The sequence below is a fragment of the Schistocerca gregaria genome, chromosome 1 (genome assembly GCF_023897955.1).
Source record: "Schistocerca gregaria isolate iqSchGreg1 chromosome 1, iqSchGreg1.2, whole genome shotgun sequence".
NCBI lineage: Eukaryota > Metazoa > Arthropoda > Insecta > Orthoptera > Acrididae > Schistocerca > Schistocerca gregaria.
In genome coordinates this window covers 409,182,331-409,326,509 of record NC_064920.1, presented here as the reverse complement: position 1 = coordinate 409,326,509, position 144,179 = coordinate 409,182,331, and the positions used below count along the sequence as shown (strand labels likewise).

At 41.9% G+C, this 144,179-nt stretch overlaps 1 protein-coding gene across 1 annotated transcript; it reads right to left on the bottom strand.

Annotated features, from left to right (window-relative positions):
- Positions 1-46,163: 46,163 nt before the first annotated feature.
- On the bottom strand, positions 46,164-105,936 carry LOC126349666 (RNA-splicing ligase RtcB homolog). Its single transcript, XM_050002449.1, has 9 exons — positions 105,502-105,936; positions 105,207-105,402; positions 104,997-105,127; positions 91,512-91,638; positions 90,552-90,818; positions 79,166-79,341; positions 78,785-78,919; positions 50,326-50,490; positions 46,164-46,990 (listed from the first exon to the last, which is right to left on the bottom strand). Exons 1-9 carry the CDS (start codon positions 105,595-105,597, stop codon positions 46,763-46,765), a joined length of 1,521 nt encoding a protein of 506 aa, XP_049858406.1. The 5' UTR covers positions 105,598-105,936; the 3' UTR covers positions 46,164-46,762.
- Between the last annotated feature and the right edge of the window lie 38,243 nt (positions 105,937-144,179).

Below are 144,179 nucleotides of genomic sequence, written 5' to 3'. Positions count from 1 at the left end.
GGTGACTCACCCTGTATACCTCTAAATCCTTACATTTATCTTCTAGCGATCCCTGCTTAGCCATTTTGCACTACCTGTCAATTTTGACACATTTGTATTCCTTTTTTCTTCATTTACTGCATTTTTATATTTTTTCTTTTCATAAATAAAATTCAATATCTCTTCTGTTACCCAAAGTTTTCTACCAGCCCTCGTCTTTTTACCTACTTGATCCTCCGCTGCCTTCACTATTTCATCTCTCAAATCTACCCATTCTTCTCCCAATGTATTTCCTTCCCTGTTCTTGTCAATCATTCCCTAATACTCTCTCTCAAACTCTCCACAACCTCTGTTTCTTTCAGTTTATCCAGGTCCCATCACCTTAAATTCCCACCTTTTTGCAGTTTCTTCAGTTTTAATCTACAATTCATAACCAATAGATTGTGGTCAGAATCCACATCTTCCCCTGGAAATGCCTTACAATTTAAAACCTGGTTCCTAAAATCACTGTCTCACCATTATATACTCAGTCTGAAACCTTCCAGTGTCTCCATGCCTCTTCCACATGTACAACCTTCTTTCATGCTTCTTAAACCAAGTGTTAGCTATGATTAAGTTAAGCTCTGTGCAAAATTCTATCAGGTGGCTTCATTCCTTACCCCCATTCCATATTCACCTACTTCTTTTCCTTCTCCTACTATCGAATTCCAGTCCAACATACCGTATGAATGTGGTACAATATACATTTGCCAAAGTATTCGTACCATCAAAGACAGATGTGCTGAACATCATCACCATATGTGAATTTCAACCTGACAAGTCTGCAGTGGCTGACCACTGTCTTACATATGGACACGGATATGAAGAAACTACGGCATCTGAATCGACCAGTTGTGATTAATAATTTGTAATGAAACATCATTTTTCGGAGTATTCACCAATGGAGGCACTGCAACTCTTCTTGTGCCTGTGGGCAGCAATATAACACTTGCACACTACCTTAGCACATGTGCTTCTGTATTTTCACTGCATGTAAAGATTCCGTCATTCACAGTTTGAATCAGTTGTCGATGAGAGCGGCTTAGCTTTTCTTAACTGATGATGGCGACGAGGTGAACCAAGGAAATATTGTGCACTGATGACAGTTTGATCTGGCTGAAGGCCCAACAGGAATTTTATCTGTTAATATGCTGGAAAGTGTACATAGTCATATCAAGTGCCTCTATGGGGAGGAGATGGTTCAACACTTCAGGAAGTTTGATAAACTTTGTATGAAGAAAGGGAAGCTGCTGACTGCCCTCACCTTTCTACTGAGATGTCGCAACAGAATTATTATGCCAAAAATTTGTGAGATTTGTCCATTACATTAATACAAGAATGCCCAATAGTATTAAGATGTGGGATGGTTTTACCTTAGTCAGAGAATGCATCCATTTTACTCATAGATGACTGGATATCCAAAGATTTATTTTATCTTCATTTAGAGGTTTCATCACTCCTGTGCACAATGTCTTGGGAGTGGATCAATTTTTCTTCCTGGGCAGTATCAGATTGGGTGCATAGTAGTGCTGCTAGTAGGCAGTTCTCTAAATTTTAACATCCTTGTTGTCAACCTGGGAACTGACACTTATCGACAGATTGGGATAAATCGTACAGGTAAAGAACTGGATGACAGTTTCAGTATTGGAAAAATGTTTAATCTTTGCATCCATGTCTAGAAGTGTTCCCACCATGGAATTCATTTACTCTGTTGAGCAAGCAGCGTCATGTCTTCTGGAAAAGTGGGCAGAAGAGATCAGACGGGTGGTTTCTCACCTTTGCATCATGCTAGGCTCCACTGAATGATGTTTTCTAGGCTGAGTGGGCAACTATTTGGTCTGTTGGAGAGGACCCTGAATTATTAATTTTACCAGCAGACAAAGACAACACTAACATTTTATTCTCCAAGGCCGATTATGTGAATAACATGTATGATTTACTTTGAATCAGTCATATTGTATATTGTAGAAGGATCTCATGGACTGCATAAAACAGACAACGAAGAGGAACTCATAGCCTAGGACCTTATTAAAACACTTCATCCTGATGTGGTCATTCCACACGGATTATACAGAATGCTTAAGGTACATAAACATGGGGTCCCATTACACCCAAGTCATAGTAATTTGGGTGTACTGACATACAAATTGCAAAAACATTTAGCGTCGGTCTTTGGCCCTCATGTGGGTAAACTTGAACACCATACTTCCAACTGCACAGATTTTATTCAGTGTTTAAAGCTGCTTCAACCTGGTCCCTCTGATTTACTTGTCAGTTTCGATGTGATGTCTCTTTTTATTTGGGCCCTCTTGAAGATACGTTGATTTAAATTAACAAAAAACTAGATATGGAAGTGACAAAGTTCTGCCATCATATACTGATGTCCACCTATTTTTTTCAATTACAAAGATTTTGAACAGACTGATGGTGTGGCCATGTTGAGTCCTTTATCCCCCATAGTTGTTAATCTTTTTATGGAGAACTTGAGAATATGGACCTAAAAACATCTTTTTTGAAGCCTAGTTGCTTTTTGAGGTATGTCAATGACATGTTTCTTGTTTGGCCACAAGGAATAGTGTCTCTGCACCAGCTATTGGACCACTGTAATTGTCTTCATCCTAACATCAAATTCATGACTGAAACTGAAAAGGAGGGGAAATTACACTCTTGAATGTACTGCTTTATAAAAAAATGTGGTGGAACTCTTGGACACACAGTTTATGGGCAACTGATACATACTGCTAGCTATTTACGTGCTACTAGCTGTCATCCACTGTTTCAAACTACAGGAGTCCTACAGACCTTGGTCAGAAGAGCACATGCTTTCTTGGATGCTGAGAATTTACAACAAAAGTGGCAAGGATGTGTTTAATCAATGTGGCTACATGGACAGACAGATTCAATGTTCTTTTTAGTTTGGACCACTACTTAAACCACCTGAAGACACTTCTAGTTCTGTGGCTTTCCATCCAAATGCTGGGAACATGTCTACCAAGATAGGTACAGTTTTGAAGAAACATGAAATCACATGTGTATTCCCCCATGAACTAAGATTAGAGCACTTCTTGGCTCTATTAAGGATGATTTAGGCTTGAGAATGTCTGGCATTTACAAAATACCATGTGAGAGTGGTAAAATTTACATTTGCCTAACTATTTGTACTGTGAATGATGGATGTGTTGAACATGGTCACCATATGTGATTTTCAGCCTGACAAATCTGCAGTGTATTTCAGAGGGACATATGATGCTATACAACGAGACACTAGTGGCAGCAGCAATGATTTAGCACTTTTGCTTTTGTATTTTTGCTCCACATGAAGGTCCCATCATTTTGGTTTGAATTAGTTATTGGCGAGAGCAGCTGAGCTTTTCCCACCTGATGGTGGTGGCCAGGTGGACCACATAAAAGCCAATATGGATTCTTAAAGGTTTAAGTGTTCTATTTACTACATCTTAACAGAATATGATGGGTCTTGTCATGGTTGCACAAAAGTTTGCTGGAAGAAAACTACACTCCTGGAAATTGAAATAAGAACACCGTGAATTCATTGTCTCAGGAAGGGGAAACTTTATTGACACATTCCTGGGGTCAGATACATCACATGATCACACTGACAGAACCACAGGCACATAGACACAGGCAACAGAGCATGCACAATGTCGGCACTAGTACAGTGTATATCCACCTTTCGCAGCAATGCAGGCTGCTATTCTCCCATGGAGACGATCGTAGAGATGCTGGATGTAGTCCTGTGGAACGGTTTGCCATGCCATTTCCACCTGGCGCCTCAGTTGTACCAGCGTTCGTGCTGGACGTGCAGACTGCGTGAGAAGACGCTTCATACAGTCCCAAACATGCTCAATGGGGAACTGATCCGGAGATCTTGCTGGCCAGGGTAGTTGACTTACACCTTCTAGAGCACGTTGGGTGGCACGGGATACATGCGGACGTGCATTGTCCTGTTGGAACAGCAAGTTCCCTTGCCGGTCTAGGAATGGTAGAACGATGGGTTCGATGACGGTTTGGATGTACCGTGCACTATTCAGTGTCCCCTCGACGATCACCAGAGGTGTACGGCCAGTGTAGGAGATCGCTCCCCACACCATGATGCCGGGTGTTGGCCCTGTGTGCCTCGGTCGTATGCAGACCTGATTGTGGCGCTCACCTGCACGGCGCCAAACACGCATACGACCATCATTGGCACCAAGGCAGAAGCGACTCTCATCGCTGAAGACGACACGTCTCCATTCGTCCCTCCATTCACGCCTGTCGCGACACCACTGGAGGCGGGCTGCACGATGTTGGGGCGTGAGCGGAAGACGGCCTAACGGTGTGCGGGACCGTAGCCCAGCTTCATGGAGACGGTTGCGAATGGTCCTCGTTGATACCCCAGGAGCAACAGTGTCCCTAATTTGCTGGGAAGTGGCGGTGCGGCCCTCTACGGCACTGCGTAGGATCCTACGGTCTTGGCGTGCATCCGTGCGTTGCTGCGGTCCGGTCCCAGGTCGACGGGCACGTGCACCTTCCACCGACCACTGGCGACAACATCGATGTACTGTGGAGACCTCACGCCCCACGTGTTGAGAAATTCGGCGGTACGTCCACCCGGCCTCCCGCATGCCCACTATACGCCCTCGCTCAAAGTCCGTCAACTGCACATACGGTTCATGTCCACGCTGTCGTGGCATGCTACCAGTGTTAAAGACTGCGATGGAGCTCCATATGCCACGGCAAACTGGCTGACACTGACGGCGGCGGTGCACAAATGCTGCGCAGCTAGCACCATTCGACGGCCAACACTACGGTTCCTGGTGTGTCCGCTGTGCCGTGCATGTGATCATTGCTTGTACAGCCCTCTCGCAGTGTCCGGAGCAAGTACGGCGGGTCTGACACACCGGTGTCAATGTGTTCTTTTTTCCATTTCCTGGAGTGTATTTCACTGCAGTAGCTAATGATTCAAGTAACTTTTGTTGCTGTCTTGATGAGTTGCAATTATTTTTGTGTCATCAGCATAGCAGATCACAGATTGAGGAGCATGATGTGGCAAATTGTTGACTGTAATTATGAAAAATAATGGACCAAGGACTGATCCTTGTGGTACCATAGTCTCAAAAATTTTCATTAAAGAAAGTTAAATCCTGGATTTTCCATTGTTTCATTAAAGAATGTTTGTTTCTCACTGAGACATATTTATTTCTATTACTTATGTATGAATCTCATATTTTTATTGACAGATTATGCACTCCACAATATTCAAGATTCTCGAGCAACATTTCATAAAGAATACAATCAAAGGCTTTTCTTGGATCACACAGAACAAGTAAGGTTTACTTTCCTAAGCAGTGATTATCTGGTTTACAATGTTAAGAACTGCTGAAGTGGTATTTTTCCCCATTTGTAACCAAACTGACTGACTGAAAGGAGATTATTTTCTTCAAAATAATCACTTAGCTAACTGTTCATAAAAGTTTGAAAAACGTTGGAAATTATAGGAACTATTTAGACAAGTCTACACTTTTGGATTAGATTTTTTCTTCTTTTTTAAAAAAGCTGATATGACTTTTCAACTGCCCTCTAGCGCAGTAGACATACCCCGCCGCCAGTGATGGAAAGAGGCGAAATCGAGATATCGCTGTCAAAAATTAAAAATAAAAATAAATAAAAAATTTTTTATTCCGACGATAGAACCACAGACCGTTGTTTTTTAATGTCAGATAACACTGGGTCGCAAGTCTTACTTAAAAGAAAACCCTTGTCTCTATTAATAAGATTGTCAGATAACCGAATCTCTATGGATTCTTTTAAAATACAGTCCCAATAGCGAGACGCAGGGGCAACCATTTGGGTCTCGTCATATAGTATTCTGTGTCCCTCGGTGAGACAGTGTTCCGTCACTGCAGACTTCTCAGGTTGAAGCAGTCTTTTGTGCCGCTGATGCTCAACACATCGCTCCTGAATGGTCCGGATTGTCTGACCAATGTAAGTCTTTCCACAGTGGCAAGGGATCTTGTAAACACCGGGCTTCCTCAAACCAAAGTCATCCTTAACAGAGCCAAGGAGCGCTCTAATCTTGGATGGTGGACGAAAAATACTTTTGATGTGATATCTTTTCAGAATCCTTCTTATCTTCGAGGAAATGCTCCCAGCAAAAGGCAGAAAAGCTACTGATTTGCAGGTATCTTCTGGTGGTTCAGGCGAAGGTCCAAACTGGAAGGCACGATGGATCTGTTTATCTGTAAAGCCATTCTGCTTGAACACAATATTAAGATGGTCCAATTCTTGTGTCAAGCTTTCTCCATCTGAAATGGCATAAGCTCTTCTCGCCAATGTCCGCAGGACCCCCGTACGCTGGAACGATGGATGACAGCTGGAAGCATGTAAGTAACGGTCCGTGTGCGTAGGCTTTCAATAAACGCTGTGTCCCAGTGTCCCATAATCCTTTCTGTACACCAGAACATCCAGAAATGGAAGCTTTCCATCATTTTCCACCTCCATTGTAAATTTGATGCTAGGATGCAGGGAATTGAAATGATCTAGGAGGCGGTCCAGAGCTTCTCTCCCATGAGGCCACACCATAAACGTATCGTCAACGTACCTCCAAAAACAGGTTGGTTTTAAGGACGCTGTCTTCAGCGCCATGTCCTCAAAATCTTCCATAAAAAGATTGGTGACTATTGGGGACAAAGGGCTCCCCATAGCCACTCCGTCAGTCTGTTCAAAATATTTGTCATTGAATAAAAAGTAAGTCGACGTTAACACATGGCGACGAAGCCTGGTTGTTTCCTCATCCAGTTTCTCGCCAATTAATTGCAAGGATTCTTCCAGAGGAACCCGGGTAAAAAGCGACACGACATCAAAGCTCACAAGCAAATCCCAGGGACTAAGAGACAAGGACTTCAATCTCTGAATAAACACCATAGAATTGGAAATGTGATGTTCGCATTTACCGACGTGAGGGCCAAGAACAGATGCTAAATACTTGGCTAGATTGCGTCTCGCTATTGGGACTGTATTTTAAAAGAATCCATAGAGATTCGGTTATCTGACAATCTTATTAATAGAGACAAGGGTTTTCTTTTAAGTAAGACTTGGGACCCAGTGTTATCTGACATTAAAAAACAATGGTCTGTGGTTCTATCGTCAGAATAAAAAAATTTTTATTTATTTTTATTTTTAATTTTTGACAGCGATATCTCGATTTCGCCTCTTTCCATCACTGGCGGCGGGGTATGTCTACTGCGCTAGAGGGCGGTTACGGCACCTTCTCGCGCACGCGTTGTGGGTCTTCTGCGGCCTATATATGGGCCGCCGCTTGCACAGGGAAGTCAGTTCCGGCGAGATCGTGCACCTGGCACTCTCACCTGAAGATGGCGGCCAGTTGGACCGCGGAAATATTGTGTCTTGAAGACGTTATGATCCGGCTGCATACCCGAGAAGAATATTATCAATTATTACGCCGGGAAAGCCTTCGTAGTCACAAGTTGATTCTGGTTTCAATTTCTTTCAGAGACATGAAAAACTCATTCAATTTGTCTGGTTCAAGTGACACTTCTTGTGTATGGTTAGAAGAGTGTTCTTGTGTGATTATCAGCCATGTTGCTTTGCACTTGTTTGGAGCAGTATCCATAAATCTTTCATTGGTAACTTTCTTCCATGAAGAAGCTTAGTTTTATAATTTTTGAATTTTCATATATGTCCTATAATTCATTTCAGCCTGCTTAGTGTCTCTCATGAAGTTATTTTTATATACAGTTTGTAGTATCAATATTTGTCTCCTGACACTTTCCGATTCCTTAGTACAAAAGTTTGGTAACTTCATTTTAGGCTTACCTTTGAAACTACTCTCTCTTAGAAGTGAACAAGTGTACCACACATCAACATGTTGTTGTTGTTCTGGTCTTCAGTCCAAAGACTGATTTGCTGCAGCTCTCCATTCAATCTACTACATTGTGCTCTATTCTGTGCAAGCCTCTTCATCTCCTAATAACTACTGCAAGCTATACCCTTCTGAATCTGTGAATCTGCTTACTGTATTCTTTTCTTGGCCTCCTTCAATTTCCTCCCCACCCCCTCCCCGTCCACAGACACACACTTCCCTCCAATCCTAAATTCGAGATCCCTTGATGCCTCATAATGTGTCCTGGCAACCAGTCCCTTCTTCTAGCCAGGTTGTGCCAGAAATTTCTTTTCTCCCCAGTTCTATTCAGTACCTCCTCATTAGTTATGTGATGTACCCATCTAGTCTTCATCATTCTTTTGCAGCATCACATTTCAAAAGGTTTTGTTCTCTTCTTGTCTATTGCTTATCACCCATGTTTCATTTCCATTCATGGCTACACTCTAGACAAATACTTTCAGAAAAGACTTCCTAGCACTTACATTTATATTCGATGTTAACAAATTTCTCTTCTTCAGAAATGCTGCCATTGCCAGACTACATTTTGTATTCTTTCTACTTCGATCATCATCAGTTAGTTTGCTCCACAGATAGCAAAACTCATCTACTACTTTAAGTGTCTCATTTCCAAATCTAATTTCCTCAGTATCAGCTGAACTAATTTGACTACAGTCTACTATTCCCGTTATGCTTTCATTGACGTTCATCTTATATCCTCCTTTCAAAACACTGTCCATTCCATTCAACCACTCTTCCAGGTCATTTGGTGTCTCTGACGGAATTACAGTGTCATCAGCAAACCTCCAAGTTTTTATTTCTTCTCCCTGATACATGTTCAGCATACAGGTTGAATAATGCTGGGGATAGGCTACAACCCTGTCTTACTTTCTTCTCTACCACTGCTTCCCTTTCATGCCTCTCTACTCTTATGATTGCTATCTGATTTCTGTACAAGTTGTAACTAGCCTTTCGCTCCCCATATTTTACTCGTGATGCCTCAAAAATTTCAAAGACAGTATTCCAGTCAACGTTGTCAAAACCGTTCTCTAAGCCTAAAAATGTTATAAATGTAGGTTTGCCTTTCCTTATCCTATCCTCCGAAGTAATCACTTTACACATTCCTATATTTCCTTGAAATCCAAACTGATCTCCCTTGATGTTGACTTCTACCAGTTCTTTCATTTATCTGCAAAGAATTCGTGTTAGTATTTTGCAACAATGACTTATTAAACTGATAGTTTTGCAATTTTTGCACTCGTCAATAGCGGGTTTCTTTGGAATTGCAATTATTACTTTCTTCTTGAAGTCTGAGAATATTTCACCTGTCTCATACATTTTGCACACCAGATGGCATAATTCTGTCATGGCTGGCTTTTCCAAGACTACCAGTAGTTCTGACAGAATTTTGTATACTCCTGGGACCTTGTTTGGACTTAGGGCTTTCAGTACTCTGTCAAATTCTTCTTGCAGTACCATATCTCCCATCTCATTCACATCTACACCCTCTTCCCTTTCTATAATACTGTTTTCATCTCCCTTGTATAGACCCTCTATATACTCCTTCCACCTTCCAGCTTTCCCTTCTTTAGATGGGAATGCTTTTCCATCTGAGTTCTTCATATTCATGCAGCTGCTTCTCTTTTCTCCAAAGGTTTCTTTGATTTTCCTGTAGGTAGTATCTATTTTCCCCTGATGAAATGTGCTTCTAAATCCTTACATTTATCTTTTAGCCATTTTGCACTTCCTGTCAATCTTACTTTTTAGATGCTTGTATTGCCTTTCACCTACTTCATATGCTGCATTTTTAAATTTTCTTCTTTCATCAGTTAAATTCAGTATCTCCTGTGTTATCAAAGGATTTTTACTAGGCCTTGTCTTTTTACCTATTTGATCTTCGATTGCCGTCAGTATTTCAGCTCTTAAAGTTAACCCATTTGTCTTCTACCATGTTCCTTTCCTCTATCCTCATCAGTCATTGGCTAATGCTCCCTCTGAAACCCTCAACAAACTCTTGCTCTTTCATCTTATCCAGGTCCCACCTTCTTAATTTCCTACCTTTTTGCACTTTTTTTCAGGATTAATGTACAGTTCATAACCAATGCATTGTAACCCACATCTTCCCCTGGAAATGTCTTACAATTTAAACTCTGGTACTGAACTCTCTGTCTTATGATTATATAATGAATCTGAAACCTTCTGATGTCTCCAGGTCTGTTCCACATACACAACCTTCTTTCACAATTCTTAAACAATGTGTCAGCGATGATTAAATTGCGCTCTGTGCAAAACTCTACCATGACGCTTCTTCTTTCATTCTTTTCCCCCAGTCCATATTCCTCTACTATTTTTTCTTCTATTCCTTTTTCTACTATTGACTTTTCAATTCCCCATCACAAAGTTTCATCTCCCTTAACTTTCTGAATATTTTCTTTTATCTCATCATATTTCTTCAGTCACTTTATCATCAGCAGAGCTTATTGGCACATAAACTTGTACTACTGTGGTGGATGTGAGCTTCAAGTATATCTTGGCTACAATGATGCATTCACTATGCTGTCCATAGTAGCATTACCCCTGTTTGATTTTGTATGTATAACCCTGTAGTCATCTAACCAAAAGTCATGTTTGTACTTCTACCAACTTCACTAATTTCCACATATCTGATTTCAACCTATCCCTTTCCCTTTTTAAATTTTTTAACTTACCTACCTGATTAAGGGATCTAACATCCCAAGCTCTGATCTGTAGAATATCAGCTTTTTTCTCTTGATGACAACATCCTTGTAAGTAATCCTTGCCTGGAGATCTGAATGGGAGACTATTTTACCTCCAGAATATTTTAGCCAAAAGGATCATTTAATTTTACAGTAGAGTTTCATTCCGCTGTGAAATGGTTCAAATGGCTCTGAGCACTATGCAACCTAACTTCTGAGGTCATCAATCGCCTAGAACTTAGAACTAATTAACCCTAACTAACCTAAGGACATCACACACATCCATGCCCAAGGCAGGATACGAACCTGTGACCGAAGCAGTCATTCAGCTCCAGACTGTAGTGCCTACAACCACACCACTGGGAAAAATTAGGGCCATAATTTTGTGTTGATTTCAGCCTTTCACAGTGCCAGCACAGCTAGGCCATTTTGGTCGATGTTGCAAGCCAGCACAGCTAGGCCATTTTGGTTGATGTTGCAAGAATTGGAAATAACTACAAGGGTGTACAATTTTTTTTGTAGATGTGCACACAGCAATATCCCACTGCCAAAAAAAAGTAGTACGCCCTTTTAGAAGTTCCACTAAAGATTTATTGCTGCAACACTGCATTTAGAGTACATGAAATGTTAACCTTTACAGATCAATGACACAAGCCATTCTGAGGTACCAAACCAAGCAGGAAGAATCCACTTTCATTGCTGAAGACCATGGCATGCCATTCCACCTTCCAAGCAATCCTCTTGTGACACCAGTCAAGCCGTGCATGTCAGTGTTGTGGAGTAAGTGGAAGACGGGCTAAACGACACTCAGAAGGCCACAATTTGACCCCTTCCAAACTTGATCAGTTGACAGCAGGGAGCACAAGTACATCTCTGTGGCATGGTCACTTGCTTTCTTCACATGTTTGTGCCATGCTGAGCCTTCTGGCTCTTACTATTCTCCATTGAAGGGTAGACACAGATGGCCCTCTGGTTGAGACGACACTGAAACCATTGTCAGTACATCGACTGTCCCCCAGGTTGCATATGCCATCAGCGGATCAAAATCGGCATCTTCTTTCCAGGTGCACTAATTTTTTTTTTTCAGCAGTGTATTTGCTAAAGAATCTATCAAACATAATTTCAACATTAGTTTGTCCAATCTGTGTTTCATACAAAGAATCCCATTTTATGCAATGTACTCTGCCGGCAAACAAATTCATCTTTCCAACTTCTGATCCATGTCACTAGATTTTCTTCATGGGAGGTATTATTGGTTTTACATGACAGGTTGTTGTAGAGTATATGGCAAAGGAACGTCCATGTGAATGTCTAATAATAAAAATCTCATTAGAGGAGTTAATAACATCATCTAAGAAGGCTTCTTTATGAGTAGCACTTTTGTTTGTACAGAATAAATTTAATGATCTTAAGAAATTAAAAACTCATCATGATTCATGCTTGTCATGGTTTGAGTTTCTGTACTGACATCACTGCAAATGGTGTTATTTTCTTTTTTCTCCCTTGTACGTTCTTCACAACAAGTTCAGAATTTTTGAAGAGGTCTTTTAGCTTTATGCAGCTGAACTCACTTTCTGATTCAGAATAAAATTGGCTTGAATCAACTTTTGTGAATTTCGCACTATCTTTGACAAAAATTAAAACTCCAACTTTTTTTTCTGTTTCCTACATTTGATGTTGACAACAATATAGTCTTGAGGAACAAAAATGTCATTTCAGATTTAGTTAGCCACTGTTCTGAAAGTCAAACTTCATCCTCTTTTTTACTTATACAATGATGTTCTAATTCTATTATCTAATTCCTAATACTGCATACATTTATTTGTGGCACAGTAGCTACTTCATCTCTTTAACTGATAATATTTGGACGCACTGAGCTGGATTTTATGTTTTTCAATACACTAAAGGATCTGTTCTTTGTGGAGAAGGGAGATTTCCTCTAAAGATAATGATAATTATCAATACTGGGCTGGGCTTTGTTACTTTTCTCATGTAAACTTTCATTTCCAATAGTAAATCTGAAAACATTTTCTTTTCTACTTTTGTATTACATCCTGATTTGGTATGATTGTGCTGAAAGTTGAAAATGGAAAATAAATAAAGCCAACCGGAACATACATTGCAAGAATAACTATCAACAACAGAATGCAAACTGATGAAGCTATTTCAACAACCACATACAACAAAGATTGCTCTAAGTGGGGGTTTACGGTTGAAAATGCCATCATAAATAAGACAAATTCCATCCCAAAAAATAGGTGTGTAGAGATAACCCAACAAAACGAGGAAAGGTGGATTAGTATCACTGATTAAAAACTGTGTTGCTACACTACCACAACAAACAATGCAGGGGAGGAAGCTACTATCAAACTGCAAAAAGGATCTAACCTGACCAAGCATCAAAGTTTGCAAGTGATAGCCATTCTGCATCAATTTTCAGATGCTTTCAAATCAGGAGTGGAGAAAAGACAGACAAAATGACACATGGTAAAACGCCATATCAATACTGGTAATTGTCCACCAATTAGCTGGCATTCAGATAAAGTTTCACCAGCTGAATGATGGTTAATCTGAGAGGAAGTGGAAAAAATGCTGCAAGATGACATCATTCAAGGTTGCCACAAGTTCTCCAAGTGAAATTCCCTGATTCCCAGATAAGTTTTAGCATTTTTCCCTGACAATTTTTTTGATCTCAAGGTTAAGTAAAGATGTAAGTTGGAAAAAAAGGGTAATGGCTTCTGTGTTCCCTCTAGTTTTGAATGAACACCAAGTTGTCTCCTGTACAAGATTTATGATCTGAAGGGCATGTAAACAGGTAAACTGCGTAAATGAAAACCATTTTTGGATGAAGAATTTCTATTTTTGTTAACAGATTAACTCTAACTTTGCATTAACAGCTATCTCATAACTGCTGATGCTAAACCAGAAAAAATTGAGACGAAAACATTTTATTGAAAAACTTTTCTTCTGTTACTGTTAGCTTAATTTTTAGTTGCTTTATTCAATTTTCAAATACACTGTTGCTGAACATTTCATTATATAACACTCAGGTAAAAATGCTACAAAAATATCAGTCCTCTTCAAATGCAGAATAAATATTGACACAAATCTGTAGGTCTATGATGTGTCCTCAGAACCACAAATTTATCAAAGCAAAGAATTGAAGTGTGTAGAGAGAATTTTATGGGACTAGTTTTTGATCTAATAGCTGCGACAGTGACATATAATGTAATCATAATTTAAAAGAAACTTTTAGGGCAGAACCCAATATTTAATTATAATATATCACTCAAAAATCTCATACATCATGTTGAATACTTTGATTTTAATGTGTTTATGTTAAGACCATATGATAGCTTCCGTCAGTGTTTCTAAAGATAAAACATATCTCCCACAGAATCAAACCTTTAGAACTTATGTGATGGCATCAAATCATCATACAGCTTGTTTGAATCACAGTGCAAAAATTTAATATGAACCAAAAACTGTTCATCAGATTAAAATCAATAACAAATTTTAAGTTTGTCAAAATTGCTTTTATATCAAAAGCACTGACAATCTTATGAGCAAACAAAAACCAAACAAAAGCTTTGCCTTTTCATTAGGTGTTACAACATGTGAAAATTCAGTAATTTTCAGCAAATTAGGTGACACTTTCAGTCCTTTCATGTAAAAATCAAACAAATTTTAAGCTGTGAAAAAATAAACACTTTGCATGTATAAAATGAGCAGTCAAAGGATTCAGGTTTCATATTTAGTCTTAAATGATAGAGTGTGTATTTTTACATAGCTGAAGTCCCAATAATTACCAGCAGTCCCAATATTTATGGTCTGTGGCTGGAGGACTAAGCAAATCGAACAACTATATACAAGTGCTAAAGTAATATAACAAGACATACATACAAAAATTATAACAATACATTTCTTCATCCTTTGTGTGCAAGAGTTATCACATATTTTATTAGGTGCAGGCATAGGAAATTTAAAATCTGTACACTTCAAGTTAACTTTCAGCAAATACTGAATGTTTATGTGCCCAGCATCATACACAATGTATTGGAAAAGTTGTTAAGAAGAAAATAAGTAATAATTTTTAACAACAATTCAAATAATGACTAAAGTACACATCCTTGTAGCACATTGCTGGAAATGGCAATTCACCTGTGCATTAACAATACTGATTTACTACTATGTCGTTCTTAAGTTGTGTCTCAAACCATACAACTCATTTTTCAATGATGGGCCCAGAACAAATACTGCAGCAGAGATGACTTCAAAAACTATTCTTCAGAGCACATCTTTCTTTCCACAGGAGATTGTCAGTTGTCAGATACCCTCCTGACAGATTAGAAGTGTGTGTTGGGTTAGAGCACAAACTTACACTATTTCATAGAACTCTAATTCAATTTGGAAAGTTGATATAGGTACTGGCAGACTGAAGCAGTGATGTGAGTAATGATGTGTGCCTGAAAAGGCTGTGAAGTAAGACATTCATCCACAAAATAGTTGTGAGGCTCCTTCACAATTGATGGAAATGAGTAACAGATGTTTTAAGATATATGGCTTGAAATACTTTTCGGCATCAGTCCGTGTCATGTATTTTGTAACTAACTTCTCTATGAATTTTCTTTTCTTTGTGTGCAGTCTACATCTGGCACATAAGCTGCCTGGACATTATTTCCCTAAATTAGCATGGACTGTTATGGGCTGTCTCACATGGTCAAATTACAACAGTGTTTGGAAAAAACTGACAGAAATTAGAGTGCATAAATCACATATTCATACCCTGACAAGCCTTACAAACTGAACATCAAAATGTAGACAGAGGACCTTTTTTATTAGGTTTTAGACTTTGGTAACACCTCCATCTTACCATATAGGATTTTCCAGGCAAGATAATCCATCAGACCAGACAATCATAAAAGAAATATCTTGTATAATATTACAGTGAAGTTTAAAAAAAAAGAACAGCATTGGATTACATTCAGTGACTTTTCTCTGCCAAATAAAAAGGGCACGGTCTGCCCTGAAACAAAGCGTAAAAAAAGATATTTTAGCCAACAGCAGAGGATCTTCACCATCCAAAGGTATCTGTTTTAATCTTGTGCTCCTTTACTTTGTCAACATAAGTCTTTAGAAAGGGCATGATTTTTACATCCAAGTCAACTGAATCCTCGTTTTCCAGCCAGTGCATGAAGCAAAACTTCTTAAGAAAGCATGAATTTTTGGGTTTATTAAATCTTTTATAACCAGTTTTCCTTGCAGGTACATTCTTAAACACATTACACATTGATCTCAGAAAATGTACAATGCCCCAGTTAGTCTTTACGCTACATTCTTGAAACTCTGGTGAATTGTATGAAGACCACAAGAGCCCACATCCATAAAAGTTGATGCACTGTCCCCATGAATACTCTTCAGATCAAGATGCAAATCCCTCCAGGTATGTCCAATTGACATTAGGCCTATCCATTGATATCTGAAGCATGTTGCTGATTCAGAGCAGAAGTTTCTATCTTAAAACCACCAAACATATTGGCAGCAGTGGTACGGCCTAAAAACGCAGATGATAAATAGTGCATTTGAACTTGGTTGTTAACTTTGTGCCAATATCTGAGAGCAGTATCCATTTGCTGCAGCTCAGCCACCATGTTAAGGCTCTCACCAAATAAGATTACAAAACGAATGTCTCCTTCTAGATCTTTGAGAATATTTTTCCTAAAGTGCAGAGCTAACCCATGAACAATACTGTATGATGTCTTGGTCCAACCAATCTGCATCTTACTAGCTACATTATCATTAGGGAATGTGACCAGAAAAAATGTCTGCGTTCCTGTAGTAGAAAAGGAAACATGATTTTCAACAGCCTCCAAAGTCCATAACATTTCCACCATGGTAACATCATCCTGAATCAGGTACTTTGAAATATGACTGTTAGTCAATGCAGCATTAGTGGCAGTGGTAGAGGTGATGATACAACTGTTAGTTGATGCAGCGTTGGTGGCAGTGATGGAGGTGATTCCACACTGGAATAGTTGGGGGTCGACAAACAGACCGTCAACTGTGAGCTTCTCAATTCATCAGTCACTGGGATCTTATCAAGTGTCAAGGAGCATCTTCATTGCGCTCAGTTATCTAACCAGATGACAGGGAGCTTGATCCAGAAGTACCAGTGCCCTGAAAACAACCAAACATCCAAATAAGATGATGGCATGACCCTTGTGATGCTATACCCAGGCCGGTGAAACATGTCACTTGATAGCTTAGTTGTGGCTGGTTATACTGCGATTGCGAGGTTGCAATAGCTGCCGCCACACATGCCCACAACTCTGAAGTACGTTTTGTAATGTAAGCTACAATCAACTTTTATACATAAGTGCAATAAAGTATGTTTTTATAACAATGGAGAGAACAATGATGGAGACTAAGCATTTGATAGTATATGAGACTGGGAAATAAAAACACCTGAAGTTAATTGTTACCATAACAGCTGCATATAAAATGTCATATAAAAATGTAAACCTAAGCACACCAAAGAAAACACTATCGACGTTCATAGAAAGATAAAGCAAAACATGCATAGACTACCCAATTGCAGAGAGAAAGAATTAATTTTGAATACATTTACACTCACCAATTTATGACATCAATGGCACAGCTCATTCAGTTCTCCTTCACTATCATTGGAATTGGTGTTAAAACCATTGACTTTGTCATCATCCTCATCATAATGATCATCATCATCAAGAGATAATTGTTCGTTTTCATTTATAATGCCGTCTAGAGTCTGTGCTTCTCTTATGAGTTTAGCAACATGGTCTACTTCTTTCCTCCACAAGGTAGTGTCTACAGTAGCAAAGACCTTCATGTAGCAGACTTCCCACTTCTGTCTTAGTAAAAGTCTTGTTGTTACTTCTAATGTACACCTTAACTTCACTCCAAACCAATTCAACTGGATTAAAATGGCAGTGATAAGGCAGTAGCCTAATTACCAAGTGATCCTGTTAACTTGCAATTTCAACTACAACATAGTTAGGCATCACAGGCTTATTTTGTTTTACGAGTGAGTATACCAGCAGTTTAGTTATGCCCATGTCTGCAGCAATGTGTCTCACCTGCAACCACTTCACCACAGTTTCTTTATAGTCACTATTGGTGGGAGTTTTATCTAAAATCACAGAATGGTACAGTGCATTATCCTTCACAAACACTGAAGCAACAAATTTTTAAACCACTGTAGAAACTGTGGGGCTCCATACCCTCATGATAGTCACCGGTTTTTTCGAACGAAAAACTAAAAGTCCTTCGGGCACAAAGCCCTTTGAAGATCCTGCATGGGCCACAATTCATCGCGATCCTCTTCCTGTTGGTTGATGACCGCAGCTATTCAGAGTATCATCTGTCCAGCATTTCTCAACCGATTCTCCAGTGTTGAGCCAGATTTCGTCGAACCATATGACTGAGTGTATGTCCTTTCCTACAATTTTGTATAAAAAAATGGCATGAGCTGCAATGACATGAGCTTTTTCAATCAATAGTTTTCATCCATCTAACTTTTTAAAATAGAAGCCCATACTTTTTAATATCATTTTAAGTAACGCTTTCCCCCCTGAGAAAAGTCCACTTTCTTTTAAAGAAATTAGCAACTTCACTGTTGTGGGGTATTCTTTCCTTTTATAGTACCTGTACACATGCCAATGAATTGCACTGGATTGGAAAGAATCAATATCTGTAACAGGACAAGGCTGCTTTTTTTTCTTTCCCAGAGTACTTAAAAACACAGGGGATTTCTTCCACACTGTTTACTTCACTGTCTTGTAAGTCTTGAAGTTGGACCCCTTTCCTTATAACTGTTCTTTCACCGAGTCCTAGAGTTTTCGAGGTACGCTCTAAAACTTTATCGGCAGGAACCGACGCATGCCCATGAACAGAAACAAATTCTTTTTCTGGCTCGTAAAACTCACGCGTCCTCTGTGGCAATTCCAAAGCCTGACTATCTAATGGCATTCCATGGTGCAATGGATTGTCACTTGTTGAACAACATCATTTTGGTGACATTGTTTAACAAACAAAAACCATAGTCAAGGCAGTAACACAACACAAGACAACAGCAGGCATTTGCGCACTAACATACAATGTTCACATGCATGCCGGCAACATGATAGTGTTGATGCCAGAACCAGCATTTGTATGGTGCTGTTATTGGTTCAGAAGACACGGCACCTCACGTTCCTCACTTGTTTTTTTAGTTATATTACCAACTCTATGGTGCTTTGGGTGTGACCTTGAAGTGACATGTTTCAGTGGTCTGGGTATACATAGCTGCCAACCTTTTAAATCCAAAAATTTAGAGATGCAGTTTAAAAAATCAAGTGGTACAAATGATCAAAAATTGTAGCTCATTTTCAGTATAGTCCCAAGACAATTGATGTGAGTCTTTTCCTGTGACATCAAAAAGCTATATAATGGCTATTAAAATACTAATAAAACACTTGAACTATCCAAGACATCAATTCCATACCTGTTATCTGTAGCAAGCTCAACTGCGGCATTAGATTGGGATGTTTCTTGACCTTTGCTCCTATGAGTTTTTGTTTTTTGTTCTTGCAGAGCTGCATTTTTTTGCTGTACTGCTATCTGATAATATTTCCCTGAACAGGTCACTCTCATGGTCAGTACAACTAATTTGCAAATTGTAAATGATAAAAATAATTCTAACACGAAATTCCATTTTTTTAAAATTAGTCACAAACTTAAACATTTTCTCATTGATTTGAAACACCACTTTCACCAGCAAATGATATACAAATGTCACATCAGGAAAGACACGATATCTGTATGATGCAAAAAGTGGCAACTGACCCTAAGTAAAAAAAGTGTGAGGTTATCCACATGAGCACTAAAAAATATCTGTCAAATTTCAGTTACAAGACAAACTGCATGAATCTCAAGGCTGTCAATTTAACTAAATACCTAGGAATTACAGTTACAAACAATTTGGAAAGACCATGCAGATAATGTGTGGGGAACGTGAACCAAAGATTGTGCTTTGTTGGCAGAACACTTAGAAGATGCAGCAGATCCACTAAAGAGAATGCCTACAGAACACTTGCCTGCCCTCTTCTAGATTGTTGTTAAGTGCCATAGTGTTTAGAGCCATTTGAGCCTCTACTAGAGTACTGTTGCACAGTATGGGACCCTTACCAGACAGGATTGTCAGAGAACATAAAAAAAAGTCCAATTAAGGGCAGTTTGTTTTGTATTATCACAATTAGGGGAGACAGAGTCATAGAAATGATATATGAGTTGGGGTGCCAGTCATTTAAACAAAGGTGAATTTTGTTGCAACAAGAGCTATTTAAGAAATTTCAATCACCAACTTACCCCTCCAAATGCTGAAATATTTTGTTGACCCTCAACTACATAGTGAGAAAGCATCACCATAATAAAATAAATCAGAGCACAAATAGAAAGTTTTTCCTGTGCACTATTCAACACTTAACGATAAAGAAATAATCTGAAAATGGTATGATAAACCCTCAGCGAGGTACTCAAGTGTGAATTGCAAGCTTGTCATGTAGATAAAGATTATAAAATGCAAACAGTTGATCTTTCCTTGATATAATAATGCATGGAAATTGCTCAAAGGAAACATAATGAAAATGTTTGAGGTCTGCTGATTTCAAAAATGTTGAAATGATTGCATTGGTTGTAGCATTGTCATATATTGCTGTTATTTCTAAAAATTTGGTGATGCTAATGTCTGTTGATTCATCAATTACAGTGTTGCACATGTCACCAATATCTTGCCTGAAACCTCCGACAAAATAGGGCCTTAGTACATGTTTTATAAGTGCACTATGCTTTGTTCTATATACTTGAAGTTTTCTGGCAACAGCATTGCTTGAGGTTACTCACATACAATCTAATTAAGTCATCACATGATACGGTCACACAATGACAAAACATGTGAGGGAACTCTCAGTTTGATTCACTCTTAAAGGTTTTTTCATGGTTTTGAAAGGTATTTTTGTTTAGGATGATGCAGCTGTCTTGTGTTTTGTTGTGCCACTACGGCTTACATGTTGACGTAAGGTACTAACAAAGTACTATGACAAAATGTGCGAGATGCTCTTGTGTCATCGCCAAAATTATTTCTAACCAATTTGCAAATTTAATATCGCAAAGCTATTCAGCACGACATTTCTGGGCTCATACTGTGCCTTTACTTTACCCATGTTTCAAGCTAAAACAATATCCAGTGATGTAGAAAAAACACCACAGTAACACTGGCACTATAGGTATGCACAATGCATGTAGCTGTGGATTTATTAATACTAGGGTGTGTAATAATACAGGAATGAAGACACGAATACCATGTATTATAAATGTTTAGGTGATATAATTTCAAGAGTTAGTAGATCTTAATAAATTGAAAAGTGCTATTTTCTGTATGTTGAATGGATAAAGTGATTTTTAAAAGTGATTTTACTGTAAAACCACCCTAATATGTTTAAAATCTACCATAATTCCCACTAGCCACTAGACAGGTACTCAAAACCACCATATTTAACGGGAAAACCACTAAACCACTAACCTGGCAGCACTGGCACTGTGACAACACTTAAACAAAAGCCCAAACAGAGCACAAAATGGAGCAAGATGAGTATACATTCTACAAAATGTGCAAGGAAGAGGAAAAACTACAATCTACAACATGTTGCGTGTGACTTCCTGATTCCTACAAAATTTTAGAAATACATCAATTAAAAAGACTAATAAGCAAAGGACTTTCCACAATTGGGCAAAAACCGAAATGATGGGTTTTCAAAAATGGGTCAAATGGCTCTGAGCACTACGGGACTTAACTTCTGAGGTCATCAGTCCCCTAGAACTTAGAACTACTTAAACCTAACTAACCTAAGGACATCACACACATTCATGCCCGAGGCAGGATTTGAATCTGTGACCATAGCTGTAGCGCGGTTCCAGACTGTAGCGCCTAGTACTGCTCAGCCACCCCAGCCAGCAACGGGTTTTCAAAACAATCATCTTAGGTTTGATGACCACTGGCTAAAAATCAGTAAAAATAATGGAATATTGGGAGCTGGGGGTAAAAGCTGAAAATTGGCAGCCCCCACCTAAATCAGGAGAGTTTGCAGGTACTATCAGGGTAATAACAGTGGTTGTCAATAGGTGAGTATGTACGGTTCCAGAATGTACATGTGATGAAGAAGGGAATGATATCAAGCCCCTCATCTAAAGAGGGAGCAAGAAGAACAGCAACATCGGGAAAGCAGGGTGTACCTTACCAATCCTCCCTCTACACTGAAAAACAAGTGGCAAGTTTCCGTAACAAACACCAAAACTTGACATTAGAAAAGGATAGGTTACATCAAGCTGTGCAAGTGTACGTTGAAAATGCCGGAGTCTGTCAGTCACTTTTTAGCACCATTCTGTTGGCAAGGTTTCCCAGCTTGCCTGATGTTCCTTTTCTCCTTGCTTATGTTTTAAGTCATAATTGGAATACTCTTTCAATAGCCTAGAGAATCTCTGGTCTTGTAAACCAACATCTTCAACCTACTACCTGCATTCTACCTTCCCATATAAAAGATACCAACCATTTTCTGTACCATGTCTCCACAGTTCCTATTCCTTTACCACACGGTGCCCTGCTCATCATTATTGATGCCACTTTGCTATTCACTAACATCCCTAATGCCCATACCATACTGTTATTGACCCCATCTTTCCCAACATCCAATGGATTCCAAACCAGGAAGCTCCTTCCTAATCGCCATGACTAACAAGATCCTCACACACAATTACTTCTCCTTTGAAGACATTACTCACAAACAAATCCAGGGTACAGCTATGGGCACCCACATGGCACCATACTATGACAACCTATTCATGGGACATCTAGATGAAACCTTCTAAACATCCAGAATCCCAAACCCCTCATCTGGTTCAGATTCACTGATGACATCTTCGTGATCTGGATTGAGGGTAAGGATACTCTAACCACATTCCTCCAGAACCTCGACAGCTTCTCTCCCAATCACTTCATCTGGTCCCACTCATCCCACAAAGCCACCTTCCTGGATGTTGACCTCCTTAAAGATGGCTACATCAGTTCCTCTGTCCATATCGAACCTACCAACTACCAGCAATAACTCCATTTCGGCAGCTGCCACCCGTTCCATACCAAGAAGTCCATTCATACAGCCTAGCCACCCACGACCATCTGTAGTGACAAGGGTCCCTCTTGGAATATACCAAGGGTCTCACTGAGGCCTTTGCAGATCATAATTACCCTCCGAACTTTGAACAAAAACAGATCTCCTGTGACTTATCTTTCAGTCACCCACCAGCTCCCAGTCCCCACATCTGACCACAGAGGAGCATTCCCCTCATGACTCAGTATCACACAGGACTGGAGCAAGTGAATTACATTCTCCACCATGATTTTGACTACCTCTCGTCGTGTCCTGACATGAGAAATGTCCTACCCACCATACTTCCCACCCCTCCCACAGTGATATTCTGCCATCCACTGAACCTACACAATATCCTCATCCATCCCTACACAGCCCCTGCTTCCAACCCCTTAGTTCATGGCTCATATCTCTGTAATAGACCTAGATGCAAGACCTGTGCCATACATCTTCACACCACCACCCCAGTCTGGTCACAAACAACACCTATGCCATCAAAGGCAGGGCTACCTGTGAAACCAGTCATGTGATCTATGAGCTATACTGCAACCAATGTGCTGCATTCTATGTGGGCATGACAACCACCAAGCAGTCGATCCATATGAATGGCCACTGACAAACTGTGGCAAAGAAACAACTGGACCCCCCTGTTGCCACACACAACATGACAATCTTCATTTCAATGACTGCTTCACTGCCTGTGCAATCTGAATCCTTCCCACCAACACCAGCTTTTCTGAATTGTGCAGATGAGTAATCTCTCTGCAGCATATCCTATGGTCCCATAACCCTCCTGGCCTCAATCTTCATTAGCCATAGTCCTTACTCATCTGTCCACTTAACAGTTCCCACTCCAGCATTACACAGCTCTCTGTTCCACCAACGCACCCAGTCTTTTTACTTCTCTCATTTCCTCTACTCTCTTCTCCTCCTCACCCTCTGTCTCACCTCCCGACTGCACCTAACTGCCCTACTCTCCACCTTGTCCCTGCACGCTCCCAGCAGCACTTTACCATCCCCTACCCGTACCCTGCTATACCACCCTCCCTGCCGCAGCCTCCACCTTTGCCCCACCCAGTTGCCTCTCCCATATTGTGTTGCTATTCACAGCCTGACTCCAGTCGCAGAGACTGTGATCATGTGCATGTGAGTTTTGGGTGGGTGGGTGGGAGCTCATGCAGCTGTGATATACAAGTGGTATACAAAAGTGGGTGGAAACATGAGGACACTGGCTACCTTTAAGAAATTCTTTGGTAGAACACAGCAGTATGGATGAAATCTCTGTCATTACTACGTAAAATGACACTGATGCTGAACAGAAAGAAGATCCAGCACTTTTGAAAATGGTACAAGTCTTGAGGAAGTAATAACAGATCAAAGGAGAATTTCAGATAATCAACAGAGTGTGTATAAGAGGAACTACTACTTAGTGAGGCAGAAATGGTTGCTCATAATCACAGCTCATCTATGGCCAGCTAACCTGAAGTATTTCCAAGCTGCTCAAGTGTCTGGTTACCTGTGATTCATGAAGATTCCAGACAGAATCAGACACAACTATCACTGGCCAGGTCTCTTTTCTGATCTGTTAGACACAATGTGAGCCACTGCAATGAGTACCAACATTGGAAGCCTATGTCAACATTACTTCCAGGGCATTTGGTACCAATCCTACCTGCAGCAGCAGTACTCCACAAAACTGGAATCAACTTCTTGGGGAGGTTCTCAAAGTTGACAAAATGGACTTGATGGATAATAGTATGTACTGACTACATCACTTGTTATGAAGACATCGTTTTGAAACACAGAGCACCCTGTGTGATGATCCCTGAGCATCAAAAAATTTTCCAGTCAAGATTAGTATCAGAGATAATCTCACATTATGACATCACACACACACGATGACAACTGCCTACCATTCACGGACGAATGACTTCACATAATGCTTTAATAAGATGCTGGCAGATGTGCTCTCAAGCTACATCAATGTCACACAAAGAGATTGGGATACAATACTGCCCATTATGACATTCACATACAACACAGTGAAGCAAGACATTACAGGTTTCATACCGTTCTTTCTGCCCATGGTCATGAGGCTAAAACAGGAATGGATACAATGTTCCTGTTTCAACCAGCCAATGTTCAAGATAACTGCATGAAACACTTCATCGCCAGGAGTGAAGCAGCAAGACACTGGCTTGCACATGGAACCTGGATGCTCAGGAGCAGGACAGAAAGCACTAAAATGCCTCACACTGATCAGCAAGATACAGCCCATGAGACTTGGTTTGAATTTCTACTCCTGTGCAGAAAGTAGAAGCACTGCAAGAGAGGCCCAGAACGAGCACTTTGGACAGCATTATACACTTTGTCACTTGTTGGATGTCATATATGAATTTGATGATTATGACCCTTCATCAGAAAGACAAAAGTGTAGAGATATCACCCAAATCCTCCGCATGAAGGCATATTACAGTCAAGAGGCTCAAGTTGATGACTGGAGATTCAGGGAATACTAAGGCTCACTCAGTTGCAAAGCTTTGATGAGAGGGTCTACCTTTGATGATCATCATGGTATAGAGGATGCAACAAGACAGCCACAATGCAAGGATCTGCCAGTGCTGCCATACAGGGGACCACTGACAAGATCTAGATCCATGGTGAAGTAGTAGGCTCCAATGAGAATTTCTGAAACAGAGTGTCACAGGAGAGGGAGCAATGCCCGAATTATGGAGCATTTAGCATGGTGTTGGGGGCTATCATCACTGGTTGGCATGCTATGGACCAGCAGTTCAAACCAGACCACAAGAAATTGTTTATTATTTCTGGAATGTTCTTGAAATATCTTATGTTTATATATTCTAGAATATTCAGTGTATGTATAAAAAGTTGCATTCTCGGTAGGAGAGTTCAGTTCTATTCTAAATGTATGTTAACAGAATCTTCCATTGGTTCTTGGTAGAACAACATTATAATACATTTACTAAATGTATGTTGTCAGTAATAATCATGCTTTCGAAGCTAAGTGTTGTACTTCATTGACAACTCTGCCTTCAGATTTGGACAAGACTGTGGTTTCAACATGACAGCATTGCATTTTAATTTAAAATTGGGTGACATAAGTGGCAATATTCAAGAAAAAGTGTTTATTTTTTTGAGCCTTTTTTTGGTGAGTATCATCTTTGAGAAGACATAGAAGCCATATCATAATTGGAAGAAAAGTTTCCTTTGCATAGTTTAAGGATACAAGTTTTTTTCTATTTGCAAGTGGATTTTCTGAATAGTAGTTTCTTCATCACATTGTCAAATGAATGACACTGCAATTGAGATTAACTCCCTAGCTATTGCAGCAGAGAAAGCAAGTGTCACATCAATGCAATACCACTTTTGCAAGTGCCCAATAACCAGAGAAATGGCAACTTATTATTTGCATCCCAATACACCATCACCATGTTCAGTATCTGTTGCTGTTGTTGTTGTTGTTGTGAGTAGATGGCTATAAAATGGCAAACTACAAGTGAACACTTCTACATAAGCAGTTCTCTGTACATGAGCAGCAACAATACATTGTGCATTTTAACAGTAAATGAAAATTGTACTAGCTCAAATAAATTTTGCAGCAAGCAACAATGAATCAATAAAACTTACCTTAAGTGCTCCCACTACAGGTTGAGGTCTCACTGCTGGTACTGCAGGCGTGTACTTGAATCAGCAGCAGTTCTATTGCTACGTCAAGGTTGTGGGCTCTTTGTGCACAGCTGTTTTCAAGTTTCTGCATATAATGCACTAAATTCCTACTGACACTTTAGAGAACACTTTCTAAAGTGGAACAACACAACTTCAAAGTGTTATTAATCTTAAAATTGTGGTTCTCCCTTGCTACTTTGTTTTTTACAAAGACCAAAAATGTTCAACAGTACTGAATTCACAGTGTGCCACATAAGTTTAATTTCCTTGTTCACTGAGCACAACACACTTTCAAAAAGATATTCTTGTGATATGAAGTGCAGTTGCACATGTTCCAGTAGGGCTGCTTTAGTATATTCCTTGCGTGACATGGCATTAGATGGAAACTGTATGTTATTGCTCTCAATCCATTCAGTATTTCACAAATGAATTTCATGACCTAGATTTATCACAGCATGATATGGAGCCTGATCTATAACAATCACAGATCTGTTTGGTAATATTTCGAGAAAGCTTTGTAGTGTCTGGCTGTCATCTCCTTTTCCCCAATGAGATAAGCCAGAAGTTTGCACGAACCCATCTTTTTTCCTAGCATGGCACATTACAAATCTGGTTCCAAAACAGGACAGTGTTTCAATTCCTTTTCCAGTCATTCCACATTCGAACACTTCCTTCTTGATGAACATGATACATTTTCTGATGCATTGCAATCCAAGCTTGCTGGAATGATTTGCACCACATCGACTCTTCTCAGAATAATAAAAAGTCCAGCCAGGGTTTTACAAGTGTCTTACATCACGCAGAACTCATCTCCCTTTGCTACTGAGGTACTCGATTATTTTACATCAGCAAAGGTTTTTATAAAACTTTTTCTGCCTAATGCTCAGTTTCTGAATAGCACGCCAAAAGGTTGTTTCACTAATATCAGGGAAGTCTTTCACTTCAGTCTTCAAATTTTACGATACAGCTGCTTCTGCTAGAAATGGCTCTTTCACAATGAAATCATGGACTTTATTTCTTATGACTCCCTGTCTAAATTCACCCAATACAAATGTTTGTCACCTGCCAGAATTACTTTTCGGTGATGATAGATGTGAATTTTCTCTATATTCCCTTGAAATTCGTTTCACTGTACTTTTGAAAATACAGACAAATTTAGAAGTTCTCTGTGACAGGGAACTGATTGCACACTGTTCTTTTTTGGCCTCAGATTAAGCATGCTCATTAACACCACGGACTTGTCACAGGCTCTGTAAATGAGGCATGATTTCACAAGGCAGCTAATTACATCACAAGGACTGTCTCATTAGAGTGCACAACAAATGACAGCACTATTGTTTTCTTCATTAACAATGGAAGTTCAAGGCACAGATGGTTCCAAGTGACAGTTGCAGTATGCCCATACATGTACTCTGCGTGTGAAGAAAGCATGTATCTTCCCAGTTAAGGTCTTGCTTCCATACATAGAATTTGCCGCTTCCCATCACCATTGGCGATGACAGCTTGCATCAAATGAAATAAAAATTCACTAAATAACTCACTACAATTATACTTAATGCTTGAATTGGCTACAACACTCAAGGCAAAGTCTTCAGAACACTTCTGAATGCTCATTGGCTGTTGGAGAATGTGTGACATAGGTGTGCAGAATAAGTTTAAATTTGCCACCCATCATTTGTAAATCCAACATAAACACTGCAACAATGAACAATGTAATGGAAATACTGTTCGAAGGTGTGCGAGCATAAAGATGCAAAAAAAAAAAAAAAAAATGAAACAGGTGATATTAACAATTTATGCAGCTTTATGTGCATAAAATATATAACATCTGTGAAAGGCAACAACAGAGCTTGCATTTACACTTTTCCTCTAGTTCATGAGCATCACCATTAGGTGAATTGTGAAACTCTATGTCTGCCATTATAACAACAAAATGAGTTAACTAGAAAACAATGAAAATCTGCATGTTAATAGAGAATGATGGTATTATTAAACCATGCATAGGAAATTGATAATGCAGTTACATTCTGGCTTCTATAACATGCCAAAGTTGACACTTGCCAAAAACTGCTCAAGAAAGCACTCTTTCTCTTAAACATTATAGCTTACATCACCCCCTTTCATAGCAAAATTAAACAAACCAAAATAAACATTTACACAATTCTGGTGAGGTAAAACATGCAATGGAGCCAGTGCAGTGCAGTGCAGTGCATAATAGTTGAAGCACTGAGTGACAGACATTGAAATAAACAAGACTGTTCATGTAGCTAAGCTTTCAGTCAGTCTTGTTTATGTGCTTTCCTCTTATTCTTTGGCTCAACTATTACATCATCTGGAAAGGTCTTAGAATGCCCAGTGGTACCAACTGACCATGTCATCCTCAGCGGACAGGCATCACTGAATGCAGATATGGAGGGCCATGTGGTCAAAACACTGCTCTCCCGGCCATTGTCAGTTTTCATGACTGGAGCCATTACTTCTCAGTCAAGTAGCTTCTCAATTGTGCACCCCGCCTGCCAACAGTGTTCGGCAGACCTGGATGATGACATCCAAGTGCTAGAAAAGCCTGACAGCACTTAAATTCCGTGATCTAATAGGAACCGGTGTTACCATTACAGCAAGGCTGTTGGCTAGCTCAACTATTAGCAAGAGCTTTTATCTTTCTCCTTCCACTGTTTATTATAGCAATGTCCAAGGAACTCGCTGTGTAATGTGCTCTGTTCCATGCCTCATGCTTCGGCTGTAACCTACTCTGGTAATTGGCAACACTGAGTTAAGCACCACATTGGCCCGTCGTTTCTGGATATGATTCTACTTAGAAAAATTTATATATTTGGCAAGTATTGCTGTTGCATCTTGTTGTTGTTGTTGTTGTTGTTGTTGTTGTTGTTGTGGTCTTCAGTCGTGAGACTGGTTTGATGCACCTCTCCATGCTACTCTATCCTGTGTAAGCTTCTTCATCTCCCAGTACCTACTGCAATCTACATCCTTCGGAATTTGCTTAGTGTATTCATCTCTTGGTCTCCCTCTACGATTTTTACCCTCCAAGCTGCCCTCCAATACTAAATTGGTGATCCCTCGATGTCTCAGAACATGTCCTACCAACCGATCCCTTCTAATCAAGTTGTGCCACAAATTCCTCCTCCCAAATCCTATTCAGACCACCTCATTAGTTACGTGATCTACCCATCTAATCTTCAGCATTCTTCTGTAGCACCACATCGAAAGCTTCTATTTTCTTCTTATCCAAACTATTTATTGTCCATGTTTCACTTCCATACATGGCTACACTCCATACAAATACTATCAGAAACGACTTCCTGACACTTAAATCTATACTTGATATTAACAAATTTCTCTTCTTGAGAAACGCTTTCCTTGCCATTGCCAGTCTACATTTTATATCCTCTCTACTTCGACCATCATCAGTTATTTTGCTCCCAAATAGTAAAACTCCTTTACTACTTTAAGTGTCTCATTTCATAATCTAATTCCCGCAGCATCACCCGACTTAATTCGACTACATTCCATGATCTTCGTTTTGCTTTGTTGGTGTTTGTGTTATATCCTCCTTTCAAGACACTGTCCATTCCGTTCAACTGCACTTCCAAGTCCTTTGCTGTCTCTGACAGAATTACAATGTCATTGGCGAACCTCAAAGTTTTTATTTCTTCTCCACGGAATTTAATACCAACTCCGATTTTTTCTTTTGTTTCCTTTACTGCTTGCTCAATATACAGATTGAATAACATTGGGGAGAGGCTACAACCCTGTCCCACTCCCTTCCCAACCACTGCTTCTCTTTCATGCCCCTCGACTCTTATAACTGCCATCTGTTATCTGTACAAATTGTAAATAGCCTCCCGCTCCCTGTATTTGACCCCTGCCACCTTCAGAATTTGAAAGAGAGTATTCCAATCAACATTGTCAAAAGCTTTCTCTAACTCTACAAATGCTAGAAACGTAGGTTTGCCTTTCCTTAATCTTTCTTCTAAGATAAGTTGTAGGGTCAGTATTGCCTCATGTGTTCCAAAATTTCTACGGAATCCAAACTGATCTTCCCCGAGGTCGGCTTCTATCAGTTTATCCATTCGTCTGTAAAGAATTCATGTTAGTATTTTGCAACTGTGACTTATTAAACTGATAGTTCAGTAATTTTCACATCTGTCAACACCTGCTTTCTTTGGGACTGGAATTATTATATTCTTCTTGAAGTCTGAGGGTATTTCGCCTGTCTCATACATCTTGCTCACCAGATGGTAGAGTTTTGTCAGGACTGGCTCTCCCAAGGCTGTCAGTAGTTCTAATGGAATGTTGTCCACTCCAGGGGCCTTGTTTCAACTCAGGTCTTTCAGTGCTCTGTCAAACTCTTTACGCAGTATCATACTCTTTACGCAGTATCATATCTCCCATTTCATCTTCATCTACATCCTCTTCCATTTCCATAATATTGTCCTCAAGTACGTCACCCTTGTATAGACCCTCTATATACTCCTTCCACCTTTCTGCTTTCCCTTCTGTAGTTAGAATTCCGAATGGAAACCTACTTGCTTTTTCCATTACCTGGACGACACATTCGTCATCTGGCCACATGATATGGATAAATTCCTTGACTTCCTTACGCATCTAAACTCCATACACCCCAACATCAAATTCATTATGGAGACTGAAACGGAGGGTAAATTTCCTCTCCTTGACGTCTTGGTCAAGAGAAGGGCTGATGGCACCCTAGGTCATGGGGTGTATCAGAAGACAACGCACACTGATCTGTATTTGCACGCAGACAGCTGCCACCACCCTTCACAGAGGAATGGGGTACTTAAAACTCTAGTACATAGGGCATGCACTATCTCTGATGCAGAGAGTCTACCCCAGGAATTGGAACATCTGAGAACAGTATTTCGAAAAAATGGCTACTCAGAGTGGCAGATTCAACGTGATCTCCACCCAACCACTACAGCACAACCTGTGGAGATGGATGAAATCATGAGGGAGGAGGTAGGCATTGCGTTTATTCCATATACAGGTGCACTCTCGGGGAAAATCGCCTGCATTTTGAGGAAACACTGGGTTGGAACTGTGTTTTGCCCTCTGAATAAAACTCGTGCTCTGGTGGGGAGCACCAAAGATGACCTTGGTTTGAGGAAGGCTTGCGTGTACCAGGTTCCATGTCAATGTGGCAAGTCGTTATTGGTCAGACGATGCGTACCGTCGAGCATCGATGCTGTGAACACCAGAGGCAAACTCGACTGATGTATCCGAGCAAGTCGGCAGTCGCTTAACATTGTTTGTTGGAAAATCACGCTATGGAGTATGAACGCACGAGGAGTATGAATGCACGAGGAGTATGAACGCACGAGGAGTATGAACGCACGAGGATTCTGGTACAGCCGTCGAGATACTGGGACAGCTTTGTTAGAGAGGCCATGGAAAATCGCACCAGCAAGGCTTGGGAACCAGCGACCGGGTTAATCATGAGTAAATCGAGCAAACGTATAGTTGTGACAACCACGGCGGACAGAGCCATCACACCGATGTCATCTCAGACGCTGTCGCAATCTGTTCCACCGCGTGATCGTGGTGTGGGCACGGACGGCGGAGGGAGTGCGCCGCAGGCAGAGGGTATGAGGATATTTAAATCAGGCTCCGCCACGACCGAACCCAGTTCCCCCCTGAGCAGCCATAGCATATGGACCTCTGTACTGGCACGTTCACAGGAGCTCAGTCCGTCAGTTCACCTGATGATGGCGACATGTATGATCGCCGAAATATTGTCCCCGTTGTACACTGTAGACCGGCAGTTTAGACCGAGCGAGGTGGCGCAGTGGTTAGAGACTGGACTCGCTTTCGGGAGGACGACGGTTCAATCCCGCATCCGGCCATCCTGATTTAGGTTTTCCATGATTTCCCTAAATCACTCCAGGCAAATGCCGGGATGGGTCCTCTGAAAGGGCACGGCCGACTTCCTTCCCTAATCCGATAGACCGATGACCATGCTGTCTGGTCTCCTTCCCCAAAAACCAACCAACCAAACAACCAACCAACCAACCAACACCTGTGGATATTTTGATTATCTCATTTACATTTACAATCCCGCCGCTTAGCAACCCCTGAAGAGGGCCATTTTCTCATCCTCACTAAGGAAGTGAGCGGGTACCCTCTATCTGCTCAACCAATGCCTTCTTTACATTAGGTACAATTTCAATTCACAATTACAACTTTTAAACTACTATTAACAACTACTGGTGCTCTCTAACCTAAGCACGCACCACCTAAGAACTTAGTGTCATCCAAGTGGATGACTAGGAGGCACATTATCACAATGAACCTTCCCATTTGATTTCTCCCACACCATTGATTACAAAATGTAGGAAGTCTTCAGACTCTTCTATCCCTGTCCTCCTTTGCCTTCCTTGTCGCAATACATTTTGTACTGGTCCTACAAGTGAACAGCCAGGCTATGGGTTGGCCTGGTCATAAGAGATGGATCCTCAATCTATTTAACTTGAGTGTCTTAGTATTGCTGCCAGAGTGTACCCATCTAATTTTTGTTGCAGAGTAATTGTAAAATATGGTATTCAAGCTGGGCGTGAGACAAAATAATGTCTACTAATGTACTAAAATGCTTAACTGTTCTTGATCAGCAAGTACAGGGCTATTACAAATGATTGAAGCGATTTCATAAATTCACTGTAGCTCCATTCATTGACATATGGTCACGACACACAACAGATACGTAGAAAAACTCAAAGTTTTCTTCGGCTGAAGCCGCATTTTAGGTTTCTGCCCCTAGAGCGCTCGAGAGCCTGTGAGACAAAATGGCGACAGGAGCCGAGAAAGCGTATGTCGTGCTCGAAATGCGCTCACATCAGTCAGTCATAACAGTGCAATGACACTTCAGGACAAAGTTCAACAAAGATCCACCAGCTGCTAACTCTATTCGGCGATGGTATGTGCAGTTTAAAGCTTCTAGATGCCTCTGTAAGAGGAAATCAATGGGTCGGCCTGAAGTGAGCGAAGAAACGGTAGAACGCGTGCGGGCAAGTTTCACGTGTAGCCTGCGAAGTCGATGAAAAAAGCAAGCAGGGAGCTAAACGTACCACAGCTGACGGTTTGGAAAATCTTACGGAAAAGGCTAACGCAGAAGCCTTACCGTTTACAATTGCTACAAGTCCTGACACCCGATGACAAAGTCAAATGCCTTGAATTTTTGGCGCAGTTACAACAGCTCACGGAAGAGGATGCGTTCAGTGCGAAACTTGTTTTCAGTGAAGAAGCAACATTTTTTCTTAATGGTGAAGTGAACAGACACAATGTGCGAATCTGGGCGGTAGAGAATCCTCATGGATTCGTGCAGCAAATTCACAATTCGCCAAAAGTTAACGTGTTTTGTGCTATCTTACAGTTTAAAGCTTACGGCCCCTTTTTCTTCTGCGAAGAAAACCTTACAGGACACGTGTATCTGGACATGCTGGAAAATTGGCTCATGCCACAACTGGAGACCGACAGTGCCGACTTCATCTTTCAACAGGATGGTGCTCCACCGCACTTCCATCATGATGTTCGGCACTTCTTAAACAGGAGATTAGAAAACCGATGGATCAGTCGTGGTGGAGAGCATGATCAGCAATTCATATCATGGCCTCCACGCTCTCCCGACTTAACCCCATGCGATTTCTTTCTGTGGGATTATGTGAAAGATTCAGTGTTTAAACCTCCTCTACCAAGAAACGTGCCATAACTGCAAGCTCGCATCAACGATGCTTTCCAACTCACTGACATGCTGCGCCGAGTGTGGGAGGAACTTGATAATCGGCTTGATGTCTGCCGGATCACTAAAGGGGCACATATCGAACATTTGTGAATGCATAAAAAAACTTTTTGAGTTATTGTTGTGTGTGCAAAGCATCGTGAAAATATCTCAAATAATAAAGTTATTGTAGAGCTGTGAAATCGCTTCAATCATTTATAATAACCCTGTATTTGATGAATGTCTTACATAGTAATGACTTGTCTTGCTGTTGAGGAAACTTGTGTTCTGGAGTGCCTAACTCAGCACCATAGACAACATTGGGCTATGCCTTTTCTCTATTGAGTGCAGATACACCGGGTAGGGACCATGACCACATCAGAAAGTGCACTAGTCTTCTATTAGGGTTCAAAATGTTTTAGATTGATTCTTTATTTTACACATGTGCTGCAGCTGATGCTTACAAGTGTTTCTGTGATCCACACGTCAGAGCGGCCTACGCTTATAAGTGTTTCTGAGATCAACAAGCCAGTGCAGGTAATACTTATAAGTGGTGCGTTCGCTAGCTGAGTACTCAATTTAGTTTGTTCGGCTGTGCATTCGTGTTAGTACAAGCAACCAATGAAATATCACGTAATGTTTTCCTGTCTGCAGTTGTGTGTTCTTGTCTGTGTTGTGCATTGTTTGTAATGGTAGTGAATCAACTAACACTGAGGCCTTCTAACCACAAAAAAAGTAGAAAGAGTGAAGAATATACTGACCATAAGTTACTGAGAGTGTTAGAAGATAGTGATGTTGAGTTCAGAGGGGACGAATCAGAGGAGGGTGGCTGGAATTTGGGGACTGCAGGAACACAATTGGCATGCAGCTAAAGTGTACTTGTATTTCTCTATCGAGGACCATCTCTTGCGCAGACGTTATATTCGCTGTCAATATTATGTATGTGCACAACATGACCTCGCAGGTTTCGCTGGGGTATGACTTCAGCTCTCAGCTCATATGCACTTACAAGTGTCCACCTACAGGGTTAGCGGCCCGCAGTGGTGACCACAGTGAACATGTTAACAGAAGCTAGGAAATCATGGAACCTTTGTGCTGTTATAGAACTGTCCCATACTCCCTGTAATATATGCATTATTGCTCTTGATATCCCTAGAGGGGGAATAGATAAAGTGTGCATTAAGCAGGAAAATATCTTTAGCAGGAAGCACCACAATAGCTTCCTTTGTACAAAATAATGCAAACATGCAACTGCTTAAAGCCATTCCACATATAAGTCAAGTGTAAGTAGGACTCATGCACTGAGGTTTCCACATTTTGCTTGTTATCAACATTGATACTGGCAAGACATCAGTTCTAGGGATTCCAAGTTTTGAGAATGTTTTAATTTCAGTAATATACTAATGACATATGGTCATGCAGGAGGCACACTATCATTATGATGTAATAATCAGCAGTTCTACATTCATGCTGGCTGGATTGGACTGGTGAAAGCCTAACAGCAGGCAAGAATGACTTCATTGCTGATATCATGCATTTTGGAATTTATCCATCATCAGATATCTAGGAGTGATTACTTCATGTAGATATGGCATTTCAAGTTGTATCTGTATGTAAATTCAGTCTGTAAATGTGTTTCACATACAACTTGAAATGCCATATCTATGTGCAATAATCACTCCTGAATATCTACCAATGGACAAATTCTGAAACATATCTAATGATATTTTTGTCTAGCATGTTGTTGTTGTTGTCTCAATCCTGAGACTGGTTTGATGCAGCTCTCTATGCTACTCTATCTTGTGCAAGCTTCATCTCCCAGTACCTACTGCAACCTACATCCTCCTGAATCTGCTTAGTGTATTCATCTCTTGGTCTCCCTCTACAATTTTTACCCTCCACGCTGTCCTCTAATACTAAATTGGTGATCCCTTGATGCATCAGAATATGTCCTACCAACCGATCCCTTCTTCTGGTCAAGTTGTGCCACAAACTTCTCTTCTCTCCAATCTTATTCAATACTTCCTCATTAGTTATGTGATCTACCCATCTAATCTTCAGCATTCTTCTGTAGCACCACATTTCGAAATCTTCTATTCTCTTCTTGTCCAAACTATTTATTGTCCATCTTTCACTTCCATACATGGCTACACTCCATATGAATACTTTCAAAAACGACTTCCTGACACTTAAATCTATACTCGACATTAACAAATTTCTCTTCTTCAGAAAGGCTTTCCTTGCCATTGCCAGTCTACATTTCATATCCTCTCTACTTCGACCATCATCAGTTATTTTGCTCCCCAAATAGCAAAACTCCTTTACTACTTTGTGTCTCATTTCCTAATCTAATTCTCTCAGCATCACTCGACTTAATTCGACTACATTCCATGATCCTCGTTTTGCTTTTGTTGATGTTCATCTTATATCCTCCTTTCAAGACACAGTCCATTCCGTTCAACTGCTCTTCCAAGTCCTTTGATGACTGACAGAATTACGTACAATATCATCGGCGAACCTCAAAGTTTTTATTTCTTCTCCATGGATTTTAATACCTACTCCGAATTTTTCTTTTGTTTCCTTCACTGCTTGCTCAATATACAGATTGAATAACATTGGGGAGAGGCTACAACCCTGTCTCACTCCCTTCCCAACCACTGCTTCCCTTTCATGCCCCTCGACTCGTATAACTGCCATCTGTTTTCTGTACAAATTGTAAATAGCCTTTCGCTCCACGTATTTTACCCCTGTTACCTTCAGAATATGAAAGAGAGTATTCCAATCAACATTGTCAAAACCTTTCTCTAACTCTACAAATGCTAGAAACGTAGGTTTGCCTTTCCTTAATCTAGCTTCTAACATAAGTCGTAGGGTCAGTATTGCCTCACGTATTCCAATATTTCTACGGAATCCAAACTGATCTTCCCCGAGGTCTAGCATATGTAAGTTAAAACTGACATTTCTTTTTTTCATGTGATGGTTACAAATTAACAATTTTCCAATTTTTTCCTCCACTTTTGATGAGCAAGTTAGTGCACCAAATATGTGACACTTGGCCATATCTTGATTGCACTGACTTAGAAACTTCAATATTTTACACCGAGGAGGTACCATGTACCTCAGCATGTTACATTTCGACTTGATACAACTACCCATTCCATCAGAAAAAAGGGTTTTAAACAGAGTGACAGGTATACAAATGGACAACAATGTGATCCTATAAGGCTTCGGTTTTTACCGAGTGAGGTATGGAACTCTAAAAACATATGCATAATCACAACAAAAACTGAATTAATTCATGCACTAAAATACAAACAGCTTTTTTGAGAAGAAACAAAAAATGAACTGATGTATCCAAAGCCCTAGGGCACTTCAGTGTTTCCTGTGAAAATGTTTGTGAATCAGACTGATCATATACAGTACTGTTTTAAAGGAACAGGTTTTGATTTGCATTACACCTCTATTGCATTGTCAAAACCATTCATCATCAAAGTCCTGTGTATGGCAAGTTATAATGTTATCAACCAAAATAGTCTCGCAAATGGATGTCTCTAGTTTTTTGTGGCCTGCCTTCCATTTTTTTGTCAGGATTGTTAACATCAATGTTGACTACCAATATGTCTTTGAATGTATCAGACACTCTTGTGCACACCCACACACACCTCCCACGAAACTAATAAACATCAGCCTTTTAGGAACAATTTTTGATGACTACAGTCCACACCATCCCATGCAGCTCAAATAAAAGTGAGAATCTATGAGATTCAAAGGTTTTGCGAATCTGGGAACGTAAATGTGTTGCAGGTTCCATCACATAAGGCACCTGTGACAAAACTTTTGAATGTTCACTTCTGTTATTCCTTCATCCATGGCTGAAGTCTACCGGAAGTATGGGAACGAAGGCTGAAATCTTCCAGTGAAACATCATCAGGTGAGCAGCACAGTTACCTACAAGAAGCACAGTTTTGCACTTTTTAACACTCAGGCATTTTATACACAGGACCCCTGTCATCCAGACTTGACACTGGTTTGTGTACTCACATGGCAGTTTACGTGTTTTTGAAGCAGAGATTTGCAATTTTTCTGATAAGTGGCAACTTCAGTTTCTCTGACCCACTGACAAAGGTGGAAGCATGTAATGTCACTGTCTTTGCTGAGCTGCTCACAGTAGCCAATTTCATTTTATACAGAGGGGGATTGTCAGGTATGCCTTTTTAAAGGTCAAAATTTGTAAACATTAAATATGTCACTGGTCATAGTCCTGTCAGGACTCCTAAGAGACTTTTTGCACAGAGTAAATTCTTCATTAATGGATTTGGACCCAATGTAGACTTTTTCACTTAATTCTAGCACGGCACCTTTAATCTATTGACACAGTAAAATATTCAGTTTTCTTCTCTGTAACAGTATCTGCAGAGTTGGCTGAATTACTGGTCCTCTTGGAGGAATTTACACAGCACTAAGTTTAGGTATCCACTGGATTAAAGCTTCATCCAATTCACCATATTTCAGTTTTCACTTTATGGTGGGTTTTTGCCTCTTTACAAGCAATTTCTCAATGTCTTTCCATTAGCAAATATCAAAGTTGCCCTTCCAAGGGACTGCATAGCTTTAGCAAAGGCATCTTGTTTTCGATGTAGTTCCACATGACTTTTGAAATTTATTTCCCACTAAAATGCTTTCTTATTTTACACAGGCATTGCAAAAAATTCTAAACATTTAATGCACAGCATAAGTTTGTTCTATGACCACACACTGTTACAACAAAGTAAATAAGGAAATCCTGGGCAACTGCCTGTTAGCAGCCAGAAGTAAAACACAGTTACAAGAGACATTTCCATGTCCTGTTAACAATAGCTCCTTTACCTTGTTGTTGTTGTCTTCAGTCCAGAGACTGGTTTGATGCAGCTCTCCATGCTACTCTATCCTGTGCAAGCTTCATCTCCCAGTACCTACTGCAACCTACATCCTTCTGAATCTGCTTAGTGTATTCATCTCTTGGTCTCCCTCTACGATTTTTACCCTCCACACTGCCCTCCCATACTAAAATTGGTGACCCCTTGATGCCTCAGAACATGTCCTACCAACCGATCCCTTCTTCTGGTCAAGTTGTGCCACAAACTTCTCTTCTCCCCAATCCTATTCAATACTTATTAGTTATGTGATCTACCCATCTAATCTTCAGCATTCTTCTGCAGCACCACTTTTCGAACACTTCTATTCTCTTCTTGTCCAAACTATTTAACGTCCATGTTTCACTTCCATAAATGGCTACACTCCATACAAATACTTTCAGAAACGACTTCCTGACACTTAAATCTATACTAGACATTAACAAATTTCTCTTCTTCAGAAACGCTTTCCTTGCCATTGTCAGTCTACATTTTATATCCTCTCTATTTCGACCATCATCAGTTATTTTGCTCCCCAAATAGCACAACTCTTTTACTATTTTAAGTGTCAATTTCTAATCTAATTCCTGACTTAATTCGACTACATTCCATTATCCTCGTTTTGCTTTTGTTGATGTTCATGTTATATCCTCCTTTCAAGACACTGTCCATTCCCTTCAACTGCTCTTCCAAGTCCTTTGCTGTCTCTGACAGAATTACAATGTCATCGGCGAACCTCAAAGTTTTTATTTCTTCTCCATGGATTTTAATACCTACTCCGAATTTTTCTTTTATTTCCTTTAGCGCTTGCTCAATATACAGATTGGATAACATCGGAGAGAGGCTACAACCCAGTCTCACTCCCTTCCAACCACTGCTTCTGTTCATGCCCCTCAACTCTTATAACTGCCATCTGGTTTCTGTACAAATTGTAAATAGCTTTTCGCTCCCTGTATTTTACCCCTGACACCTTCAGAATTTGAAAGAGAGTATTCCAATCAACATTGTCAAAAGCTTTCTCTAACTCTACAAATGCTAGGAATGTAGGTTTGCCTTTCCTTAGCTTTCCTCTAAGATAAGTCGTAAGGTCAGTATTGCCTCACGTGTTCCAGTATTTCTACGGAATCCAAACTGATCTTCCCCGAGGTCGGCTTCTATCAGTTTATCCATTCGTCTGTAAAGAATTCATGTTAGTATTTTGCAACTGTAACTTATTAAACTGATAGTTCGATAATTTTCACATCTGTCAACACCTGCTTTCTTTGGGACTGGAATTATTATATTCTTCTTGAAGTCTGAGGGTATTTCGCCTGTCTCATACATCTTGCTCACCAGATGGTAGAGTTTTGTCAGGACTGGCTCTCCCAAGGCTGTCAGTAGTTCTAATGGAATGTTGTCCACTCCAGGGGCCTTGTTTCAACTCAGGTCTTTCAGTGCTCTGTCAAACTCTTTACGCAATATCGTATCTCCCATTTCATCTTTATCTACATCCTCTTCAATTTCCATATATTGTCCTCAAGTACGTCACCCTTGTATAGACCCTCTACATACTCCTTCCGCCTTTCTGCTTTCCCTTCTTTGCTTAGAACTGCATTTCCATCTGAGCTCTTGAAATTCATACAAGTGGTTCTCTTTTCTCCAAAGGTCTCTTTAATTTTCCTGTAGGCAGTATCTATCTTGCCCCTAATGAGATACGCCTCTACATCCTTACATTTGTCCTGTAGCCATCCCTGCTTAGCCATTTTGCACTTCCTGTCGATCTCATTTTTGAGACGTTTGTATTCCTTTTTGCCTGCTTCATTTACTGCATTTTTATATTTTCTCCTTTCATCAATTAAATTCAATATTTCTTCTGTTACCCTAAGATTTCTACTAGCCCTCGTCTTTTTACCTACTTGATCCTCTGCTGCCTTCACTACTTCATACCTCAAAGCTACCCATTATTCTTCTTCTACTGTATTTCTTTCCCCCATTCCTGTCAATTGTCCCCTTATGCTCTCCCTGAAACTCTGTACAACCTCTGGTTCTTTCAGTTTATCCAGGTCCCATCTCCTTAATTTCCCACCTTTTTGCAGTTTCTTCTGTTTTAATCTACAGGTCATAACCAATAGATTGTGGTCAGAGTCCACATCTGCCCCTGGAAATGTCTTACAATTTAAAACCTGGTTCCTAACTCTCTGTCTTACCATAATATAATCTATCTGATACCTTTTAGTATCTCCAGGGTTCTTCCATGTATACAACCTTCTTTTATGTTTCTTGAACCAACTGTTAGCTATGATTAAGTTGTGCTCTGTGCAAAATTCTACCAGGCGGCTTCCTCTTTCATTTCTTAGCCCCAATCCATATTCACCTACTACGTTTCCTTCTCTCCCTTTTCCTACACTCGAATTCCAGTCACCCATGACTATTAAATTTTCATCTCCCTTCACTATCTGAATAATTTCTTTTATTTCGTCATACATTTCTTCAATTTCTTTGTCATCTGCAGAGCTAGTTGGCATATAAACTTGTACTACTGTAGTAGGTGTGGGCTCCATATCTATCTTGGCCACAATAATGCGTTCACTATGCTGTTTGTAGTAGCTTACCCACATTCCTATTTTCCTATTCATTATTAAACCTACTCCTGCATTACCCCTATTTGATTTTGTGTTTATAACCCTGTATTCACCTGACCAAAAGTCTTGTTCCTCCTGCCACCGAACTCCACTAATTCCCACTATATCTAACTTTAACCTATCCATGTCCCTTTTTAAATTTTCTAACCTACCTGCCCGATTAAGGGATCTGACATTCCACACTCCGATCTGTAGAACGCTACCTGAAAGTCACCTGTCACATGCTGACAACTTGCATCCATAAAAACACACTGCTGAAAGGTAGCAGAAGACCATTTTAAGTGGACGATTTATATATCAAAAACAAAACACTCAAAAAACTAAAAACAAGCCAGGTTTTCAGTATAAATATCATCTTCAGGCAGGAAACTGGTTTGATGCAGCTCTCCTTGTTACTCTATCCTGAGCAAGATTCACCTCAACTTCTGTATCCTACACTGTACATTTGAACCTGCTTACTGTATTCATCCCTTTGTCTCCCTGTACAGTTTTTACTGCCAACTGATGCCCATGAAGTACATACACACTGCTAGCTTTTGGATGTAATTGCTCTTTCCTCAGGAAGGGCAAGGTTAAAGTGGGAGAGGCACAGCAAAAGAGAACCCACGGGTATGTAAGTTACTGCGCTACCTTCCACACGTACATTATCTTTACTAGGCAAGTTTCACATATTATTAGGTTATGAGCTTACTGGACAAAGTGTTGGTCCCCTTCGAACGACCAAAGTGTTGGTCCCCTTCGAACGACCAAAGTGTTGGTCCCCTTCGAACGACCAAAGTGTTGGTCCCCTTCGAACGACCAAAGTGTTGGTCCCCTTCGAACGACCAAAGTGTTGGTCCCCTTCGAACGACCAAAGTGTTGGTCCCCTTCGAACGACCAAAGTGTTGGTCCCCTTCGAACGACCAAAGTGTTGGTCCCCTTCGAACGACCAAAGTGTTGGTCCCCTTCGAACGACCAAAGTGTTGGTCCCCTTCGAACGACCAAAGTGTTGGTCCCCTTCGAACGACCAAAGTGTTGGTCCCCTTCGAACGACCAAAGTGTTGGTCCCCTTCGAACGACCAAAGTGTTGGTCCCCTTCGAACGACCAAAGTGTTGGTCCCCTTCGAACGACCAAAGTGTTGGTCCCCTTCGAACGACCAAAGTGTTGGTCCCCTTCGAACGACCAAAGTGTTGGTCCCCTTCGAACGACCAAAGTGTTGGTCCCCTTCGAACGACCAAAGTGTTGGTCCCCTTCGAACGACCAAAGTGTTGGTCCCCTTCGAACGACCAAAGTGTTGGTCCCCTTCGAACGACCAAAGTGTTGGTCCCCTTCGAACGACCAAAGTGTTGGTCCCCTTCGAACGACCAAAGTGTTGGTCCCCTTCGAACGACCAAAGTGTTGGTCCCCTTCGAACGACCAAAGTGTTGGTCCCCTTCGAACGACCAAAGTGTTGGTCCCCTTCGAACGACCAAAGTGTTGGTCCCCTTCGAACGACCAAAGTGTTGGTCCCCTTCGAACGACCAAAGTGTTGGTCCCCTTCGAACGACCAAAGTGTTGGTCCCCTTCGAACGACCAAAGTGTTGGTCCCCTTCGAACGACCAAAGTGGTGGTCCCCTTCGAACGACCAAAGTGGTGGTCCCCTTCGAACGACCAAAGTGGTGGTCCCCTTCGAACGACCAAAGTGGTGGTCCCCTTCGAACGACCAAAGTGGTGGTCCCCTTCGAACGACCAAAGTGTTGGTCCCCTTCGAACGACCAAAGTGTTGGTCCCCTTCGAACGACCAAAGTGTTGGTCCCCTTCGAACGACCAAAGTGTTGGTCCCCTTCGAACGACCAAAGTGTTGGTCCCCTTCGAACGACCAAAGTGTTGGTCCCCTTCGAACGACCAAAGTGTTGGTCCCCTTCGAACGACCAAAGTGTTGGTCCCCTTCGAACGACCAAAGTGTTGGTCCCCTTCGAACGACCAAAGTGTTGGTCCCCTTCGAACGACCAAAGTGTTGGTCCCCTTCGAACGACCAAAGTGTTGGTCCCCTTCGAACGACCAAAGTGTTGGTCCCCTTCGAACGACCAAAGTGTTGGTCCCCTTCGAACGACCAAAGTGTTGGTCCCCTTCGAACGACCAAAGTGTTGGTCCCCTTCGAACGACCAAAGTGTTGGTCCCCTTCGAACGACCAAAGTGTTGGTCCCCTTCGAACGACCAAAGTGTTGGTCCCCTTCGAACGACCAAAGTGTTGGTCCCCTTCGAACGACCAAAGTGTTGGTCCCCTTCGAACGACCAAAATGTTCACTTTGGAGAGCTGTAGATGGTGTAGAGCTGGTCACGGGATACTTCCCTTCTGGTGCAAATCATTGGCAGTTAAGTGGTGTGTGTTTTTATTGGTTGTATGGTCAGTGCAGTAACAGGAGTAAACATTGAGACATGGGAGAAAGAAGGTATTGTATTCAGATGAGGTAATGACCACACTGTAAATGAAGGGTTTTTGGTCTAACAATGTGGAATGTCCGATATGTCTACCAGGAATGCTGTACCACTCGCAGCCACGTAACAGTGTAAGAATAAAGGTCACAAAAACCCAAAATCCTAACTGACAGCCCATGGACAGGAGTCACTCTTTGTGAATGCTAGTGGGTTTGAAAACTATTGGAATTACTGCTTTCAGTGATCGCAGGTCCCTTTCAACCAGTTTCCAAGTGAATTTATGGTAACTGTTGCACAAGATCACACTATCTTAAGCCAATAAAAAATGTATTTTGAACAGCTTGTGAAATATAGCAAGCAACATCCCCACAATGTGGTAGCTGTAATGGATCTAGTCAAAGTGTGGTGTCAGTTGAAAGTGGCATACCTGTGGAAACTTGTGGACACTATCACCAGACTGAAGGCATTGTCATGGTTAGGTGAGTGTTACACAATATTAGCATTATGTCTCCCAAGGGATAGGGGGGACTAATTTTTTGTCCCCTGTGCTTATGGTGTACTGAGATTTCTTCTACTTACCGAATTTATAAAATTGGAAATGCAGCATATTTTGCTTGTTTGTGAGACTAGATGAGAGTAAATATAAATTGAAAACAATTTTTTGGGAAAATGGTATTATGTAGACCAAAAAGCAAAATATATCTTCCATATCTTTCAATTAACAAAACTTTATCTTGGCAAATGATTTTATTTCTTTGTCTGAACTGAAGCTTCTAGTTAATGTGGATCAATGTTCAAGAAATTGCACAGTTGTTAAATGCGCCAACATTTTAATATTTGAAACTTACATGGAAATGCCTCAACAGACACGGGGGATTTGTAATTAGTTGAGAGAAGCAGACAACCAAAACATTCTTTGTTTCATAATGATGCAAGTAGTTGCTGCTTTCAACTTCGTAATCAAGTACATTGTGTTTGTGTGAATACCTATTGATTGTGCCACTCAAACAATACAAATACATACTGAATCCATTACATGCCATACTACAGTCCACAAAAATTGAAGTTGCACAATCAATGACAATTTTACAATGTTATAATACAAAGAAATTTATAATTAAACTTTCTGCACACTGTTGTATGTTCATATCACTAACTTAACACAGTTGGATCAATGTTACACAATATCAGAATGAGAATCTTGTAACTTTGTTCAATCAGAGCATCATGTCACCGATGTTTTGGTTCTGTTTTTTCGAAGTGTAATACATTTCCTCATTTGTTACATGACTCACAATGCCATTAGTATTTCCAATCATTCCATTATCATTCAATTACCATTTTGCTTACTTTTGTTAATTTATAGGCTGAGCTGGCTGTTGCATTTTACTGCTGTAGGTCTTTTGCTTGTTCAATAAGCCAACATATTTGATAAATCTGCAAAACATTACTGAGAACAGCGTCTTCCTCATATTACACAAAACCATGTCAAAGTTACTCTCAGTAATAGGTGTCACATCTGTTATTTTATACATGTTTACGCACAGTTTCTTAATAATGTTAACTTTCAAGCAATGGTAGACAACTTGCTAGTTAAACAGTAAAGTAAAATCTGGAAACAAGTTTAACCATTTTAGATTAATTTCACAAAATAAATTGTTTATATGATGTACATTGATGAGCAACTGAATCCAGTGAAACATGGGACCAAAAAGTTTGTAAAAACATAAAAGTTCATGATACTACTTTTAACCACTACATTATTATTTTTCAATTTTTCGCAAATTGTTACATTTTATCACAGTTTTCTGGAATTAGGTTCTAAATAATCCCATGAGGCACAAGAACATGCCTATACAAATTCACTGCACTGATGAAGTGGCCAGACAGTAAGCAAGGAACAAAGCAATCATGTTAGCTGTACCATTTATGGCACCGTAAATTTAAGTCCCTATTGTGTGAAACTTGAAACATCAAGAAGTGTCTTACATTTCACAGTGTGATCTACAACATTCTCCCACACTACACAGTTGGGAGCACTGTGATATGTATAGTAACATAACAAAGAAATATCTTTCTTCTTTAACTTCTTAGATTTTCTCAAGGTCTGTTAACTAATACAGTCTTGACAAGGACACTTACCAACATTTTAAACACAAGTAAGTAGCATGGCTTTTCATTTTAGGGAAAGTATAACCTTTTTTGTCTAACTATGAAACTTTGTTAGGAAGTCTTCTGCAACAGCATTTGTGGTGGGGAAAAAAAAAACCTTACATGAGGATTCTATTTCACATTTAAGGAATCAGAAGGTAAAAGACTGAAAACTCAGATATCGATAGTTTACAAAATATAGTTAATGGGATAAGAAAATAAAATTTTCCAGTTTGGTTAACACAATTTATCAGTGGGTAAGTACAGAATAACTTAAAGTTCAAAACAATTCTTGCATCTTCATTACAGATGATGTTTTACTTTCAGTCACACATACTGAAATGCGGCATTTTAAATGCAGTAACACATACTTTACTGTATTCAGACACTTTTTTTGAAAAACTGGTATGCGGTCAGCCTTTAATAACAGCAATTGGTCGTAATTTGATACACTTCTTGCTAATACCTGCTTCATGGCATGTATCAACAACATCAGTCACATTCTTGTATGATTCAGGTGCCTCTTCCATGACCAATTTTGGAGAAGCAACACGAATTGAGATACCCATTTCTTCTAGTTTATTGAGGACATCTTGGTAGTCCAAGTTACGTCGTGACTTCGCCCGAGAAAGGGCTCTACCCTGAAACAAACATTCTGTTCTTCAATTGAAACTCGAATTAAAAAGAAAATTTTTAAAATATAAGTTTTTTTAGAATGAAATGTTAAGAGATCATCTACAACTAGTACAGATAGTAAAAAAAAAAATAATCCAATGGTTATCAATGTGTCATGAGTATTTAATACAAATGTCTTATCACCCAATTTCACAAGCCACCATTCAAGATTTAGTCTTGGACACACAGTAACTGAGGAACAAGGTACAGAATACTTAAAACTTACAAGCTATAGATAAAGTTTATAAACACATGGCATCGATTATTTGTCAACCAATTTGTATATCAATTGAGAGAATGTTGTTTGCTCCCTTATATAGATCCTGCACTTTCTCCTTTCAACTTTTGGCTTTCCATTTTTGCTCATTACTGGCTTAACATCTGAGCTCTGTTCCCACCAAAGGTCTCTACTATTTGTAGAAGCAGCTGTCTTTCCACTAGTCATATGTTTCTACAGCTGTCTACTTGTTACCTAGCTATTCATGTTCCAGTTCCTTAAATTAATTCAGTTAGAAGCAAAAATTGTTGTCAATCAAAATAATATTAGGTGAGGTACAACAAAACTTACCACTTCATCTACCTGTATACCATGTGCATATACAACTAACTTCGTGGGTGGGAGTTAATAGAAGTTAACTCACCCCTTTACACTTAGTTACAGTTAGTTGATACATCATTGTGGAGACATTTAGTATCTTTTCAAAATATGAACAAATGAAATGCAGATAAACATGACTAAAGCATGTAATAGTTTGACCTGAAAGTACAGTTAACAATATTTTGAAGGAAGAAACTTACATCTAGCATAGCCATACAGGAGTACTAGTGGTACAAGATGTATACATAAATTGTCAAAAATTTACGATTTAAACAAGGCCTCAAAAATATTGGTAGATCTGTGATGTTAAATTTCTCAGAAAATGTAATTTAGAAGAGAACTGTCCTGGCCCACTTATATTTTACAGTGGAAAAACCATACTGCTTTTCCATCTTGAAAGTCCAATTACAAGCTTTGTGGAAAGTACAACTGTATTTAGTGTGCAGTTGCCTATTTATTTTCAGATTCAATTATTATCTGCAGTTACAAGTCAGTAATTCCAACAAGTGCATTTATGTCAACAAGTATATGTTAATGAAAGCAAACACCGCATGCTGGACGAAAAACAATCATTCAGACCAGGATGGACATGAAGAGATCACTTTCATTTAGTAACACTAACTATATTAACAGTTGCAGAGAGCATTAAATGAGGACTGAAGCCTCTAGTGCTAAATGTTACAGCGATGCTGATTATGCTAGACACAGTGACATTTGATTGGGGGGGGGGGGGGGGGGGGATAAATTACATGAACATATAAATAGAACTCAACTAGTTTACGAGAAAAATATTAGACAGTGAATCACACAACCAGCAATAGGCAGCAGTGTTCTTACAAAAAGGTTAACATTTGTGAGTTAATCCTCTGAAGTATGTGTGTGAGGCTTGAGAATGTGTAAAATGATGTACCTGAGCAACAGGAAAGTATTTGATGGGAAACTACAGACTTAAATTACACAAACAGCGCAGAAACTGTGAATGACACAGCAACAATGGGATCTGTGAAATTGTCAAGAAAGAGCTGAATGCACACTTTCATGTCGCCACAGTTTTAGAGCTAACAGGTGAAGGAAGTTTGAAGCACAGCATCTGCTTTGAAGTAAAAATAGAGTACGGTAGTGTGAAAATAAGTATGTAATGTATGTTTTATGCTATATAACTTAAGTTTTTGAAACCTTTAAACTGTGGATATGGAGAAAGTTTTTACAAGTTTTTTATTCTTAGAAATTTATCTTAATAGTTACTTTTTTGTCATGTGTTTGATAAACGTTAACTTTAATCAGCGCACAATACTGTAACAAAAATAGAAACATACAATTTTCAATATGTGCCAGAAATCTACAACTCAATAATCAGATTTGAGAACCTGGCTTTCATGCATGGTATCTACATCAACCATGCAGATGAATACTCACCTGGACCTGCACACACTTCCATGCCAAGTGTTTTGTTCAAGCATTAAAACAACATGTGCTTTTCAGAGCTTCCACCTTTCCACCTTTGAGAGTGGCTTTTCATACAGGTAACAATGAATGACTTGGACATGGATAATGGTGTAAAATGCCTGGGCATTTATAAGATGGGCGTACCCAGCGAGGAGCGGAGGGGGGATATCGCCGCCGTTCTAAACAAACAGTCTACAAGACCATCGAGAACATCGAGTTTGCTACAACAGCTGGAGACAAGAAGAATCGTATTCCAGTTAAGTCTGCCGCTGCTCAAGCCCTGCTGGATGGTCCTGCTGTTTTCTGTGGTTGCAGACTGAAATTTAGATATAAATGATTCATTTGGTCATGGCAACAGATGGTTTACTGTAGCCATTGTTCAAGGAGGTACAGGAGTACCTACTGTTCCAGGACTTGAAAGTTTTGTCGATAGAGACATTATTGCTTTTCGCACGTACCATATATCTGAACTAACAAATAAGGACTTTGGTAAATCAGCATATGTTTCTTCTTCTGCTTTGTCTTTATATACTCTTAACAGGAGGAAAATATCTTTAAATGAGTCTGTATTTATTTGGGTTAAAGGAAAAGGTGTATGTGAATATGTAAAGTTTGTTGATGATTGTACTGTATATTTTCATAAATAAAGTTTTTATTTCCAAACTGCCCCCCTCCGCCCCACCTAGAAGATATTCGCAGTTTTTTTGCTCGTTTACTGTTTTATTTAATAAGAAATGCTGCATGTTTTCTAGGATTGTACAAGTGCATTCTTGTAATTAAAATGTGTATTTAAAGCTGTTTTTCACTGGTTTACTGTTTTATTTTATAAGAAGTGCTGTATGTTGTCTCGAGTCCTTGTTTCCTGAGACTAGTATGTCCTTTCCTCTGCTGTGTTTCTTTGTACCCTGGAACTGTTCTCTGGGCCATTTATTTGCCCCACTATGTACAAGCGATACTTTTATGTCAATATACAAATTTCCTTATTTGAAGCCTGGAAATATTTGACTCATTTTTTCTCTTTTGCTGCATATGCATGAGAGTTGGTGACCTACCACCAGTACTTATACAGAAGCTTCTCCAATTGGCAATGGGTACATACAAATAAAATGTGAACGACTTTTTACTAGCTTCCCAAACTTTGATGTCTTCACAATCAGTCTCAACTCGTATAAGCTGTGAAACTCTTCAAATAATAATGAAATTTGTCAGGTTAATATTAAGACTTAATCTTCACGAGTAAATAGCTTCAATACTTACGGCACCATGGCAGGTTGAGCCAAAGGTTTCTCGCATACCCTGTTCAGTTCCAGTTAAAACATAACTGCAGGTCCCCATGGTACCTCCAATCAACACTGGTTGTCCTGTCAACTGGTAATCCACAGGAATTAGTGGATGGTGGGGAGGGAAAGCTCGAGTTGAGCCCTGCAACAAAGGAAGAGCTTATGCTGTTTGTCCTCATTGGCATTTACATATTCAAGTCTAACGTATTTTAAGAATTAGTCTATTTAAACTGCGAACATTACAGGTTACTTCTGAATGCAGAAAATTACACTCAAAACATTGTACATAGCTAATCACAAAACGAAAATTATTGTAAAGCACTACACGGGACATTTTATCAGATGAAATATTTGAGGAAACAGATAAAACTTAGCAATTATGTAGAGTTCAGGACAAAGTCTATGTAGAATGCCCATTTTGGCTCTTAATCCGACTATAATACACATGACAAATTATTGAGGACATAAGGTGTAACTGCTATTCTGTGACAAAAAGGTTGGCACAAGGAAAGAATCCATAGCAGAGCCACATCAAATGAGTGAGAAGACCAACAAAAAATGGTACTATAACACAGATCTTTCAGAAAGAGTTAAATTCATGTTTAGGTTTTTTTAGATTAAATTCACCACATTTGAGTTTTCTTTAACAATAAATGTTTTGGTGGGGCCACCTTGAGCAAAACAATTTCCTGTTCTTTCTACACCCACCCAGGTTTTGGTGATTTATCATTGTGCTGTCAAGTAAAAGAGAAATCCACTGAAAATTGTAAAACTGCACCAAAACATATTTGAGTGCAGAAAACCAAAGAAATTGTTTATTGCACAAGGTAGAATCTAAAAAATATTTAGTGTAATGATATAATTATGACAACCATTAAATATGGTTTCAAATTCTGCACGACAAACCATTTCTTTGTGTTTCCTTCAGTAAAAAATTACACAGCAAGCTTTGCTATTGTGTCAGTCTGTGCAATGGCCATTCACTTGACTGGTGAGCTTACTGATACATATGTCACATTAAACACTGTGCATAATTTACAGCAGAACTAGTATACGATGACTTTTCACACGTGTCCTGGCTTCTGATGGGGTAAGATTATGTCCACGAGAATGGCATGTGCTGGGTGGGCTTATGGGACAGACCTAGATGCAAGATTATGCAAATTAAGGAAGGCACTAGGAACTGTAACAATTTGTATTAACACTGCTTTCCACTACAGCAAAGAGATCTGAACACTAGCAAAGAAGGTGTTCTCTTGGATGTAAATGAGATGAGCTAAGGATTAACAATATTTCTTCACATATAGCTCACATTCATAGGCGGTCACCCACATTCTGTTAGTCATTAACCTTTCGATAGACTGGCAGGAGAAGTCTGTGTGCTTTTCACTTTAACATTTTTTGTAAACACTACAAAAATTTGCTTTTACAGCCAGCTATTTGTACAGGCCCTCGTTTATGTCCTACTTTACTATTTAGATGTATTTTGTGAGCAATGGACTGATCTGAGAAAGTTTTTATGATTCCTATACTAGTTTGTTTTGGAATCAGAACTCCAGAAAACAATGAGAAGATTCACAAAACACATGCTCACCATATACAATAGTCCCATTTGTGTGTCACTGATCTGCACGACAATGACTTGCATTGTAAGCCACAAGATGATGATTTAGGTCCAAACAACAAAATTCAACATTCAGAGGCACTCATATTTTGAGTCACTTTTTTCATTTTCGCTTCCCCTCCAATATAAATTCTTGTTTAACAGGTAAAAATCAATCAAAAGTGAACACTAACCAATTCTTCATTGATGCTTATTCCATCATGTTATCTTTCACTGGCTTTAATGTACACTAGACTTAATATTCAATATGTTGCACAATTGGTCATTTTTTTAAAAATTCATACTTAACATTCATTGTGCAGCAGATAGTCCTGCACAATTAGAGAGAGAGAGAGAGAGAGAGAGAGAGAGAGAGAGAGAGAGAGAGAGAGAGAGAGAGAGAGAGAGAGAGAGAGAGAGAGAGAGAGGGGGGGGGGGGGGGCACAAGCACACATCCCTCACCACCCGACCGTATTGGTTCACTGGTGTGTATTGTGGCACAAGCTGCACTCGCTGAGTGACTCGTTAGCCTACAGAGACACCACCACCTGTCTTCTCCAGATGGACAGATTGCTTAGCTGTAAGCTGTCTCTAAGTGTCACTGACTTGCATGAAATTAAGAAGAAATACAAACTACTGATCATCGAAATTTCAGTTGCAGTTTCTGATGAGTAAAGTTGTGGCATTCCACAAGTATTTCGCGTTATTTGCACCTAACACAAGGTGTGATTATCCGATAAACATAGCTGTTGAGGATTTTCAAATTATTTGTCTGAAAAATAAATTAACCACGTAAACATGTCATACATGATGTGACTGAGTTTGAGTGGCAGTAACAAGGATCTTGGGCTTGTTATGTTACTTGGCCCAGCATGGGGAACTCCATTAATGAACCCATGGAGCTGTCAAATGGTATGCCCTGACCCACAGAGAAAACAGCATGTAAACACATTTTTTATGCCTGTCAGATGAAAAACTGATCAATAAAAAAGGACAGAAGCCACTGCAGTTTCATATGGCAGTATTATAGAACAAAGGGAACTGACATTTCTTCAGTATTTTTAATACGTATTGTTTGAGGTCACTGATTTGTGGTGGATGTAATCTAGCGAGAACTACTATATTGAGCAGTAATGGATACATACTGTGAACACTTATCACAATTAAAAGAATGCGGTGTTACTGAGTATATTATGGATGGACGTGTGAACATTTAGATAGTTGAAGGAAAGAAGTTATCTGAAGAAATAGCTCAGGATTGGAATATAATCTCCAGCTTTCAGTGGTAACCTCCACAACCAGAAGCTTGTGGTTTTATCTGAATCTGATGTGTCGAGTTATAAGAGTACTGTTTACTTAAATGGACTGTTGGGGAAAAACAGACTTTTTTATGAGTGGAAAATGACAGTGTTAAATCAATATCCTTTTGGCTTTATTATTTTCTTGATGTGACTACATTCACTGACTACATTCTGTGATTGGAGGCCAGGTAGTAGAGCATAAAACATTGACTTTAGAAGATACTTCTGTCTATTTGCACTGTGTTTTGCTCTGACACTGGCAAGAGCCATATCTGCTCTCCCATCTGTTTCTTGCCTTCCTGTTGGCTCTATCATTTGTTTTTCTTTAAGTAAATCTTTCACCCACAACAAACACTGAGCAACTTTTATTTCTTGTCACATAATTTTAATTTCTTCTTCTGGTAGTGAGGCAGTCAAATTTGAAGGCCAGTATCTATTAAAGTAGGTGTGATATTCACAGTTACACTGACACCCTCTACAATTGCAAAACTATATGCATTAAACATTTTTGGAAGCTATCAGCAGCCTCAAGTAATGTATAAAATGCATTCTTGGCCATCAGCTGCTTTTATTTTAAACTCAAGTATCAACTGGTTTCAGTCTTGGACCATCTTCACAAGTAAGACTTAAAACGGTTTAAGCCACAACATTACATCTGTCATTACTTAAATAATGTACAGATGTCGCACACATTGCATTTTTTATGAAAATTCAATATGCAAACTATGAGTGACCCAGCAGAAATCAATACGATAATTGAATTCTTGCCATACCCGTCCCGGCACGGCATCATCGACTGTGGCAGTTGCTTCCCGTATTCTCTCTCAGTGCTCTGCTACATCACATGGTACAGGCAGTACATAAACCAGATCTTTAATGTATCCCCACAGAAAAGAGTCACACAGGGTGAAATCTGGTGATCGGGCAGACCATTTCATGAAACAGCTGTCCCCTTCTGTAGCACAGCCGATCCATTGATGCGGCAGCTCCGTGTTCAGGTACCCATGAACTTCATGATGAAAATGGGGTGGAGCCTCTTCCTACTTAAAGATGAATGGAGAGTGACTGCATTTGAGGCATCAGCCATTGCTGCAACATGTCCAAGTAGGAATGTTCAGTGACAGTGCTCTTGGTGAAGAAAAATGGCCCGTACAGTTTTCGACGTGACAAGGCACAAAAAACATTTACTTTTGAGGAATTTGCTGTGCCAGTGGTAAATGGCCTTCCTTGTTGGTGGCTTCTTACCATACTTGGTTCTAAACATCTGTTGAACAGCTTTAGCACACTTGTTTTTGTCGAACTCCAACACAGAGAAAGCTCACTCTGCACGTGAACTCGCCATGTTTGAGACTAGAGCTGACTATCGGCAAATTATCAAACTACACTGTGGCGGTACAAATGAAAAGAACTTCCTGGGTTTCTCTTCAAAATGACATATGTATGATATTTATAAAATGTTTGGTTCTTGTGCAGTAAGTAATTTAAAGTCTTCCCGGACTTTCTGTACACCCTGTATAGTGCATGTCATGAATATCAATATGCGATACAGGACTTTCAGAGGCAAACACACTAATATTAAATGTACACAGCGCAGTACTGAAGAGAAGATTAGGACGAAGTATTACACTGTACAATGTAACAAAGTTGCTGCACACCATATAGCAGATATGCTGAACCACAGATAATTACAGTCTGTGAAGGCTTCAACTGAGATCCCCAGTTTATTTCAAGAGGAACTGTTCATCACTGCAGAGGCAACGACCACAGGTGGCTAGGCTGTATGGAAGGAACTTCTTAATATGGAATGTGGTGGCAGCTGTCTAAGTGGAAGTATTGCTGAGGGTTAGTAGGTTTGATGTGGAGGGAGGAACTGATATAGCCATCTTTGAGGTTGAGGTCAACACCTAGGAAGGTAGCTTGTTGGGCTGAGCAGGACCAGGTGAAGCAAACTGGGGAGAAGTGGTTGAGGTTCTGGAGGAACATGGATAGGGTGTCCTCGGCCTCTATCTGATTGCAAAGATGTCGTCAACAAATCTGAACCGGGTCAGGGGTTTAGGATTCTGGGTGTTTATGGAGGTTTCCTCTATATGGCTCATGAATAGTTTGGCAGAGTACGGTGCCATGCAGGTGCCTATAACCGAGGTACAGGCATTCGACATGAATAGCTGAGCTGCCGTCAAACTGTGGCGAAGAAACAAGTGGACCAAACTGCTGCTGAGTACACTGCCAAACATGACATCCTTTATTTCAATGACTGCTTCACAGCCTGTGGCATACAGAACCTTCCCACCAACACCAGTTTCTGAATTTCACAGATGGGAACTTTCTCTGCAATACATACTACATTCCTGTGACCCTCCTGGCTACAATCTTCTTTAGTCATTGTCCTCACCCATCCAGCCCTTTCCCTGCTCCCATTCCAGCACTACATAGTCCTCATTCCACCTTCACACCCAGTCTTTTTACTTCTCTCCTTTTCCACTAACCCCCCCCCCCCCCCCGACCCAATGTCTACCCTGCCTCACTTAACTGTCCACCACCCCTACCCTACTATCCCTCCCCCACCCCACTCGAGCCACCTCCTTACCCCCACCTAGTCGCCACTCCCATCATGCATTGTGCTGCTGCTTGCAGTGTGGTTACAGTTGCCTGAGACTGCAGTCACGTGTGTGTGTGTAAGGTCTTATTGGCCGAAAGCTTTATTTGTGAGTCTCTTATTGTGCCTATCTGCGACTTAGCATTTCTGTTATATGGCGAAAAGCAACTTTCCTTTTCATAATATTGTTACATTCTATCCTAGATTTTATGGGTTACAATGTAATGTTTACAGTTCTCATCTCTCTCTACATTTAGTATGAGGATGTTTTCCTCTGAATGTCCTGTGTCCTATTGATATTCATGACATGTTCTACACTTTAAGTAATGACAAATGTAATATGGTGGCTTCAACCATTTTAACCCTTATTTGTAAAGATGGTAGAAGACAAATGACTGATATTTGAGTTTAAAATAAAAGCAGCTGATGGTTAAACATGCATTTTACACATTGCGTGAATTGTCCACATCTCGAGTGCTGCCTGTTTCATGCTGTCTACATCTACATCATACTCCACAAGCCACCTAGAAGGATGGTTGAGGGTACTTCTCGCACCACTAATTGATGCCGTCTTCCCTGTTCCACTCGTGAATGATGCATGGGAAGAGTGATTCTCAGTAAGCCTACGTATTAGTGCTAATTTCTCTACTTTTCTCAATGTGGTCATTCTGTGAGATGTTTGTGGGAGGAAGTAATATGTTCAACTCTTCATAGATAAGGCTCCTTAAAAATTACAATAGTAATTTGCTTTATGGTGCACAATGCCTCTTTTAACTGCTACTGCAGTTTGTTGTGCATCTCAGTAAGGTGCGAGCACAAAGAAAGTGGGCTACCTGAGCAGGCGAGGGGGAGCAGTGGGATGTGGCTTCATCCAGTGCAGAAAATATCCCCTTGTTACCTAATGAGGCAGCACATGGCAGCCAGATGGTGGCGTTGACTGGCGTAGCCCTACAGCTGCCAGCTAGCCAGAATGAACGCAGCATTCTTTGCCCGGTTTCTGTGTATTAGTTGGCAATGGGCTGTGCTGACAGAATCAAAGCACATGCCCTGCAATCTTTCTCAAATAATTTGATTGAAACTAATCAGTAAAAAGAATTAATTTTCACTTTGGTCATAGCTTTGTATGTTAGCTTCATGGTTAAGTGCCCAAAATTTTGATAATGGTCATACTTAAAGTGATATTCAAATTTAGGAATGACTCTGCAGGGTATTTGGAAAGTTTGCAATGAAAAATAGGGGTCACTATGATTTTGCGTTTGGTACATATTACACCATATGTTGCTGCGAATAAAATTCAGCTAAGATATTGAATTTTCCTGTAGACATGGCAGAAGGTTTCTGTCTACCTCCAATCTCAAGAAAATGGAATTTATGTAGTACATTAACTTCGAACCACTCACGAGCATGAAATATTCGTAACATATCTTGTATCTAGTAACCTGTTTGAGATATAGAAACGAGATTTTGGCAAATTGTAGGATGCAAAGAGGAGAGTATTTGGCTGCAAAGTTAACATACAGAGCTTTCTTATATAGAGTGATATAGCAGAAGTTATGGTTTTTATTTTATTTTTCAATCCAGCACTAATTTTTTTAAGATTCAACATATATTGAAAAGAATTTGCTAGTATGAAAATAAACAGGAAATTTCTTCTCTTATGTTACTGCAAACCATAACAATGAGGTTTTCCACAAGCTATTGACCTCTCTGGTTGCGAGTTGCTTGGTTAATATGTCACTCTTTCTGAATTACATCACAATACCTATCGCAAGGTGAGTTTGTCCAAATTATACTTTGTTTTGGTGAAAGAAGCAAAATTAAAGCTACCAAGAGAAACATAGCTGTTACTCATAACTGATGATGCTTCTTCAAAAGATAAAAGGTAACAAATCAAACAAAAATAACTCACCAACTGTGCTGCAATTTTGAAGTAATCCCATAACTGATAGCATTTTTATTAGCGAATGACTGATACAGAAATGCAAAAGGATTTTCTCAATGTTCTTTATCTGAGAAATATGAAAATAGTTCACAGCAAATATTGTGCATCTTTTTGTTCCCATCATTTTGAGTGAAGTGGTGTTCTTCACCTTATCTTTTGATGCGTTAAAGACAGATTACATAGATTTGTAATCTATTTTAATCTTAATATGTAGTCTTAAGTGATCTATAAAGTAACAACTATCATGTTTTTGTAATCTTGTTATCCACAAATACACAGGCACAAAATTTATTATTTTAAATAGCACAATGCTGCATTCTTGCTGCAGAGTAGAACTGACCCAATAAAACTCATCACTCTAAAGTTATGAACACATTGATGATGTGCAGAGCCTTGCAAACTATGTCAAAAAATGCTACTGATAAATTAAGTTATCTTTAGCAATGAGATTCACTCCCTCACTGTACAAGCATAGAAAAGGAAAGATGGTACACTGTTTGCTGTATATTTTCATATATCAAAGATAACAGAAGTGCAAAAATACAATTCTTTGGCTCATTTCAATCCCAGCTGCTCATTATTAAAGATACACTGGGTTACAGGATTTCCCTGAAATTGCAACAGAATTGACGATTTGTTTCTATCTGTATTATTAGCCATTTATTCTTTGAAGAAGTAGCTTTCTTGTCCAAAGGTTTACTTTTTTTCCCGAAACTCACCTTTGCTATTGTGACAGAATCTTGAAACAAGTGTCTTATTAAACATGTAATAGGCAGCCAGAGAGATCAATACCTTACAGAAAACCTCTGTGTAGGTACAGGTATTGTTGGAAGTAAACATGGTGCACAAATTCGGATTTCCCAAGACTGGAGACAGATGGAGACCACCTCCTAACACTAAAGACAAATCAAATATCAGGTAAATTTCATTTGCAGCAACATATGGTGGAATATGCACCAAATGCAAAATCATAGTAACCATATTTTACACTGCGATCTTTTTTGAATTCCACATAGCGTCTTACTTAAATGTCAGTATCACAATGAGTATAACCATAGGTAGATGATGGGCTCTTCACCGCGTAGCTCACAGATGAAGCTATATGTAATATACAAATAACTTTTTTATGAATAGTTTCTGTAACATTGTGTGAGAAACACTACAGAGCTAACTCAGTGTGCACGACATTCTACCCATAATGGCCCTCCTGCACCTTGTCTAGCAGGCTAATCAGCTAACACTGCGTGCACCTGAGGGCACGTATAGTTGATCGGACTACCTGTTATCTGTTGTTAAACAAAAATCCATGTAAGTGGCGAGAATAGAGGAAAGGAACACAGTAGAAGACAAATGGGTAGCTTTAAGGGCTGAAGTACTGATGGCAATTGAGAAACAGGTAAAAAGACAAGGCCTAGTAGAAATTCTTGGATAACATAGGAGATACTGAATTTAACTGATGAAAGGAGAATATTTAAAAATGCAGTGTGAGAGATAGGTGAAAGGGAATACAAACATCAAAAAATGAGTGGAAAAGTGCTAAGCCGAAATGGGCAGACGGCAAATTTAAGGATTTAGAAGCATACATCACTACACGGAAGATAAGATACTGCCTACAGGAAAATTAAAGAGGCCTTTGGAGAAAGAATGTCAATAGTTCTCGTGGAAAACCAGTCCTAAACAAAGAAGGAAAAGCTGAAAGATGGAAGGGATATAGAGGGTCTATAGAAGGGAGATGTACTTGAAAGCAATACTGAAGAAATGGTAGAGGGTGTAGATGAACACAAGATGGGAGATACAATACTGCAAGAAGAATTTGATGGAGTACTGAAAGTCCTAGGCAAGCAGTGGTAGAGGGGTTGATTGGGGGGGGGGGGGGGAGATCAAGCAATGAGGCCATTGGTCCCATGATCTATGATGGCAGAAATCTAGGGAGGAACGACACACAGCATGAACAGCACAGTCCAGTCAAGGGGAAGGGACAACATACAAACAAAAGGAAAACAGATCAGTGCAAAAGGAAAAGGAAAGAACAGGAGGGAAGTGCATGGGTGGGTGGAAATGGGGAGAACAGGGGTGCCCCAGAAACACGACGTGCGATGTGGCACCTGCACTATACCATTTTTCACTATACAAGAGGGAGAACGCCAGGGGAAGAAGACAAGAAAAGGGGAAACAGAACAGTACAAAATATCAGACAACCTGTAGGGAAAACACAAGGAGAACTTGTCTGGTGTGGATGCAAGGTCGAGGTCCTCACAACCAATGCCCCACTATCTAAGGGACTCAAATTCCAGAGTAAAATTCAAGAGTTTATATTCGAGAGGACAAACAATTTTCATGAAGGAAACTGAGGACAGACGAAACCGTGCAACAGTTGTCTGCTAATACATGAGACAAGGAATTTTGGAGGGCACATTTAGTGCGAAGGGTCGAAAGGAAGAGGCGGTATAGCAAAATATTTATCATCGTGAATGGATTCCCGCAACTAAAAAGGGGTGGGGGGTCACTACTGAGTAAAAACCCATAGATCAATCTAGTATGGCCAATATGTAGACAGCAGAGTATGGTAGATTCTCACTGGGAGAGGCAGAGGGAAGAACGCCACATGGCCGGAGTCCCATTCATGTTGCGAAGTTTGTTAATGAGAAAGGGACGCGCGGGGGGGAAACAAGGAGATTGCATAACAAAATCAAACCAGAAGGCTACCAACAGGGCTAGTGCGAAAGTCACTGGTGACTGACCAGATATCAGGATAATGAATCAGATCCAAGAGAAGCAGCATGGAAGGGCATCTGATCTATGAACTCTACAAACAAAGTCCAGGCAGGACAGAACTAATGCTTGGTAATGGTGGAGAATGGTCAAATTATCCACACTCCACGAGATGTGGACAAAAAAACAGCTAACCTGATAATGGATTTGGATCAACCAACTAGGTTTGTTAAAGAGAAGACCCAAAAAATGGAACTGACAGACCAAGGACACGTTTTGGGCATCTAGGTACAGCTCCTAATCAGGGTTGATGGTAGTATGGCGGCAGAATCGCAGAACTGAAAACCATGTGAGAGTTTCCACGTGAATCTCACTGGATGTCACTCCTGAGCCATCGTTCTGCAGAGGCCACCAAATGGGAGGTAGGCAAAATACAGAAATCATCCAAACATAGAGCAGGGGTGACCAATGGCCTGGCAGAGGCCCAAGACTATTAATAACAATCAGAAAAGTAGGGCACTAAGAACGGAGCCCTGTGGAACAACATTCGCCTCGGTCCACAGAGAGCTCAGAACAGTGTCATATCGGACTCTTCAATAGTGAATAAAAATAAAGAGGGGCCACCATGAAGACCCCATTCATGAAGTTTAACGAGGACTTGATGGTGCCAAGCTGTGTTACACCTTACAAAACTCAAAGAAAATTGTGACAAGATGGTGGCGGCGACAAAAGGACTGCCGAACTGCAGTTTTCAATTGAAGCAGACGATGTTTCTGAGAGTCTCTCATGAAACCCACTCTGGTGAGTGGATAAAAGTTCCCGAGATTCAAGAACCCAATTGAGCTGACGAGCCACCATATATTCCACTAACTTGTAGGTGTCCACTGGTCAGGCTGATGGACCAGTAACTATAGAAGGATGACAGATCCTTGGTGTGCGTAAGGACAAGAACCACAATACTGCCTCTCCATTGAGATGGGAAAATGCCTTTGAGCCAAATACTGTAAAAAACCTGGAGGAGATATTGGCACTGTCGAGGATTGAGGTGTTGAAGCAACTGTCTATGGATGGAATCAGGAAAAGGAGCTGATTTGTGGGGAGAAGAGAGGGCCAGAAGAAGCTCCCATTCAGTAAAAGATTCACTGCCAGATTCCACCTGACAAAAGGAGTAAAATGTAAATGGGAAGCTTCAGCCAGCTGTTTCCAGAGGAGGCAGCTAGCTGGACAGGATGCTGACACTGATGCCACTGCAAACTGATAGATCTATACAAAGGCCCATTGGAAAAGCAAGCCATAGAATGGAAGAACACCACTGACAACTGTGGAAGATGCAGAGTGTAGCCCACACCCATAATGAAGGAACAGAAGAACTTAAGAGGAGACAGAGCATTTCTAACAACCGTTTGCTCTGTTTGAAATAGTAACAGGTTTTGACATGAAGATGCTGAAAGTGATAGCGGCAGAGGACAGGTGCCCCTTAAGACGTTGCAAGTCGCAATGATGATCACAGATAGCAGTAGCAATGGCCATGTTCTACCAAGCCACCAATGAACTGACACACAGCACAGATCATCTTATCAGTCAGATCACAGATGACTTCATCAACAACTTGACAAAGAAGATTGAAACACGACCTGGGAGGTATATAGAGGCCAATCAGCGCAATAAAAAACCCAGCAGATAAACATGATCAGCAGGAGACTGGAAGGAAATGAGGGAATCAGCAGGACGTGGTCACTAGCACCAGTTATTGAAGAAAGAGGCGGCAAAGAGAACAAAAGATCAATAGAAGAAAAATTGCTGTATGTGGAACTACACTGAGTTGAACCATCATTAAGAAGGCGCAGTATGTGGTCCACAAGAAATCTGTCAATCAAGAGCCCCCAACTAGATATTGAAGCACTGCCCCAAAAAGAGATGGGAATTAAAGTCTCCAAGGAGGAGAAGGGAGGAGGGAGTTGTTTAAAGAGGGCAGTTAGGGCGGGAGGTGTAGGTGGCCTGCCTGGAGGTATAAGGAGATTGCAAACCATGACAGCACAGTCCAAGTGGACCTTAAGGACAACTGCTTCCAATGGAGTTTGAAGTGGGATTGATGTACTAAAAATATCTGTATGGACCAACATGCAGATGCCATCAGAATCCCTCAAAAGACTGACTCAATTACAACAAAGCATGGAATGCACAAAGGGTTGGTGAGTGAGCATTCCTGGAGAACAACACAAACTGCTGAGTAAAAGGCAATAAGGGATTGCAACCCAGGGAGATGACGGTAATATCCATTACAGTTCCATTGCATTATCATGGAGTGGGTATGCAAATGAGACGAAAACAGGCTAAAGCCAATCACACCACCAGCTCACCGTCCGTCATGAATGACAATAGGGTGACATCTATAAATAAGATGTCAGGCTTGGGTTGTGAGGGGCAAATGGCACCTCCAGGGCACCACATAGAAGGAGGGAGGTATTGTCCTGAGACTTGCATTCCTTCTTCCTCTCATTCATAGGTTGAGGAAGCAGATCACAAAGTAAGAGCAGGACACTGCACGATCCGGAATGAAAAAAGAGCGGCCAACCTTGGGGCACGCAGACTGTGTGACACCAGGGTAAGGGTCCCAGAAGGGAGCCCAATCACCAGCAGACACCAAAGATGCAGAGCACTTCTTCGGCTGGGTGGGGGGGGGGGGGGGGGGGGAGGGTGCAGCATTCAAATAGGAGGGTATGAGAACCACAGGCGAGGCAGAGAGGAGAGGGGGACAGGACTGGTGAAAGGTCATAACAGAGGCAAAAGTAGAAGCCATCAGCCGATGGCTAAGTGTCAAATTTCTGGCAAGCCTAAGAAATGATCCAGAGACTTAAACTCTTCAATCTCCTTTTCTTTCTTATATGCTGGGTATTCTGGTGAGCTTAGTGACTTACAGTCTTGACAATTTACACACATGGTTGCTGAAACATGGAAGCTCTCCTCAGGGACAGTTTTCACAGCCACCACATATCTGGAAAATGTGCCCGAAACACATGCACTGAAAGCACCTCATGAATGGCAAGATGTATGGTTTCACATCACACCAGAGACACACAACCTTAACCTCCTCTGTTAGAGAATCTCCCTCAAACACCATAATAAACGCAATGGTATCAGTGTGGCTGTCCTTCGACACCTCGGCACACGCTGAACTAAATGAGCAACCTGTCTTTCCAGATTGGTCCGGAGTTCCTCATTAGCTTGAAGGATGATGTCCCTATGAGAATTGACTCCCTGAATCATTTTCAAGGACTAGTGAGGTGTAATGGATACCGGGGCGTGGCCAAGGCGATGACCAGCAGGAGGAGCTGCAGACAGAGGCAGATGATGTTTTGACAAATAGGGAACTCAACCACATCTTACAGACAGATTCCACTTCGCCAAACTTTTCTTTGATGTTTTCTGCAAAAAATAATATTGCAGTGAACATATGCCCATCTGTCCTAGTACAGACCAGATAGTGGGGAAAGTGATTCACCTGAAACTGGCGAGCCTGGTCCTCCTCCCAGGGTGTATCCAGGAAAGGAGACAGTCATACGAAGCAGCATTCAATGATCCATCATCACTTTAAGAGATGGCCTTAGGGGAACACTCAATTGATACATTTCATATGCAAAACCTCTGCTCTGATGCTACCTACTCTTATCTAGGGTTCTCGCCACGGGTGCCACCCAGCGATAACATAGGGCTGTCTGGTAAGGTGGGCTTTGGCAGGAGTTCCAATGCTCCAGAATAAAAGCAACCACTCTTAGGCAAATGTTGAGAGGCAACAGCTCAGGTATGACAAGTGTGATCACTTTACTGTCAGTAGGCTGAATCAGATTGATATATAATGTGCTGATGTGCTGGTGACCTATTGAAGCAGACAGTGCTGTGTCACGGGGGGGAAGACAGAGGGGGGAAGACGGGGGGGGGAAGACGGGGGGGGGAAGACGGGGGGGGGGAAGACGGGGGGGGGGAAGACGGGGGGGGGGAAGACGGGGGGGGGGAAGACGGGGGGGGGGGAAGACGGGGGGGGGGAAGACGGGGGGGGGGAAGACGGGGGGGGGGAAGACGGGGGGGGGGAAGAAAGACGGGGGGGGGGAAGACGGGGGGGGGGAAGACGGGGGGGGGGGAAGACGGGGGGGGGGAAGACGGGGGGGGGGAAGACGGGGGGGGGGAAGACGGGGGGGAGGAAGACGGGAGGAAGACGGGAGGAAGACGGGAGGAAGACGGGAGGAAGACGGGAGGAAGACGGGAGGAAGACGGGAGGAAGACGGGAGGAAGACGGGAGGAAGACGGGAGGAAGACGGGAGGAAGACGGGAGGAAGACGGGAGGAAGACGGGAGGAAGACGGGAGGAAGACGGGAGGAAGACGGGAGGAAGACGGGAGGAAGACGGGAGGAAGACGGGAGGAAGACGGGAGGAAGACGGGAGGAAGACGGGAGGAAGACGGGAGGAAGACGGGAGGAAGACGGGAGGAAGACGGGAGGAAGACGGGAGGAAGACGGGAGGAAGACGGGAGGAAGACGGGAGGAAGACGGGAGGAAGACGGGAGGAAGACGGGAGGAAGACGGGAGGAAGACGGGAGGAAGACGGGAGGAAGACGGGAGGAAGACGGGAGGAAGACGGGAGGAAGACGGGAGGAAGACGGGAGGAAGACGGGAGGAAGACGGGAGGAAGACGGGAGGAAGACGGGAGGAAGACGGGAGGAAGACGGGAGGAAGACGGGAGGAAGACGGGAGGAAGACGGGAGGAAGACGGGAGGAAGACGGGAGGAAGACGGGAGGAAGACGGGAGGAAGACGGGAGGAAGACGGGAGGAAGACGGGAGGAAGACGGGAGGAAGACGGGAGGAAGACGGGAGGAAGACGGGAGGAAGACGGGAGGAAGACGGGAGGAAGACGGGAGGAAGACGGGAGGAAGACGGGAGGAAGACGGGAGGAAGACGGGAGGAAGACGGGAGGAAGACGGGAGGAAGACGGGAGGAAGACGGGAGGAAGACGGGAGGAAGACGGGAGGAAGACGGGAGGAAGACGGGAGGAAGACGGGAGGAAGACGGGAGGAAGACGGGAGGAAGACGGGAGGAAGACGGGAGGAAGACGGGAGGAAGACGGGAGGAAGACGGGAGGAAGACGGGAGGAAGACGGGAGGAAGACGGGAGGAAGACGGGAGGAAGACGGGAGGAAGACGGGAGGAAGACGGGAGGAAGACGGGAGGAAGACGGGAGGAAGACGGGAGGAAGACGGGAGGAAGACGGGAGGAAGACGGGAGGAAGACGGGAGGAAGACGGGAGGAAGACGGGAGGAAGACGGGAGGAAGACGGGAGGAAGACGGGAGGAAGACGGGAGGAAGACGGGAGGAAGACGGGAGGAAGACGGGAGGAAGACGGGAGGAAGACGGGAGGAAGACGGGAGGAAGACGGGAGGAAGACGGGAGGAAGACGGGAGGAAGACGGGAGGAAGACGGGAGGAAGACGGGAGGAAGACGGGAGGAAGACGGGAGGAAGACGGGAGGAAGACGGGAGGAAGACGGGAGGAAGACGGGAGGAAGACGGGAGGAAGACGGGAGGAAGACGGGAGGAAGACGGGAGGAAGACGGGAGGAAGACGGGAGGAAGACGGGAGGAAGACGGGAGGAAGACGGGAGGAAGACGGGAGGAAGACGGGAGGAAGACGGGAGGAAGACGGGAGGAAGACGGGAGGAAGACGGGAGGAAGACGGGAGGAAGACGGGAGGAAGACGGGAGGAAGACGGGAGGAAGACGGGAGGAAGACGGGAGGAAGACGGGAGGAAGACGGGAGGAAGACGGGAGGAAGACGGGAGGAAGACGGGAGGAAGACGGGAGGAAGACGGGAGGAAGACGGGAGGAAGACGGGAGGAAGACGGGAGGAAGACGGGAGGAAGACGGGAGGAAGACGGGAGGAAGACGGGAGGAAGACGGGAGGAAGACGGGAGGAAGACGGGAGGAAGACGGGAGGAAGACGGGAGGAAGACGGGAGGAAGACGGGAGGAAGACGGGAGGAAGACGGGAGGAAGACGGGAGGAAGACGGGAGGAAGACGGGAGGAAGACGGGAGGAAGACGGGAGGAAGACGGGAGGAAGACGGGAGGAAGACGGGAGGAAGACGGGAGGAAGACGGGAGGAAGACGGGAGGAAGACGGGAGGAAGACGGGAGGAAGACGGGAGGAAGACGGGAGGAAGACGGGAGGAAGACGGGAGGAAGACGGGAGGAAGACGGGAGGAAGACGGGAGGAAGACGGGAGGAAGACGGGAGGAAGACGGGAGGAAGACGGGAGGAAGACGGGAGGAAGACGGGAGGAAGACGGGAGGAAGACGGGAGGAAGACGGGAGGAAGACGGGAGGAAGACGGGAGGAAGACGGGAGGAAGACGGGAGGAAGACGGGAGGAAGACGGGAGGAAGACGGGAGGAAGACGGGAGGAAGACGGGAGGAAGACGGGAGGAAGACGGGAGGAAGACGGGAGGAAGACGGGAGGAAGACGGGAGGAAGACGGGAGGAAGACGGGAGGAAGACGGGAGGAAGACGGGAGGAAGACGGGAGGAAGACGGGAGGAAGACGGGAGGAAGACGGGAGGAAGACGGGAGGAAGACGGGAGGAAGACGGGAGGAAGACGGGAGGAAGACGGGAGGAAGACGGGAGGAAGACGGGAGGAAGACGGGAGGAAGACGGGAGGAAGACGGGAGGAAGACGGGAGGAAGACGGGAGGAAGACGGGAGGAAGACGGGAGGAAGACGGGAGGAAGACGGGAGGAAGACGGGAGGAAGACGGGAGGAAGACGGGAGGAAGACGGGAGGAAGACGGGAGGAAGACGGGAGGAAGACGGGAGGAAGACGGGAGGAAGACGGGAGGAAGACGGGAGGAAGACGGGAGGAAGACGGGAGGAAGACGGGAGGAAGACGGGAGGAAGACGGGAGGAAGACGGGAGGAAGACGGGAGGAAGACGGGAGGAAGACGGGAGGAAGACGGGAGGAAGACGGGAGGAAGACGGGAGGAAGACGGGAGGAAGACGGGAGGAAGACGGGAGGAAGACGGGAGGAAGACGGGAGGAAGACGGGAGGAAGACGGGAGGAAGACGGGAGGAAGACGGGAGGAAGACGGGAGGAAGACGGGAGGAAGACGGGAGGAAGACGGGAGGAAGACGGGAGGAAGACGGGAGGAAGACGGGAGGAAGACGGGAGGAAGACGGGAGGAAGACGGGAGGAAGACGGGAGGAAGACGGGAGGAAGACGGGAGGAAGACGGGAGGAAGACGGGAGGAAGACGGGAGGAAGACGGGAGGAAGACGGGAGGAAGACGGGAGGAAGACGGGAGGAAGACGGGAGGAAGACGGGAGGAAGACGGGAGGAAGACGGGAGGAAGACGGGAGGAAGACGGGAGGAAGACGGGAGAGGAGTGTACGTCACAGACGCTCGGGAAATAGTTTGCCAAATGGTTCACAATACGAAGAGAAAATTTAGCAGTGGAGGTCAAGTCCCAAAAGAGGGGCAAGAACATCAAAACAGAAGGGTGAAAAGAAAAGGCAAGGGGAACAAATGTGCAAAGAATATAGGAAACATGATACATAGCCAGGCTGACATAAGAAAGAACACTGAGGCAGGGGAAGGAGTGGGGAAACAGAGGAAAACCCAGTCCAGGAAGGAAGAATGGGCTGCAACTGGTTGGTTGGTTTAAAGGCAGGAGAAGGGACCAAACTATGTCATCAGTCCCTTGTTCCTAATAAAACAATGCCACAAGTATGAGAATAAAATGGGCGAAACATACAAAACGGAAAGAAAGGAAAAGCCACAAGAATGAAGGGAAGACAATGAACACTAAAAGGAACAAAAAAGGATGAGAAAACAGAAGGATGCTAGAAACAGAAGAGAGTAAAACATGAAAGCAGATTACAGTGGCTGGCCAACCAAGAGAATAAATAGGCAAAGGCAGTCACTCCGCAACACATTAAGACCTCCACCCTAAAAGCACTAGGGTGGAGGACACAGAGGGACTAAGGACATGCGCTAAAACCTACATAGAAAACCCACTCTCATGGATAAAACAAAACTAAAGCTGCTGTGGAGGCATTGTTGCCCAACACTGAAGGCAGGGTGCTGGGAAAGTTAAAAGTCTGCCGCAGAGCGGCTAGAAGTGAACAGTCCAGCAAGAGGTGTACGACTGTCATTTGGGAGCCACAGTGACACAGAGGTGGGTCCTTGCAACGGAGTAGGTAACCATGCGTTAGCCACATATGGCCAATACAGAGCCAGCAGAGGACAACTGATCCCCTGCGGCAGAAGGCCTGCATGCTAGACTTCCACTCATTCATAGTCTCCTTAATGACATACAGTTTGTTGTGTGTGCTGTTATGCCATTCCGTCTCCCAAAGCCTGCGGTGTAAGACAGAACCGAGGTCAGCTTCGGAGATGCCTATCTCCAGAAGCGGTTTCCGCATCGCTTGCTTGGCCAGGCTGTCAGCAAGTGCGTTGCCAGGGATTCAGATGTGTCCTAGGGCCCCCAAAAACATCACAGAAAGGCATGAATATAACAGGGCATAGATGGACTCCTGAATTGACACTACCAGAGGGTGGCGAGGGTATCACTGGTCGATAGCTTGTAGGCTGCTCATTGAGTCAGTACACACGAGAGAAAACTTGTAAGAGCATGAGCGGATGTACTCAAGAGCACAAGATATGGCCGCCAGCTTTGCAGTGAAAACACCGCAGTGAACTGGCAAGGAGCGCTGCTCAATATTTCCTCCATGAACATATGCAAAGGCTATGTGACGATCAGCCATTGAGCTGTCAGTGTAAACCACTTCCACTGATGACCTCAGATGTTAAGTCCCATAGTGCTCAGAGCCATTTGTAAACCACTTCACAGCCCCGGAACACGTCAAGAATCAAGAGGAAGTGACATCGGAGAGTGGTGGGGTTAATAGAGTCCTTAGGGCCATGCAAAAGGTCCACGAAGCTGCGGCCGAGGCGTACACCATGGAGGCGTACACCATGGAGGCGTACGTGAACGGACGGACCACAAGTAGAGGTGGTAAAGGGAAGGACTACAGTTTGGAGAGAAGGGACCGCACGCAAATTGTAATCGTTAGCCCCAATCTGGGATGCTGACGCAGGAGATGGACTGCGGTGGGCAGGAAAAGGAGACAGTAATTCGGATGCTCAGGGGAACTGTGTGTGCTGCCTAACTGGCGAGCAGTTGCACACGTCTGATCTGCAGTGAGGGACACCAGCCGCCACCAGTACGCTCATCACAGGATTCATCCTAAAAGCTCCTGTCGCTAATCGAACCCCCACAGTGGCGCACAGGGTCAAGTAAATGTAATGCTGAAGGCACTGCCCAACCACAAATCACACTCCCACAGTCAATTCGGATTGGACAAGGGCTCTGTGGAGATGCAGCAGCCTAAAGCAATCTGCACCCCAATTGGTGTTTCTCAGGTAATGGAGGGCATTGAGGTGCTGCCAGCACTTCTGCTTAAGCTGACAAAGATAAGGGAGCCAAGTCAATCACGCGTCAAAAACCAGTCCTAGGAATTGATATGTCTCCACTACAGTGAGTGGATCGTTGTTAAGGTAAAGTGTGGGTTCCGGACGAACAGTACAATGCCGACAGAAGTGCATGACACATGACTTTGCGGCTGAGAACCAGAAAGCCATGGGCTAGAGCCCATGAGTGCGCCTTGTGGATGGCTCCCTGGAGACACCACTCAGCAACAAAAGTATTGCAAAAGTTGTCTGCATACAGAGAAGGTGAGATGGAGGACCTGACAGCTGGTGCTAGACTGTTAATGGCCACTAAACAGAGACACTCAATACAGAGCCCTGCAGGACTCTGTTCTCCTGCATATGAATGGAACTATGGGAGTCACCAACTTTGACACAGAAGTACAGAGCGACGAGAAGTTTTGGATAAAAATCTGGAGTGGTCCCCGGAGACCCCACTCATACAATGTGGCAAGGATATGATGTTGCCAAGTCGTGTCATAAGTCAAAAAAGATGGCAATCAGGTGTTGCCGTCTGGAAAAGGCTGTTTGGATGGCAGACTATGGACACAAGATTATCAGTGGTAGAGCGACACTGGTGGAAGCCGCCCTGACATGGAGCCAGCAAGCCACACGACTCCAGGACCTAATCCAACCTCCGACATACCATATGTTCCAGCAGCTTACAAAGAACACTGGTGAGGCTGATGGGCCGATAGCTATCCGCATTAAGTGGGTTTTTACTGGGCCTGAGCACCGGAATGATGGTGCTCTTCCGCCATTGCGATGGAAAGACGCCATCACACCAGAGCCGGTTGAAGATGATGAAAATGTCGTTTGTATTCAGATGAAGAGATGTTGAATCATCTGGCTGTGGATGCAATCAGGCCCAGGAACCGTGTCTGGGCAATATGCAAGGGCTCTGAGGAGCTCCCACTCTGTAAATGGGGCATTATAGGATTCATTGCAGTGTGTAGTGAATGAGAGGACGTTCCCTTCCAGCCACCGTCAGTGTGCAAAAGGCTGGGGGTAATTCTCTGATGCAAGTGTTCGGCAATCGCGTTTGCGTTGGTACGTAACTCGCCATTTATGGTAACACTGGGGACAGCTGTTGGGACCTGGTACCAAAAAAGACATCTGATCTTTGCGCAGACTTGGGAAGGTGACGTGTGGCACCCAATGGCGGTGACGTATCTCTCCCAACACTCCTTCCATTATATGAAAATGTAGCAAAAACAGGCACAGAACTGTTTAAAGGCTATGAGGTGCTCCAGGGAAGGGTACTGCTTATGCCGCTGTAGAGCTCGCCGACGCTCCTTAATTGCTTCAGCAACTTCCAGCGACCACCAAGGGACTGCCTTGCGTCTCAGGCACCCTAACGAGCAAGGGATCGCATTTTCTGCTGCAGAAACAATTGTACTAGTCACCTGCTCAACCATCACATCAATGTTACCATGTGGGGGAGATTCAGCAGTGACAGCAGAGGTAAAAGTTCCCCAGTCCGCATTGTTTAAAGCCCATCTGGGTAGGCGTCCACGTGCCTGACACCAGGGCAGTGAAAGGAAGATAGGAAAGGGGTCACTACAACACAGGTAGTCATGTGCTCTCCAGTGGATAGATGGGAGAAGTCCTGAGCTGCAAATTGATAAATCAATGGCCGAGTAACTACCATGAGCCACACTGAAATGTATGGCAGCCCCAGTATTTAAGAGGCTCAGGTCAAATTGCAACAGTAAAGTTTCGACATCTCTGCCTCGGCCAGTAAGCATGGTACCACCCCACAAGGGATTATGGGCATTAAAATCTCCCAGAAGCAGGAAAAATTTAGGGAATTGATCCGTCAGTGCAGTTAATACACTCAGGGGTACTGCACCATCTGGACAGTTATTTCTTGCGTCGTCCTTATTCTGACAGCCACAGCTTGAGGGGTTTGAAGGGGAACATGTTCACTACAAACCGAGCTTAGGACATCAATGCAAACTCCACCTGACACTATTATAATTGCTTCGGTACCTGTAATATCCCTTATAGCCCTGTTGGGCAGGGGTCCGCATTGCTGGTAACCATGTTTCCAGGAGAGCAATGCAGAAAGCATGTGTAAAGCTTAACAGTTGCCACAGCTCAGTCAGGCAGTGGAAAAACCACCGCAATTCCACTGGAGGATGACATCATGAGACGGGGAAAGCATGGAACATTCAATGAGGCAGTTTACGCCTCAGTCACCTGCTGCCACCAATGTATTGCCTGGGCAGTCTATATCCATTGTGTCAGAGTCTGGCAAGATCTTGGTCCTCAGTGGACACCAAAATCTCCCCCCATTCTCAGCCACAGAGCATGTAGGTAGTGGTGGTGTGGGTGCCACCGCAATTTCCTTGATCTTAGGGGTTTTCTTTTTGGATTTCTCTCGCTGCTCCTTGGGTTTCCCTGGCTGGAAGGACTTCACTGGTGGGCTCTTCAGCCACTACCAAGTGTCGTCACTCCCCCTAGAAGAAACCTGGGAAGGGAGTGACCCAAGGAACCCCTTCCTAGCAAGAGAAGCCGAAGACAACTTGCACTTCTCCGGCTTAGAAGTGGCGACGGACATCCCCAATGGGGGAGGGGGGGAGGGGGAGGGGGGGGGGGGGGGTTGCTCCTGAAGTAGGTGGTGTACGAGCAACAGGGAGGGAGATGCCCCCACCATCATTGGTGCAAGTCATTGGCAGTGAAGTGGTGTGTGTTTCTATTGGTTGTATGGTCAGTGCAGTAACAGGAATAAACATTGAGACAGGTATTGTATTCAGATCAGGTAATGACCACACTGTAAATGAAGGGTTTTTGGTCTAACAATGTGGTCTAACAATGTGGAATGTCGTGGTACTGCAAAAGAAGGTTGTGGTATCGGTTGCTATGATGCCACGGCATAGGTGCAAGTTCTTAGGTTGGCATTACAACACCAAAACCGAGGACAGCGCCCCTTAGCCGGTGCTGTGCAGCTGTATGAGCGCCGCTCCATATTCAGCCCAGTTGATTCCGAGGAGACAACCAAGCAACACTGTCCCTATTTCATAGTGGGTGAGCCACTATAGATTTTATCTTTGTAACTTCTAGACGCTGTTAGCTTTGATGGATGAACGGCTTTGCAACTATGTGCTCATCTGTAAAAGTTAAGTAAAAGAGTCATTACCTAATTGCAGTACCATGTGTTCTACCTCACCTGCTGCTCCTAGCTTCCTACATTCGGCCTACCCTTCAGTTTTCAAGAGCAGACCCATGTGCTGCCTTCCATGCGGGATACAAAAATGTCTCTGTGAAATGATACCCTGGACCATATTTAATCTCTTATGGGGCGTGATGGTTGCAGAAACATCCCCCAGCTTGTCACAATTGAGTAACTCCCGGGACTGGGCAGACGCTGTTCTGATCAAGACTGACCCAGATCTCATTTTGGACAAGCCCTCCACCTCCCTGAACTTGTCTTCTCAATGCTCAACAAAAAACTTAGGATTCATCATCATGAAAGATTCCCTATCAGCTCTCTAACATACAAGGTATCATGACAAATAAGATCTGCTGCAACCTTAGCCTGACATTCCTCCCATGGTGTGACCAGGGAGCACAACCATTTGGGGTCGTATTTCTGTGGGTGGAATTTAGCTCTTTTTCGCTTTGAGACAGCTGGTGTTTCACCACCACCAGCAAGATATGATGGACTACGCTTCAATGCGTGCCATCCGCCCTGATGCCACCCACTCCTACCAGGGGCTCTCTCCACAGGCGCCACCCAGCCACAGTAATGGCCACCTGGCAGGATGGCCATTGCCAAGAGTCCTGATGCCCCAGGGGGACGGGCGTCTACCCCTTAGCATATGTCAGGAGTCAATGGCGCAGGCATCGGCAGAGCGATCCCTGTGTGGTCAGGGGGTCACAACCAACAGGGTACATGGCAGCCCTACCACAATGGACTGGCTACCATGCTGGATATCAGGTGCAAAGACATCCATGGTCATTGTCAATGCAGAAACACACACTTCATAGTGCATAATGGAAAAATGCACCCAGGAAGGTATCCCCGCTCAAGAGATGGAGAATGGGCAGAACTGCAATGCGACGACGAGAAAGTGGGCTAAAGATCTCAATAACTCGGGCCTATTCTAGCCCCCAGACCCGCAAAGGGTGTAAGGGGGGGGGGGGGGGGTCAATCTTATTCATTCTGTACACTGAGCAAGCAGTAAAAATCCTCAGAAAACTTTGGGTAGGAATTAACATACAGGGAGAAGAAAAAAATTGAGGTTTTCCGATTCCATTTTAATTCTCTCAGAGAGGGCACAGGATTTGGCAGAGCACTTGAACGGAATGGACTGTGTCTTGTAAAGGAGGATATAAGATGATTGTCACAAAAAGCAAAATGATAATGGAATTTAGATTAATTAAATCAGGTGGCACTGAAGGAATTAGATTAGGAAATGAGACTAAGCAGCAGACTAGTTTTGCTACATGAACACCAAACTTACTGATACATGAGCACCAAAATAACTGATGATGGCCATAGTGGAAAGGAGATGAAATGAAGACTGGCAATTGCAAGGAAAGTGTTTCTGTAGAAGAGAAATATGTTAACACTGAATATTGATTTAAGTGTTAGGAAATCCTTTCTGGAAGTATTTGTATGTAGTGTAGCCACATATCGAAGTGAAACATGGACAGTTATCAATTTAGATGAGCCCTAGTAGCTTTTGAAATGTGAAGCTGCAGAAGAATGACGACGATTAGATGGGCAGATCATGTAACTAATGAGGTGGTACTTAACAGAAGTGAGAGGAAAAGAAATTTGTGGTGCAACCTGACCAGATGGGGTAGGTCGAAGAGTTGCCCCCTGGGGCCGACAAACTTTTTGCGCGGTGCTATTTTGCTCAAAGTAGAATTCATGCCCTACCACATTGTGTAACTAACTAGGGGTAATACCACAAAGCAAAAAGAAGGGGGTAAGAACAAATTATGTTGACTGTACAGAAGTCAACTGTTTGTTGCTAAGATTCTGTGATAGTGGGGCACCTGCAATGGAAACTTTACACAAAGTTGTAAAGTGAACCATTTCTTAAGTTGTGTCCCAATATTTCAGTCCTTTGAGTCCTTACCAAGCAGACATGGCAGTATACACAGATTGGTTCAAGAGGTGCACTGCTAGGATCTAACATGTCAGTACAGATTGTATGGAAGTACACTAGAGATATTAAGGGAACATAAATAGAAATCTTTGAAAGAAAATGTTCTTGTCAGATACTGTGTGATAAATTAGATAACTAGAATTTCAGAAAAACTTATGCTTTCTCAATTTTATATTCCACTTAAGGACCATGAAAGTGAAATCCTAATGATCTGAGCACTTTTTATATCCCCATTTTTCTTTATAGAGCCACCTGAACAATGATTACTTTAACCTGTCAAAGTTTGAGTATTAGTGCCATTTTTTCTGTTAGTACTTATAATAGCAAAAGGTTTCTAGTTTCTAATAGTATTAACTGACAGGTAATAAATACACTATACTGGCAGCAAAGGATCCAATTCACTTTCCTGGGATACACCTCACACTACATCCGAATGTTTCTAGTACACAACATCCAAGGTAAGTGACCTCTGTACCAAGAAATCCTTAAACCCGTCACAAATTCTGTTTGACACCCTTGGATTGGAACTGACATGAACACTTTACGAACATCAAGAAATGCTGCATCCACAAAGGACTTTCAGGATGTGATGGGAGAAGAGTGAAAAATCAGGTTCTCCTTAGGATACAGAGACATTTCTAATGAAACTTTATTTACTTGCAAATTATTAATTGACATTCATTGTCATTAGAGCAGCAAACACTGCTATTAAATGAATCCAGTTTTTGAAATAAGCATCTCCTTCATAGAAGCACAGATTTTTAATGTGTATGTTATTGACAGGAACAAGTCATTTCATATTTTGCATATCTCTAAAAAGTTTTCTGCAGAATTTGTCCAATCAGTGTAAGTAACATTAATACTAATCAGTTTGATTTCATTCCAAGGAGTACAAAGTCTTTGTGCCTTTTATGTTCCTAGTCTCCCAAATAACCTTCAGTACCCTAAGTTTTCTATTTCAAGTATCTGTTGGCATTCCGGCACCCATACCACTACTTTCTACACAGTGTCCTTATGCAATTATCCAAACCTGTTATATGATAAAAGTAATGTCGACCTACTACAGTTTTAATTCTGACTGCATGTTCCTTGCCAGTGGCCTTTAACCCTTGAGCAGCTGCACCATCTTCCATAAAAAGTGGGCATATGGCATATTAAGTACACGTGTGTAGAATGTGTCTTTATGTTATGAAGGTGAACATGTGTGGTAGGAATCACAGTTTAATCTCTGATTAATTAAGCAATAGTAAAATAAACTTTCATTAGATTAGTTAAAGCACTGTTTAATTAAATAATAATGAAATAAAATTTGATTATATCACTTTGTTGCCATGTACAAGTGTCACCTCATACTAATGATCCACCTGAATCATTGAACAGTGCAGTTGCAACACATCCCAGCCAACAGCTTATTTCATTACTAACTACCTCTTAGACAACTGCATTGTTGTGGTATTGTGCAGCTAACTCCATATCTGGGGCACTTTTTCATGGATTGTAAATTTTTCTCACTTAGCTTACTGTTTATTTTATATTACTGATGCTCACTTGGACATATGACAACACAGTTTATAACTGTGTTATCTGAAGCAATAAAGAAGGAACAGATACTCTGTTGCAGCTGTAAAACACCAATGTAATAGTACAAGACAATGCTGTGTGTTCAAATGGCTCTGAGCACTATGGGACTTGACTTCTGAGGCCATCAGTCCCCTAGAACTTAGAACTATTTAAACCTAACTAACCTAAGGACATCACACACATCCATGCCCGAGGCAGGATTCGAACCTGCGACCGTAGCAGTCGTGTGGTTCCAGACTGTAGCGCCTAGAACCACTCGGCCACCTCGAATGTTATCTGTGGTTGGCGCACTTTATACATTAGCGCGCCCACTTGAGGATTAACAGTTTTAAATATGTCAGTCACAAATGAATGTACACACCAATCATTTTCTGTGCCAACTTGAAACTTACGTTTTGATGCCAGCACTGTTGCAATATATACATTATGATACACCATAATTCATTTTAATTACAGTATGCATATCAACTAGTGACTATCGCTAATATGTCCCAACTACTTTTGTTGCGGAGTATACAACATGCAACAAATGGTATTACTTGATAATCCTCTCAATGTTAATCACTGAAAAAGTTTATACCACAGTAACTACATGGAATTAACTGCCTTTCGCACAGAGTTCATATCACTATGAGGTATATAACGAAACAAACCACAACTTAAGAGAAAAGGAGGGGAAACTGTGCTGTTATCTGCAAGTGATAGCGAAGAAAGTTTACACTCGATAAATTATTAAAAAAAGGTACAGTCACCAAACAATATAATTCAACATAACTCTACTCACCAACTATTAGCAGGAGAACACACATAGAAAAGAAAGGTTTCACATATGCAAGCTTTCAGAGCCAATGGCTCCTGGCAGAAAGGTTGAAGGGGAAGTTAGAATGTCGATTCCCAAGTACTGGAGAGGTTTAGGAAACCTGTAAAGGTAAGTCACCCAGAACCACAGGTTACGGAAGACTTACCAGATGGGGTGAGCAGAAAAGACTCATCCTGCCCAGTAAGTCTTCTCTGACCCAGTGTTTTGGGTACTTTTCCACATTCTGCCTCTTTTCCAATACCTCTCTAGTCCTCTTCCTTCACCCCTCTTCTTTCCCCTCCAACCCTTGTGCTAGAAAGAGCCACTGGACCCTAAGGCTTGCATAAATAAAACCCACCACCACTCTGTGAGTAGTTTTTTATCTATCTAATTACATTATATTGTCAGTAATCAAATAATGGATCACTGAAGTTCTGGAATAAATGTACCTATAGATAAGCTCCAAGGTCCATAATTCTCAGTACAAAGATGTTCAGGAATATTTGATAAATTTAGTACATTTTCAAGAATGCTCATACTCATCAAAATAATCTATATAGGTACTAATGGTAACATTTAAATCCTTAAATGTGATTGGCACTTTGTTTAATCATTCTGGTTATAGGTAAGAGTAGACTAAATAATAATCTACACACAATCCCACTGGATGGAGCCTTGCATTTTTAATACACTGCATGTTGCTAAATGTTCTGAACTGAAACTTGCCACAACCTCTAAAATAGCTCTAATTTTACTTGCCAGGAATCACTTTTTGGTAAGTAATCTGCTTTTTCCTCATTTAAATCAAAGAACTTTAAACAGGCATCAATCAAACCTTTGTACATAAAGTCTAAACTTGTCATTCAGAATGCAATTCTCATACCCCAGAACTCTTGTACTGGAGAATCCTCCTTCCCACAAGAATTATTTAGTACCCTCAAACTTAAATGAAATTTTCCTCAGTAATTCTGAAATTAGTGCCTGCACCTTACAATTCTGATAGTAAAACAAATCAAAAGTATGAATAACACAAAATATGTCTGGCACTGTTTAACTTGTTGAACCAACATTCTTTGAATCACACTGTAAAAACTTCAATGCACTTATGAAGCATCATGATTTACAAAAGAAATGCAACTGAAACAAAGGAAGAATGAATTCTTATGGAGTAAATTAACATACAATTAACTACATAGCACATATTTACAATTTTAATCACTTAAAATTGTTACACTGTCAGTCAATAGCTATTATTCTTACCTTCCTGTGTACCAACAGTGTCTTCTGTTTACCATCAATATAATGTTCCTCAACTTTAGCAATGTTGTGGGAAACATCATAAATTACATGCATATCTAGGTCATCAGGTGTCATCCGGAATTGTTTAGCAAAAGCCTGGAATAAAAGTGCCACACACAAATTGTATGATAAGTTTAGCTTTTTGTTTGTTACCAGGATCACTACCACAATAATCCACTAAGACATACACAGTCAAAATATCAGTTATTTTTCAAATGATTCCATGATGGCTGTTTTGGTTCAACTTCTGATTTATATTATTTTCACTTTCCTCAGACCAATGTTTATATTCTAATTAGAATTTTTCATCAACTTCATCTCTACAATAATTTAATAAATTACCTGCCGACTGAGAAATGTCATTGAGCTCCTGTTAACCCATGCAAAATTTGCAGCTGCAGCCATAGCTTTGAGGTAATCCTGACCCTCTGGGGACATAATATGTGCACATGCTAGCTGTCTGTCATTGGTCTCAATGTTATCACGTTTCATAGCTCTTTCCATGGCAACCAATGCATCTACAAAGAGATAGCAAAAACATGGATTTCACATGTTATGGTACACACTGAATATCCTTACATAATAACTGTTATTGTGATTACTCACTATAATCCTATGTCTCAAGTGCTTGAACTTCTAAGAGGAGATGGTACAATGGAAATAGAGACATTCTTGGCATTAATGTAACAGCTGCCACAACGTAAACAGAATCCATTTTTGGCAGAAATACTAGGAAAACTTGGCAAAAATTATCTGCCACAAAGATGTGTGAAATATTGTGAAAAGCTATTATGATGCTATTACACGGACATTATCACCAACTGTAATAACATATAGAAAGCTATGAGAGTATTTGTATATGCTGACACCTACATTGGAATCTCGTTATTATGTCCCTAATTACTCAATTTTTCCACAGTTTATCCATTTTTGTATCTGCCAGTCACAACTGCATTAAACACACTTTAAACCAACTTGTTTATGCACTCTCCCTCCCTGCTTAGAGCATTCAAATTTGGTGGTATTTGTACTGTTTGGTTGCTGCAACTTTTGCTGCTGAGAGTTGCGAGAGTGGTGGGAGGAGGACATTCACGGGCACATGGTGCAGAAATATGCAGGAAGACACTGCTATTCAGTGCTGGAAACTGGCAACTTTGCGAGTCACATGGATCGTTTGCTATGGTAGAAATGATGGCGGAAGTAATGCCTATAGATTGGTAGTAGCTCCAACAACTTCAATAGCAGTCAAGCAAACTAAATAACTTAATTCAAACACTTCTTTGTTCATTTTAACATTTGACTGACTCCACTTGTAATTTCATTTTTTTAGTCTGATTTTGTGTGAGTTTTAAACAGTTTATCCATTTGTCATTGATAAAGACAGTGGGATAGCTTACAAATGAAGAAAGTGGAACACTATTCAGGGAGTGCACAAAAATTCATAGATGAAGCTTGTTAATACTGCACAAAACATGAATATTCCTCCAATATTAAATACAGAGGTGAGCGAATGAAAAATAACTGAAGCTACATGTGTGGAAACAGCAAATGTCACATGAAAACGAGAATGTGATGGTCAGTTTCCAGAACTGGAAAAGATGCTACTTAGTGGATGAAACAAGCTCATGTTTTGAACATTTCAACTGACAGTACCATGGTTCATGCAAAAGCAATACATTTGACACAAAATATGGAATGTGTGGATTTCAAGGTATTCGATGGTTAGATTGGTAGGTTGAAAAACAGACAATGTAAATGTGTTCAAGGTGGTGCAGCAATTGTGAACATTGACTTGTTCAGTCATGGAAAAATACTCTATCAATCACGGAAATTTTTTTTTTTTAATGCAGATTAAACGGGCTTATTTATTTCACTTTCTGCCTGAACAACTCAAGATCAGAGGAGAAAAATACCATGGCAGAACATTTCATAAAGAGAGGTTAACTGTTCTATTATGTTGCAACTAATAGTGGAACAATAAGGTTGGTGCTGCTAGTAATTAGAGGGCAAAGAGAACCCGATGCTTCAAAAATGTGTGGAAATTTCCACGTCAATATATGAGGGGTGTACAATAAGTACTGAATCACTTTTTTCTCAGCCAATTGTGTTTGACAAAAATGTGGAGTTTGTTGTGGGATAAATATTCCTGCTTCAACTCCAACAAGTTTCACGAAGTTCCAACAGGTAGCAGCATTTATGTAACCTTCAAAACGGCATCTCTGACATAGGTGCATTACAAGCAGAAAGCTGTCATCAAGTCTTCTGTTGGAAAACTAGAGCATCACAGCTATTCATAGCCGCCTGTGTAATGTCATGGTGAGTCACTGGGTGAGATGTCTCCTCATTGGAATAAGGTCTAAACCTATCCAATCTCCCACATGCTGGCTGGCCTTATACAGCTGTGATTCCTGCTATGGTGGAACATGTGGACACACACACTTGAGGTGATCAACAGATCACAAACACCTCAATGCTCAATTGGACATCTGTTAGTAGTGCAGTTACTCGTCTACCGGTTAAGGAAGTAAAGGTGTGTACCCACAGGTCCCTCGCCATCTAATAGAAGACCATAAAGAGTAACACAGGACAATCTATGTGAAATTGCTTATGTGTTACGAGGCAGATCATGATAATTTTTGTTGAATGTCATCATAGGCAATGAAACATGGGTTCATCGTTTTGAACTGGAAACTAAACAGCAATCTGCGGAGCAGCACAACACCACCTCTCCCCTGAGAAAGTTCAAAGCTGCACCTTCAGCAGGTGAAGTTACGGTGACAGGCTTCTGGGACTCTGAAGGGTTATTCTGTTTGATGTCCACCCTGACAGCACAACAATGAACTCCGAAGTGTTCTGTGCTACCCTCATGAAATTGAAGAAATGGCTTCAGCACGTTCATTACCACAAGAACGCAAACAGACTTCTCTAGGGCAATGCAAGGCCTGTACACCTGAGCAAAGCTCACAAAAATTCAATGGACTGTTGTTCTTCAACCACCCTACAGCACATCTCAATTTATGCCTTCCATCTGTTTGGGCCGATGAAAGAACACGAAAGATTGGGAGATTATTGATGCACGAAGACATCAGCTCCATTGTCTACCAGTACAGTGGCACCATGCAAGCACACAGGCACTCCCTGTAAGGTGATATAAGGCTGCCACACTGAACAGAGATTATGTAATAAAAAACGGGGGGCTTCTGTAGACGAAAGAGTGGGGAATAATATGCATTGAAATCCTCAATAAAATCAACCTGCTTTCATAAAGGAAAAATGTTGCATTACTTATAGAATGCCCCTTACACCTGATGCAAGTGCATCAGTACAGTGCATGCAAAATTCTATGTTCACTAGATACGCTGTTGGCTGGGGAAGCGTGGGGAGAGTGACAGTGATGGGGGTTTGCTCAGAGCACTGTAAGGGAAATGCCAAGTAGTGGAGGGGGAAGTGCCATTCTGAACTGAAGCCTATGCTCATTTTTGATAGATATTAGGCAGGGCCCCTCCACACCCACATTTGCATGGTGACCAAAAATATCTGTCACATCATCTTTGGTTCGCACCTAGAAGGAATTCTGCCGAAAATTCTGTGATTTATTTTCCCTTGGTTTGTTAACCATACGTAACTATCACAGAAGAGTGACAAGTGCGGAATTTTGAGTAAAACCTACATATTTATCTTGTTGCCACATCAAAATTTGCTTTTTTGGCCAAACCTCAGTTTACTCAGTCTCACTTCACTAACATGTCGTGCAGACAACTGCGAGAGAAATATGAAACAGTGGTTTGAGAAACTGAGGAAAAGTAAGGTCAGCATCTTATGAGAAAGCACATCCTTGGTACAAAATAAATGTCATGACTTCACTTATGTTGTTCCAAAACCGATAGCATTTCATTTTATCAGCTATCGATGGTCCTTAAAAATTACATTCCTTGATCAGAAAAGTCAGTAGTTAGTGGAATACCATGGAAGATAATGAAGTTTTGCATAATAACCATATGACGAAATACTCTCCTCTTTGTGTACTATCATTTGGCAAAATCTCATTTTGATATCTCAAACCATATACAAAATATGAGGAATGTTGTGGGTATTTCACTTTGGCTTCATCACTGGTGCAATGCTATTGCAAATAAGACCTACGTCAGATCAATTTTCACAAGACTGGTGAAAGATCGCCAACAAAGTCTAAAGAAATATTTAATATGTTCACTAAATTTCATACACGGCAACATATTAAGTAATATGCACCAGGTGCAAAATCATAGCAACCCGTATTTTTCCATTGCAAACTTTTTCAAATTTCGCACAGCATATTACTTCCACGTAAATATCACAATAACTACGACCATTAACAAAATTATGGGTACATCATAATGAACCTGATGATGAAAACTACAAATCAAGTGGGAATGAAATTTTTTTACAAAATAGTTTCTGTTAAATCATTTGAGAAACATTACAGGGCTTACAGATTGTCATTGCAAACTGGCCACAATGACAAACACTTGTTGGCGTCCTCTTCTGAACAAACTAATGAACAAGCCCAGCTCTTTGGACGAAAACTTGTCACTGCTCATTAGCCACTGTGCCCTGTGCAACCATAACTCCAACTATTTTGGAAGAATTCTCACATGCCTGTGATGCAAGAGTCGGCATTAGAAATACGAAAATCATGTCATTTATTGACCAGTGTATAGCTTGACTTGCGACAGAGCAATAAAAACTCTTAAGTAAAGCTAAATAACGACAACTTACGAACTTCACTGCATATGTGAACATATTTTTGTCTTTTCATTCACGATGTAATGTGATAGTGATATGAGTACTCAAAGTGCTTCACCCATATTGTGGTAGGTGGAAGTAGTTGACAGCTCTCAGTATAATGTGTGATCTGGAACACCTTGTTCTCTTCGAAAAAGCTATATTATCTCTGACTTTTGAACTTTGCCATATTAGTGAACATACTTGCTTACACAGTCCTCACCCTATTCCATCTGTATTAGCATTACATCTATATTGGCATCTGTATTAGCATTACATTATGCAGACACATTTAACTACAAGTAACACCATGGGGCCAATGCTAGTTCAGTAATATTGTCTTAACATAATACTACTCAAATGAAGCTGGAAAGGGATGGAAGTTACTTTTTTATTAGGCATTAGCAAAGTTATTGAAACAGGTTAAATATTGAAGAATTATACTCATGAAGAATAAGCAAAATGTTTATGCAAAATCACTGTAGCATACCCTTCAATTACTCATTTGTTAGTTACAAGTATTTTTATCTCTGATATCTATTTTTTTCGTGTCTCTGCAGATTGGTGGTGAAGTGTGATAAATGAAAATGTACTGAAAGATTAAAACTGATCTGATATTACACTCTTACTGAAGCCTGAAAGGCAAAACCGCACATACCTTGCATTAAGCTGGATGAATGAAACAATAAACCCATTTTCACATGTATGGTCAAGTTCTTAAGTCACAGAACAAACAGCCACTGCCACATACTGCAACCGAACTCCCTTACTAACAGGATGAGGCCATGGCAGTGGGCAGTCATGAAGCATGGCCTGTCCATTACAAACACACATGAAGGGTTTTATACACTCCTGGAAATTGAAATAAGAACACCGTGAATTCATTGTCCCAGGAAGGGGAAACTTTATTGACACATTCCTGGGGTCAGATATATCACATGATCACACTGACAGAACCACAGGCACATAGACACAGGCAACAGAGCATGCACAATGTCAGCACTAGTACAGTGTATATCCACCTTTCGCAGTAATGCAGGCTGCTATTCTCCCATGGAGACGATCGTCGAGATGCTGGATGTAGTCCTGTGGAACGGCTTGCCATGCCATTTCCACCTGGCACCTCAGCTGGACCAGCATTTGTGCTGGACGTGCACACAGCATGAGACGACGCTTCATCCAGTCCCAAACATGCTCAATGGGGGACAGATCTGGAGATCTTGCTGGCCAGGGTAGTTGACTTACACCTTCTAGAGCACGTTGGGTGGCACGGGATACATGCGGACGTGCATTGTCCTGTTGGAACAGCAAGTTCCCTTGCCGGTCTAGGAATGGTAGAACGATGGGTTCGATGACGGTTTGGATGTACCATGCACTATTCAGTGTCCCCTCGACGATCACCAGAGGTGTACGGCCAGTGTAGGAGATCGCTCCCCACACCATGATGCCGGGTGTTGGCCCTGTGTGCCTCGGTCGTATGCAGTCCTGATTGTGGCGCTCACCTGCACGGCGCCAAACACGCATACGACCATCATTGGCACCAAGGCAGAAGCGACTCTCATCGCTGAAGACGACACGTCTCCATTCGTCCCTCCATTCACGCCTGTCGCGACACCACTGGAGGCGGGCTGCACGATGTTCGGGCGTGAGCGGAAGACGACCTAACGGCGTGCGGGACCGTAGCCCAGCTTCATGGAGACGGTTGCGAATGGCCCTTGCCGATACCCCAGGAGCAACAGTGTCCCTAATTTGCTGGGAAGTGGCGGTGCGGTCCCCTACGGCACTGCGTAGGATCCTACGGTCTTGGCGTGCATCCGTGCGTCGCTGCAGTCCGGTCCCAGGTCGACGGGCACGTACACCTTCCACGCTGTCGCGGCATGCTACCAGTGTTAAAGACTGCGATGGAGCTCCGTATGCCACAGCAAACTGGCTGACACTGACGGCGGCGGTGCACAAATGCTGCGCAGTTAGCGCCATTCGACGGCCAACACCGCGGTTCCTGGTGTGTCCGCTGTGCCGTGCGTGTGATCATTGCTTGTACAGCCCTCTCGCAGTGTCCGGAGCAAGTATGGTGGGTCTGACACACCGGTGTCAATGTGTTCTTTTTTCCATTTCCAGGAGTGTATGTAGACATAGAATGGACTGTAACAGTCTAGCACAACTCTGCTTAATGTTTAGAATTAAAAGTTAAACAATAGAGTGTGAATTTTATTAAAAAATCAGCCCATAGAAAAAAGAAAACAGAACAGCTGTAGAAGCATCAACTAGAGACAGGAATTTTTGTCCTGACACTGGTTTTAAGGGGTTCAAAAAATCCAATTCTAGTGTTAACATTTGCCTCCTTTGCTGAGCAGTCAGCAAAGCGGGCATACAAGGCCCTACAAAAGAATGCCAAGTCTAAGGTGCACTGCAAATGGTCTCATTTTCTAGTTGTACTCAAATCTGACATCTTTTATTATGCTCTACAGTTTTTTAGTAGTTTCTGTGGAAGCTAATATCCAAAGTACCGATAACTAAGAAATAAGCTTGCGCCAAAAAAACTGCAAATAAGCAGTATGTTTTTTAGCCAGCTGTACAACATTCATCCCTACAAAGTTATTTTATCAATAATGAATCTGAATAATAGATCCAATAAAAAATAGTTCTCAATTTTTGCAGCTCTAATAATCTGAAGTGATCACATTTGGAAAGTTAATTTTTTGGTTTCTGTCTTATCAAATTTCTTCTCAAACAATCCCATCAGTGACATCTGACCAGCAGCAGTTTTCCTCAGTACATTTTACCTTAAACCAGAATTAAACTGGTGCATCAATAGCATTACACAGCAAAAAGACATACTAATAGTTCTCTATAATTTGAATCCATCAGAAAAAAATTCAGTAAGACCTCTGAAGTTCTTCAAAAATTACAAAATGTGACAAAGTACACATAAAGCCTGAAGACTTAATACAAATTGTGCAGCAGATGTTAATTTGACTACCATAATCTCCATCATAATACAGTTAAATTGTGAAAGCCTTCTCATAGTGTCTTTCCCAGAAACTACTAAACTGCAGAAGATAAGAAAAGATGTCAAATTTAAGTACTGCCAGAAAATGGGCCCATTTTCGACACACCTCTACCCTGTCATTCTTTTTTTAAGCCTTATATGCTTGCATTGCAAAACAAAATATAGGTTTTTAGGTGGATTAGAGCATTGTCTTTCTAACAAACATTTTAAAGATGTTTTTGTAAAAGTGGGCCAAAAAAGCGATTTTTAGCATTTTAGAAAAATTGTTAACTTAGGCCTCAATTTGTAAGTCACTGGATAGCAGCAGGAGTCTAAAATTTTATATTTTAAGATCTTGTATTAGTAAGTTTATGCGTGATAAGTTTCATGTTAATCCTGTAATTACTTTCAGAGATATAAAAAGTTTAATTTCACATTTTTCAAGCATCTATTTTTCCAGTCTACTTTGCTTTAAATTATGCAGAGCTAAAGCATTTTTTTTACTGTTTTCCTTAAGCAAGCATAAAAAGTTTTAACAAGATAACCTAGTTTTGTTCTTTCTCAAGATTATACTGCCGGAGATATCAGCTCTAGAATTTGCCGAAAACTCACAGGTGCCCTGACATTTTGGGCACTATGGGGTCAAACAAATGACTGCATCTCTCTAAGTATTAAACTGACGAAAGTAAAATGTCACCAATGTTAATTCTTCGGGACATGTGTGGATGTTCACAAAAAAACTGCAATAAAATCCATGAGTCATACAGTAATCTGTAGGCCACCTGGCATGGAACGATCTGACAGTAACCATGTATAGTTGCAGGCTCCACCATATACAGCAGGTGAGAACAGCACTTTCATGTCATTCTTTATAATGAACACTCAATATACATAAAGAGGTTTGAGAAGGAAACATCTCTTACAACAAAGTTACAACCATTTCTTGTTATCAAGTATTTCTACAGTGTAAATGATCTTTTAACATCTACGATCTATGCTGTGTGTCCTTGCACAGAAATATTTCTACTGTTGGCTTCCCATTTTCTCTCTCTCACAGGCAGAACAATATACTGCTTTAGAGAAAGGAATATGTTGCAAGACGGGTAGTGATGGTTCTGGTACTGGCAATTATTGTGCATATTTTTTCAGAAGTTTAACAAAGTTTCATGTTCTAAGTACATCACTGACTGTATTTCTTGTGCATGATGTAAGCTCCTTACAGACTAGGTACACAGTTTTCTTTCAAAATCATACCAGCTTTGATGTCTAAGGAAGTGTTAATCCACTGGACTTGCATTTGGGACGACAAGTACTCATTCAGACATACTGACTGGTTTTTCCATACTGCGAATTTGAATACTCTGATGGTTACACTGATACGGCCATGGCCAACTTCTGCCCTACCCTAACCTAATCTTAGTTTGTAGATGCTTTATAAACGTAAATATTATTTCTGTAATTTAGTATGACAAGTTATACTTTTGGAAATAATGTTCGAAGGACAAGTAAATAAAATAAATCTACATGCAAAATTATATGCCAATATTGGTAACATCAGTGATAGGATCCTAGAACATATTTTAAGCTTCACCATTACGTTGTTCCTAGAGGGAAAGTAGCTTGTATCTAAGTATCAGTGCAGATTCATGAAAAAAGCCACTTTCGTGAAAAACAACTCACTGTTTTCACACACAGTATCATGTAAACAGTAGACTCATGTTATCGGGCAGATTTCTGAAAGGTACTGAACAATGAGCCATGTTGTCCCCTAATAACATTACAAGATTTGTTGTGACCATTTTCAGCAATGAAGGGTGGTATTCAGATGCAATACTTATATCAAACAGTTTGCATCACCCCGGTTCCCAGAACTCTGGACGATAGATGTTGACTGTGGATATTTTATCACAGACAGTCCCTTTGGTGTTCAAAGATGTCACTAAATCCGCCCAAAGAAGTAAACTGTGCATGAGCAGCACCTATTAGTCAGAGGGGGTCCAACAGCGGATCAGTTCCAGTCATCCCACCAGGAAGGAAGTACACAGCTCGTGTGGTATGTAGTTCAACCATCCCTAAATACTCAATACTGCATTTCTATCACAGGAAACTTCACTCCCGACATCAATGGTGAGGTCCATCTTTGCAACCACATCATGCAGCATGGCACAGATGGGCTGAACAACATGCCAAATGGACTGCTCGGGACTGGCATCACATTGTCTTCATGAATGTGTCACATATGCCTTCACCCAGACAATCATCAGAGATGTGTTTGGAGGCAACCTGGTCGGGCTGAACACCTTAGGCACACTGTCGAGCGAGTGCAGCAAGGTGGAAGTTCCCTGCTGTTTAGGGGTGGCATTATGGGGGGCCGACGTATGCCACTGATGGCCATGGAAGGTGCCGTAACAGCTGTATCATACATGAATTCCATCCTCCTACTGATAGTGCAACCGTATCGGCAACATACTGGCAAGGCATTCATCTTAACAGACAACAATTCGCACCCCATCATGCACATCTTGTGAATGACTTACTTCAGGTTAACGACCTTTCGAGACTAGAGTGGCCAGCATGTTCTCCAGACATTAACAATATCGAACAAGCCTAGGATAGATTGAAAACTGCTGTTTATGGATGACATGACCCACCAACCATTCTGAAGGACCTATGCCAAATCGCCGTTGAGGAGTGGTACAATCTGGACCAACACTGCTTTGATGAACTTGTGAATAGTACACCATGACAAATACAGGCATGCATCAATGCAAGAGGATGTGCTACTGGGTATTAGAGGTACAGGTGTGTACAGTAATCTGTACCACCACCTATGAAAGTCTTTCTGTATGGTGGTGCAACATGTAATGTGTCGTTTTCTTGAGTGATAAAAAGGATGAAAATGATGATGTTCTCTATTCCAATTGTCTGTACAGGTTCTGGAATTCTCAGAACCGAGGTGATTCATAACTTTTTGATGTGTGTAGGGTTCTGGTTTGACTGATTGATTTGGGAAAGGGAACCAAACAGTGAGGTCATCGGTCCCATTGGATGAGGAAAGGAGGGGGGAGGAAACTGACCATGTCCTTTCAAAGGAACCATCCCAGCATTTGGATGAAGTAATTTAGGGAAATCACAGAAAACCTGAATCAGGATGACCAGATGTGGTTTTGAACTGCCACTCTCCTGAATGCAAGCCCGGTGTGCTAACCACTGCGCCACCTAGCTCAGTTGAAGGGTTCTACGAAATAGCAATCTATCTGCTACAGAAATCTTAGAATATGTTGTCCAGTCAGCATAAGATGGGCTGGGCACAGCAGCTCCTCATGCACAATGTGGTTTTGCAAATATATGTGGCAACGTCCCAGTATCGTTGCACTTACATAGGCAACTACTGTTTTTGCCTGCAGCCTTTTGCACTACACAGCTGAAAGTTGTCAACAGCACTGCTGTCTGTTAGGGATGACTTATGCCTACTCCCCATGATGTACATATGTTTAGTTCATGTTTTAGTGTAACAGATACTGTGTGAACATAAATGGCAGACACTAGAAGAAAGACCACTAAGTTTTCTCGAAACATTGTTGGATGAATATGAACAACTGGTATTTGAAGGCAGATGACAGTTCTGCTACCCCCACCTCTCATATCGAACTACTCTCCACCACACATTGTGCATGGGAATTTATGGAGATGCAGATTGTGTTACAAACCTAACTTATTTGCTTATTGTCAAGGAAAAAGAACATGCAAATTATGCAGTTGCTTGGTCATTCCAATTAAGTAGTGTGATCCATTTTAGAAAATTGGCTTTGTACTGGTATCATACCAACTCTAACCAGCAATACAAGAAAGCATGTTTCTAAAATTGCATCATATATCTCGTACACAGGTTAACAGTTGAACCAAAGGTTAAAGGTAGTTTACAAGGTTTGCATAAAATAATATCACAAAAACTCACATTAATGAATATCTCACCTGTAGCAACCTGATGCCCAAAGCCTCTGCTTCCTGAATGGATCATGACACATATCTGTCCTTTCATTTCTATTCCCATTTTACTGGCAGCCCACTTATCGTAGATCTCATCAACTACCTGTATCTCAGCATAGTGATTCCCTGCTCCCAAGGTACCTAGCTGAGGCAGTCCTCTCTTCTTTGCTCTCATGCTGACTTTACTTGGATCAGCATTCAACATGCGGCCGTACTCCTCACAGTGTTCTTTATCTTCAGCCCATACATAACCTGAATCAAAGAATCCATATGACCTTTATTAAATATGTTAAAATATCCTTCAAAGACCATGCATAAATAAATTAACACATACTGTTAGCCATTCTCCAAAATTTTCTGATAAATCTTTAAATATCTGCCATATAGTATTTCTCTTTGTTCTTGCAGTATTTCTCTGAAATACAAGCATTTAAGTTTTATTCCCAGTGTCCTAGCCTATATTCATATCACAAAGTTCAAACTCATCCACAAATTTTACTGCTGCTTCATATCAACAAGAGAAGATTTTCTCACAAATTCATAGTTCTAAAATTTTTATAACTAGAAATGTTCATGACAGCACAAAGAAAATAAAAACTACAGTACAGTCACTATTTCAGTGCCCTCCATTTCATTCTGGATTTGCATGTATTGAATATAATTTCTATATAAAGACAAATGTTAATAGCTTGAAATATTAATAAAATAGAACATTTTGTAGTAAAAATAACTTGACACATTATGACTGCAGTTTTTAGAGAGTGCAAATATAAACAGAATTCAACAGTAAAAAGGAGATGGAAATTTTCCATTTCCACAGTGAAAACATCATAGGAAGAAAACTATGCACACAAAATTGTTATTTCATCTAATCTGAAGCATTTCTCTTTTGCATAACATTATTTATTAAAGTATTAACTAAAATAGACAAATGCCACCAAATACCTTCACGAAGTGACCAATCCATTCCCATTTCCAGTGCCTCTTCCATATCTCTTGCATTCATAGGGATTATTCCCTTTGAACCAACACCAACAGGAATATGATCGAACATGCTCTGAGCTAACTGCTCCTGTAATTAAAACAGTATAAGCCATCCTTTTTTAAGCTTTGAGACAATTTTTATGGGAGAAAGTTATCCTCAATCCAAAGATTAGTGTGAATACTGAAGTGCTTTTGTAGGCACAGCCCCATTGGAAGTGATAAGCCATTGCTTTCCTATGATCTTCCAAAGTACTCATCCATCAATTTATATGGGAACCTACATTTAACACAGGTTCTAAACCTTCGTACAATTTTTAATATTAAGAAATTATAGCCAGGGGTGAAAACTTAACAGAAAAAGTTATGGTTCATTGAGGACTGTACCCAGGACCTTAGGATTTTTTTTTTTTTTGTCTGGCATTGATGTACATTTGATGTAAATACACTAATTCTTCCAATCATGTACCACACTATCATTTCATTGTTGAACATATGACTTAAAACAATATGAACAACCACATAAGCAGATAAAAACTAATGTCTTGTTTAGCATATCCAACTTTTTCTGGCAAGGTTAAGTTTCACCCTTTCACACAAGTAATAACTGGATTATATAGCAAGATAAGTATGGAGTCCCCCTCCCCCGGGAACCATGGACCTTGCCGCTGGCGGAGAGGCTTGCGTGCCCCAGCGATAAGATAGCCGTACCGTAGGTGCAACGACAACGAAGGGGTATCTGTTGAGAGGCCGGACAAACGAGTGGTTCCTCAAGAGGGGCAGCAGCCTTTTCAGTAGTTGTAGGGGCAACAGCCTGGATGATTGACTGATCTGGCCTTTTACCACTAACCAAAACGGCCTTGCTGTGCTGGTCCTGCGAATGGCTGAAAGCAAGGGGAAACTATGGCCATAATTTTTCCTGAGGGCATGCAGCTTTACTGTATGGTTAAATAATGATAGCGACCTCTTGGGTAAAATAGTCCGGAGGTAAACTAGTCCCCCAATCGATTCTCCGGGCAGGGACTACTCAAGAGGGCATCGTTATCACGAGAAAGAAAACTGGCATTCTACGGATCGGAGCGTGTAATGTCAGATCCCTTAATCGGGCAGATAGGTTAGAAAATTTAAAAATGGAAATGGATAGGTTAAACTTAGATATAGTGGGAATTAGTGAAGTTCGGTGGCAGGAGGAACAAGACTTCTTGTCAGGCGAATGCAGGATTATAAATACAAAATCAAATAGGGGTAATGCAGGAATAGGTTTAATAATAAATGAAGCTACTACAAACAGCATAGTGAACGCATTATTGTCGCCAAGATAGACACGAAGCCAACACATACTACAGTAGTACAAGTTTATATGCCAACTAGCTCTGCAGATGACAAAGAAATTGAAGAAATGTATGATGACATCAAAGAAATTATTCAGATACTGAAGGGAGACAAAAATTTAATAGTAATGGGTGACTGGAATTCGGTAGTAGGAAAGTGGAGAGAAGGAAATGTAGTAGGTGAATATGGATTGGGGCTAAGAAATGAAAGAAGAAGCCACCTGGTAGAATTTTGCACAGAACACAACTTTATTGTAGCTAACACTTGGTTCAAGAATCATGAAGGCTGTATACATGGAAGAAGCCTGGAGATACTGACAGGTTTCAGATAGATTATATAATGGTAAGACAGATTTAGTAACCAGGTTTTAAATTGTAAGACATTTCCAGAGGCAGATGTAGACTGACCACAATCTATTAATCAAAATATCCACGGGTGTACTGCCGGTCTATAGTGTCCAACGGGCACAATATTTTCGCGATCAAACATGTCGCCATCATCAGGTGAACTGACGGACTGAGCTCCTTTTCAGGAGGGTAAATTACCTTTCCTTGACGTCTTTGTCAGGAGAAGGGCTGACGGCAGCCTAGGTCATGGGGTGTATCGAAAGACAACACACACTGATCTGTATTTGCACGCAGACAGCTGCCACCACCCTTCACAGAGGAATGGGGTACTTAAAACTCTAGTACATAGGGCCCGCACTATCTGACACAGAGAGTCTACCCCAGGAATTGGAACACCTGAGAACTGTGTTTCGAAAAAATGGGTACTCAGAGTGGCAGATCCAACGTGCTCTTCGCCCAACCTCTGCAGCACAACCTGTTGATATGGATGAATTCACGAGGGAGGAGGTAGGCACTGCATTTATTCCATACACAGGCGCACTCTCGGGGAAAATCGCCCGCATTCTGAAGAAACACCATGTCAGAACTGTGTTTTGTCCTCCGAATAAAACTCGTGCACTGGTGGGGAGCGCCAAAGATGACCTCGGTTTGAGGAAGGCTGGCGTGTACCAGATTCCGTGTCAATGTGGCAAGTCGTATATTGGTCAGACGATGCGTACTGTCGAGGATCGATGCCGTGAACACCAGAGGCAAACTCGACTGATGTATCCGAGCAAGTCGGCGGTCGCTGAACATTGTTTGTCGGAAAATCACGCTATGGAGTATGATCGCACTAGGATTCTGGTACAGACGTCGAGATACTGGGACAGCGTTGTTAGAGAGGCCATCGAAATTCGCACCAATTACGACCTCATAAACCGTGACTGTGGCTATAATCTTAGCAAGGCTTGGGAACCAGCGATTGGGTTACTCAAGAGTAAATCGAGCAAACGCATAGTTGTGACGACCACGGCGGACAGAGCCATCACACCGACGTCATCTCAGACGCCGTCGCAATCTGTTCCACCGCGAGACCGTGGCGCGGACGGCGGAGGGTATTTAAATCGGCTGCCGCCGCGACCGAACCCAGTTCCCCTGAGCAGCCATAGCGTACGGATCTCTGTGCCGGCACGTTCACAGGAGCTCAGTCCGTCAATTCACCTGATGATGGCAACATGTTTGATCGCCGAAATATTGTGCCCGTTGGACACTATAGACCGGCAGTACACCCGTGGATATTTTGATTATCAAATACGCTGGGAGAAACTCAAGAATCACACAATCTATTGGTTATGAACTGTAGATTAAAACTGAAGAAACTGCAAAAAAGGGAAATTAAGGAGATGGGACCTGGACAAACTGACTAAACCAGAGGTTGGTTGGTTGGTTTGTGGGGGTTAAAGGGACCAGACTACTTAGGTCATCGGTCCCTTGTTCCACGACCATAATAATACACGAAGAAAAGTCCAACAAGCAATAAACACATAACGGAGACGACAAGGGACGACACAGTACAAGAAAGACATAGACGAAGACCAGAGAAAAGAGATTAAAAGACACACAGAGTGCGACGGTCATTGGCCGACCATGAAAATAAAACTGGAAAGGCCAACAACCAAGGGACACATTAAAACACCACAAACTAAAACCCCAGGCCAAAAGCCACAGTCGACACTAAAAAAAATAAAAAGGGACTCTCATATTGAATGATAAAAACCCCCTGCTCGAATAAAACGGAGAACTAAGTCAGCCATAGTAGAGTCATCGGTTAAAAGAGCAGGGAGTGTATCAGGCAGCGCGAACGTCTGCCTGAGGGCAGTTAAAAGTGGGCAGTCTAGTAAGACGTGTACCACGGTCAGGGCCAATCCGCAGCGACAGAGAGGCGGGTCGTCACGGCACAAGAGATACGCGTGCGTGAGCCGGGTATGTCCTATGCGGAGCCGGCAGAGGACGACAGCGTCCTTGCGAGACCCCCGCATGGAGGAGCGCCACACACTGGTTGTCTCCTTGACTGCCCGAAGTTTGTTGGGAGAGGGCAGGGTGCGCCACTCATCACGCCAAGCAGCAAGGACCTTCTGCCGCAATACGGATCGGACGTCACTCTCTAAAAGACCGATCTCCATGGCCGGGGAACTGACCGCCTGTTTCGCCAGTTCGTCAACCCGCTCGTTACCCGGGATGCCGACGTGACCCGGGGACCAAACAAAGGTGACAGAGCGGCCGCAACGGACGAGAGTATGGAGGGACTCCTGGATGGCCATCACCAGACGGGAACGAGGGAAACACTGGTCAAGAGCTCGTAAACCGCTCAGGGAGTCACTACAGATGACAAAGGACTCACCTGAGCAGGAGCGGAGAAACTCTAGGGCACGATAGATGGCAACCAACTCGGCAGTGTATACACTGGAGCCAGCTGCCAATGACCTTTGCTCACAATAATCCCGTAGAGTGAGAGCGTAACCAGTGTGACCAGAGACCACCGAACCGTCGGTGTAGGCCACCGCCGCGTTCGGAAACTCGGCCAGGATGGAAAGAAAGCGGCGGCAGAGGGCCTCCGGAGGCACTGAGACCTTCGGACCCTGTGCCAAGTCGAGCCGAAGGCACGGTCGGGGCACACTCCACGGGGGCAGACGGAGATTGGCCCGGAAAACAGGCGGCAGAGGAAAAAAGTCAAGGCCACGGAGAAGGTCCCGGAGGCGAACCGCAATGGGACACCCTGACCGGGGCCGCCTGTCTGGAACATGGACGATCGAGCGCGGGAACAGGAGACGGTAGTTTGGATGCCCTGGCATGCTATAAACGTGCGCGGCATAGGCGGCCAGAAGGCGGTCACGCCGGAACCGCAATGGAGGGACACCAGCCTCCACAAGTATGCTGTCGACGGGGCTTGTCCGGAACGCTCCCGTGGCGAGGCGGATCCCGCAGTGGTGCATGGGATCCAGCAATCGCAATGCTGAAGGCGAGGCAGAACCGTACGCCACACACCCATAATCAAGGCGGGACTGGATCAGCGCTTGATATAGGTGGAGGAGGGTGGACCGGTCGGCACCCCACCTGGTGTGGCTTAAGCAACGGAGAGCGTTTAAGTGCCGCCAGCATGTTTGCTTCAGCTGCCTAATATGGGGCAGCCAAGTCAACCGGGCATCAAATACCAGTCCCAAGAACCGATGCGTCGCGACCACAGCAAGAGGTTCACCGTCAAGGTAAAGGCGCGGCTCAGGGTGAACCGTGCGACGCCGGCAGAAATGCATAACGCAGGTCTTCGCGGCCGAAAACTGGAAGCCGTGCGCTACAGCCCATGACTGCGCCTTGCGGATGGCACCTTGCAGCTGCCGTTCAGCAGCGGCGATGCCACTGGAGCTGTAATATAGGCAGAAGTCGTCCGCATATAAAGAAGCCGCGACGGACGACCCCACCGCCTCAACGAGCCCATTGATGGCAATTAAAAACAGGGACACACTGAGGACAGACCCCTGTGGGACCCCGTTCTCCTGGACCCGGGAGGAACTATGCGACACAGCTACTTGCACGCGGAAGGAACAATACGAAAGAAAATTCTGAATAAAAATCGGGAGCGGGCCCCTAAGGCCCCACCCATGAAGTGTGGCCAGGATGTGATGGCGCCAAGTCGTATCGTATGCCTTCCGCATGTCGAAGAAGACGGCAACCAGATGTTGGCGGCGCGCAAAGGCTGTACGGATGGCAGACTCCAGGGAGACCAGATTATCGACGGCAGAGCGGCCTTTACGGAACCCACCCTGAGACGGAGCCAGAAGGCCCCGAGAGTCGAGGAGCCAACTCAACCTCCGGCTCACCATACGTTCCAGCAACTTGCAAGGGACGTTGGAGAGGCTTATGGGGCGATAGCTGTCCACCTCCAGCGGGTTCTTGCCAGGTTTCAATACGGGGAGGACTATGCTTTCCCGCCATTGAGACGGGAAAACACCCTCGACCCAGACGCGATTGAAAAGACCTAGGAGGCGTCGCTGGCAAGGCACTGAGAGGTGTTTCAGCATCTGGCTGTGAATGCAGTCTGGTCCAGGAGCCGTATCAGGGCAAGCAGAAAGTGCGCTCTGGAATTCCCATTCGCTGAAAGGAGCATTGTACGACTCCGCGTGGCGCGTGTGAAAGGAAAGCCTCCGACTTTCCAACCGCTCTTTCCGGGAGCGGAAGGCCAACGGGTAGTTCGTTGACGCGGAACACTGAGCAAAATGCTCTGCTAACCGGTCCGCAATCGTGTCGGAGTCGGTGCACACTGCTCCATTCAGCGAAAGCCCAGGGACAGAGACAGGTGGCCGATAGCCTTGGAGTCGCCGAATCTTGGCCCAAACCTGCGATGCAGAGGTACGGACGCCAATGGTGGAAACATAACGTTCCCAGCACTCCTGCTTCCGTTGGCGTATAAGGCGTCGGGCTCGGGCGCGGAACTGTTTAAAAGCAATGAGGGTCTCCAACGACGGGTGCCGCTTATGGCGCTGAAGAGCCCGACGGCGATCTCAAATCGCCTCTGCGATCTCGGGCGACCACCACGGCACAGTCCTCCGCCGAGGTGACCCGGATGTACAGGGAATCGCAGATGCCGCCGCAGAAACGATGCTGGTGGTGACCGACTGAACCACCGCATCAATCGGAGCAGTGGAAGGAGGTGCGATCACTGCGACAGATGTAAATAAGTCCCAATCAGCCTTATTCAGAGCCCATCTGGAGGGGCGTTCAGAAGAGTGACGCTGTGGCAGTGACAGAAAGATGGGGAAATGGTCACTACCACATAAGTCGTCATGGACCCTCCAGTGGATGGATGGTGAAAGTCCGGGGCTGCAAATAGAAAGGTCAATGGCCGAAAACGAGCCATGGACGCACTAAAGTGGGTCGCCTCTCCCGTGTTTAAAAGGCAGAGGTCAAGCTGTGACAGAAGAGTCTCGACATCTCTGCCCCGGCCAGTAATCGCGGCGCTACCCCACAAGGGGTTATGGGCGTTAAAGTCGCCCAGCAACACAAAGGGAGGCGGCAGTTGTCTTATCAATGCAGCCAACACATGACGAGAGACATCACCATCCGGCGGAAGGTACAAACTGCAGACAGTAATAGGCTGAGGCGTCCACATCCTTACAGCGACAGCCTCTAAGGGTGTATGAAGAGGCACACACTCGCTGTAGATAGAGTTAAGGACGTAGACGCAGACTCCACCAGACACACTTTCATAAGCTGCCCGGTTCTTATAATAACCCCGATACCCTCGTAGGGCAGGGGTCCGCATTGCCGGAAACCACGTTTCCTGGAGGGCAATGCAGAAGAAAGGGTGACTGCTGACGAGTTGGCGGAGCTCAGCAAGGTGGTGGAAAAAACCGCTGCAGTTCCACTGGAGAATCACTTTGTCCATGGGCGAAATAGGCGTGAAGGGACCGAGGAGGCAGATCACGTCACTGGGTCACCTGCTGTCACCGATCGAGGACCAGTACAATCGGCGTCCTTGGCGTCTGAGGGTATGGCGAGATCCAGGTCCTCAGCGGACGCCAGGATCTCCACCTCATCCCCAGACGCAGAGCCTGTATGGAGCGGTGGGGTGGATGCCACCGCGCGTTCCTTGGCCTTAGAGGCCTTCTTCTTCTTCTTCTTCTTCTTCTTCTTCGTCTTCTCTCTCTGCTCCTTGGGCTTTACTGGCTGGGAGGGCTCCACCGAGTCAGTCTCCGGGACGGAGGAGGAGCGGGAAGCCCTGCGACCAGCCGCTGGCCTGCTTTTCAGCCATTGGCTGACGTCACCCTTCCCAGAGGTGGAAACCTGGGAAGGGAGGGACCCGAGGGATCCCTTGCGAGAGAGAGAGTCGCCGAAGAAGTCGGACGCTTCTCCGGCTTAGAGTTGGGGACTTGTGTCCCCGATGGTTGGGGGGTCGTTGCTCCTGAGGTAGGTGGTGCAGGAGCAACAGATGGGGAAGTGCCCCCCACCATCAAGGGGGCAGGTGTAGTATTCCGGCTCAGAGTGTTCAGTGGAATCGGTGCAGCAGATGACAAAACTACTGTTTTGGCAGCGGTGGCATAGGAGCTGGTCAGAGCCACAGGATGTAGCCTCTCGTATTTCCGCTTAGCCTCAGTATAGGTCATGCGGTCCAGGGCCTTATATTCCATGATCCTTCGTTCTTTCAGGAGAACCTTGCAGTCTGGCGAGCAAGGGGAATGGTGTTCGCCGCAGTTCACACAGATGGGAGGCGGCGCACATGCAGTATTAGGATGTGAAGGGCGTCCACAATCTCTGCATGTCATGCTGGAAGTACACCGAGATGACATGTGGCCGAACTTCCAGCATTTGAAACACCTCATCGGGGGAGGGATATAGGGCTTCACATCACATCGGTAGACCATCACCTTGACCTTTTCGGGTAGGACGTCACCCTCGAAGGCCAAGATGAAGGCACCGGTGGCTACCTGATTATCCCTCGGACCCCGATGGACGCGCCGGACGAAGTGAACACCCCGCCGTTCTAAATTGGCGCGTAGCTCGTCGTCTGACTGCAAGAGTAGGTCCCTATGGAATATAATGCCCTGGACCATGTTGAGACTCTTATGGGGTGTGATCGTGACGGAAACATCCCCCAACTTGTTACAAGCGATTAACCGCCGTGACTGTGCAGAGGATGCCGTTTTGATCAATACTGCCCCAGAGCGCATTTTGGACAAGCCCTCCACCTCCCCAAACTTGTCCTCCAAGTGCTCGACAAAAAACTGAGGCTTGGTCGCCATAAACGATTCCCCATCGACTCGTGTACAGACTAAATAGCGAGGTGAATAAGGTTCGCTGCCAACCGTAGCCTTTCGTTCCTCCCATGGTGTGGCCAGGGAGGGTAACGATTGTGGATCATATGCCTGAGCGTTGTATTGAGGCCGAGAACGCTTAGAGACTGCTGGCCGCCAGCAAGAGATGATGTACCACGCTTCATCGCGGGTCATCCGCCCTGATGCCACCTACTCCGACCAAGGGCCCTCCCCACGGGCGCCACCCAGCCTCAGCAACGACCACCTGGCGGGATGGCCATTGCCGGGAGTCCCAATGCCCCAAGGAGACAGGCATCTACTCCTTGGCATACGCGGGGAGTGAACGGCGCAGGCATCAGTAGAGCGATCCCTGTGTTGTCAGGGGGCTACAACCGACAGGGTACATGGCGGCCCCACCACAACGGACTGGCTACCGTGCTGGATTTCAGGTGAAATGTAGCCCATGATCGTCATTGGCGCATAAAGCGACACTGCAGAGCAGACTGCAAAAACCGCACCCAAGAACAAAGCCACGCCCTAGAGATGGTGAGTGGGCGGGACAGCTATGCGACGACGACCAACCAAGCTAGAGATGGTAATGAGCGATGGACACATTGCACCTTGTAAGGCGCCCTTCCCCAATCAGCTCGCTCTTCGGAAGAATTTAGAAGATGGAGGTCAAACCCGGTAGGGGACCATCACGTAAGGCCGAAACGTTTGAGACTCCTTTTAGTCGCCTCTTACGACAGGCAGGAATACCGTGGGCCTATTCTTACCCCTGAACCCACAGGGGGGAAACCAGAGGTTGTACAGAGTTTCAGGGAGAGCATAAGGGAACAATTGACAGGAACAGGGGAAAGAAATACAGTAAAAGAAGAATGAGTAGCTTTGAGAGATGAAGTAGTGAAGGCAGCAGAGGATCAAATAAGTAAAAAGAAGAGGGCTAGTAGAAATCTTAGGGTAACAGAAGAAATATTGAATTTAATTGATGAAAGGAGAAAATATAAAAATGCAGTAAATGAAGCAGGTAAAAAGGAATAAAGACGTCTCAAAAATGAGATCGACAGGAAATGCAAAATGGCTAAGCAGGGATGGCTAGAGGACAAATGTAAGGATGTAGAGGCTTATCTCACTAGGGGTAAGATAGATACTGCCTACAGGAAAATTAAAGAGACCTTTGGAGAAAAGAGAACCACGTGTATGAATATCAAGAGCTCAGATCGAAACTCAGTTCTAAGCAAAGAAGGGAAAGCAGAAAGGTGGAAGAAGTATATAGAGGGTCTATACGAGGATGATGCGCTTGAGGACAATATAATGGAAATGGAAGGGGATGTAAATCAAGATTAAATGGGAGATATGATATTGGGTGAAGAGTTTGACAAAACTCAAAGACCTGAGTCAAAACATGGCCCCGGGAGTAGACAACATTCCATTAGAACTACTGACAGCCTTGGGAGAGCCACTCCTTACAAAACTCTACCATCTGGTGAGCAAGATGTATGAGACAGGCGAAATACCCTCAGACTTCAAGAAGAGGATATTAATTCCAATTCTAAATAAAGCAGGTGTTGACAGATGTGAAAATTACCGAACAATCAGTCTAATAAGCCACAGCTGCAAAATACTAAGGCGAATTCTTCACAGACAAATGGAAAAACTAATAGACGCCAACCTCAGGGAAGATCAGTTTGGATTCCGTACAAATATTGGAACACGTGAGGCAATACTGACCCTACGACTTATCTTAGAAAATAGATTAAGGAAAGGCAAACCTACGTTTCTAGCATTTGTAGAGTTAGAGAAAGGTTTTGACAATGTTGATTGGAATACTCTCTTTCAAATTCTGCAGGTGGCACGGGTAAAATACAGGGAGCGAAAGGCTATTTAGAATTTGTACAGAAACAAGATAGCTGTTATAAGAGTTGAGGGGCATGGAAGGGAATCAGCAGTTGGGAAGGGAGTGAGACAGGGTTGTAACCTGTCCCCGATGTTATTGAATCTGTATATTGAGCAAGAAGTAAAGGAAACGAAAGAAAAATTTGGAGTAGGTATTAAAATCCATGGAGAAGAAATAAAAAAATTGAGGTTTGCGGATAACATTGTAATTATGTCAGAGATAGCAAATGACTTTGAAGAGCAGCTGAACGGAATGGACAGTGTCTTGAAGAGGAGGATATAACACAAACACCAACAAAGCAAAACGAAGATCATGGAATGTAGTCGAATTAAGTCTGGTGATGCTGCGGGAATTAGATTATGAAATGAGACAAAGTAGTGAAGGAGTTTTACTATTTGGGAGCAAAATAACTGATGGTCGAAGTAGAGAGGATATAAAATGTAGACTGGCAATAGCAAGGAAAGCGTTTCTCAAGAAGAGAAATTTGTTAATATCAAGTATAGATTTAAGTGTCAGGAAGTCGTTTCTGATAGTATTTGTATGGAGTGTAGCCATGTATGGAAGTGAAACATGGACAATAAATAGTTTGGATAAGAAGAAAATAGAAGCTTTCGATGTAGTGCTACAGAAGAATGCTGAAAATTAGATGGGTAGATCACGTAACTAATGAGGTGGTCTGAATAGGATTGGGGAGAAGAGGAGTTTGTGGCACAACTTGACTAGAAGGGATCTGTTGGTAAACATGTTCTGAGACATCGAGGGATCACCAATTTAGTATGGGAGGGCAGCGTGGAGGATAAAAATCTTAGAGGGAGACCAAGAGATGAATACACTAAGCAGATTCAGAAGGATGTAGGTTGCAGTAGGTACTGGGAGATGATGAAGCTTGCACAGGATAGAGTAGCATCAAACCAGTCTCAGGACTGAGGACCACAACATGTATGGAGTATGGCATAAAACATGTACAGTGGACAGTAGGTAATAAGAGAAGCGAAAAAAAGAAAAAAGACAGATCATCCATTTGTACATCATTTTGCATAATGTTATGGATTTCAGCATAATACAAAGAAAAACAAAATTTAAGTCGTTCACCTGCTAATGCAAATTACAGTTCAATGAAGATTTGTATGTATGTTCTGAACAATGCTCTTCAACAGACAAGCCCACCGGTCTTGCTGCAAAAATCTCATCTAATTAAGAACATCTATATTTATGAACAATTAAAAAAAATGAACAAGAAAAGCCTTGGTTAGAGGGTGCACCTAAACCTATAATTTCATCATTTTACATAATGAAAATATGCCTCTTCTTCAGATAAAGTCAGCCTACTTTTAGAGTTGAGGCTAGTACGGTCCATTCTTTAAACCTAGCCATCAACCAGTAGGGACTAAATTGCAAAGGTGTTCACTACAGAGCACACACAAATTTACCACAATACTGTGAAAGTTTATGTTATGCATAAGCCAAAGGTTCCCAATTTCTTCCGATGGGAAAAGTAATGGTATCAGATACCTTACACCCATTACGAAATTTTGAAGATAATTCCTGAACTAGCAACAAAATGAGACTAAATTTATTGACATTTAACCATTTTGGTCAACTTTAATCCTGCAACAATGCAGCTTTAACAAATGAGTTGATGTGTTTACTTTCCCTGACAAATCCTGAGAAGAATGAATTCACATAATGTCCTCTATGCAACCACAGCATGCCACACATGAAAAATCAGACCAACTTATTTCTTTCAACTTGCTCATTAAAATTGATATTATATGTTGGATATGTTGTTGTCACTACCAAAAAGTTCCGAAGTTTTTCCCACCTCCAACATGTGACAGTAATCTCTCTCAGTATTTCCAATACTCATGTACATTCTAAATACTCCTGTAAATAACAAGTGTTTTGCATGTAATTTTCATTTTTACACTGGCTGGTTGATATGTTTTAAAGCAGAATAGTAAAAGAGTCTTAATAAAACAAGTATAAATATACCACATGTGAATGTGGACTGCTCCAGCTGTTGTGTTGCTGACATAGAACTTTCCCTTCATTCTGAAAACTCTTTGATGTACAACACTAGTGCTGGTATTAAGATGCTACCAAGACATTTTAAAATTAATGTAGTTTTGCTATACCAACAGTTTTAAAGGAACGTAGACTTCATGTAATGCCTTTCCTATCTCTATCCCATTTACTTATTTTCCATTGGTAGCATTATCCAGAACTATGTAGTAGATTTCCATGGACAGCACTGGGTCCATTGCTACTGATTCTTTACATAAATGATAAAGAGTACACCAGATGGTGCATGTATCATCTATAACAAGAATAAAAGATCTCCTATGGCTACTGGTAGCATTGATAATGAACTGGAGAAAATACTTCCTCTTCATACAGGAAAAAGCAACCCAGTATTTTAGCAGTAAAAATTTCTTCATAAATGGAACAAAAATAATGAACATTGAGGTCCATGCCAACAGAAAAAGGTGTACTATAATGCGTAACTCAGTGCTATATTGTCAATCACATTTTTTGTTAGCCTACTTTAATCTTGTCTTTCATAGGGTACTTCGGTGTCAAATAGTGTATATGGGTTGATAACATGAGTTTCTCCTCTGTGCACGTGCGCATCTCCATACAAAGATATTTATCTAAAGATGAATAAATAAAATACATGTATGAATAGATTTATGAAAGAAAAAGGTCTGCAATAAACTCTTGCCTACTACATGTAAAATCAGCACCAATAGCTACATTAGTAATACCTTGGGGCTATCTCTCTACAAGATTTATTTTTGGGAATCCTGACAAATATGCCAGGAGTTTACATCTTCGGCTATATCGGATCAACGAATAACTGCTTTGCAATACCAGTAATCACCCTGCACTATACAGAATGAACCATGAAAATTATGAAGACGTCTAAATACAAACTGCATTTCAATATGGATGGTGAACTTTGCCACTTCAAAAGTGTTGTGTGTACCTTAATTGCTATGATATCCAATTGCTGAAGTTTAGTAAGATGCAAGCGAATTATGTACGCAGGTGCGTACAATATCTTCATAAAAAAACAAATTTAACTTACTTTAACAGGCTGAACATCCCTTTCATGAAGATTCGTCCTCAAGAGCCTCACACCACAGTTTATATCGAAACCCACTCCTCCTGGAGACACTACCGATTTTGGATCACCCATATCAAAAGCTGCCATGTTACCTGAAATATTGGATTTTGACGATAGTAATACTTATCGCGTGCCCCTACACACAGCAGTAAACGTAACGGGACTACTCACCTATCGCAAAACCATAGCCGGAATGCACATCCGGAAGACCAACTGATCTTCCTACAATACCCGGCAAGGCAGCCACATTCGCTATTTGTTTTACACCAGGTAGAAAGCCTCCAACCATGCCAGGCCGACATGCATTGCGAAGCTCATCGAACATCAATTTTTCCAGGTGATTATTAACATAGAACACGCCTTCAACCTATTAAAATGAGCAATTCAACGTAGTAATATTAGCAATAGTCGAACAACTGACCTACAATACCAGCAAACAACATACATTTATTATATGTTAACTCACATTCATGTTTGGTTGGAAACCTTTCTTAATTTTCCAACAACTTGGCGAAATCTTCTCCAAATACTTAAGCTCTTCATTGTACTGCCTAACAACCATAGCGATAACTTACACTTATAAAGAAGAGAAATAACGTTATGGGCACTCCTTAGTCCTACCTCGATTCTATAGGACAGTTGCTATCAATTAAATGTTTGTCAACTCTAGGTACATACGATTGCACAAGTTGTCACATCAACCACAAGCCGTCCAACTCACGCTGCTTCCGAATCACAGAAGTTAACCCACATGTCAAAACTGTCCAAAGTTTATAGGGGAAACTCCTTGCCGCAGTAGTACCATCTGCGACGTTTTTTCTGGCTTAATGAAAGCTTACAAGTAAAATAGCGGTCGTTTGCATGTACAAACAAGGAGGTCGTTCATAATAGATGAATTATTAAATTGCTAAAGAGAGATCCAGATAAGACCCAAAATAATAGTTCATTAATGGAAAATTATTGCAAGAGCCTATAATTACGTCAAAAAGCTGAGAGTCAAAAGTATATGCGTTTTTCAGAAGCAATTAGGATTTGCAGCAAGACAACAGCTTATTGGCAGTTCACGCCTCCTGCGTATAATACTGACATGGGAACTTTATCCGAGTAGCAAGCAATAGCGTTTCTGCTCACTAAGTTCCGAAGTGATGGTGGTGCTGTGGTTAATTCTTATATTTCTAACTTCTAGCTAATCTTTGTCAGCCGTATGAATCTTGCTGATGACACAAGTGCCAAGATGGAATAAATCAATACTTTTTTCAGACAATGCTTCGAACACGAAAACAAATACGGAATGCACTTACATCCGAGTCGATCTACAGACCATTAGGTATTACCGGCAATGTTGATTAAATAGTACAAGCATGGGTTCTGAAGGTTAATTTACTTCCTTAGTTTCGCAACTTATAGATCTCTACTTACCTCACATCATCAAGAGCTTGTGCAATAATAGTTCATTTCCAGCACGATTGACACATAACACATTCTGACTATCAATCTTAGAAATTTTGGACTTTCAGTTCGGTCTTTCCATAAATTTTTGATAGGGTGAAACGTTCAATAAATCAAACCACAAGTTGACTGTAAAAATTTTGTGGAAATTTTTACGTATTTTATAATTTCCAGAATAATGTTATAATTCACATGGCACACCAAGATTTTTTGTAATTGTTACTTTACATATTGATTAATGAAGCATTATGTGGTAATTTCTACCTCTATGCTGGTTGATATTACAGTAACTCCCCAATAAGCACATGAATTCTGTTTCGACAACAGGAAGAAATATGAACTGCGTATCACTCGCTATGTGCACATACAGATCACTTTTTTTCAGGGGATGTTGTGAGTGTCAGCACCCAGTTGCCGCCTAGCTTATGGGCTTTTACAGGGAGAGGAGACACATTAATCATCTGTCAACTTTGTTCCAGCATATCCTCTAGATTCTTATATATTTAATAACATCTTATATATCATTGCAAGCCAACTAATGATGACACCAAGATAAATAATTTAGTCCTCTTTTCCTACAATTACCTCCAAAACTTTTCCTTTTTCAGAATGAGCTCTTTTCCTCTCATTTGGCAATTTGACACCACTTTTTTCAATTTGTTGTAGCTTCCTGAAGACCTTTGAATTTCTTGACTTCCAGTCTAATTTGTCTCTGTTGGGTAAGGCGTCCTGATAAGTCTACATTTCTTCAAAGTCTCCGTTTGTCTTTGCTCTCCACCTACTTTTGCCATCAGTTTTCCTGTTTTGGAAGAATGTGTGGAGCTTCTTGGTTGATTGGTGTTCCTTCATTCTCTCTAGATGTTCATAGAGTGTAACACATATTTCTGTGATCTGTTTTTAGGATAGGAAGAGTATATTTCTGTATTTTCTGTCAAACATATTTTGCACGATTCGTCTTTTTATCTTTTTCAGATTTTCTAATACTTTTTGACATCCATATTAAAGAAACAATAGCGATTCATAGTGGACTTCTGGTTTTACAATTATTATAGAACCTTAATTTAAGATATTTTAGAAAAACTTTTTCTATTCTACAGTTTTCTCATGAACATGCATGCTCTTTTCATTTTTTCAGCCCCACTTTAAACTGCTGCTTCTTCATGTTTTATGATTATATAGTCATCCTGGTATTTAATGTTGTCTGTTCTCTCGATGTTGCCATAATTATCTTTTAAAATTATTGCAGTGTTACACTAATTGTACATGTATTCCGTCTTTTCAAAATATATTTCTAGATTTGCCATCTCAGCTGTTTCCTTTAGAAGTTCTACTATTTTCTTTTCATTTTCTGAGGTTTCGTCAATTATTACAATATTGCATACAGAGGCCAAAAACATTCATTCCTTTTGTCGAACTGCAAAACTTTATTTACTGTAGTTATTGACTTCTTGTTGTTTTTTTCAATACAGTGTTGAATAATAAATGTGACAAACAGTCTCCTTGCTTGACTCCTGGTACTGTGTGGATAGTAATAGAAGTTCTACCAAGAAATTTAACTTTAAACACTGCATTTGGAAGAGTATTTACAGAGTTTTCCCATCTACTGTAAATTCCCTTACAGGTTTGAGGAGAGACTCTCTGTCTACTGAATGATATGCCTTTTTAAAATTAACAAACATTATCAACATCTTTTTATTTGTTATTTTTATATACATAATTAGTTGTTCAAGATTTAGAATTTCCTCTGGGCAGGATCTGTTGCTCCTAAATCCAGCTTGATACTCTCCAGTTGCTTTAATTATGGATGTAATATTTCAAGAAGACATTTCGATAATATTTTGTATTCTAAAAAGGGAACCTCCCCTCACAGCCTCTCTCAGATACGGCTGTTGTGGCCGAGCGGTTCTAGGCACTTCAGTCTGGAAACGCGCGACCGCTATGGTCGCAGGTTCGAATCCTGCCTCAGGAATGGATGTGTGTGATGTCCTTGGGTTAGTTAGGTTTAAGTAGTTCTATGTTCTAGGGGACTGATGACCTCAGATGTTAAGTCTGATAGTGCTCAAAGTCATTTGAATCTCTCTCGGATTTATTGGAAAGAGGGCCTAGTGGACAGCCCGTCAAAAAATGAACACAAATCAAGCATCAAAAGAGAAAGTATGTGTACTGCACTGTGAAGAAATGCAAAATAGAAACAGTGAATGCTCCAAGAACAAGAAATGCAATACAGAGCAGCAGGGCAGACAAATGGCGTCAAGGTTATGTACCTACTGTGTTGAACTGATAAGTTGGCGAGACTTGTTCAAACCTCCTTCATGTCAATTTTTTTTGTCCCATTCGCTTTATTCAAATTTGTTCTGTGTCATGATGTAACATCCGTTTGTAATATCGAGGTATAAGGAAGGGACATATAACGACAGTTGATAGTAAGCAACTATTCTATTAGCAGCTGAAAGGAAGTGGCTTTCAAATGGGAAACACAAACATTTGATGCCAAGGCAAGTCAACCACATCTTCCACCGGAAAACATGTATGGTGTGTCATACACAGCATTAGTGACAGTACATGTGTCATGTGATAGGAATCTCTTATGGATGCATCTAATTTATATTACTGGTAAGTGAGCGAGATATGCCTCCTCTTCCTATATACACTCCTGGAAATTGAAATAAGAACACCATGAATTCATTGTCCCAGGAAGGGGAAACTTTATTGACACATTCCTGGGGTCAGAGACGACGCTTCATCCAGTCCCAAACATGCTCAATGGGGGACAGATCCGGAGATCTTGCTGGCCAGGGTAGTTGACTTACACCTTCTAGAGCACGTTGGGTGGCATGGGATTCATGCGGACGTGCATTGTCCTGTTGGAACAGCAAGTTCCCTTGCCGGTCTAGGAATGGTAGAACGATGGGTTCGATGACGGTTTGGATGTACCGTGCACTATTCAGTGTCCCCTCGACGATCACCAGAGGTGTACGGCCAGTGTAGGAGATTGCTCCCCACACCAAGATGCCGAGTGTTGGCCCTGTGTGCCTCGGTCGTATGCAGTCCTGATTGTGGCGTTCACCTGCACGGCGCCAAACACGCATACGACCATCATTGGCACCAAGGCAGAAGCGACTCTCATCGCTGAAGACGACACGTCTCCATTCGTCCCTCCATTCACGCCTGCGCGACACCACTGGAGGCGGTCTGCACGATGTTGGGGCGTGAGCGGAAGACGGCCTAACGGTGTGCGGGACCGTAGCCCAGCTTCATGGAGACGGTTGCGAATGGTCCTCGCCGATACTCCAGGAGCAACAGTGTCCCTAATTTGCTGGGAAGTGGCGGTGCGGTCCCCTACGGCACTGCATAGGATCCTACGGTCTTGGCGTGCATCCGTGCGTCGCTGCGGTCCGGTCACAGGTCGACGAGCACGTGCACCTGCCGCCGACCACTGGCGACAACATCGATGTACTGTGGAGACCTCACGCCCCACGTGTTGAGCAATTCGGCGGTACGTCCACCCGGCCTCCCGCATGCCCACTATACGCCCTCGCTCAAAGTCCGTCAACTGCACATACGGTTCACGTCCACGCTGTCGCGGCATGCTACCAGTGTTAAAGACTGCGATGGAGCTCCGTATGCCACGACAAACTGGCTGACACTGACGGCGGCGGTGCACAAATGCTGCGCAGCTAGCGCCATTCGACGGCCAACACCGCGGTTCCTGGTGTGTCCGCTGTGCCGTGCATGTGATCATTGCTTGTACAGCTCTCTCGCAGTGTCCGGAGCAAGTATGGTGGGTCTGACACACCGGTGTCAATGTTTTCTTTTTTCCATTTCCAGGAGTGTAGGTGTTCGTATGAATGTGAATGTGATCACTCCCTAGGAAATGATGAAGACATAATAATTTGTCACACAAGCTGCAACAAATGAATGCAACAGTTTCATAATCACATAGTTTCTCTATGCTCTGTCAAACCATACGTTTCTAACTTTTTTGAAGTTCTGCTTCGATTTGGAATTCAGCTGTTTATTTGTTGCTTTCATTTCTGTGAAACGTCAATGTTGTATCTCGCCTGCTCTCACTATTCATCATATGTACTTGCAGTGGTAATGTATTCTTAGTACATAACTCAAATTCTGTATCCAGTGTATATTGTTACAACTGTCAAGACTACAGACTACATTTCAGTGACCGACTAAGCAGTTCATAATGTTGTAAAAAAATAAAATAAAATAAAATAAACAGCACAAGGGTGTTTTGAATGTAGCTCGCCCGCTTAGCAGTCCAACACCATGACCACTTACTCATTACGCTGTTGCTGTGTTGGGCTGCTATTTATTGCACTTCTTGTTCTTGAACTCTTCACTGTTTCTATTTTGCTTTTTTTCATAGTTCAGTACACCTTCTTCCTATTTCCATTCTTGATAGTGTTTGGTGTTTGATGGGCTGTACGACAGGCCATCTAAATCTGAGGGGGCTGCGATGGGGAGTTTCCCGTTTAGGGATAGTAATTAAATTCCTCTGAATTTATTAATATCTGTTTTCCCCCTATTCTGTGAAGTTAGAATTAACGCAAGCTTCCAGTTTTCTGAAATGGTTTCAGTGTCTCACACTTTCTCCAGTCTTTCTTTTATAACTGTGAAACCTAGTGCTTCTCCAACTGTTAGAATTTTTACTGCTAGCCATCTTCACCTGGGGATTTGTTCTGTTTTCATTGCCTGATGTAACTTTTAATTATACTGATACTTGGTGGTTTTGATTTTCATTTGGAATATTGTCATGCAATTCCAGTTGTTTGGTTGGTTCTTCACACTTCAGTAGCTTCTCGAAAGATGCTGTCAGTAACTTATAGTTTCCTTCAGTGTTAGATGCAAGTTTTCCATTTTCTGCCATAAAGCAACGAGAGTGAGGAATGTAGCCAGGCATAAAATTCTTACATATTTTGTAGTAGTCTCTTGCATTTATTTCTTAGTGTGTTCTTCTGTACTTTTAAATTAATGCTTCTCAAAACCCCTCTTTTCTGGCCTAATGGTTTTATCGGCTGACTTCTACTCAAATTGATAGGTTTTCTAATTAGCGGTTGTTTTCCTGCTGTACCACTTGTTCCAAGCTTTTCTCTTTTTATCTAAGTACTTCTTTGACTGTTCTCTTGGTATATCAAACTGTTTCTGTAAGGTGGTAGGCATCAAAAGTCAATTCCTTCAGCATCGTTTGAAAATCACATTCTTTTTCCTTCAAAACTTTGTTATTAATTCCACTTTTGGCGTGGGGTGCAGGACACTTTATGTACCACTGTCACTGCCCCGCCTCCATTCCTGTTCCAGTTGTGAATAGTTTGCGGGAACAATAATTGCTGATAAGCCTCGATATTGACTCGAGTGTCTCTAATTTTATCTTTATGGTTTTTTTTTTTGTGAGATCTATATGCAGGAGGCAGCAACATATTAGTTTACTCTTCTAGGAATGTGTGATATTGGAAGTTTAACGATAAACCATGTCATCATGCAGAACACATCTCTTGCAGTGTCTGCCACTGTAGTTCATTGATCATCTTGTGACGTTTTAATGCATACTAAGTGAACCTGTAATGAAACATGCTCCTCTTGAAACATGCTCCTCTTCTTTGCATCTCTCCTGTTTCCTATAAAAGTCAAATCTGGTACAGGTCCCATACTGATGAGCAGAATTTAAGTACAGGTCGAACTAGTATTTTGTAAGCTTCTTTTGTAGGTGGATACATTTTCTGAGCTTTTTTTCAATGGAACCATGTTTGCATCTGCTTTACTCAAGGGAATTTTTAAGCGATCATCCCACTTCTGTCTGTGTATTCTCAATACGTTGCTTTCGTTTATATTGAGGGTCGGTGCCACTAACTGCACCAAGTGTGAACTCTCCTGCAATCCACTACGATTTTCTAGCATCATGACTTCTCTGTATACAACAGCAACATCCGCACAAATCCTCAAGGAACTACTGATATTATCTGTAGAATATTTATATGTACTGTGAAAAGTAATGATCCTGACGCTACCCTTGGGCACAGCTGAAGCTAGTTTTGTGTCCGAAGACTTCTCTCCATTCGGAATGACATGATGTTTCTGCTAGAAACACTTCAATCCAATCACACAGTTGGACTAATATCCCGTATGCTTGTATTTCGTTCATTAGGCGACAGTGCAGTTCTCTATTGAAAGCCTTCCAGAAGTGAAGGAACACAACATCCCTTTGAGTACCTGTATCTACTGCTTGAAGACGAAAAGAGCAAGCTTGCTTCCATACAATCAGTGTTTTTGGAAGCCATGTTGATCCCTACAGAGGAGATTTTCGGCCTCTAATAAACGTCAAAATACATACGCATTAAACATGTTCCAAAATTCTACAAATGGCCGATGTCAGAGATGTAGTAGTATAGTTTAGTGCATCTGTTTGACGACAATTCGTGAAAACGAGAACGACCTGCGCTTTTTCCAATCGCCAGGAACATTTCACTCCTCCAAAGATCTATGGTGCATAACTGCTAGAAGAGGTGCAAGATCCTTTGAATACTCAGTGTAGAGTCGTACTGGTATTCCGTCAGGTCCAGAGGATTTCTGTCTGTTGAGCGATTGCAGCTGCTTTTCTATGCTATGGTCATTTATTTCGATATCTGCCATTTTCTCTTTTGAGCGACGATATAAAGTGAGCACTAAAGTCCGCTCTTCTTCTTTGAAGTGGTTTTGGAAAACGTCTTTTAGTATTTCGATCTTTTCTGTGACACCCTCCATGTCAGTGCCATTATGGTCATAGACTGTCTGGCTATATGGGTTCGACCCATTTACTGATTTGACATGAGAACAAAATTTTTTAGGATTTTCTGTGAAATTCGAATTCGTTGAACGCTTCATGCATGGCTTTCCTCACGCTGGTTTTGGCTTTATTTAGTTTTTGTTTTTTTCCGAGGCTGTGGCAACGCTAAATTTGCAGCGAAGCTCTCTTTACTATTATAGTAGTTTTCTAACTTGACTGTTGAACCATGAAGGGTCTTTTTCATCCCTCACAACCAATCTCAGCACACATCTGTTTGAAGTGTATTGTGCAATTCTCTTGAACTTTCTGCATTGATACTCAACGTTGTTAGTGAGGGAGATGAAATTTTTGTGCTGCCGCTCAAGCAATCTGAAATCTGTTCCTTGTCGCTCTTACTAAGTAGAAAGATCTTCATTATCTTGGTTTAATTACCTTGTTACAGCCATATTCAGTGATGCTGTAACAGGCTCAAGATCACTGATTCCTGTTCTATGCTGAGTCGAGAAGTTCTGGTCTATTTGTCACAAGCAGAGCTACTTTATCTATTGCTCAGGGTAATTTTCAGATAAAGCACTTTAAAAAATTCATATGATTTTCTGTTCTACTCCCTGTTCTAATCACTTGGGTCTCCCAGTCTATAGCTGGTAGGTAAAAATCTTCGCCTAAATTGATGACATGACAAGGAAATTTACGTAAAACATTCCGCAAGTTTCCACTCAACCATTCTGCCACTACTGCTGCTGAGGGGCATTTGATGACATGATTGATCCAGCTGCGACACTTACCTTCATCCAAATAATTTCGAATTCAGAAGCTGTACAATCTCAGTAGATATTATAGTATATTTTATTGCTATAAACACACCTCCACAAATGGTGTTCAACCAGTCTTTGCGATGTACATTCCAATTGGAATTTAAAATGTCAGTGCTATTGACATCTGGTTCCAGCTAGTTTTCTGTCCTTAGTACTATGTGGGCACTGTTACTGCTCATAAGTGAGACTAGTTCCATCCTATACATGCTCCTGCAGTTAACTAATATTACATTAACATTTTATTTCTCCAATCTGCTATGATAAATGTTACTTTGTCTGGACTCAGAAAGCATTGTATTGGGCTTGGGGGGGGGGGGCGTATCCTAAATATCCCATATGTGTATGCCACATGTACTTCCCTACCCTAGCAGCCACTTTCCGCGTGTGGTGCACTCTTGGTTTGTTAACAGGAACCGTACTCTTCTCCAGCCGATAGCAAACATCGAGAAACTTGCATCCAGTCCCGTTGCATAATTATCTGAGCCTCTGATTTGGACCTTACAGTCTGCTTCAAACTAGAGAATATGATCGATTCACCAAACTGGGCAGCCATCTGCAGAAACCGCCTCTGAACCCAAGTGGCAGACGTCATTAATGCCTACACGAACTACAACTTGCCGCTGGGTAAACCCAATGTGCGCAATCATTGATGGCTAAGCCTCCCCCACATCTCAGACGAAACCCCCTGGCAGGCAAGAAGAGTGGACATTGACCTTCTTTCCTGACTTGCCCGCTGCTGGTTTGTTTCATTATTTTATGTTTTGGAATAAGTATGATGTGGATCTTACTTGGGTAGTGACATGAACCAACCTATTTTCCTCTCTTGACTCTACAACATTCTCGACTTTTTGAAATTTATATTTGGAGACAGTCACATCGTAAATTTGAAGATCTCCCAAGATATGATTTGCTGATATCCATATTTTTTGCTATCTAAACAGTTTTTTTGAAATGCATTGTCATGATTTGAAGATCAAATGATTTGCATATATTTAGTGATTTTGAGCCATTTGCATTAATTGTCTTATGAGATGGATAGCGTCAAATAACTTTTTGGACTGATTTTTCCTTACCCACCATGATTATTATGTTGTTCTTTTGCACTATCGACATCCTATTTTCCATATCTTCCCAAAAGCTTTCTACTTTCTCTCGTTTTTCCTGTTGTCTTTATTTGTTTGTACATGGCAATCAGTATTGAATAACAGTTATTCTTACATTTAATTGCTGATACAGAAAGTCTTTCATTGAAGGATTCAAAATCAACAACATTTTGTACTGTACTTTAGTTAAATGCAAAGACTGTTCCTAAAATTTCGAGATTCGAGTTGGAAAGTCTAACTTTCAGTTTAGCTTCAAAAATTTGCTCATGAAGCTGGCAACTTTCCTTCATTATGTATGAATGATCTACATTAAATGCACCAGTTCACTGTAAATGGCTGTAACGAGTGCATGTTGATTACAGTGACCTATTTGTATTTTTTTATGTTGGCATGAGGTGGGAAACTACTTTACAAATATTTTACATTTATGCACCTAAATCGCACTCTGCAGTGTGAAGTGCATGTAACAGAGCATTTTCTGTCTTGTACCTATGTTCTTCAATTTGTCTGTCTTCTTCACTGAGTGAGGTGGCGCAGTGGTAATCGTACTGAACTCACGTTTAAAAAGATGATCGTTCAAACCCGTGTCTGACCACACAGATTTAGGCTTTCCATGATTTCCCTAAATTGCTTAAGGCAAATTCCAGGATGGTTGCTTTGAGAGAGGACAACTGGTTTCCTTCCCCATCCTTTGCACAGTCTGAGCATGTCCTCAGTCTCTGATAACCTAAATGTCGATAGGATGTTAAACACAATCTTCCTTCCTTCTATCTTCTTCTAGCCATATATAAATTAAAGTTCCCCACTGTATTTCTGTATGTTTGGACTAATCTCAGGAACAACTCCATGGAATTTTGATATCACATTGCCAATGGGAAAAGCATGAATTCTTACATCCATTAAGTAAGATCAAAAATTCAAAAACATTAAAAATTCTGATATAATTTTGCCAATGGGAAAAGCAGAAGCTGTTACCTACATTAAAAGAGATCAAAAACTCAAAAACATTAAAAATTTTGATTTGATTTTGCCATTGGGAAAGCAGGAGTTGTTACATACATTAACAGAGACGATACATTCAAAAACATCTAGATTTTGTAGTTATCAGCACTCAGAAGTGTGTGCTTATGATGTCATTTTGAAAAACAGTTAGCTTTTAATTGTAACTCCAGAAAAAATCCACACAGTGAAATTTTGAACTGTTTGTGAGGAATACCAATTCCCTATTACGCCATCTGTTGAAAACAGCAATAAGTTAATAATATGTGGCTATTTCAATGGAAATTTTCTAAAGGGTTCTGATACAAAAAATTATCTGGAAACCTTATTTGGATCCTACAATTTGATCTCAAGACTCAACTTCCCTCTATGGGTGGATAATAATGGTATGAGCCCAACTAATAATGTCACTTGGTCAAGCTCAAAACAAGAAAATAATTGTATACCCAGTAACAAATTCTTTCTCTGATCGTGATGCTCAGTTAGTTGGGGTAGAGACGATTGCTTACACTATAGAAACTCCTCAGTGGAAATCATTAGAATAATTAATGAGCCCAGGAGGAATATTTTTAAGAACGGTTTACAAGAGATGAACTGAGATGAAATTTATAATGAATCATTTGCTGACATAAATTTTAATCTATTCCATGACACGTTTAAATTATTGTTTGAAAATGAGCTTTCCAAATAACCTAATCAGAAAAGACATTAAACAGCCATTCAAAAACACATAGACCACTAGAGGGATTAAAGCATGCAGTGAAACGAAAAGGCAGTTACATCTATTGGCAACAACAAATAAAGATCCTGCAGTAGTTACCCACTGCAAAAGCTACTCAAAGAAAAGTCCTTAAACAATCAAGAAATATGCATATTAGTCAGAATAATTCCAACACAAGACTTAAACTATATGAAATGTAGTAAAACAAGAAACAGGAAAAGCCACAGAACTGCATAAAATTACAATTAATTTAAATGGAAGGGCTATTAATTATTATTCACAGGTAGCAGATTTGATTAATGATCGGTTACTACATTTAGTAAAAAATATAAGAACAAACAATTCAAGCTAATAATCAAAAGAATGTAGTAAACAAGTAGTTTAAACGAAATTCAATCGTATGGGCGTCCCACTCATTTCTCCTTCTGAAATTAAGAAAATTATGTTTTCTCTTAAAAATACAAGTTCATCTGTATTCGATGAAGGTTTCCAACAAAATACTAAAGATTTGTTCTCATATAACAAGCACAGAACTTTCTGAAATATTCAGGGCATTTTTGCAGAAAGATTGAAATATGCCACTATGATACCCCTCTACAAGAAAGGCGTTAGGAAAGACGTCAACAGCTACTGACCCAGTTCACTACTGACATTATTTTCCAAAATTTTTTAGAAGATCGTGTATTCTAGAATGGTATCCCACTTGGGCAATAACAATATACTCAGTAAATCACAGTTTGGATTTCAGATGAGTTGCTCAACTGAGAACAGCTTTAACATGTTCACTCTCAAAATTTTACAAACACAAAAATAACAAAATAGCACCAATTTGTGTTTTCTGTGGCTATGTGAATCACAATATCCTCTTGGATAAACTGAGGTTTTATGGAATTGATGGTACAGCAGACCAGTGGATAACCCCTTATGGGGCTCAACAAAGCTATATCTTAGGTCCACTATCGTTTGTATATTCCATGTAATATATAACAAGCAAAATTAGTTCTTCTTTTGTATGGCAATAGTATTGTAATCAATCCAAACATACATACAGCAACAGAGGAAATGGTAAATAACGTCATTAAAAGTATTATTGGGATGTTTTCTACAAACAGTCTCACCCTCAATTTCAAAAAGACACAACATGTTCAATTCACTACAACTAGAAGTATTATATCAACGATAAGTGTAACACAAGTGAGTAAATAATAACTGCAGCGGAATGGTCTAAAAATTTTGAGATCCATACTGTTGAGAACTTAAACTAGTAGAAACACATTTTGGAACTTCTAAAATAAATTAGTTCAGCCACATTTGCACTTAGAACCATTACAAATCTCAGGAAGAGACAAATCAGTAACTTGACATACACACATAAAAAAAAGTTTTGCATCACCTCGGTTCCGAGAGTTTCGGATCCTGTACAGAAAACTGGAATAGAGATCAACATAAACATCATTTCCGCCCTTTTTATCGCTCATGAAAGCCACACATTGCACGTCGTACCGCCATACAGCGACAACTTCAGAGGTGGTGGTCCTCATTTAAGGAACCAAAATCCGTCTTTATTTCACTCGTTAAGCAGTTATCACGAAGTGTGCATGAGCCTCCATGGGATCTCTCTCTTCTGAAAGAGCTGCTTGCTACATTGAAATCTACCAGTTTATTGAAAATTTTTGTGAAGTCACTAATTAACTAATGTTCATTTAAGTAGACAGCTGTGGTATTTTTGCTTTCATTAAGGTGATTTGTAGTTTTTCAATTTTGGTATTATTTGCCTTCAAACCATTTATATTCCATTGCATTGCATACTTTGTTTAACTTTTGTTAATCTGTCTGAGAATAAGTTTTCATACATTTCTTACCTCATTGTTTTCTTTACACCAGTTTGGAATAACAATTCCTTCTAATGGCTTGGTGGTGAAATACTTCTCTACTAAAGGGGATATGACAGCTCCAATTCCTTCTGTCATTATTTATGTTGTATTTTCTGTTGTTAGTGTTGCTGTTGCTTCTTCTCTTGTTGTGTGTGTTTCTAATGATAATGATTCTGGTGATGCAAATGTTGTTGCCAATGTTAGCAGTGGTTATGCTGCTGCCACTGATGGTGGTTGTGGTTCTGCTGTTGGTTGGAATGACGATGTTTCTTTTGTTGTTGCTGCTGCTTCTGATGGTAATGTTGTGCTTCAGTTGACGCTGGTTTCGGTGCCACTGGTGATCGCTCTCTTGAAATAGCTGAAGGTGATGATTGGCTTTTCATTGTTTAGCTTTTGCTGTAAGTTTTGGTACTTGTGCCGCTGAAGTTGGTGGTGGTTGCTGTGCTGTTGTTTTTGGTTGGGATGTTGTAGTTGGTTCTGCTGTTTTAAGCACATTATTTCTTAATCTGACAGCTGCTGTGAACATTTCCATGCCTTGTGCAACTGTCTCTTTGCAGACACTCAATAGGTAAAAACTAAGTGCTTTGATAAATTTTACATACCTTCTCGAACTGTTTGTTAGGCCTAATAGTTTCTTTATTAACATACAAGTCGCTTATATGTCGTGTCTATGTGGTATTGCACGACTGTTCTGCTGTTTTTAGAGTTCAATACTATCTTCGAGTTTTGGACAACACTAAATAAATCAATCTTGTAAGCATTGTTGGCACCCTCTCTATTGCTGTATATTTGCTTGCTTTTGATGAAGTCCCTGATTTTATGTTTATTTGCGATTTCGAACATAGGTGTTATGGTTTTCAAATAATCAAAAGCATTTACACAGTATTCTTCCCATAAATACTCGACTCCACGCCAATGGCTCTCAGTGTGTATGTTTACACTGAAATGTTTTTTTTTCAGTTTTTGCTGGTGCACTTTTGTTTATGATTTCGTCTTCACACGTTTCTTCTGCACTTTCGTCGTCTTTAGCACACTAAAACGGTTTTTCGATGGCACTTGTGACACTTTTTCCTTGTGTTTTCAGCGAGCGAACTTTTTAGGCCTAATTTAGTTGCCACAATTTTTATTTATCGTAATTCGCCGTATATTTGCAGTTATATGACTGAAGATATTTAAAATCATTTTGTAGTTTAATTACATCGTTACATAGGATGTTGATATTTTTTCCTTTTGTAGATATTCCACAAAGTATTTCGCTTTTATTTTGCTGGAAAGAGCTGTGTTTTGTTAGCTAATCACTTCCATTCTGTTTTTTTTTTTTTTACTTTATTAGAATTTGAGACATCACGTATATATTAGCATACACTGCATTGTATTTTTGGAACAAAGAACACTTCTACACAGGTTTTTTTGTCATTTTATGTGGAGCTCACTATCAAAGATTTGGGAAACCAAGTGTTACTAAAGAAATGATTGTATCAAAAGGCGTAGAATCTGAATAAACTCTTCAGTAATGTGTGTGGTATCATGTGTCTAACAATGCATTTGCTGGTCTCATGACTCTGAAGTTAGAAGTGTCTGAACCTGTAATAACTTTTAACGGTGGGAAATATAAAAGACTGAATATTCTGGAGAAGTTAGGGGGTGAGGTTAAGGCAGAACACAGCTAGACGACTGTGAGAGCTAGATGTGCTATGTGTACACCATGCAGAATTTGCTGGTCGGCAAGATTGGAGAGCTAAGAAAGATGGATCAAGTGCATGGAAGAGTCATAACTGTAGGTCTGTATAGAAGTTCACAATTAAAAAGCTTTGAACCTCAGTATCTCAGAACTAGTTTTTTTGCTGCAAATTATCCTTTTTCTCAAAACGAAATAATGAAGCTAGAAACATGAAATTTTCAAAGTAAGCTAAGAATAAAATTCGACACATATGGAGAATAATAAAAATAACGTATGTTGTCAATGTTTGGTTTTTATTTTCATATATTTACAAAATTACAGAAGTACATTCGTTAATTTTGGAAAATTATGAGTTGAAGTGTTCCAACCTTGCCTGGATAGTGGGTCACAGAATTTTGTAATTTAACACTTGCAGCATAGGACACACAATTTCCCTTTAATACTGCCCATTGAAATTCGCAAGTAGGCTTTTACATCATTATTCCATATAACTACAAGTGTCTACATTTTTAGGTTACTCTCTTGTGGACCAAATAGTTAAGTCACAATTCATGCTCCCCACTTTCAAACACACGCATTATGCCTGTTAGTTGCATTTGGTATGGGTTCTGCACACTAATGTGAACATTCCATTTCATGCCTCAGAAATTTAACATCTAACTATTTGTTTGAGTTGTCAAACGTCAGTCATTACTCACTTATATTGTACTCACAGGGTACTACTTTAATATTTTTCTATGTATACAGCTTTTTGCAAAAAATACTTCATTAAGATAATTACATCAGCTGCTAAAGCTGAGGCTATCATTGATATTGTTTTCCAAGTCATCAATATATACCACAAATATCAGAAGATTCAACACACTTTTCTTGACATTTACTTGAAGCATCCACATCTAAAATAACATGCTGGTCTTTCCTACCAAGAAATCCTCAATACAATCACTAATATCCTTGCTACTTCACATGTTCAGACTTACATTAACAAGTGCTAGTGCGGTTCTAAGTTAAATGCCTGTCAGAAGAATTTTTGCATTCACCTGACTGCTTTGGTCTATGGCTCTCAGAATGTTATGAGAGAAAAGTGCCAATTGGTTTTCTCATGATCAGTGTTTTCAAAAATCACGCTGATTGGGTGTAAAAGATCATTCTGTTGTATATATCTCATATGTTGAAGCAGAATCGAAGAGACAGTGAATGGAATGGCATCACAGAAACTCCCTGAAGAAGAAAGTGTGCAAAACTACATTGTTGGCAGGGAAAGTTCTGGCTACAGTATTCTTGGATGCAGAGGGTTTGATTTTTTGGAGCAAGGATGAACAATAAATTCTGTCCAATACGTCAGAACCTTCAAGCAGCTTAAAGCTCATCTTCAGCGAGTTCGTCCAACAAAAGCTAAGGCAGATCTTTTTCTTTAGCATGACAATGTGAGACCATACTCCAGTCATCACTCCACTGCAGATTTTCTGAGAACTGAGTGGGAAGTCATGCCTCATCCCCCATATAGCTCTGGCTGAGCACCATCAGAATTCCATTTCTTCAGGGGCTAAAAGAAGCTCATTGTGGAGTCACTCTGAAGATGAGGAGGCCATGGAAACCTCTGTGCATCAATGGCTTCAGAAGCAGCACTCTGCATTTTACCATACTGGAATCCATACCCTTGTTAAAAGATGGACCAAAACTGTGGAATGATGGGGATTATACTGAAAAGTCAAAAATTAATCATCAATTTTGTAGTTTCCAACCTAGGTATTTGCATTTAAAGTTCTTGAAAATAAAAAATAGGAGGCATTATTTATTAACTGACCCTCAAAAGATTAACTGCAGCACATCATTTAAACAATCATTCTCCAAACATTGCAAACATGAATGAAATGGGGGAAAAACAAGGGCATGTTTACTCTATCATGCACTACACAGTGGTTTGCAGAGTATTCATGTCAATGTATATGAAGTCAGACCTGCCTACAGGACTAAATGACCTTAGTGTAGACGTATTGAAAATTGAGGGATTTAATGAAAAAGTGAACATTCATTGCAGTCATTCACCCACAGATTGGTCATCTAGCACCACAGTAGTAAGGCAAGGGTGACCCCGCTGAATGAATCAACTACTGTTCAATCTGACTCCTCTTCCACAACACAAATATATTCAAATGTATGCCTGACAACAGGCTGCACAACATAGTCCAGCTCTCAACAAATCAATGTGGGTTTGTGAAGCGATGTGGGATAATAGATGCAATTGTTGCCGCACATGACATGATGTAGAATTTCCATGAGAAAATGAGGTTTTTATATCATTCCTTCCTTGACCTTGAGGCATTTGGTCGAGTGCCACGTCAGGTGATTTGTAACGCACACATACTGGATAAAAAATGGTTCAAATGGCTCTGAGCACTATGGGACTTAATAGCTATGGTCATCAGTCCCCTAGAACTTAGAACTACTTAAACCTAACTAACCTAAGGACATCACACAACACCCAGCCATCATGAGGCAGAGAAAATCCCTGACCCCGCTGGGAATCGAACCCGGGCGTGGGAAGTGAGAACGCTACCGCACGACCACGAGATGCGGGCCAAAACTGGATAAAAATTATGTACAACAACACCAGCAACCAGGTACAATGCTCTACAGGACTGAATGACAGCTTCTGTGTTGCAACTAGCGTTCGTCAAGGCTCAGCTCTGTCTCTGCTTCTCTTTTCTTTTGTAGTGGATATCCGCAGCATGCGATCTGCAGAAGTGTGTAATATGGTCAGTGCTATACACTGGTGATACGATGCTTGTGGTGGGCTCTAGAAAGGATCTTGAAAGTCAAGCCCAAACATGATTTGATCGTCTCCAAACATTTGGTCTCCGTTTGAACATGCACAAGTCTGAAAAACTCAAAACCATTTCACCTACTGGTAGTAAACAAATTAGTAGAGATCCCCTCACCAAAGTGGATAAACTCCGATATCTAGGTTCTCGACTACAGAGTGATGACTATGTGAATGAGAATGTGCGAGCAAAAGTCAAAGCGACCTGTATCCAATTCAATGATGTCACTGATGTTCCTTGTGATAAGATGTGTATCCACCTAAAATCAAAGAAATACCGAACGATGGTGGGACCACTTGCATTATATGGTACTATGTGCTAGCCCACACCTAGAAGTGTCGATCACTCGCTACATGTCGTCAAAAAGTGGATACTGAGATCTTCAGGCATTCCTCAGCTCGAACACATCAACTATACAATGATTTGACAATTACAATGACGAGAAGAAAATATCGCAACACAAAGAACGAGTCGTGCAACATTAACAAAAGTTGGTAGGCATATTTCTACACCTGAACAATGGAGTCTGTTCAGATTTCGTGGCAGTCGTTTAAGAGTGGCGCTAGTAGCGCCGCTATGGTGTTGTAAATCAGACTTGCTTTAAATACACGCTGTAACGGTTGTGAGCGCTAGGTGCCTTTGAGATTGGATGCAGAGAGTTGATATTATTCAAGACTCCTGTAGGCGACAAAGACGCCATCATCAACACCTCTCTTAGTTTCAACGAGGTCGTGTAATAGGGCTACAAGAAGCTGGATGTTCCTTCTGGGATACTGCAGAAAGACTTGGCAGGAATGTAGTCAGTGTGCACGATTGCTCGCAGCGGCGGTCTCGGGAATGTACAGTCACAAGACCGCTTTTTATGCAGGGTGATGGTAACATAGTGGCTGTGATTGTGATTTTAATAGGGCGGTCCTTACGCATAATATATGTTGCTGGCAGTAGAGTCCTCCTATGTTCAGCTTGAAACGTCGGTTCTCAGTAATGTTGCACGAAAAGAAGATTGTCTCCCCTCCTGGAATTCCCATTTTAACTACATGGTGAGTGTAATCTGACTACTGGAAAAGAAAAATTACTCGCCATGCAAAACGACTCTCGTGACTAGTTTAATCAGTTAGCCTATCAATTTGATAACAGTGACATACCACTTGGTGGGTGGAGGTGATGACTAGGGCACCAAGGATATGATTTTTGACTTGGCGTTTTTTCGTTGTGGCAATATCTTTTAATGATATTTGAATCTCTCACCTACACAGGGAGAGACAACCATCGTAATAAAATCAGATGTATTACCGAATTTATACAGTGATATGTACTACAAACCTTATATTTATAACTTCTCTGTGTTCTTGCCTTAAGAGAGAGTCCGAAAGTGAGGAGGCATCCTGTAACAGTGGTAGATCGCAGCACTCCCTCATGAGCCAAAAATGTGTTTAATATTTTAGTTCTGTGATGCATGACGTGACAGACTAGACAAGATATTTTTCTACTTGATGAAAGAATACTTAGAGGAAATATATCATATGCCATCATCCTACACAGGATTTTCACAAGTAACGATACTGTAACGATCTGAAAACGTATGTATTGTTCGATTTCTTTCATCTTCGAAAATAACTGGTGTTAACGGGAAGAATCTACATTTCGTGTGAGAAATTCGAGGCGCTACCTTGGATTGGCTAAAATAGGTTTTTTAAACTGGGTGGTCTGTGTCGGAGTAAAATTGTTTAGAACTACTGTGTATGTCCAAGCTGCAGCTGCTTGTTTTGCAGTGCACCGAGACGGGCTGCAGGGGCGGTCATGAGGAGTTGGCAACCGGAAGTACCGGATTAGCTCAGCCTGTGATGGGTACAAAGAAAGCGTCTACCTGTCTAATCTTGCCCAAGGCAGCGAGGGCTGGCGAAGTGACCAGTATGCTGTGTGAGTGCGACAGAAGCAGACGTGTATGTGTTACGTGAGAGAAGATTAAAAATAACGCAAATTTGCGCTGGAGGTATTGATAAAATCCGAATTCCTACCACTCTAATCATCCCCGGATGCCCTTCATGGTCGGCGGTGCTGCACTCACACATGTGCGTCCACGACTGCGGCTGCAGCCATGGCAGTAATTGTCACCCACCTCTTTACGTGGCGCTGGCGGTGTACATGGCCGAGGATATCCGCGGTATTTGTTACTTGGCGGATAAAATCGCGACCGGCGCGGATATCCGCGGGTCATCTGCGCATAATGAGCAAGGCATCTGCCCAGTAAGTATGTTGCAATGTTAGTTGAAAACTTCAAGTCTGTTGACGTTCTAGGAATCTTGCAGGGCCCGGGTAGAGCGGATGCCTGTTGTCCTCAGCCCCTGGCTACGACCGACGTAGCTGTCTGTATCCAAGAGACCTGCGACTAATCCGTTTCCGCGACAGTGTCTTTTGTGTGGCCTGTGAAGTGCTCTCTGGGTGGCAAACCTGCCCACTGTCTACCAGACAGGTGCCTGTTGCAATTTTCCGCTGCCTTCAGTTAGCGCTTTGTAGTGACCGAGTGACAACGTGCATCGTACCAAATATCAGTGAGAGTTCTTTCTTCAGATGAACACAATATCGATGGATACAATTTAGTGTAAGGTGAAAAAAGTTGATTTTACATTATTGAAGGAAAACAAATTGAAATCGCCACTTTGGAAAAAATTCGGATACGTATTTGATGGCAACGAAAAGATAAAAAATATAGTGGCTTGTTTTTCATGTAAAAGTATATTCCTACACTGGACACAAAAGTGGAACTTTAAATTTGCTAAAATATTCGTGTGAGACCGGACAAAGTAGCATAATTACTTATTTAAATACCAAGAGAGACGAGAAAGTTCCTGAAGTTCCGCCAAATTTGAAGACAGCCGCTACAGAAAAACTTATCAATCTTGTCAGTAAAGACATTTTACCCTTCGAAGTTGCGTTTGGATCTGGGTCTCTCGAGACGGCACAGTTTCTTATTGATGTGGGGGCCAAGTACGCTGCAGTGAGTGCTAAGGAACTGCTACCTCATCCAACCACCATATCTAGAAATTTGAAGGAAACGGCCGATCGTCTGCGTGAAACTGTCTCTGCAGAAGTGAAGAATATATTCAGAGATATAGGTGGAGCACTAACTGTCGATTTATGGACTGATTCGTACCGTAAAATAAAGTATATGGGAGTGACTGCACATTATGTTAATTATGAAGAAGTGAAACTTGAGGATCGTGTGTTGTGCACCAGAAATTTTGAGAGGGAGATTAAAAAAAAAAAAAAAAAACAGGAGAAAACATTAAACTTGAATTAATTAAGATACTACGGTCGTTCGATTTATTCACTGCTGTGAATAACATCGTGTTCGTTGCGGATAGAGGTCCAAATATTGTGGCAGCACTCCGCCAATGCAAGAATATCTCGTGATCAGCACACATTTATAATACTGTGCTGGAGCATACGACTCGAGGAGACGCGAATGACGAGAAGAGTGACGTGTAACGACTAATAAATTCCTGTCGAGCTATCACAACTTCCTGTAAAAGATCTGGTCTTCAGAAGTCATTGAAAGGAGATACAGACACGCGATGGAACAGTAAATTGGATATGTTTGAGTCTATTAATTCACAATGGTTTGAAGTTATGTCAATTTTGTCAGAGAAAAATCAAGATAATTTGATTGATTCTACAGGCAAGAGGATGTTGGAAGATATAATAACCATTAAAAATAGCATCTTGTGACCTCGAAGCCTCCAAAACACCTACGCTTTATTTATGTGTGCTGTGGGAGTTAAAACTTTTCCCCTTCCTTGAAAAAAATGATGGCGACAGCCCATTGCTGACAGATTTAAAGAGTACAGCCAAATCTATTTTAATCAGCAAATGGGACATAACAGTAACCCACAAACTTGCATCGTTTTTTAATCCAAAATATAAAAACCTAAAATTTCTTAGCAGCGGCGAAATAGATGAAGTTGTAAAGGAAGCGAAAAATTACGTTGCGAGAAATTGTCCACCGTTAAAAGATAAGGAGGAAACAATATCTGGAATTCCTGAAAAAAAGTCTGACGTACTTTTTAATGAATTTGAAGATTCCTCAGAAGATGAATCGACGAGAGATCTTGAATTTGCGTCAGATGAAATTCTCAGATATACGACTGATAAAGTCCAATTTTCGGAAGGCATCGACCTGATAGCTTAGTGGCATGGACGCGAAAACGTCTATCCGCGTCTTTCCATACTCGCATAGTTCGTGCACTGCATTCCAGCGCCCAGCGCGCCATCTGAGAGAAGCTTCTCTACTGCGGGACAAATAATGCTGGACCTACGCAAGTCTTTGAAGCCACAGACGACTGATGACATCATGTTCCTGCATATTAATCTTCCAAAGTGAAAGGTACTTGTACAGCTTCTCTTACTTCACTGTATTTTTTGGGCTTATCTGAGTTAGTTACAATTTTTTTCATTTAATTCTTTCTTTTACAGAATTTGAATCAGAAGCAAGCAGAAGATGAAAATACACTCCTGGAAATTGAAATAAGAACACTGTGAATTCATTGTCCCAGGAAGGGGAAACTTTATTGACACATTCCTGGGGTCAGATACATCACATGATCACACTGACAGAACCACAGGCACATAGACACAGGCAACAGAGCATGCACAATGTCGGCACTAGTACAGTGTATATCCACCTTTCGCAGCAATGCAGGCTGCTATTCTCCCATGAAGACGATCGTAGAGATGCTGGATGTAGTCCTGTGGAACGGCTTGCCATGCCATTTCCACCTGGCGCCTCAGTTGGACCAGCGTTCGTGCTGGACGTGCAGACCGCGTGAGACGACGCTTCATCCAGTCCCAAACATGCTCAATGGGGGACAGATCCGGAGATCTTGCTGGCCAGGGTAGTTGACTTACACCTTCTAGAGCACGTTGGGTGGCACGGGATACATGCGGACGTGCATTGTCCTGTTGGAACAGCAAGTTCCCTTGCCGGTCTAGGAATGGTAGAACGATGGGTTCGATGACGGTTTGGATGTACCATGCACTATTCAGTGTCCCCTCGACGATCACCAGAGGTGTACGGCCAGTGTAGGAGATTGCTCCCCACACCAAGATGCCGGGTGTTGGCCCTGTGTGCCTCGGTCGTATGCAGTCCTGATTGTGGCGTTCACCTGCACGGCGCCAAACACGCATACGACCATCACTGGCACCAAGGCAGAAGCGACTCTCATCGCTGAAGACGACACGTCTCCATTCGTCCCTCCATTCACGCCTGTCGCGACACCACTGGAGGCGGGCTGCACGATGTTGGGGTGTGAGCGGAAGACGGCCTAACGGTGTGCGGGACCGTAGCCCAGCTTCATGGAGACGGTTGCGAATGGTCCTCGCCGATACCCCAGGAGCAACAGTGTCCCTAATTTGCTGGGAAGTGGCGGTGCAATCCCCTACGGCACTGTGTAGGATCCTACGGTCTTGGCGTGCATCCGTGCGTCGCTGCAGTCCGGTCCCAGGTCGACGGGCACGTGCACCTTCCGCCGACCACTGGCGACAACATCGATGTACTGTGGAGACCTCACGCCCCACGTGTTGAGCAATTCGGCGGTACGTCCACCCGGCCTCCCGCATGCCCACTATACGCCCTCGCTCAAAGTCCGTCAACTGCACATACGGTTCACGTCCACGCTGTCGCGGCATGCAACCAGTGTTAAAGACTGCGATGGAGCTCCGTATGCCACGGCAAACTGGCTGACACTGACGGCGGCGGTGCACAAATGCTGCACAGCCGTCGCCATTCGACGGCCAACACCGCGGTTCCTGGTGTGTCCGCTGTTCCGTGCGTGTGATCATTGCTTGTACAGCCCTCTTGCAGTGTCTGCAGCAAGTATGGTGGGTCTGACACACCGGTGTCAATGTGTTCTTTTTTCCATTTCCAGGAGTGTACTTAATCTGAAGCCTATGAGTTTTTGTTGTAATATTTATAGTAAAGTTAAAATTTTTACTATTCCCTACAAGAACATTTAAATAGCATTAGGTAAAAGAAGGAAACATTTAACAAGCAATTTGTTTTGTTGTAATTTTCGTATTAAAGAGCTCAATTTAAAGTTTTTACTCTTTGCAACAAGAACATCCAACAGATAACACGTCAATATTATTAAAGTAGGGAATTATGATCTCATAAGTGCCTACCTAAATGTTAGCGTGAACTACAGTAACATTTGCAGCCCCTGAGCATTGTCGCTCTTTGTGAACAGTGAAACAGCCCGGATGGAGCGGTGGCACGGCGGGCCTTGTAATTAATTACAAGTGGGACTTCAAACTATGGCTCACAACCACCAACAAGCTGTGACTGCGATAGCCTGTGAAAGATTATTCTGATCACATTGAAAACTTACAAAATATTAAAATCATCCAAAATAAAAATGTGTCTTTTAATTTACCAGCCAATTAGTAAAGATGAGGGTTGAAATTCGTAACAAAATTGAACATTTTAACTGTAACTCGATATTGCTTAACAGGGAACAGTGCCTAACGTTTGGAGTTTTGGGACAGTGGTTTTTATATAGACATCTTGAAATCGTTTGCAATTCCATTAAACTCCGGAAAAAAAATATTTTTCAACAATGAAAGTATTAACTGCGAAATCTACTGCAAATTTTGTCTTAGTAATTTAGTCCAATGTTGAGGATGTTTTAAAGTGTGAACAACTTTGTTTAGTTGAGAATGAAACAGACATTTCCTTTATCGCTAGGTCTTAATTCGATAAATCAACCAAAAGGTGAGGTTCGAGATTTCAATCGTATTTTTAGCTAAAGCTAAATGGACTCCTAATTTCTATAACCACTGATTTTGTAGTCACTCTTCGGAAGACGAGTTATCGCTTCCAGACAATGTCAGTTATTGCTGGCAGTTTAAGTTTTTCACAGGTGCGCCAGCGTTTTGCAGTGTAGGCCTAATATTGTAAATATTTTCACCTGGAAATGACGAGGACTGAACGTGTATGCTATAAAATAATGACCAGCTGACATGAATGGCTGCAAAATTTGACACATACAAGCAGTGAGTACAAAAAACTGTCGGTAAATGATGTAATGTGCTAGTAACAGTTTAAAACCATCGTCATTTTCAGCTGCCTTGGCACAAGAGCAGCGAAATGTAATAGTTTCTATACACGTATTTTCATCATTTAATACTATTACATTGAATTTTTTTTAATAACGTTTCCAATCTCACGAGATCCGAGTGTGTGCTCCGGAGCGCCAATGCTTTCCTATTTGGAATGATCTGCTTTAGAGTAGGTATGGAGCATTTCCTGTAATTTGAGAAGTCACAATTAGTTAAGTTGTCGCAGAAATGGCACCCTAACAATAACTATGTCATTACATACGATAATTCTAAGTACTGCTGTCCATTACTATTAATCACTCACTCAAAACTTAAATATATGCGGATGCGGATTAGGAACTTGCGGATGCGGTGCGGATGCGGATTGCACTTTTCTTATCCGCGCAGACCTCTATACATGGGGCATGGGCGCACTGCATGTGGACCTCAGAACAGGAGCGTGTGGGATGTGGAAGTGTTTTCAGCTGTCTACGACATCTAGTCATGATAACCATAACTACAGACTGGATCGTGGTTTAAGTGCGTCGTGTTTAGTGGTTCTCAATATATCGCAGTGGACTCTGTCTTGCAATGGTATTTGATGTCGTCTGTATCTTATCACGCACTAGAACCTTCCTCGTCCTCCTTCCTTCGAATATGGGGGAGAGAACCAATTCAGTAATTCTATTGTGCTTGAAAGAATGCGATTGCGACGTCAGATTCCGGATTGATAGCGATCTCTGACATCTAGGGATGACAACTTTTTGCCACGGACTGGATTGTGGTTTAGGTCTGTCGTGTTTAGTGCTTCTCAATACACTGCTGTGGGCTCTGCCTTGCAGTGGTATTTGCTGTTTTCTCTATTGTATTACGCACCTTCCTCCCTCCTTCTGAATGTAGCAGAGAGAACCAATTTAGGAATTCTACAGTACTTTTAAAAACCCAAGCACGACATCAAATTCCCGATTGATCAATTTACTGTTTCCGATGCTTGTATTGTGTGCGTGCATGCGTTTGGGTGTGGGTCTTTCTCCTGGCCAGTATGGATGGGGGCAAACACCTCACGCCTCGCTATCGTTAGTTTGTGTAATCGTTAGGATTTTTTGTTTTTTTCATCCGATGTGTTTAGTGGAACTTTCTGGCGGAGGAAAATGTTTGTGCTCTCAAATGTTGCTGTGTATAAGACCTTGGATATATTTAATGCTGCAATCTATTTGTGGCGGAAATTTAATTACTTGATTTGCTTAAATTTGTGTGTCATACTCAAATGTTGAAAATATGTTTTGTTACAAAGAAGGGTTATCTAAGGTGGACGTGAGTGTTTTAAGCGATCTATTTGACCCCTGGAAATTGTTAAACATTTAATTTAAAAGGGTGGTGCAAATGATTTATTTCACTCTATTTTTAATATCGAAATTGTATCAGCTCTCCCTTCGTCTCCAGCAATAGCAAATAGGAACACTGTATTCTGAGGAGAGATGCATACATCCAACTGCATGTTTCGGGACGTTGGTTCACACAGACAATCAGGAAGTGACCTGGTGTCTTTCGAGGTCCATGGTATTTAGTAACGTGATCTATAGTTAGTACATTGACCATCGTTGTGGTGCCCTGACGATAGAGACACGCAAGAGGCACCCCAAACGGAGGCTACTATACCGCACTTCATTCCATTCATGACCTGCAGCACACTTCTGCAGAATTTAACTATCAGTGCAATACGACTGTTGTATGTTTCTCGATTTGTACAAAACAGTTTGCCACAGAGATTCTAGTAATTTGTCCATCTACAGAAAGTCAAGGTGGGTTTCTAAATATGTCATGAACTTTTAGATATGTAATTGTTATGATTTTCCCGTCTGTGTTTAGACACCAGTGTGCTTCGAAAAGTGCGGAAAATAAATAATAAGATTCTTAACATCCCTGATTCCGGCAGCAAATATAAACTAAGCCTACCCCGCATTTCCATCAGAATAAAAAAGTGTCGCAGTTGTTTAAATATTCCATACTGTGACTGATTTCCTGACAAATTCTTAAAATAAACTATATTCCATACAACATCTTGTATCCTGTAAACTGTTTAAATAAACAGTATTCCATACAGTGCAGTCAGTTTCCCAACAAATTCTTTAATTAAATAAATAAACTATGCTACAAACGCCGTCTCGTATCTCATAAATCGTATAAATAAACAATATTCCACACACTGGCTAAGTTGTATAAACACTATTCTATACACTGCAATCGACTTCCCACCAAATTCTATAAAATATGGTTAAGTTAACTATTTTGTCTAAATTGTTTAATCAACGTCCCATACAAACAAATGGCCGATAAACTGAGTCTTTTCCCTCCAATTTCCGGGAAGGGGAGGGCTGGAGGATTTCCCAGAAGGTGAATTTAATTTATTGATCGATTTAATTAATTAGTCAATGAAATTTATATCAAAATTGTGCTTGCATCGAGCGATGGGAGTTTCCAGAGGATGATGGAGGAGGTGGAAGGTCAGGTGGAGGAGAGGGAGGTGTGGGGGAGCAATAGGTTAAGGACCTGTCAATCAAAAGAAAGGATTATCCCCAGGGGGTCATAACTTTTCAATCAAAAGGATGGATTATTCCAAGGGGGTCTTAATCCTCTTAGGAAAAAAATAGCAAAGGACATGTCAGTCAAATGAGAACAATAGGTTTACCCCTGAATGTACACTTACACCTGATGTAGGTAAGCCACAATGTAGGGTGATAGCCCTGTTGCCCTATTACTCTGCGGATGGTCACGTGGCACTGTCGAGAGAGAAGAACATTGTGACCAATGTATGGTTTTGGCGCATCATAATGCATCTGCAGCAGCAATTTGAGAAGCGTGTGTAGCCACAGTGACCTAAAAATCACTCAAATCAGTTATTTCCAGGACATCTCCACGCCAAATGCCCTGCAGTGTACATTCCACTGACCCCGAACCACCGCCATTTGTGATTTCAGTGGCGTCATACGCGATTTCATTAAAGGACAGAGTGGAGGTCTGCTTTGTTTTCTGACTAAACCTGGTTCTGCCTCAGTGTTAGTGATGACCGTGTGTTCGTTAGAAAGAGGTCAGTAGATGGCCTGCAACTAACATGTCTGCATGCTAGACACACTGGCCTACACCGGGAGTTATGGTCTGCGGTGCAATTTCATATTACAACAGGAGCACTCTCGTGGTTATCCCACGTACCCTGACTGCAAATTTGTACATCTATCTGGTGAATCGACCTCTTGCACTGCTATTTATGAGCAGCATTAAGGGGGTGTTTCCCAACAGCGTAACACTCGCTCACCTACTGCTGTTGCAACTCAACATGCTCTATAGAATGTCGACATGTTCCTTTGCATGCTAGATCATCAGATCTGTCTTCAATAGAACACATAAGGGACATCATCGGATGACAACTCAGTATCATTCACAACCGACATTAACTGTCTCTGTATGACTGACCACATGCAACAGTCATGGAACTCCATCCCACTAGCTGACATCTGACACCTGTTCAACACAATGCATGCACGTTTCCATGCTTGCATTCGACATTCTCACTGTTACACCGGTTATTAACGTACCAGAATTTCACATTTGCAACGGCTTAACTCGCGCTTACATTAACCTGTGATCTTTAGATTTTAATCTCTTAAATATGTTAACTAGACAAATGTATTCCCTAAATTTCCTTACTCTACATTAATTATTTTTTCCCTCAATGTGTCTGAAGTGGCTCCAGACAGTTAGACGCCACAAGAATGGATACTTCGTTCGTATGGACACAACGTACAGGCTGTGCCCATGGCAGTTATCAGCTCAGCCCATCATCACAGTGTTGAAGGCCAGAGACAGCGTGGAAGACCTAAATTACGGTGGCTGGACACAAATGGACATCTCAGAACAAGAAGTCTAACAGCACAGGAAGCATTAGGTCGTAAGAAAAAACATGTATTCAGCCAAAAAGCGGAACCTGTTCCAGAGAGGGCTAAGAGGAAGAAGACATATCTTTGCAGTGGTATTCCTACACCATCCGTTTTAAAGAATACTTGGAAGCGGAGTTTAGCATTTCTGCCTTTAACTATGTTATCCTCAGTTTCAGTTCATGTGCCATCCACCAGTGTCTGGACACCAACTTTGGCGCCCCTGACAACCAATACACATGACGAACAATTCTTTGGATTAACTGAGTGATATTTGATAAGATTCTGCTGCCATGCTCATTAGACTGCGGTCCATTACCCCTTTGACAACCAAACACCTTTCATTCATTCTCTCTCTCTCTCTCTCTCTCTCTCTCTCTCTCTCTCTCTCTCTCTCTCTCTGAAGCCATATGTTTCGCTATTTCTTTATTAGTCTCTGTACAGGGACTTTGTAATGTAGAGGATTTATCCTATCACGAATTGTTATACGAGGTACGTTGCAATACAGTGCTTGGTCAAGTATATCTCCAAATTTGAGTTACATAACGTCTAGACACTCCCACATGAAGCTAAATGTTTCTAGTTCCTCCTTGAGATAGGAGACTATTGCCTCTTTATTCAAATTCCTGAACATACAAATCTTTCTACATGCCATAGTCTTCCTTCATATTCAAGTAATCTCTATTGCTACAACTGCCTCAGGGTCACTCATACCAGTTTCAATGCAGACCTCCTCAGAGAGGTCAGGTTCTTTTGTGGCCATGAGATATGCTACATTTTTATCTATAGTGAGCTTCCTAACTATCGTTATAAGTAGTTTTTAAAGAAAGCATTACATATTGTTTCACATGATACACAAAGTTATCACAAAGTCCCATTACCACATACGTGTTACAGAGAGGTTAGTGAACTGCTGTTTTTTATTGTTTTGTAGGTGTTGATATACAGCTAAATCACAGCTGATGAGTCCATTTAAACCAGGCAGGGACCGATCGTAATAAGCACATAGGCTCGCGACTGACCACATACAGGAAAATCAATGAGATAATCAGTACAATTCCATTGTAGAGTTTCAGAAACCTTCCCCGCCAAAACTAACAACTTTATGGTGGGAGAAAAATGGTTACATAAAAGAGAAGCCCCGTCCAGGACGACCACCATCACAACTGGAAACGTGTGTGGATCATCTGTCGACCGTTCGCCAAAAAAGTTCACTAATAGGCGGTCACAGGAAATACTAAGTTCCACATTCGATATTACAAAAACATGTGAAGATTGATTCGAAGTTAAAGACATTTAAACCTTAGACTAATTGTCTGCTAATTATGTGCAAAAACATCATCATTGTTGTCGGCGAATGCTCGATATCTTTATAGCTCTTCTGTCAAGGAGGAACGTATTTTTCATGTACGAGTGTGAAATATACTGCAGCGCAAAAGAGAGAAACATCTACTTCTGGAGTAATGAAACCCACAGTTTAATGAACTTGAATACAACCCACCAAATGTCATGATCTGGGCTGCAATGTCGAAACCCATGCGGTAGTTCCATATTTCTCTAACAGTGCCATGAATCATATTGCAGATCTCACCATCTTACATGATTGGTTTATCCTACATCTGCTAGAGCAGGGACCGCTGTGTCGTGTATGTTTCCAGCAGGATGGAGCACCAACCTATTATGCTATAGCCGTTAGAGACTGTCTCAATGAGTTATTTTCTGATAAATGGGTTGGACGTGGTTCTGTAAATTTGCTTGCAGCTTTGGAGTGGTCACCCTGTAGTTCTGATCTGTTATCTTGCGACCATGCATTACAGAGGTTCATTAAACTGAAAGTTACTGCCACACACTATAAGAGAGTTGACGAATTTAAGGATGTTGTTCGTCATGCATTTTCTGCCACAACGGCATTGAAGAGAATTTCACCTTGTACATGGAGGAAGATCATATTCTGTTATGAAAACGATAGTATAAATGCAAACACTCTGGAATAAATAATAAAGAATAATCACTCTACCTCAAAGATTTCCTATGCCATGATACCACATTAGAACAGTGTGACCATCTATGAATATGTGGAAATGCAGTAAGAGGTAATGGGACTTCATTCTGTACTGTGATGCCCGTCACTCGCACAATTATATTTATGCCAACTGATAGTTTAATTATCCAATTGTCTTCCAATGATAACAATGTGATTGGGGGATATAATTATCTGGTAGTGAGCTGAAATTTTCTGTAACATTTTTGGTTACATCTGGAGTCAGGTGGTCAGTAGAAAGATCCAATAATACGTTAATGCCAACTCTGAAAACTGACTCTTGCCCACACCTTCCAGTATGCAGTTTAAATTTCTATCTAGGTGGATTTACGTTTCTTGTGTATATATAGAACCTTCATTTACTTTACCCTTTACACATAAACTTTTTGATTTACACAAAAAATTTCCCTGCTCTCAAATTTGGTTTGTAAGCAGCCTTCTGCATCTCGTATTGTATGACCTCCAACCCCTTTGTAGGGGTGCAATAAACTCTGGGACTTAATTGCCAAAGCTTTGGGAGTCATTCATTACGATTTTTAGAATCACAGCAGTCTTGATTAGGTGAACGGTTCTTTATGGCTAATTTTGCGATCTTCTACAGTTAGACTTACTTGAATGAGATGGAAAGTCATCTAATCTAAAACTCTAGTGAATTCGGCCGATATTCTCCTAAAAATGGTGGTCATCTTAAATCTCTATGCCAGCTGTTGGAATGAAGCAAGTATGTACTTGGAGCTTAGACAGTTGGTATCATTTATTCCAATGTATGTCACATTTTGTCACTGTTTGAATCCTTCTTACAAATGATTGCTACGGTAATATCATTAACATTTTGAGGGGAGCCCACTGAGCGCACAAGGTGATCCTTCTTATCCTTTGCTGTCATTTTCATAATGGGTACCATTAATTGATATTTGTTTGAATGACTGGTAATTATCAGACTCCTATCTTTTATGCTTTCTTCCCATGTACATGGGATATAGAAGATTTGCCTACAGTGTGGAGCTTGTCGCATTGGCTTGAATTCAGGTTCAGTGAGAAGCAGCACCTCAGACTCGTTGGTATGGAGGTGGATGTAGAACCTGAGTTCCCCTGTGCATCTACGACCACTGCACAGAATCTCTAGACTTACCAGTGGCACGTCACTCTCTGTTAAGTCAACAAATGGTGACAGATCATGTACTTCCCATACAGATAAAATCATTTAGCAAAACATTCTTATTGCTCAAATGAGAAAGTTAGAATGATGAGCGGCGTTCATCCAAGACATTCTTGGAAAAATCTGCTCCCAATGTTTATCATCACATCTCAATACTTATTTTGTTTGATGACATTTGTCTCTAACAACCATTCCCTTTATACATTTAATAGTGCATTCTATGATTACAATACAAGATCTAAAAATGATTTACACAGTGATACAGAACATCTAAGTCTTGAACAAATAGATATCCATTATTCAGCTACAAAAATTTTCTGTTCTCTTCCTTCAGATGTCGAAGTCCACATTATTTTCTGCCTACATTTCTAAGTTAAGAAAAGACCTTACAGAAAAGTCCTTTTACTTTCTTGATAAGTACCTGCAGATAATATAATTACTATTTTTGCAAGTATGAGTTACCATTTGCATTTATATTCTGATACAATAGTTTCTGTTGTCAATGTGTTAATCATAATTCGTTCTTACTTATTTAAAAAGGACAGTGCACAAACATTTTTTTCGCACCAGTGAATAAAAGCTATTTTCACCAATTTTTGTCATGTTTACTTGAAATATTTATCATTAATTTTACTTCAACCTTTAAGCTTATTCAACAGATTACACTTCATTTTTTGTTATTACACATATGTTTATTGTATCTCTATGCTTGTAAACCTAACTCGTTCCAGAATCAACCCATAACATGGAATTTGAGAATTCACTCATGAAAATCTAGAAGATGATTTACTTCTGACTAGCAAAGAAACTAAGTGATAGTTGACACTGCACCCTTTGGAGCTGCCTTCCTCCAATCATAGCTCTCAATATCAGGCTCAAATTGTTCGCTCTTACCCAAACTGTCACCACAAATGGTCATTCCACTTCCATTGTTTAGCAAGTGTTGTGTGTGTAGGGTTGCCATCCATCACAATGTACTGGGACTGTCACCAAAGTGGACCTTCTTGTCCCAATATCCTGACAAGACCCAATTTTGTCCCAACTTTGCAAAATACTGTTAAGAGCTTGGCTCAAGTACTGAAGTAATGCCGTCTGATAGTGCAACATGTAAATGCAGCCCCAGTTAGTTTTCTTTATGCAAACAAATTTATGTTGACAATGTCGTCTCATATATGGCGTTTTATTTTGCTTATCCTGCTTCAGCGATGCAGGAACCTTACATATCTAGCGTCATCATTCGAGAAAATACCGGACTTTACCACCAGTACAAAGCTGGAACTATTTAAACAGCGACACACTGAAGAATTGGAAGCTGCCCACGTTCCCATAAAACCTATCCACCCCCACCGTCCTACCCTTCCTCTACCAGCTGTGCTCCTTCTCTGAGAATCTCGCCAGCTCTGCCATTCCTTCTTCCTCCTAGTGACCGGGACGCACTCCTCCACCTCCGGCAATTACAAACATCGTCTGAGACAATGTAGAAACGACAGGACTGGCACCATACATGAGCACGACTCAATGCCACCCTCCATGTCAACTCCTTAAAGTACTGGTCCTCCTTCCCTCACCTTAGTAGTAGCCATCCCACCCCACATTACCCACTCGTCCATACTACATTCCCTTCCCTGACAACCTCAGTAAAGCTAACCATTTTTCTCCCCACCTCTCCCAAGTCTTCTCCATACACAATGACCCTCACTTTGATTAATCACTCTTCCCCAATGTCCGTTATCACACCAATACCACTGTCCCATGGCTTGCTCCCAGCAACCAGCACTTGGACTAGTTACTGCACTTGGAATTGAACACTCCTATTGCACAACAAGACATTAAACTTATCCTCCACTTCAAATGCAAGTCTGCCCCTGGTCACAAGTGCATCACCTACCACCACCTCAAGGAATACTCTCTCTTCTTCCTAGTCGCCCTTGCCACCCTGTACAACACCGTCCTCTCGACTGGGAAACCTCCTGCATCCCGGTGTTCCTTAAACCTAACAAACCCCCTTCAGATATCTTCTCCTATCACTCCACATGCCTCAACACTATGTTCAGTAAGATCTTCAAGTCCATCCTCTCCTGCCGTATCCATCACCACCTAACTGAACACTGCTTCCTCCCTCTTACCCAATATGGTTTCTGGCCCTCCTTCTCTGCTGACGACCAGCTCTTTAATCTTACCCATCTTCTCTTCCTCCAGCTTAACCCCTATCACTCTGCTTTTTTTGTTTCCTTCGACGTCCAGAACGCCTATGAATGAGTATGGCATTCTGGGCTCCTTTTCAAGCTCCAGACTTACACCCTTACTATCAATTGCATCTGTTGCATTGTCTTCTTCCTCTCCCACATCCTTCCTATGTCAGTATTCATAATAAGCATAGTTAGATCGCTTGAATGACATAAGACTAGAAGCAGTGTATCGTGCCGTGCACAGATATCTGAGTTCCACACTGTTGCCTCCACCACAGTTCCTAACTGGTTTACACTGGGCAAAGAAAGAATTCCCCACAGGACTACAACATATAGTAACTCTAACTGAGCGAAACTTAACCTTATTCTACCATACAACATCATTTAAAATTAGTTCAGGCAGAGCAAAATTGCATGTATCCATTCACTTTCTGACAGTAGGCATTAAAGCAAAATACCAGTGTTATATCGTTCACCCTTATTCGCTAAATTGGCTTACTGTAAACAAGAGGATTTAAATTAACACAGTAAGTATTATTAATTGCACAACAAAGGAAAGCTCATGTCCTTATGTCATTACCGGAATAGCAAGTCTGTATAAGGGACAGCATCACAATCTGCCTTCTCTGAACTAAATGGACAAATTTACAGGTGTGTGAGGTACAGTTGTGATTAGGGAAAAAGAAAGTAACAGAGTGGAAACGAGAAGTGCTAGCCTCACAACCGTGTTTCCAGAGAATGGGACCACACTAAATTTACTCAGTTTGCACACCAGAAGTTTTTGTCATCAGCTTTTACCAAAATGGAAAATCTAAGGGAATGACCGAAGTAGAACCATAAGATGATTACATATTAATAAATGGTACAACTTGCGATATAAGAGGAGCAGAATTTCGTCTCCCAGCTACTATTTCAGGTGGTCGCTTGCTTAAATCATAAAAATATGTGCAAAAGGTAGTAAATTTTATGTAAATGTAAATGTACATAAAGAAAAGTATTGTCTTCTCAGTAACCTCCAAATCGTCAGCCAAATCCTTAATTTTTTTAAATATGAAATTAGTGAATTTGCTCATGGCACTTTTGTTACCTATGTCTGCAGTCGCTTTCAGAAATCAAATTAATAACCAGATTAACTAATATAATACGACTGAATTTTGAATTGCTGGTATATACATGTATCGCCACAATAAAATAATAACAGTGAATAGTTGAAAGAGTATGAATGACAACAGTGGAGTATTTAAGTTTACAAAAATAATGACAAGTTTTCATTCATCCTTTTATGTCTACAATCGAGTTGATAAATCTTACAAAAAAGATGATAGACATATACCAGAAGAGAGATGGTGATTTATTTATTGGGATGGGAACCATACAAATTCTCCCCTGAATTAAATCCTCTTACAACGCAATATGACTTTGTTTACGTGTATCCATTGTGAGGCGCAATTCTATTCAAATGGAATCAACTATGACTAAGTGCACTAAAAATTGTGGTTCACAGAGAACAGGGAGCTTTGAATATCATTTACCAACCCTATTCGGTGCAACAATACTTTATCCTTTCACCTTGATTTAGGCAGCAGCAGAAAACGGCACGCTGTGGGTGAGGTGCGGCGTGCTGCGGCAGCTATAATGTTCTGATGTGTTCATGAAAATTTGCAAACTATGCAGACTGGCGTATGGATTATTACAAGTGGGAAATTTCCCTATCAGAGCCCTGAAATCCCAGTGGATTTTAGTGTGAGGTGCACCTAGTCACTGGTCTAAATTTGTAAACTATGCAGACTGGCGTATGGATTATTACAAGTGGGAAATTTCCCTATCAGAGCCCTGAAATCCCAGTGGATTTTAGTGTGAGGTGCACCTAGTCACTGGTCTAGTCGTACCATTTTGGCTCACAGGCACGATGGTGGGTACTGGAATTGTCAAATGTCAGACAGCCAACTCAGGATGAATAAGTTCGCCCTCATGACACACAATATGTCCAAGATGATATGCAGTTCCACTGTTAGTATAGTTGGAAACTGCCACTGGCTCTTGATCCACCACAAGTTGCAGACCACAAGCCTCACCCACTAGGGAAAGACCTGAAGTTCTCCACCAGTAGAGGACAAGAAGATGGAGAAGGCGAAGAATCACAATCACTTTCCACCAAGCCTTGGTGGGGGAGCCAGATTGGCAGAAAAAACTCTCCTCTTTCTTATACAAACCAATCAAACAATCCTCTACTCATTGAATGACCCCTCTAGACTGTTCTGCTCTCCTGGTAACCAATCCAGAGACAGCACCAGAATTCCCAGGTTGGAGGGGGGAGGGGGGGGGGGGGGCAAGCCTCTGCTTCGCGTACTCTCAGACGAGCCAGTATGACAAAAGAAGATTTTAGACTAGGAAGGCGTCGTTCTAACGGCAAGCACAGACATGTTTAGGTAGAAAACGTCCTAGACGTGACCTCAGTCCCTCATTTACTGAGACAACCAATCTTTCCAGCTCGACCATTTTCATTTCTGAAAGAAGACTGTTGAGCTTCCCAGACAAGTCGTGCCATGAAACATACGTTTTTGCTGCTCACTAAAAGAACGTGACGACTTTCTGACGTCGCCGGCCGGAATGGCCATGCGGTTCTAGGCGCTACAGTCTGGAACCAAGCGACCGCTACGGTCGCAGATTCGAATCCTGCCTCGGGCATAGATGTGTGTGATGTCCTTAGGTTAGTTAGGTTTAATTAGTTCTAAGTTCTAGGCGACTGATGACCTCAGAAGTTAAGTCGCATAGTGCTCAGAGCCATTTGAACCATTTTTTTTTACCTTCCTGACGTCAGGAAAGTTACAGTCGTGGCCCACTTAAAGCTACAATCTTGCCTCAAATAAACAGTGCGCCAGCGCCTCTGTATGTATCATCCCAGCCTCTAAGATGAGAATGCTCGTAGTTTTATGACCGTCCCACCGTTTGCACAAAAGCTCAGATTGCAGCAGTCTCTCTTAAATGGCTTCCTCCTCCCATTTTCTGCAAACTGGCTGCCTTCGCGACTGTCTGTCGCCTGGGACAGGTAAAATGTTGTATGAACCAGCACCCTTCTGCTCCAATCCTAAATGGGAAGAGTGCCATAGACCAAAGTCCCTCTGCCAGTACAATTCACAGAGGACTGTTTCCCTTAATCACTTGCACAGCCAGGTCACTGGACACAACATTTATGGCCTGCAATCCATCTTTCTCCCTGTTCTCCACTTCCTCCAATACAGCAACTCGGTTACAAGTTCTTTACAGGCTACATATGCTATTAAATGAACATTCTGCCCGCTATTTCCTCATGTAAAAAAGTCATAATCTAAACATACTAAATGTGGTACTGGGGAATACGGAGATCATGGCCTAAAATATGAATATTAATCTGACCGACAATGCAGTTAAAGTAAGAGAGTGGCATGTCATCTCTCACTAACACAGGTATGGTCACGATCCAGTTTTCGTAATCTATGTTGTATGTACTGGAAAACCAGTTAGAAGCATTACTCACACAAAATCTAACATTCCTCAAGAACACCTTAAATCCTGACCTATTGCACTCACCAGACGAGCTGATACAAAACGCACGAATTACATCAGAACAAATGTTCCAGCACGATCAGGACCATCAAGATAGACAATGGCATAACTTCGTGGCCAATAACCATTTCCACTTCCTGTGCTGTCAGGGTTGTACAAACAGTGTGCTTTCTACTTTTCCTTGATATATGAAACCATTCATCCACCTCAATCGCCAACATAGCACATTGCTTCAGGAATGAGAAAATGGGGGTGGTGCCATCTAGACAACAAATCTTTGCCATTTACCTTTGTATTCAAGATCAGTTACAATGGGGTTGTGGACCAGTAGACAACGTGCTACTGCCATGCAGGCATTTTACAAAAACGACATCTGTGTGGCTCCACAGCAGTTATTTTGTGCTCATTACAATTTTTCAAGTCGTGCCCCAGTCCCATCGGCACATGCTATCAAAGTGTGGATACAGAACTTTAAGCAAACCAGTGATAGGGTCTAAAAGAGGGGTGGAAGTGCAAAACCTTGTGTACACATCAGGGAATATTGCAGCAGTGGAAGAAGCCTTCAACCAAAGTCCCTGGCAGGTGTTCACGTGTCGGCATGTGCTGCAACTTGACAGAATGGATCGCAATGTGTGGTGAATACTGCACAAGGATCTGCAATATCACCAATACAGGATGCAGGTAGTGAAAAATCTGAACGCGAATGACCTCCCAAAGCGACTATGCTCTCGCAAGGTATTCATGGAACTCACAAACGACAGCCAAACCCGAACAACAATCTGATCGTGAGTAATGACGAGGATATACTGATGACGTGAAAATCCTGAAATACTACTTGAAACGCCACTTCACAGTAAGAAAATGGTAGTGCAGTGCGGCTCTCATCGTTTGGAACCACAAGGCCTTTTTTTTTAAAAGATGATTGCAGCAATGCTGATCTTCC

Excerpts from the sequence above, each read along its gene's own strand:
- LOC126349666 (XM_050002449.1), bottom strand. The coding sequence starts at position 105,597 with ATGGTTGTTAGGCAGTACAATGAAGAGCTTAAGTATTTGGAGAAGATT. Across the intron at positions 105,128-105,206 it reads CGGCTATGGTTTTGCGATAG|GTAACATGGCAGCTTTTGAT; the intron begins GTGAGTAGTCCC and ends CCAATATTTCAG. Across the intron at positions 79,342-90,551 it reads TGGGCATCAGGTTGCTACAG|ATGCATTGGTTGCCATGGAA; the intron begins GTGAGATATTCA and ends ATCTCTTTGTAG.